The following is a 110,293-nucleotide window of genomic DNA, read 5'->3' on the forward strand; positions in this document are numbered from 1 at the left end:
GTCTAAATGAAAACCACTGTTTACAAGACCAGACTCATACAATAGAGAAACAATATTTATGCAAAACATGAATGAACATCTTTTTCTTTTTGTTAGTTTTGCAACTTCAATCTTGAAAATACTCGATATTTTCACCAGGAATGCAAACATTTTTCAAGTTTTGTTTGCGTTCAAAGGATTTCACATAACCTTTATTCACTCTTACTAACACGACTGATATGAATGATATGAGAGACATTTCACTGTGAATCACAGGTTAACTCATCTAATAGTTTCTGTTTCTGTAGTCAAGTCTTTCTAAAATTTGCATGGTTTCAAGGAACTGTGCAGTGAAATGAACTCTCTCCCAGAAAGGTATAAACACCTGATGAAGTTTCTTTTGCACTAAAAATAGTCACAGTTATTGTACATCCATTTCAGTAGATTTCCTGATGATGTTTGCTGAAAAACTGAATAGTGCAATGTGTTGCTGATTATAGGAAGATTGTCAAATTTTTCATTGTTTGGCCTGATGTTTCACTGTGTTTTCAGTACTCTTCTGAAAAAAGAGTGCATGCTGAAACATGAGGAAGTAGAAAAATTAGAAAAAAGTTTTGTACTCCAGGTACTCTTAAATGAGTTAAAATTTGCAGGTGCTATATAATGTAGTAAGGCGACTGAATATACACATTCTTTTGTAGTTTTTATTTTTATTACACATTTTTATTATACGTGGATTTTTAAAAATCCAATTAATTACATTTTGCAGACGTTCAGATCATTAGCTTCAGTTGTTCGGTTTGATGATCATCCCATTGTGCAGATGTGTCAAACTCATTTTATTCCGGAGGTCACATTCAGACCAGTATAATCTGAAGTTGGCCAGACCAGAAAAAAAATAACAGTGCAAAAAGTAATATTACATTATGAAAATGTTTGCATCTACAAGGTTTCCTTAAAAATGTGAATAACATGAACAACCTGAAATGTCCTAAGAAAAATAAGTGCAGTTTTTACAATATTATGCCTCTGTTTATCGTTTACACATGTGCATTACAACTTAAAGGTCACAGTAGATCTACAAATACATAAAACATTTAGTAACATACAGAATGTTGTTAAAGTTACACTGACTTCTCTTAAGATATTTCAGGTTGTTTATATCTGTTCAGGTTATTCACATTTTTTGTGAAAGGATCGTTTATAAATGTCAACATTTTCATGTAATTCTACTTTTTACACTAAAACGAAGAGAAAAATTTGGAGTTGTCATGATTTATAGATTGTTATTATAATCATATTTTACTGATCTGATCCACTTTAGGTCATATTGGTCTGTATGTGGAACCTGAACTAAAAAGATTGTTAATATCTTCTGTGCATTTCACAAATTCATCCCACGGGCCAGATTGGACCCTTTGGTGGCCCGGTTTAGGCCCATGGGGTTTAGGCCCATGGGCCGTACGTTTGACACCTGTGCCATGGTTAGTGGGAAACGACCACTGACTCAAACCATCACTGTCTTTCTGCACCTGGAAAGGTCAGTGATAAGGTCAGTGATTCCTGTCAGTGAGATCCCAACCACGATTCATACAGCGACACATATTCATCAAAACCTGACCTGGTTTGTGGTTTTTTCTACAGTAAACTGCCATCATTGTTTCTTTACATGTGAAACAATGAATGTTACTAACATTCAGAATAAATGACAAACTAATGCACACTCATTTGCTTCATGACACACGCAAAATTGTTTACTTCATTACAGAATACTTTAGATTTGACTAAATGTTTCGATGAAATACTCAACTCTAAGTGAAGGAGCAGTATTTGGCATGTTTTTCAGTTGTTTTTAATTTAAAATAATTTTTTTTAATATATATATATATAAACTGCAACTAAATATAGGCATTTTTTCTGGATCAAAGGGCATTAAATGAAAAGTGCAGAACAGTTTCAGTTTCAGAAATGAATATTTTTTCTCACATTGGTTGTGCACTACTGAGTCCAGACCTTTGAGTTCTGGACTTTTGTCATTTGGAAATACTTTAACTGAATGTGGCTTTACTGCGTGTTGTAATGTTTGACAATAAAATGATCACCTGTTGATTTTGGACAATATTTATATATGTAACATCTACCTATCAGTCTGTTAGTTAGGCGACCTTGTTGTGATATTGGGTTCTACAAATAAAATTTAATTGAATAAAATACAGTCAGAATTAAAGAATGCAGTGCTTGTGGTGTCACATTGTGTTTTTATGGGGCAAACTGTGTTCTTTGTGCTATATGTTCCTCCTTTAGTGCTGAGGTGTGAAGTGTTATACACACAGGAAGTTCATACTTCACTGACTTCTCATAACAGGCTTAAAGAAAGTCATAAATGCTGTTTATCATCTGGATCTGAACACTGGCCTTGGTTACTATGCAGCTGCAGAAAAAAGTTGAATTGTGTGATCCACCTTTGCATTGTTTTCAAGTATACTAATATAAGAGGACAGTGGAAAAGTAGGTACTGTTTATGTCAAAGACACTGATGTCAAATGGACCCCACAGTCGTCATCCTTTACTGTTATAATATTCAGATTAGGGGAACAGTAGGAATGAAAGGATGGGACAGGTTCAATCAAAACCCATGATGAATTGAGAAAAGTAATGTTTTAGATCTTTGCTACAGGAAGTCAGTTTCCGCTTATAAGTAAATGCATACTCATACACAAATTTCCCCACCTTGACTCTTATCAGGCTTAAGATCAGCAGTGTGCAATAACTCAGCTTGTGCACGACAAGACCTGAAAGATCATGTGGGTTCATCTCATGGTGTTTTTCTTTGATTAGAATCCTTCTGTGTTTTTATACTGAACGCCATCAGCTCATGCTTTACCAATCCTGTCTACAGTAATATACCAACATTCATTGTTTCTTTATGAAGCACAACATGCAGTTGAAATGTTAATAACACATTTTGCACCAAAAGAAAGTAACATTTATGCTCAGTTTACCTGGAAATTAACTTTGGATATTGTTGAAATCAACATTTTTTGAAAACTGTTGAATTATATGATATGAAATATGTGTTTATTCACTGGCTTGTACTAAAAATGGACTTTTGTTGAATTTTAACTTCAGTGGTTGAAAAATGGAAAGACAGAAGACAGCTGCACAAATTATTATGAGTAAGATCAATTTGCATGTTTAATACAAACCTGACCTGATGACTTAAAGTCACAGACATCTTGCTCTACTTACTATGGTGCATCCTATTTACTGTGTCCTGAAAATGTCCCAGAGGATTGATAAAATTATCATATTTTTAAAAAATATTTTAACGTGCATCCTTGATAATTAAAACTAATCTGGAAACCCTAACCACTGCTGAGGAGAGATTTTATGTTGTAGCCTATTTCCAAGTTTCCCTACAGTAGTTAAGAGGTCATTTGCTGCCTTGGATTCACTCATTAGTCCTAAAACTCAGCAAACAGCTCCCTCCTGTGGAGAGATGAGGAAAGGAATAAGAATGACAGATGCATGTCAACAATACATGATGAGGCTCAACAAGAGCACCAGTGTTCATTTTTCTCACATTAGATTCAGAAGTTTGACAATAAATACATAGAATATAGACTATATGTCTATCTGGATGTTTAATTAGCATTAGAGTTTGAATCATATACACTTTATTTTGATATTTTTGTGTTTTAGGGTAACAAATGAGTAAAAAATGACAATGAAATGCATCCAGTCAGAGCTGTTAAAGATGAACAAAACCCCTGAGTAATATTTGATCAAATGTGAAGACACCTTGTGGGAAAAGTGAATAAAAACTCTAAATATATTGTAAGACATGGCACAGAGAATTGAGTCATCTTCAGGGCTTTCTGTCATTCCTGCTCAATGTTTTTCACATGATCTCTGATATTTAGGACATGAGGGAAATCAGCTTTTATTTGCCATTTGAGAAGGGCATTTTTCTACTCATGTCATTCCCCTTTTGTACGATACTGACCAGATGACATTTGCACCAGGTTTATACCTTTTTTATAGCTTCTACCAGTACCAATAGATGAGGAAAACATTTCCTGAAAATAAGATGAGCCTGGTTCCAGCAGTAAACTGTAGAGTCTGCTTTACCCAATAACTATAACACACTGTCACCCCCTGTGGGATTTTAATGCAGTTTTGTCAGGTTTTAAGGTCTATATGTGCTGCTGTTGCCAGAAAATAAGTAAAGTGCAATAAAAGCAAGGCCATAGAAACTTGTGAAAGGAACATACAGAGGGATGTATAGTCCCAGTTGTGACATTTATGTGTTCAGACAGTAAAATACTCTATCAGTGTTATGTCAGGGACAATATAAAAGTGTAGAGATCCTGAGAGCAGCAACAGAGGATGTGTATTTGGACAAGTAAGCAGACACGGTCCAGCAATTTGCACCTTACCTATCTGAATGTCAACACTTTCTCTGGTGTTGACACGTCAGAAAGTCAACACTCGATTAGCGACTGAGTGGTAGAGTGACCCACCACTCAGCAGTCTGTTTACTCTGCAGCACTCATTGTACTATGACAAATTACAGTGATAAAGGCAGTAAAAGGAAGGAGCTCAAAGTGGAGGTACTATGTTTATTGTTCCCTTTTGAGGTTTTTTAGTTCAGTTCTTCATGTAGTGCATTTGTACATGTGTACAGACTGTATTCTTTTTCACACTCCTCTGTCAGCTGAGTGAAAATCTGAGGCACAGTTGGGAAACCTCAGCAAAAATAAAAGATGATCTTTGGGTGTAACTGATGACATGATCCATGGGTGTTGGACTGTACAATGAAAGACAGTATTCTTTCCAGGTTGTGATCCTCCGAGATCACTGCTGGTGTGCTTCCAGTTTTTCAAAAACAAACTGGTTGAGGGCGTGGGAGAGAACAGTTAATATTTGAGAGCATTAGTTTTAACCACCACAGAGAGGAGAAAATACATCATGAGCAGCACAGAGGATTATCTCTGGTAGTTGCAATGGTTTTTATCTTTTTCCTCCGATACAATATGAACCCTACAGAATGGATATGTGAAATAAGAGGCAAAATTACAACATTGAAGTACAGTTTTACATCATTTTAATCATTTGCAACAGTAGCTGCTTATAATGGTAAAAGGAGGCCCTCTAGTGGGTTCTGTGTTTGCAGAGCTGCAACTAAAACATGAAAATACATGTGGTGTATACATGTACAGGGATGTGTGATATGATTTTCCCTGTATTGTATTACATTATTACCCTGCCCCCCAAAGAAGAGGCTATGGGTATTGCTTTTGGTTCAGTTAACACTCTAGCAGCAAAAGTAATGACTGAATTCATATCAGATTGGGTTGATAGATTGTCAATGACCCAGAATAGATGTGATTATATTTTGGGAAAAGTAGGTCAAAGTTCAAGTTTTTTATGAATTTTTAAAATCTTTTTTCCCCAATTACTTATAATGGGCAGTATTTCAAATGTCTATAAAAACATCCATTTTGTTTCAGTTTACTTCAAACTTGGCACATATATAGAGGCAATTGATATGCTGACATTAGCATCCGCATAGACATGATGACAGCAGCTGGATTGATGCCAAAATAAACTAGAATATGTGCGGGGGGCGGGGTTTGTTGGGCCTGGTACCACTTGTTCTCAATTGCTTATGATATTTCTTTCTTTGCAGCAATATTTTCTTGAAAGAAATGGATATGACACAGAACTGGAAAGGTTTAAACAGGATAATGACACCAACCAGCCAAGAAAAAATGAGGGGCCTGCGCTAGGATTCTTTATGTGTAATTTCCATATAAAAATAAAATAATATTGTAAATATAGTGTATATATAGTTTTTAACCAATGCTTTCTACTTTCTGTATCATGATATATACCATAAAGTTTATCTATGGTATAGACAGAAAACTCCATAAAATTCTTTAGCTGTGCTATTTTTACAGGGTTGTAACAAGCATACATATTTGCTTACCAGTCTCTTCACTAAATAACAGGAAAATATGCAAAATTTATATTCAAATATACTGTATATAAAACACACACACACATGCGCACACACACACACACACACACACACATGCGCACACACACACACACACACACACACACACACACACACACACACACACACACACACACACACACAAATCTGGAAAAAAAAAAAAAGCTCCTAGAGGCAAAAGTCAGTATTTAGTGCAACCTCTGTTAATGTTTTCCCAAAATATTTGTGTTGAATGAAACCCTGTGAAAAACAACTAAAGATCAGCTCAGTAAATTACATATTGTCTGCACAAAGAGATAAAGACATAATTAATGCAAAGGAATATCATACCTAATACTTGACATTTTGTTTTGTTTTTTTTCTCTGTTTCTTTCTAAAGATTTCTATATAGAGTTTCCTGTAAATTCCAGTTGTTTCTGTAGACTGATAATTTCATGTGTACGGTCATAGGAGAAGCAGAAATAAGCCTCTGGCTTCAGCTTCTTCCTTTTTCAGTTACAAAATGTGTTAATTTTATGTTTGCTTTTTTAATATGTAGGTGTTTTGTTTTGTTTTGTTTTGTTGTTGTTGTTTTTTTTTAATATGTATGTGTTTTGTATTTTGTATTTAACTGAAATAAACATTCATTCATTCATTCATTAGATTTAGGTCACAACAAAAAAATTCATTTCAATACATCACCTCATTATGTAAAGTTGATGTGGTGAACAGACATGTAAGTGCAAGCGATACCAAACAAAAGAATTACCTAAGAAATATCTGAGTGGTGGTGGCCAGATGTACAGTATAAATCCCATTTCTGAGAAACAAAGATATAGTTCCATCCTCAAGCTGTCCCTCCATGAGGCATAGCTGTATGAACAGATGTCCATTCAAATAAACATCACATCCCACACAAACACTGTCTACTTTGGTGACGTTTGCCACAGTCAAGGACATGACTAGGGCCAGGCTGTTGAGCATCGTTGAGTATATCTGAGCTCATAGACTTGTCATACTTGGAGTATTCTATTTTCTGCAACTAACAACTTGACATTCAGACAGTTCTATGTAATAATCCCCTCCTCAGCTATTAGAGATACCGTGCTGTGAGAAGAGTCATTACCTCAGTGGCAGATCTAGAAAATTATACAAGGGGTGGCAAAGGGGTCTCCATAGGGTAGCACTGGAGGATGGTATATAGGAATCTTCAAATATACCAATGCGGATTCAACCAAAGACCCACAATGATACATTTACATATTTATTGTCAATTGTTCTTAATGTGCAACAGGAACAAGACCGGTGTTGAAACAAGACAAAACTGTGCTAAAAGCTAAATGAAAATATTTAACTCCATATTAAAGTTCTGCTCTGTAAAAAAAATAAAAAATAAAAAATAAAAAATACAATAATCACCTATAGGGGGTAGTGAGTATAAGTATAGAACACTTTTCAACTTTGTTAATTTATTATCTGTTTCAGTGCTGTGAGGAGCTTATAGACAATAGCTGTATTTATGAAATCAGTAAAATAAAAAAAATTTCACAGAACAGTGAATGTATACAGAGGAAATACAAACACCTATTTTATTTATTTATGTGTTTTTTAATTAATTCTGATGCAGCAAACATTTAACTCATGTGACTGCTCAGCTGTTTGATGCATCTTGCCCAGATATTCGAATATTCTATAAAAACATATCCAGTACAAAGGACACCACAACAAAAAAGTGCTGCTTATTCTGCTCTATTAGATCCGTATGCAACCACAGACTGTAAATAATTAATGGCGGGAGTAATGTTACCCATTGGTTTCTGAACTTCTATTTTGCAATTTGGACCTGTTGTAATTTTTGAGCTGTAAGTGACCATATTTGGACAAAAGGGGCCTGAGAACTTGCACTGACTCAATAAAATGGCAAACCTAATCAAGTGCTATGAAACCATGTTATTGTACAGTCTTATTAGTGGAACCTGTTAACCATATCTACATTGGAGGTCAGACTCAGTAGGTGATTGAAGTGTCACACAGACCTGTCAATCAAAGCTCAACATGGCAGATAACGATGCTCCTATGTGACCTCAGATCTGATTAACTGAGGAAAGTTTACAGATGGATCAGTTAGTTGACAGTACAAATAAAACAGGTGAGACTGGAATGACGCATGTAAAAAAATGTTTAACAGTGTTTTAAGAGACACGTTCAGTGGAAGTCTATGGAGCCCCAGTGGCCAACAGCTGTAATACAACATTAAGGGGCAGTCCACATGGAGACGACTTTTCTTTTTAATCATATGGACGTTTCATCCCCACACAGAACCAGCGTTTTTAGAGCCTGAATGTGGTAATTTTTTAAAATCATCTCCCAGAGTGAACAAATGTCAAACCCCCACCCTTGCATTTACATGTTTACAACCAAAATGCTTCTTTCCTGAGAGGATGACATCATAGCCCCACTTCTCCCTTAACCCACATGTGCCACCATCTTCTTCTTGTGTTTATTCACATCGCACAAGTTTTATAAGTATGGTCTATTTCCTCTTCTCTGTTTTTGGTGTGTTACTGTGGCAGTGTTACCACATCACACACTGGCTGTTTCAGTGGTTTCATGTTGACACACACATCTCTGAAGGCAATGCTGTGTTCACCGAAAATGTTTTAAAATGAAAATGTTGTTGCCTCAGTGTGGAAAAGGCCTAAGATACTTAAATATTGGCTTTAATTTTAAGATTTCCTACATTTCCATCTAGTGGCAACAAAACATAGCCTGTATTTTTTTTTTTTTTTTACCAATTTATGGAGGGTTCAACATATTAGCTTGACTGAAATTGCAGTTTTAATTGTCAGACTAACACCCAGATAATACAACTGAAAGTTGATATACTCCTGTATGTATACAGACTAGTTGGACTGGAACAGGGTCAGGTGTTTTGTGCATGTGCTAGAGCTCTGCGGCAAATCCTGGCCTGGAAGTCAAACTGCATGCATTTGGAAAAACAGTAGAGCAGGTAGAATGTAACTTATGAACAAATTTACAATATTGTCCATTGTTGTGCTGGTTCATTTCTGGGTTTGCAAACTCGCTAGCTGTGATGGTGTTGGTCAGCAAACCGTAAAATAACATTACAAGATGAATGAAAAATGAAAAGGGCACATCAAATTGGCAGATCCGATCAGCTGTGGAATAAGTACAACAAACTGTGGAACAAGTCCTGAAAGACCAGCATGTACAAAAATGGTGGACTGAAATCAGGGATATGACTTCATGTGATGTTTATGCTGAAGTTAAATCAGAATATAAACTCAAAAAATATCTGTTATGTGAAAACCTTGGTTACAGGCAAGCAATTTGTAACTTCAGAACAAACAACAGAAGAATCCTTAAAGTCACCGGATGATACAAAGGTTTGGAAAGAAGTCTGAGAGTCTGTCATTTGTGCTGTAATGGTTGTGTGGGAGATGAATTCCATGTTTTGTTTGAATGTACAGCTTGTAGAATTTAGCCAAAAGTATTTGCCAAAATACTACTTGCAGCATCCATCAATGTATAAACGTATAATGCTTCTTCAGTCCAAACAACCAAAGACATTACATAAATTGTGTGTCTTTCTGAAAAGGGTTTTACCTCTTTTTCAATGACTTTTGTTATTGCTGAATGTATATCATTCTTTTTTTCTGCCATGACATGGTGTTTGTGCTCCATCCATGTATTTGATGATGAGCAAAATAAAATACAATGAAATGACTGAAAATGGCCCAATACTAACAATTAATCACTTATTGTAGTGGTGGCAACATGATTCAACATTAACTCGATTACACCCCAATACATGTTGGGACAAAGTTGTCCAGTTGAACGGCTGTGCTTGTAAACATACTCAATGACTGTTTGTTTTGACAACGACAGGTTTTACAACACACAAGTTATGGAGGCAGCTGAGAGGTCACAAGAGTTATGGTGGTGGTGCTGGTGGTGGGTGGGTGGGTTTAGTTTCCACCCTGGGGATACACTTCGGCCTTATGTAGTGGGGTTTTTCCGCAAAAAAGAAAATCCCATAAAGCTGTTATTCTGACTTTTAACCCATAAACACCCAGTGCTACTTTTGTGACTGTTCCCAGATGAAATTTTGGGATTTATCACCAATTTTTTTTGATAATATTATCCTCTGTATTTGGTGTAAATCATGTGTTTTCCTATATTTAATTCATGGATCATGTAGATGTTTATGAAAACTCAGACTAAATTTGAAGTTAATCATATCAAAACAGAAAAATGAAGAAAAAGTGACTTTTTCAGTCAAATATATCATTAACTGAACATAAACCCAGTGTGTCCATCCACTGTCATTGATCAAACTCCATCTGAGCCTCTGAACGTCCAAATGGGTCATATCTGATGACCATGAAAAAATGTCAAACTACATTTCACACCAATTATTTACATGTATTGATAGGATTAGTGAATCAACAGGTATTAATCTATTCTTGTACTTTATTCTTTTATTTAGGTTTTATCCATTCTTCTGTATTTTTTATTTATTTATCTATTTTTTAATGTCTCAATTTTTTTATTTTATTTTTACAGTTGTTCTATGTCTTTTAATCTATTCTTGTATTTTACTCTGTTATTTTGGTTTTAATTTATTTATCTGTACAGCACTTTGGTCCGCTGTGGTTGTTTTAAAGTGCTTTACAAATAAAGTTGGAATGGATTGGATTAAACATTTTATATCTGTGGAAGGACTGTGTCACTGGTGGCTGTTTGGGTCTTTAAGAGTTAACTGTACTATTATAACAAACTTAACAGTAGAAAGTGTACACACAGATACTGATTTTTTTTTCAACTTTATTAAAAATATTTGGGTATACAAGACATATAAAATTTTAAACAAACAAACATCAAGATGTCAAAAAGAAAAAAACATTTGAACAAATAGATTTAAGAAAATAATGCATGATTTAAAGACACAAAGCAGAATAGACAACTAATAGTCTGTCAGTCTGCCCCAGGGCAGCTGTGGCTACAAATGTTGTTTACCACCACCAGAGTGTGAATGTGAGAGCGAATGAATAATGGGTCAATAATGTAAAGCGCTTTGGGTGTCTAGAAAAGCGCTATATAAATCCAATCCATTATTATTATTATTATTATTATTATTATTATTATTATTATTATTATTATAGTAAATAAATAAATAAATAGATAAATAAATAAATAGATAGATAAATAAATAAAATATCTAACAAAAATAAATAAATAAAAGCATCAGAGAGTTCAGTCTATTTTAAAGAATTGTTTATAAATTGCCAGGGTGCTAGAGCTTTTTTTTTTTTTTTTTTTTTGTTAAAGATTGAAAATTTTCTTCTGAAAGATAAATTTAAAAATAAATAGATAAAAAAAAACAAAAAAAACCCCATAAAAACCAATAATGAGAAAAAAAAAATCTTATGAACCTATTTTTAAAGAAGTTGCAAAAATGTCCACCCAACTGGACACCATGTGTTTAATTTTTGACGCACAGAAACATGTATTTACCTACGGTGGCCCAGAGGTGCAACAGGCCAAAAAATTATCCACTAGACGAAAAAAATTATCTACTACAAGAAAAAAAAGAGAGAACAGCCTAAAAAAATTATCCACTAGATGAAAAAAATTATCTACTACAAGAAAAAAAAGAGAACAGCCCAAAAAAATTATCCACTATAAGAAAAAAAAAGAGAACAGCCTAAAAAAATTATCCACTAGATGAAAAAAATTATCTACTACAAGAAAAAAAAGAGAACAGCCCAAAAAAATTATCCACTATAAGAAAAAAAAGAGAACAGCCTAAAAAAATTATCCACTAGATGAAAAAAATTATCTACTACAAGAAAAAAAAGAGAACAGCCTAAAAAAATTATCCACTAGATGAAAAAAATTATCTACTTCAAGAAAAAAAAAGAGAACAGCCTAAAAAAAAAATGATCCACTATAAGAAAAAAAGAGAACAGCCTAAAAAAAATTATCCACTACATGAAAAAAATTATCTACTACAAGAAAAAAAAGAGAACAGCCTAAAAAAATTATCCACTAGATGAAAAAAATTATCTACTACAAGAAAAAAAAGAGAACAGCCCAAAAAAAATTATCCACTGTAAGAAAAAAAAGAGAACAGCCTAAAATAAATTATCCACTAGATGAAAAAAAAAATCCCCTATAAGAAAAAAAAGAGACCAGCCAAAAAAATTATCCACTAAAAGAAAAAAAAAGAGAACAGGCAAAAAAAAATTATCTACTAGCCCAAAAAATTATTCAGTATAAGAAAAAAAAAAGAACAGGTGGAAAAAATTTATCTACTATGAGAAAAAAAAGAGAGCAGCCCAAAAAAATATCCACTATAAGAAAAAAAAAACCCAACATCATCCACCTTTTCAATTACGGGGGCGCTGTTTACCCGAAAGGTGTCTTGCTTTAAAATTAAGGCCACCACAAAAAATAAAAGGATAGGCTGAAAAATTTTAAGGCTTTCGGCTAATGTGGCTAATGCTAAGGAAGTACCCCACCGGAAGTGGAGGTCGTGCGCTAAAAAATAAAGTTATTTTAAAATATAGATATTTCCATTAATATAGTTTGCAAAGCAGTTAAATGATTAAATACGGTTCCAGTGTCTGCTCAAGGTTAGGCATGGGCGTTAAATGGTTATGGTTAGGGTATGGTTGGGGTTAGTTTTCAGTGGTAAATGGCCCTTGTGTGCACTGTGTGAAGGTTCGTTGCTAAGCTAATGCTAACGCGAAAAGTTAACGGCAACTTTGTGTTATTTTATTTTGAGAGGAGGAGAAGAGGAGCTTCCTGTGGAGCTCCACTATCATGGCATCGCCCATTTGTTTGCAGGTAGACCTCTCCTCCTCAACTCAAACGGAGTGTCTTTACTAACACTAGATCAAGAAGGACATTTTGTGGAGATAAAGATGTGTGCCGTGGTACCGCAGTGCCTCGGCACCTGGCAACGAGCTGAGCTGTGGTACCGAGCCATGGTACGCGGTGCCGTGCTGGGGTACCTAGCACCGAGCCGTGGTACCGCGGTACGTCGCGGCACCAGCCGAGGTGCCACGGCACCTCGCGGCATCAACCGTGGTGCCGCACCAGCCGAGGTGCCACGGTACCTCGCGGCACCCGCCGAGGTGCCACGGCACCAGGTGTCGGTGCCGCAATATGCCCTTGCTGTCTCTCAACAAATGGGCGATACCATGATAGGGGAGCTCCACAGGAAGCTCCTCTTCTCCTCCTCTCAAAATAAAATAATTTTAGAACTTCTTGTAGCGAATATTCATCAAAAATGATATTGAATGTCAGGCAGTTGAACAATTCAACTCCGTAATCACACAATTGTTTACTCGCACTGGTAGTTCACAAAGTTGCCGTCAACTTTTCGCGTTAGCATTAGCTTAGCAACGAACCTTCACACAGTGCACACAAGGGCCATTTACCACTGAAAACTAACCCCAACCATACCCTAACCTTAACCATTTAACGCCCATGCCTAACCTTGAGCAGACACTGGAACCGTATTTAATCATTTAACTGCTTTGCAAACTATATTAATGGAAATATCTATATTTTAAAATAACTTTATTTTTTAGCGCACGACCTCCACTTCCGGTGGGGTACTTCCTTAGCATTAGCCACATTAGCCGAAAGCCTTAAAATTTTTCAGCCTATCCTTTTATTTTTTGTGGTGGCCTTAATTTTAAAGCAAGGCACCTTTCAGGAAAACAGCGCCCCTGTAATTGAAAAGGTGGATGATGTTTTTTTTTTCTTATAGTGGATATTTTTTTGGGCTGCTCTCTTTTTTTTTTCTCATAGTAGATAATTTTTTTCACCCGTTCTTTTTTATTTTTTCTTATAGTGAATAATTTTTTGGGCTAGTAGATAATTTTTTTTTGCCTGTTCTCTTTTTTCTTCTTTTAGTGGATAATTTTTTGGCTGATCTCTTTTCTTTCTTATAGGGTTTTTTTTTTTTTTTTCATCTAGTGGATAATTTTTTTTGGGCTGTTCTCTTTTTTTTCTTATAGTGGATAATTTTTTTAGGCTGTTCTCTTTTTTTCTTGCAGCAGATAATTTTTTCATCTAGTGGACAATTTTTTTTAGGCTGTTCTCTCTTTTTTTATTTTTCCTTATAGTGGATAATTTTTTTGGGCTGTTTTTCTCTTTTTTTTTCTTGTAGTAGATAATTTTTTTCATCTCGTGGATAATTTTTTTCGGCTGTTCTCTTTTTTTTTTTCTTGTAGTAGATAATTTTTTTCATCTCGTGGATAATTTTTTTAGTCTGTTCTCTTTTTTTTCTTGTAGATAATTTTTTTCATCTAGTGGATAATTTTTTTAGGCTGTTCTCTTTTTTTTTTCTTGTAGTAGATAATTTTTTTCGTCTAGTGGATAATTTTTTGGCCTGTTGCACCTCTGGGCCACCGTAATTTACTGATAAATTGTGTGAAAACTATGGGGAGGGCTAGTGATTCTGGGGGTTTATGCTCAGGAGAGATCTACATAATGTTACCAATTCATGTCAGAAAAGATATGTAGTGTCTTAAAATTTTAATAAAGATATGTGTAAAAAAAAACAAACAAAAAAAAAAAAAAAAAAAAAGAACAACAAAATCCATGAATATACAAGAGAGCAGCTGTAGAAGAGCTGTCCACCGTAGTGACCAGTGTGCATGAAAGGGTTAATATATTTTTCAAACTCCATTGGGAAGATTTTAAAATTTGGCACACACAGATACTGATCTGTTTGTGAAGTGCAGCTTTATGACTATATGTGAGGATAACTGGCATCGGAGTGCTCTGATTGGTCCGCCCTCGCAGGTTGTGGGCGGAGTTTATTTCGGACAGCAGGCAGCTCGTGCACGTTATAAGCAGTGATAACATGGGCTCGAGCTCAGTGGGACTCATGAACAACAGAACCTGAAACGGACACACTTTGACCCGGAGAGGAGACCCCAGCCCAACCTGGACCTCCAATGTCCACAACGAAAAAGGACATTTTAATCAATATGTCAGAGTTTTGATAGCGTCGTGACTTTTCTTTTTTACTCTAAGGCTCCGTGTCCTTGTATTGGCTTATATTTAACATGGTTTCAGGGCTCAGGTGTGTCGTCGGGTCACTCAGGAGGTACGGTTAGCTTAAACGGACTTATTTTAGCTTCACCGGTACTCGGTTCAGTAATGGAGCAAGAATCTTTTCTAACATCTGGAAGGAGAAGCGTAGAGAGTGAGTCGTCTTCAGGTTCACACACCTTATCCGAAGGAGGCGACGTAACGGCCGAAGTGGACATAAAAGTTTACAGAGAGGACGGTAACAACTCGGACATTGAAGGCGTCACCGAGACAGAGGATGAGAAGGAAACACAAGGGGGTGAAGACTGTGAAGATGAAGATGAAAAGGTAAACACGGATTTAGGTGCTGGTAAACTACTGTGCACTTACATCAACACCAATGAATGTCCAGTAGCAGACTGCAAATGTTTGTCACCAGTCCTGAACTCGGTGTCTGAGTTTATGTTGGACATGTATTTGGCTGCAGCTCCTGTCTAATTATGCACTCTGTTGTTTTCCACTCCTTTTACAAGTTGCACCCGTAACTTGTAATCTGAGTTCATAAACGCGTGACTTTTCAGTGTTTCCTCATGTCATTTGCAGCAAATAGACCATTACCTTTTATAGCCAGCTCACCTCATTCAGAATCAAAGTCTACTCAATGTTTTTTTTTTTATCACCCACATGTGTTTTTATTGCCCGTTTTCTTCATGTTCTAGTCAACAGTGTGGTCGTTGTAGTGTTAATTCAGGAAACAGATGGAAGGAAAAGAGGAAGGTAGAATTCATGTCTCAGCCTTTTAATTTCTACTGCTTCTTAGTTGGATTTGCAGACAGGTCTGACTGGCTCAGATGAAAACAACACCGGTCTTCTCTGACCTACAAGCTTTCTCTAAATGATAATATTATGCAGCATGACCTCAGGCTGTAGGTGTGGCAGACTGTCATCCTGCATAATACCAAATAAGCAATGGAATAAAACTTGTGCAACATTATCTATTACTGCACACAAGACAGCAGTACAATGCATGTTAATGCTTGCTAAGTATACTTTGTGAGGACAAATGGTTCATCATTCATCAAAAATGAATCACTGTCTGTCATGTAGGTTGGATATGCACAGACATGAAAATGCATAGACTAACATTCAGGTCGCAGATTACATACTGTGAATATGATCATAAAATTAAATCCAATTCAATATGACCATCTTTTTCTTTTGCATGATCTCCACATGTAACAAACTCTCCAGCAATCATAATCATCGACCTGCAGGGTGGTTTCATGTTTTTCTGTGTTTGTTTGCGCCAGAGCTAAGCAAATTTAGTTTGGCAGAATAACAGTTTGAAAATCCATTACCCTAATTGCCCTCTATATGTTTGCTGTTTAATTTCATTATAAGTTGTCATTCTCTTCTTAAAATACGTACATTTGAATTAAATGTGTTTTCAACGACAAATATCACTGTCAGTGTTAGAATTATGTTTTGCTCATAAAATTGTTTATTATGAGTGTATACATAATATAAATAGACTTTCCAAACAGCCTACCCTTATATCGAATTAGTGCTGCATGCAATGGAAGAACCGTGTGCCCTTTTCATTTGATCCCTCTGAAATGTCAGTTTGCAGTTAATTTAAAACCTCTCTCATGCTTACTTCATAAAAGCAGATGTGATTCAGTCTGAAGGAATACCTAGACCCAAATCAGGTCAAAACACCACAAACCAGGTCAGGTCAGCAGCCAATGAAGATCAGCTAACAGTGGTCTTCCTCAGGGTTAATCAGGAAGCTCTGACTTTTGACCTCTGGTATGTCTTGCTGTAGTGGTGTTAAAGAAGGAAAGACTTCTGAGAAGTCAGATGACATCACCTCTCATTACAGACCAGCTCAGGTGTCACTCTGTTTCCGCACTTAGCACGGCGCAGTGTTTCAAAGCGTGAGCTGCTTACTACACCAGCGCTTCATGGATTTTTTTTCCACAATATCCTTGTGATGCCAATCTTAACTAAGACCTCAGGTTGCTGCATCTTTATTTTAGATCTGGATATCTGTCCAGTGTTGTGGGCAGTGACAAAGAACATTATGTCCAGCCAGGATGAGATTGTCCCACGCTTGCATAATCTTTCATTTTGTGTACAAGATAAAATGCAAAATAAGATTACATTGGTAGCATACAGTCCAAATTTTCAACAGATTTTGGCCCACACACTGAATGTGTGAAACTGCCTCTGTCATTTATGTTACATTACAGTTCAGAGTTCCGATAAACATAGATCATAATGTTTACATGTAATTTTCATTATTTCAACATCAGCATCATATAGACACTTAAAACCTCATTGTGGAAACTGTTCTCATTCTGTCTCGTTATGTTTGCAGTATGCTGCTGTCTCTGTAAAGTATCCGATTACATCAGTTTTGCATGAGTACATGAGTTTTGTGCTTCATTCTGTGTACTAACTGTTTGCTTTGCTGTTACAAGTAGTTTCCAGATAATAATTGTTTTTGACAAACAGTTAGCTGAACACAGTTGCCTGCCAAAGTACACAAGCTGTCAGGGTGTTGATCATAATACTTTTAGTTTTTATACTCGGTGTCCTACTGTAGTTATGTTGTACTCTGTAATAATCATAAATTATTCTGTACTTTCATTCTGAGTACTAGCAATAAGTCAGTCTGCACCAGCTCCAAATAAAAACCCTCACATGTACTTGAGTTGTATGTTGCGTAATTTACAACTGATTCAACATAAAAGGTTTGTGCTTCTGACTGCTTTTTCTATCTGTCACCTGATACGTTTGCATATGTTCCACCATTGGCTTGTGTTAGATGGGAGAGTCAAATAATTTACAACATGCAGTGGATAAATAGAACTTTGGTTGTGGTTTACTATCAGTTCATATTTTACATTTGTTTCAGCGTAGACCTGCTACGCATGACACTTTGCATCAGGTGTATTTTCACTCACTCGTATTACACACTTGTGTTTTTCTAAAAATTCAAAGTAAATAATTTTTTTTCAAAGAGTCATTCTGCTCTCACTGCTTTTACTCAGATACCATAATAAGTAATTTTCTTGAATCATTCTATGAATAAGATTTTAGGGCAAAGGAAGGCTTTGTTGTCTGCTGTGTCAGGCTTTGATTGACAGTGTGATTGACAGCTCATTTGCCTGCTGAGTCAGACTTATAGGGAGTGTTTTTCTCCCGACAGGCAGTTGACAGAAATCAAAGTGTTCCTTAGAGCTGCAGAGCGTGATACTCTTTTGGCATTGTTACCTCTCAGCATATTTTAATTCAAGTTGTTGATATGAAATAAGAATTCTACATCTTTCTCTGGACTTTGTTTTCAGGCTGTAGGGGAAATATACACCATGATGTAGCAGATTTGGTTGATACTAGGGATTTTCAGTCAGGTTGGGGGGTTGAAATACTTGACTGACAGCTGTAATTACCAATCGCTGTTTAGTTAGACTCTAATGCTCTAGAAGGAAGCTTAGAAAAGTGGCTTTTCTATTCCATTGCAGTGGGAAATGCAGTGTCAGGTTATCTGATTCATGTTAGTTTTGATTTTGGCCTGCTTTTTTGCTCTGTTTTTGGCTTTTACAGGTTTAACTCTTCATTCATCTTCTTTTAATGCACTACACCCACACTAATATGTTTTTCATTTCATTAAAATTGCATTTAAAAACAGGGTTGCTATACTCATGAGCTTTTTAGCACCTGTCTCGAAAACAACATACCTGAAATGTTTATTGTATGACCAACAGGGTGGATAAAGCTGCTTCTTGACATGGGAATCATTAGAAGTTGTACAAATTTTCTGCTGAAGGTAGTCTGTGGTATCATAATAAAATAGAGAGTTCCCTATCCCTGTTGAATTAACAGCTAGTAATCAAGGATGATGTCTTGTTTTCTTTCAGGAAGGGCCATGTGAATGGACTGTAGTGAATCAGGGAAGGATGTGTAGTTACTGATAATACACAGTTAGGTAGTGAGACTGGCCACTGTTTCCAAAAATCTCCAAGGGATCCAAAAATGCAGCAGATGGAGAGATTCTAGGTGGAAACAAAAGCTGTTAGCCTGGACTTAGCTTATGACCCTTGTTGTTGTCAAGCAGCTACAAGGGAAATGCGTGTGTATACTTAAACATTTTAAGAATTTTTTTTTTTTTTTTTTTTTTTTTTTTTTACATTTTCTACTTTATTATTAATAAACATCATGTTAAGATTCGAAGCACAACTCGGTTTCCTGCTGTTCTACACTGAAAGCCATAAGCAGTTTTTCAGGGTCAGTTGTGGATGCCGATCTTGGCTCAATTTGTTCATATTATGCAATAGACAAACAGTAAGTTTCAAGGCTCAGCAGAAGTGAAATGAATGGGAATAGAATGACTGGTTAGAAATGGTTATATATGTATTCATTAGTACAGATATGTTGATCATGCTTTGGAAAATTTAACAGGTAGTTTTTCATTTATGCATCTACATGGGACTTGGACCATATTTTTGGCAAAATTTCCCATAGCCTTAAAGCAAATAAATAGCTAAGCAGTGCTGACTGGTTGAGCAGTCATCCTCAATTTAACTCCGTTTACCGGCAATTCTATGAAAAATTAGCTCCACGTAGAGCCTCCATTCCATTTCTGATCATTAGTTGGTAAAAAGGTTTATTCCATTGGAGCCTGTTTCCTTTTGTCAGCAGGGCAACTACCATGCATTGGACATGTGTATCAATATTTGCTTCTGCTTGAAAATGTTTAACTATGTCTCTGGGTGATGGTTGGGACTAACCCTGTGGTGTCCCACAACATGCAGAGCCATCTATTTCAGCAGGCAGCCTGTCAGGTGTCAGTGTGTGCTTTAGGCTAAGAGGATTAAGGCAATCTGGTTAAGACTCTTTTCACTCTCCTACACTGGTCTGTCTTTCCTGGCTCTGTCTCTGATTTTTGACATTTCTTAAATGTCCTCTGTATGAAGTAGTGTCTGGTTTTATTCAAGACACTTCGACTGAACATGACTTGAACGTTCAAAGTGGTACTAAAGGTTAAGTTTTTAGCACCTAAACAGAATGTCTCTGGGTAGGAATGTAACTGGATTTCAGTCTAGATCATCTAAAGAAAGCAAGGTAAGTGATGTTTCTTTGACATAATTTTTATTACTGTTCATTCATTTTTATAGACTTGTTTTTATTATTTTGTTAGGAAAAATTCATATTAGATCTAGATTTTTTTTTTTTTTTTTTGGTTTGTAGAAGTGAAATCCAAAGGAAAAGTATAATCTTAGTTTCGACCCTATATATTGAAAGTCCACCATGTAGAAGTAGTATTCTGAGCCCATGTTTGAACAAAGGGAAAGCATCTTTTACCATTAACTTGATTATTATGGGAAACAACTGATAAGACAAATGTTGGCCAATGACAATATTTTTGCCCCTTCTCTGAAAATATTTTAGCTATTTGTGCTGTAAAAATAGAAGCTTTTACAAGGATAAACATGCACTGCAAAGTGAAGCTGTAGCCAGTGCTGGTTAGGCTGCATTTATACAAATGTTGCCTTGGTATCAAATCTGAATTAAAACACACAAACATAGACTTTGTTTAGTGACTCGTCACAGCATTTCCTCTAGTGTTTTCCATGGTTGAACTTGGATGTGTATATTATGAGGTGAATGTAGTCCATTATTCCTGCTGCAGGCTTTTTGTATATTTATGGAATGCATATAGTAAGATAATATAATGTTCTGTACATACTGCATAGTCTAATTATACTTATTCTGAGACTATAAGTCTTAACGTTTTTGATAATGTGAAATTGCCAAAGGAGAGACCCATGTATATTTTCAGCTTTAGATCATGTCAACACAGGAAACTTAAATCCCCTGTGAGAGCAAGCAGAGTTCAAGTAGTCATAGCTGAAGATTTTCTTTAGCAAATTAAGGGACCGTGTCAGCATAATGAGAATTATCAAGTGTCCGTCGGGTGAGTGAAAGGAAGATTACCATGTGGAGAGTTGTGATCGTACAGGGTTATTTGGAGTTGAGCCACAAGGCTTTAAGTGTGCTGTTTTCTCTTTGAGTAAACACTGAGATACTCAGTGCAGGGAGCGAGGGAAGAGCAATTTCAGGCCAAATTGGAATTCGGGGAGAGTTGAAGAAGACAGATGTTGGGTGACAAGGTCGGCCAGAGTATAGTTTGCTTTCCTGCAGTTGACCCTGAGAAAGAGAGAAATGGTCATGTTCTCAATCTCAAGGGTTTATAGACTTCAGTTCATGAAGATCAGCATTGCATGAAATTGCCACTGCTGTAAATAATCACACCATGGTTAAGTTTAAAGAGCTACTGCAATGTAGAGTTAATAGTGACAGGAAAAAAATGCTGAGTGATAAAATCAAGACTTTCTTCCTGTCTCGCACTTGCGCTTTAAGATTGCAGAAGGTATCGCTGTTTAAAGAGAGGAGGACTGTAGCTGGAACATGAGAAAAAGCCCGAATCATTTCTAACATCTTTATATGTTTGTTCACAAATTTATATTTTTTAAAGTGTATTTCTAATGCTCATGTGAGTCAGTATGACAAAGCAACATGTGTGAAAGTGTAGTGTTACTGGAACTGGCTGAAACAATAATGAATTATACAGATTTTAATTCAGAATCAATAAAACAAATGTTTCATCACACCTGGAGGCCTGAGGCCTGTTTACTTGTTGCTGGTTGGTCAAGAGTTGCAAAATAGAATCTAGTCTCTTTAATTCATAAAGGAAGAATACCTACACTGTTTAGTATCTGACTGGATTGTTTCATCTCCACTGTTTGCTGAGTGTTTATTTTGTTCTGATATTAAAGAATAATTGTCAGGTTCCTTCAGCTTTCACTCAACAGTACAAATCAGCCTTCAATTTTGAAAGAAAATAAACAACATAAACCCGAACGGCTAACTAAAACTATCTATAGTGTAAAAGCCAAGTGGCCTCTGTGCATGCGTGCATTCATGCATGTGTGTGTTTGGGGATTCACTCAAAATCCAGAAAGAGCTGACTGCTGCAGTTTGGCATACTTATGTACTTTTGGTCAAGGAACAGACTAGTGAAAACTGCAAGTTGATAGGACCAATATTTTGGGAGATGTTGGCAATTTTGTAATACAGTAGCCTTACAGTCACGTTGCCATACCCAGAACGCTTTAGCGGTGACAGCTGGACAAATGCGGTATAGCATGCATGAATACACAACAACATAAAAACTACCCCATCTAGAACCTGTGGATCCCCACGGGTCAACGCGCTAGTAGAACTATAATTATCACTTCACAAAAGTCCTAATTATTAGCATCGTTACTGATGTAATAATAATCAATTGCATTTATAAAGCACTTTTAATTCAACAGAATCTCAAAATGCTGCAGAGAAAGAAAGTCCTACATAAAAAAAAAATACTACATTAAAGTAAAATTCTAAAGCATCATGGTGGGCCATACAAGGTGTGTCTAAACAGGAAAGGCTGTCTGTCTTAATAACCTCTTTGGTTAAAATGCAATGAGTCTTAAGAATCAGTTTTTCCTCTAAAATGTATTCACATGAAACAATGGCGTGGAGAGTGATGGTTAAAACAAAGGACAGCTGTAACTGGAAGGAGCTAAGGTGTAATGCCTCTTGATGTATGTGGTCTCCCTTCCTGTTTTACTGTAAATGTGTACTCATGGCTTCTTAGCAACCACTGAAGGGCACTAATAACAGTTTGTTCCCTCTTGTAAAAGGTTCCTTTCATCCATCTCACTGAAATGATAAACAACACTTCCCCACAAATCCTTCAAAGCGGATTAATGTCCTATGCCATGAATGCACTGCTAATTTTTCCTTTGTCTGTATTCTTTCGTTGTATTTTTTTTGTGTTGAAGTGAGACCTCAATCCTCTCCACTTTTATGAAGCAGCACCTTACTAGGGTGGTATACCATACCATATAAAGACACGCAAGAAAACCTTTAAAGGGGATGTTTCATCTTATGTGTCCAGTTTACTAATCGTCCAGACGTTGTGTGACCTGAACAGATGTGAATCTAGTGAGTATTTCTGACCTGACCTCTGTGACAGTGTCCCTGTGTCCAGCCTTGCTCTTTCATCCTTAGGTTTTCTATTTAGGACATACAGCTCTTCCTGTCCTTTTGTTTTTCAGTTTGTTTAAGTAGCTGTGTAAGCTTGTGTATATAATTGTATTTTCTTTGGCGTGTTCTGACAGTGTTTTGTACATGTTCACAATTCATGGTACTTTTCTGGTTTACTCTTTAACCATTCTAAATTCTGACAATTTTATTGCACCTTTTTCACATTCTTGCAAAGTTGTAATGTCAAGATCATTTGCATTGGTTGATTACTGTTAACCCTTGAACTCCTGAGATACTATTTCAGTGAAATGGGCTGCAGTGCCATAAAAGCTGCTATGAGTATGTGCTTGTGTTCCTTTTCTTCAGTGGTTTTGCTTAACTGTGTGTTTTTGGATCAAAACAGGGTGGAATAACAGAAAAAGACAAAGAGAGGAATTGAAGTTTTACAGGTTTTTACGAATAAGGCACTCAGAATGTCCATCAGTAAGAGATTTAGGATGTTGAACATGAACTGTGAACTGGAACACACTGAACAAGTGTTTGCATTTTGGCCCAGTAGTTTTTGTTTTGGGGCTCTTTTTTTTCCTAAATAAGTCCAGCTGCTTTTTGGCACCTGATTGAACTCCAAAAAACAGTTACACAATAAAAAAAAATAGTAATAAAGGAAAATCACAACAAACAACAGTAAAAACAAAAAATGACAAGGAAAATTGTGTTTTTAAAAAAAAAAAAAAAAAAAAAGAAAAAGAAAATAGCCCAAACTGTATTTTTTTATAGTGAGTCAGTCTCACTCTCTGCTCTGTGTTTTGCCCCCCCACCACCCCATTGAGCATACACAGATGTCTGTGGAAAGCACAAGGTCTATTCTATCAGCACGTTTTCCTATTGATTCAAGATTACACCTGTTTAGATACAATGCTTAGTTTTAGTTTAGCTTATTTCGAATATGCAACAAAGCAAAATAATCCTACTTAGTCCTTACAAATGAAACAGATTATAAGAAAACATAACAAACAAACCTATGCATATACATGAAAACAAAGTATGACTTCATTTGAATATTCGAAATGACAATGAAATCTTACTTTGCCGTCCACACTGAATGCCACAACAGAAGAGCATGAAAATATAAACTACAATTACTAAGCGAAAAATATATATTTATATAATGTGCAACATCTGGTAATTGTGCAAATCGTCAAAGGTAAATGGCATACAGCACGTGCAAAACTGCCTGCCGGAGATAAGTGAGATGTTAATATGCCGAATTGACAGAGATAGACAGTATGAGCAGTCGGAGATAGCAGTAAGATATATGATAAACAGTATGATATATATGGTGCATTAAGTGTCAGAGAGAATCAGTATGGTGTAAATATATGTATACAAGGTGCATAAACAGTATCACAGTTGAATGTGAGAACACTGTAAACGATCAGTATGGCTATTGTAGACTCCTATCAGCTGTTAAGGAGCTATTTAGCAAATGGTTGAATTTTTCTAAATATTTCAAATAAATCTATTCAAAACACTCACCACAGACACTTCAGGGGTGAAAGGGTTAATATAATGCATTTTTCTGTTTATCATTGGGACAGTAAATATTTAAGGGGGGGAGGACTACAACCTGCAAAATGTTCTGTATAGTTTCAAGATGAATGGATATTGTTGTACATCAGAAGCATCAAGATATGAGATTCTGTGTATCATATGTATCATCAAAGTAACATGGTTGTCTAGTAAATATCACACTGTATTGTCACATTACTGTAAATGTATGATGATGTTGCATTAAGTGAAAACATTGCAACAGCTACGCCTTACAGGTTAAAGCTACCTTACTTCTCCGTTGGTAAACACAACCAACTTTGCGTGTAGTGCACTTCACCATCTTTGTTTCACTTGCTGTCTGTTCTTTGCTTTGACAACAAAGGCTTGTTGGTACTGTCCACTGTGTGTGGAGCTGAGGGTGGAAAAGAGGATTGGGGGTGGAGGGACAGGTCATGTTTGATCTTGCTTTCAGGAGCTCTGCGTGGTTGTCTGGTGCAGGCACAGAGGAATGGTGGGTGAAAGGGCACCTGCAGCTGCCAAAACTGCAACTGTGTATACTACCTGCAGTGCCAGAGAAAACAAACAGCAGCTTTTGTGCTTTCAGTGTAATTAAATAGGCTTTTAAAAGGCTGACACCCACTCTTAAAATCACTGCTGATGCTGATGGACTGGAAGAGCTTTGTCTAAAATTCTTCTACAATAAAGCTGATTGTGTTCTCAGCTGCTTCATCTCAGAAGTGTGGGGCAATTAATATGAGATTACTCATCATTCATGGGAAAGTGATTGTAATTGGCTGATTTTCTTGGCTAAGCTCAGCTGACAACAAATCACATTGAACTCTGGCTAGCTTTGGCAGCTCTCCACGGTTTTCACACACTCACATTTCTGCTGGATGAAGACAAAAGGTTGGAAGGATTACAGGCTTACAAAGTTAAAGATGGTGTGTGTGTGTGTGTGTGTGTGTGTGTGTGTGTGTGTGTGTGTGTGTGTTAGGCTTAAAATTGATAGATTGTATGCTGCCAAACTAGTCAAGTAGGAGGAAGAATATGCTTTCTGGTCTTTTCAGCATCGTTTTTGACAGTTGGCCTAAAAAGGCATCATGTTGATATGTTGCTTTCTATTGAACTGTTTCTCTATCACTGATAGAGTGATTTTCATTATTGAATTGTGGAGTTTTGTAAGTGTTCACGTGTTTTGTTAAAACAAAAAATAGTACATTTCTGAACTTCAGACTTTGACCCATGACGTAGATAACGCCAATAGCTGATAATCCTTGTCCCTTTTTTGTGAGTTGATAAGTCATCTAGTGGTTCTAGTTAATATGATCTCATCTGTCTGTGAACCAACTATAATAAGTGAACCAGGAGAAAGAGCTGAAAAGATCAGTGTTTTTTCATGACCTGACCTGTTGTAACTTTAATACAATTGGACATTTTAATAAAATTAAAATACCTCCCTGCTTTAAGCCCATAAGGATCTGTTCTGTGAAAGTTTGGAGCAGATGCTTCTGTCAGCTTGATGATGTGGGAGTTCAGCGCTGATTGTTTACACCATAAGTCTAAGCTGCTTATGGTGGCATCGCCAAATTATTTATTTTCTCTTAAATTACATAACCACCTGTCCACCCTTCATATCGCAGTGATTAATCTTAATATATCTGACTTTAAGCACCTGACGCATGACTAAACCGCTGCTGTTATGCTTTGGCATAAATCGATGCTTATAACATAACACCTTACAACAACAGTGAAAATGAGCAATTAATTTTGTTGCAGACCAAAGACTTAGAAAAAAAATTGTCGATGAAAGATGGCACTTAGTCATCAATTACAATTAGCTAGAGTTAGTCAGCATGTACACCTAGACTTTATGTAATGCAATGCTGATAGTTAAGATGCTTTAAGTTTGGATCTTTTTTTTTTCACAAACTGATTTGCAGGGGAACAGTTTAACAAAGTTAGTTTACAAGAGGCAAATGATTTAGTCCATGTCCTTTTCATCTTCGCATTTTTCTGGTAGGTATTTGTTAGAATGTCAAAGCACATATGCCAAGATGGAATAATTATACTTTTACGTATAGTATTGTGGTTATTTAATCAAAACACGCATCTGCTATTAAGTTTAAGTCATCCATTCTACATAAAAGTAAGTCCTGTCTGTACTGTATGTGACACCAGTATAAATGTCAGATGTAACTGAGAAGTCATGATCCACATGGCAACCAGTTTCTGTATGCATCTATGTAGTATTGTATACTCACTGATTGTAGTAAGCCATATATCTTTACCATTGATGGTGTATGTTTCAGACAAAATAAAACACTATTTGTTCTTTTGACATGGCTGCAAACTAAAAGATCTCAATGTGTTACTCCAAGCACTGGTGACGCTGAACTCAGCATTGAGCAGATTTATTGTGTAATACCATCATATTGATTTCAGCAGAAAAGAACAAGAACAAAGCCATAGTTACTATACCTGTATCTATATCTTGCTGTACTTTTTAGTTTTTAGGTCAAGGCACCCTACACAGGATTGTCCTTAGGTTTTTTGTAACTGCAGAGAAATCATGACTTATCCCATAGAAAAGCAGAGGGTGTTTCCTTCCAGAAAGCTGCTCTGCTGAGCCACATATATCCTTGTATTCTCATAAAGGGCCTCTCCCTTGCCGCTGGACATTGTTATGCTGTTTGTGCCTCATGCAAGGTCATTATCCTCTAAGAATACAATAGGCTGGTGTAATGCATTATAGTGAGTGACTTATACTGTTATGAGAGGAAAAAGTTGTGAGCTGGCTAAAGATGCTCACCTATTGCTCAGACTGTCCCGTAAAGAAAATGTTATTACAATTAAAATCATCTGTAGCCAGTCATGGATACGGAAACTTGGCAAGCCTAGAGTGAGATAGCGGCTCATAAAGTACATTTTATTTTATGAGATATAGAAACCCCCGAATTCCCCTCCTAAATCATCTGAGGAGTTGAGTTTCTGCAGGTCATGTCTGGTCACTGATTTTTAAAATGAATATAAATCCACTCTGTGTTTTTTCCATTACAGTCCCTCTGTGTGAATCCACAGTAAAAGTAACTCATTTTCATATTGATGCAGTGTTCTTTCATCTGAGCTCCACACACTGATTAGCACATACCAATTAATGACTGCATTTTTTTGTTGTTGTAAACAAACCAAAGAAGAAAAACATTTGTTTCTTATGAGCTTGCTAGTCAAATAAAAAAAACTTTATATTCATTTCTCTAACCTACTGCTTCTCTTTTTCTCTAGTTGGACAATATCCTCTATCCTCCCTCAACATCCCTGAGGAAGTGCAGTAATCCAGAGCTGACCATTGGATTAAGTCCTGCTCTCAAGCTTAAACGTCATCTTAGTGATGATGGGAAACACGTTCGCAGAAGGAGCCTGGGTGGTGGTCTCACAGGTAATGAAGCTGTGTCTTCCATCTAGTTCAGGCAGCATCATTCGACTGTGGCAGCGTATTCATCACATGACATTCTCCTCTCACTACAACAACTATCAAACACACCATTTTAACTGCTACTCTGAGCTAGTGCTCTGTCATGTTATTCATCTGAAAGCTATGCTGCAGCTTGCTGTTCATAGGGTTACTTTGTATTTCAGAGCCTACCTCCACCTCAGCATTCACCTGTGGGTTTGGAGTCTAACCTCTCCACAGAGGAAAGGGAGTATCATTGCTCCCCACAGTTCCTGCTAGGTTAGCTTGCTATTTCCTTGTGGGGATGAATGAGGTCAGAGGATGGATGCCAAACTTTGCTGCACACGATCTAAATTTACCTCCGTTCACATAAATTCTGAGCGTTCTGCTGACTGGAATAGAGTCATGTGCAGTTGAGGTCTGAGGTTTACATACACCTTGGTCAATAGAAACAAAATCAGCTTGTCACAATTCTAAATAAATCTCATATCTCTCTGTTAGTTCCTTTTGCCCAATCACTTTATTCTGATGATATGAAGTTTCAGATTGAAAGCAGAGAGAATGTTTAACTTCAGCTTTTATGTTGTATGTATCACATTCTAATAGGATCAAAACAGTCCACAGTCTTCTCTTTCACCACCGCATGTTGTATGTTTCCCAGAGATAAATATTTATTTGCAGTGAAATTTTATGGGGTCATTGTTTTCAAAAGATGACTTCATTATGGACATTGACCAGTGAATCTTTGTCAGCAATAAATGAGAGTCATTTCACCAACAAAACATTTTAAGATAAGATAAGACCTTATTGATCCCACAAAGGGGAAATCCAATTGTCTCAGAAGCATTTACAGTAAATTGTGCTTTTTACTTCCACATCTTGTTGTTTTGAGGTATGATGGTATTTTTTGCTCTGATTTGCTGTGTTTTGAGTCTTCTGCCAAAATCCAAGCACAAAGGAAGCAATATAAATTTCAACAGTGGAGTTCAAAGCATCGAAAAACGACTTGAAAATGCTTTTCCAGAAGCTGCTCTTGTTGCTCAGGATAATTAGGATAATCCACAGACCCTGCTGTGAACAGTTCTTAGTGTTTCCTATCTTTGTGGGCAAAACCTTTCCCAAGGACATGTTCTGAAGCAAAACTGTGTTTTATATTTATGACTGTTGGCAGTAGCAGTAAGTAGTCAGTAGTGATAAACAGTTGCCATCAGTCACATAAACCTAACTTTAAAAAGAGAGGGTCACCTAAGGAAAGCAGCAATGACAGTACTGAACTTGGCAGAATACCACTGAAAACTTTATCACTAGAATTGTGCCAGTAATAACACATCATCTGCCAACACCAGAGATAAGACCCAAAATCCACATGCATGGCTAGATGGCATTCCTCTCCATGTTTCTTTTATCTCAATCACCTAAGGTGTGTCATACCCACAGGAATCAGTACAGCATTGGTTGTTTTTAAATGCACCTATCCATAAGTTTTTGAGCAGGTCCTCCTCCATTTACAACCATGTCTATTAGGGATGTAACGCTATACAGAAATTTCAGTTCGGTATGTGTTCGGTTAAGGGGTCTTCGGTTCGATACGTTTTCGGTACAGTGAATTAGGGGGTGTATGGGGGCGGGGCGCTCCATAACTAGGACATTTCTACAAAATATTGTTCAGTCATTTGTGCATTAATAGGCCCCCCACATGTTATGTATTTTTGAATGTTCACTGCTCCTTTATGGCAAACACTGTAATTTACTGAGTGTTTTTGAACACCTCACAGTATTCTCTGAGCTGCTGTGAACGTGACCTCGCAGTAACATCACAGCAGAAGCATGGTGAAGGAGAAGAGGATCAGGTTCATTTGATTTTGCCAGCTTGAGTTAAAAAATAAAACCCTTTTTGCTATAAAGGACTCTTTTGTGCCGCAAAGCTGCGACATACCACAAACCGAAAATGAAACTTAACATGCTTTGAACATCTGACCCAGCTTCTGTGCCTCTGTTATACTCTCTGTTGTCATGTTTGGGTTTTTTTTGCAGCGGCGCTGATAATTTGCCGCTGCTGAATGTATATAGAAGAAACTCTGCACATGGGTTCTGCTTGCGGCCATCCTGCTTCCTGAGTGTTTACGTTCTTCGCATAGGCTACATGTATTGATCGGTACACCTCCGTATTGTACCGACGGCCCCAAACCGAAATGGTTCGGTACAAACAAGTTCACCGTTACACCCCTAATGTCTATGCACTTGAATAAAAAAGAAAAGTGTAATTACTGACAAGGGAATATTTCGATGTGACATAATACCAGAAGCACTGCATATCTGTGATTGGGAATGTGTGTGTGGGAGCAAAAACCTGTCACTTTGGAGCTGTCAAAATCCTTTGCAGATCTGTGATTTATATTAGCGGTTAAGTAGAGAATTCTGCAACCTACCTGACCAGGCGAAATACAAATAGAGTTTCTTATGGACTCAAGAACACATACAGCTACATGTCCTACTTATGTCTTAGATCCAGGAGCAAAGGATGTGAAACAGCTTAAAAAGAAAATATAGCTGTTATGAAATATAGACTAGAGCCTGTCTCTGTTTGGATGAAGGAGTAGGTTTCTGTATCACAAGATAGATATGTCCTCAAGGGTAATTGCATATAAACAGGTCCTTTATACTGACTGTGGCTTTTTGTCTCTGAGAAAAAATATCCTCACCTAAGGCTGAGTTGTTACAGGGCCTTGGACTTTTTGTTTTTCTTAGTGAGATATAGTTGAAGAACTTTCACCTCACTGATTAAAGTGTTGACCTTTACTTAGTCAATGACATGATGCAGTGTTAAATGAATGCATTAGTCTTTATTTGTTAAGTGTAACCTCAAGTAAGTTGACTTTGTTTCTAATTTAAGACCAAATCTAATAGGCTCACTTCTCTTTCTCTTATGGATTTTAATCATATGAGGCAGTTGATGTTTTGTCATATTCAATGTAAAAGTTGAAAATGGAAAAAGTAAAGCAAAATCCCCAAATTCTGTGATCAACATCTCTCTAGAAAGTACCATTGGAAAAAAAAATGCATCACTGCTTACTAAGAATGATAAGAGAGAACTATATTTTAATCTCTTTAAGCAATTTGGTCTAAATGGGTAAAATTAATGTAAATACATGTTTTTAAATACCAGATATAAAATACCTTTACCCTTAGATGAGTATAATATAACTAGTACTTATGTGGTGTTTACCTGTGCTGAGGAATATTTACTGCATATAAAGCAGTGGGACAGGGATTGCACATATGTGATGAGATTATTTTATTTGTTCATTGTCATCATGCCATCTTTATTATAGGAGAGATGATGTAAAACAAGGAAATTGTCACAGGATTGTAAACGGAGCAGCCTGAATCTTACAAACACCTAAAAAGAAAAATAAGTCGTCATGTTGCAACACCACACTCGAAAAGTGTTGATTAATGCTTGAAGAGACATTTCCTTTTTGCCGGGATGTGATGGACTCTAGTGGGGGAAAACATTTGCCAGTAAGGAAGGAAGGATTACAGTATTCCCTCCTCATCCTGTTTGGTCTACCTTTAGTTCTTTGTATTTTATTACTGTGTAGATGTGAGGAAAACTAGCAAGCAGAAATGGGGAAAAATGAACACAATGTTTTATTTATCATTTCTCATTTTTCTGCAGAAAGAATACAAATGAAAGGGGTTTGTTTATAGTGCAAAGAACTGAATACTCAAAACTGAAAAAGTGTGAAAGTGCCCTGTAATATTTTAATTATGGATCCAGTAGCAGAACACTAAAGCTTTTGATATTCTGTTTTATCAGGAAAAGACATTCAACAACCTACCAGCACCAATGTTATGACTAGTTGGAGCATATAGGCTATAGTAAAAAGTCATTTGTGGTTGAGATTCATATACAGTACAGGATTAATTTCATAATTATTTATTGCATATTTGTTTTTTCATTGAGTAAATAACATTAGTAAGTGGCCATACATCATGTCAGGCTCCAAGAAGAATTCTTTCATCAGAAACAAAATTTACAAACGATACAATATTGTGAATGTCTGTCATATTTCTTCACAAATGCCTTGTTTCAACAGGAAATTAAAATATGCACATATAGATGACAGATTACACTCACGCAGGGGATTTTTAGTAAAAGATCTAAAGCAGATGCTGCAGCTTCTCCACAAGAGGGCTCCTGGTGCCATCTAGCTGCTGGTAGCTGACTGTGGACCTTTTCACAGTTTCATGAGGAATATTCTCACATGGATTTGTAGTTGCACTGTCTTTATACACGTGCGCTGTGTCATAGTTTGAGATGATGGTGCTTATGTAACATCATGCTGGTTGGGATTTCCAGTTATCTCTTAATGGGATTTTTACTTCCAGCCTAATTTAACCTTCAGGCATCCTGTTGTACTGGGTCACGACCTTTAGCCGTGTTGTCCTAATGAGAGCAGGCCGCCAGGATTAACTGCAATTATGAATGTGCCTTTTGTTTTTTGTCATTTGTGTGAGACTTTCTCATATGACATGAGCATTTCAGGCTGTTATTAGTATATCAGCGGCAGGGTCATTACCATCTGCTATTTTGACTCTGTTCTATGTGACAGTGAAAGAGTTCAACAAGAGTAAACTTTATTATAATCTTTATTCAGATCAGGTTCATCTTCTCCTTCACATCAATCCTGTTGTCTTGGAAATTTTTGTCTCCTGCAAAAGTGGAAATACAGAGAAAATTGTTGCACCCTGTCTTTGCTTTAATCTAGAATGTTACAAACATTAACTAAACTGGTTTCAATTGGCCATTGTTCCCAGTCCTGGATCATGTGTACCGCATGTTCTCACATGAACTCAGAATGTAACACAGAGCCACCAGGATTTGTCAGGTATGTCTGGTAGACCCTGTATTGAGACATTATTTAAGACAATGCAGTCGTGCATAAAATATGATTTATTTTTATAATTTAATGAATATTAGAATATGAATTAATCATGACCTGTCCTTACCATACACTTGATTGAATTTACAGTAGCAAAGCTTGTTAAAGACACACGTGTTTGCACTGGCTTTTAATACAAGTGTGTGACGTATTTGTTTTATCTTCTGGTTGTGTTTTAGATGTTTTAGATTTATCATATTTCTATGTATCCGCTTTTTATCAGTTTTACTATATCTTGTATTTATTCTTTTAGTATTTTAGCATATCTTGCATTTGTATCTGCAGATTTGCACAGCGCTTTGGGCACTTTGCATTGTTTTAAATGTGCTGTATCAATAAACTTGACCTTGACCTTTTTGACTTCCATATAATTAAGCATTTTGTGCCCATCCCATCTAAATCCACCTGTTACCCTCTTGTTGCCCTGCAGGAAAGTATCTCTTACTACCCTCCAGTGCCCAGCAGACACTAACAACATGGCAGCCGACATCGGAGATCTCTAACCTGCTTCGTGTGTGCTCCCTCAACCTTGGAAAGTCTGACCCTTCCCTCCCGTCCAGTCCGGTGAGCATTTCATAAGTCTTACACAGAGAAATTCTGACAGCTTTTGCACAAAAATGTCATCATTTTTTCTTGTTATTTTTGTTTAATGAATGGCTTATATGTTATTGTTTATGACCCCTCTGTCACTGCAAGGGTTTATAAAGCATTTTGTTACAATATTTTGAAAAGTGCTTTACTAATGGGTTTATTTCTGGAGATATAAAGTATTGCCAAGCCACATAATTTCAGTATTCCCATTCATCATATTTTGAGTGAGGCAACCATTTTAAATACCAATATGAATCACTAGATTACATGCGCTATAAATCAAAATGCATCTATGGCTGAAAACATGAAGTGGGAATAGATAAACACAATGTAATTTTCAAAGTCCCAAGTGACTGCTTCCTTCAAAGCAAATGAAGTCCTGAGCACAGATGTGACCTTCAGCCTGGTTTCACTGTGTTTCTTTAGATGGCATTGACAGATACACTGATGGACTTCATCCTGATCTTGTCTCAAGTGTGAGACGGGGAAATCGGACACATGGGCTGTTAAGCAATGAGTAATTTCCGGTGTCTGACTCGTACTGGTTAGAGAAAAGGTTAATTCAGTATAAAACATGTAAAGCTTGTGTTGTATGTATGCATATTTACCTGTATGTGTGCACGACCTGTGTGTTTTATCACATCATGGTCACCCTGTTTACTCTAACGGCATAATATCTCACTAAGATATGATTCTGGTGTCTGATTTTAATACACATCAGTAAAAACAGTTTTGATAAATAGAGTGAGCTTGAATCACACAACCTTGATTTAATATAATAATGGAAACCTCAGATGAGTTTTATGCTTCACTTGATATAACCACATGAACACATATATAATCTGTGGGGGGAAAAAAGCATTATATGCTCCAAATATCTCACCTTATTCCCTACACTGGAGGGCGCTAGTGCATTTTAAGTATTTGGAAATAAAGCACCTGCATCCTTGTACTTGTTACAGCAACAAATTAATCCTTTTAGTAATAGTGCCTGGCAGAGTGAATCAATACATCATGTTCTGCATTGTAATTGTCATTCAGCGGACAAATCATGTTTGAAGGATTAATTTAAATTAAACTGCTTGATGAGTTGGATGACTGTTTTCTTCATTTATTTACTTCACGGATTTTTAATGCTTCATCTGTCTCTATATGTTGTTGACAGAAAGATAAGATGAGGCATGAAACCAACTACACAACAAACTGACAGCAATTCTGCCATGAGTCATGAGATTCATCTTGCTCACGTACATCTCTAAAAAGCTGATACGTGTTAATTTTGAAGGTCTTTTGCTGCTGTCACGTTCTGACACGACATAATACAATAATCCTTACATCATCATGTGTTTTTTTTTTTTGTTCTTAATGCTGTGACTCTTAGGTTAACACCTTTTGGGAAATTACATGAAGAGAAGTGAGAACCACTCAGAGATAGTTTGTTAAACACAAGCTGAATGGCTGATGTGTTCCTACATTTTAACGGTATCTTTAAGAGTCAGCTGCACCTACACCTCAGGGGTGCATCCACAGCCACTGTATTATCCTACCTTTAGAACAGGCTCAGAAAGGATGGTGAATTGGCTGACCTTGGGAGAGGAGTGAAAGAGACAAACACATCAGCTTTTACTCTCTGAATAGAGGCAGCTTTTTTCACTTAGTCTTTAATTCTCAGTTTAAAAATGTTGATAATTATGAATCCCAGTTTTGCTTTATTTTGAAGGAATTAGATCTTATAAAATAGGGTGTTTTTCTAATACCAGTCAGTTATAGGGAGAGGACAGCGTTTGTCAAAAATTATGGCAGTGTTTCATTAAAACACACACATTTTGGCCTTCCTAACAATTTAAATGGACAGCTGCCAGTATACAGATTGTGTTGCTGCATTTCATGTGCTGAGCTTGAGATTGTTGTCAGTTCTAGCCACAGTCAAATTTAATTTGGCGTTTATCTCCTTGTCTGATGAAATTGAATTGGCTATTGGATTTGGTTACTGTTTATTTAATTTTGAACTGTAGCTGGTTTATGCTTCAGGCTATGTTTTCTTGTAGTGGAAATGTTACAAACGTGACAACATTGTAAATAATTAATTGACGGATTTCAAGGAACGTGTAGAGTTTTATTTGAGACATTTTCTTCATTATGTGCTACCAGTCGGACCAGTACTTTATATTAGCACATATTACAGCTCTTTGGAAATATTTCAGACCTCAAATAATTTTATTCAGTTCAAATCTCTCTACAGAAAATTCAGTTCTTAAAAGCTGCTAGCACTGAAATATTTTCCATTAAAACTAGAATGATGAAATGCTGTATTTGCTCCTGGTCTGTGGACATGAACTTGATAGCTGTTGTTACTGCTCCTTTGACATTAAATGATTCAGTAGACTTTTCCACTGAAGTCTTACTTCTGCTTAAACCACTAATGTTGCTTTTTAGGAATAAACAGGGAACTAAACTGTGAAAGTTGTGGCTTCCTTTATGTAATAAACACTGGAGTTTCTTATCCATGGGGACAGGTGAATTAATGAGCAGTGATGATTAACTGTCTTTGTTTGTTCAATAAAATGCTTCTGTTTGTTAGATTCGAGTTGCTTATCTCAAACTCTTATCACACTTAATGTTTTTGATAAGGATCAATGGTGGCATTCAGTATTCTCACCATAAATCTAACAATTTCTGTATCTGGTTTAAGACTGCTCTGGTCCTGTCGGCATGCCTCTCCCGCCTTTGCCTCAGAGGAGTCCTGTTATTGCTTTTTGACGCCTGCTTTTTCTCCCTCATGCTCTTCCATTATGCCCCTGGGTGTGCACGGTTCTTTGAGTAGTATGGAACATCTCTCTTGACTGTGATGCTCTTTGGCAGAAAATCAATATTTCACTTCTGGTGCGATATGGAGATAAGACTGTCATAATCCTGATGTTGTGCCTTTGCGGTCTCTCATTCTCCCTCATAATTGTAGTCAGTGATGTCCTTTACTGATATCATTGTTGTTTGAGCAGTTTGTAGCCGCAAAGGAATGGGCTCCAGTATATGTGAACATATAGCGGCATCGAGAGAAGTTACCCTGATGCTCTTTATTGATCTGTTTGTCTGTGGTCACTGTCTTTGCTCTGTGGCAGGTTTTGTTTGTAATGTGTATCCACAGTTAAATTTGTATAGAAGATATTGCATTGTTTTCTGTAAGTACACAGTATTGCACAGCTGTGCATCTTCATACAGTATGCACAACATTGTGCTGTGTTTTTAAGTCTACAGAGTAACATATTGGCCCTGCACAGTCCACGAGGCATGTCTTCCTACACATGTCTATGATACAAATGAACCTGCCACTCTAGATGCAGTAGTCGCATTTGAGGTGTTCAAAATCTGTCACACCTGCCTGTTGAAATACATTTTTCTCAGTGCAGGCTTTCAACTGTGATCTACATTTTGCACTGTGTGACTTTGTGTTTCTTTTGTACAGAGAATATATTAAAAACTAGCCTCTTGGATTTTACATTTTGACTAAAGCTGAGATTATTTTCATCTTATGAACTCACACATTTACATGGATCTTCCAATGTGTCCAAAATTGAAAAGTGGACTGTTATTGAGAGTCATGTATCGCATCTATTGGTTGCACTTGTTGTCAAGGTTAAACATGTGCCTGATCCATTAGGAGGCTGGTGGTACAGGGTCGTATTATGGCTGGATATTGTCAGCCCTTTGGCTTTGGACAGATGGATTTTTTGCTTGGCTTTATGCGGAGGGAGATCGACAGAGCTGTGAAACCTGGACTCTTTCTTTCTTTACCGCTCTCTTCACAGGCCATATCCCTCCTCTGCCTGCCTTACATCTGCAGGTTGCCTCTTGGTCTGATAAGCTCAGGCAGAGCAGAGGCTGTGGGTCACTCAATCAGCACTCCCTGCATGCTTTCAGTGCCAACTCTCCCTTTTTTCTCTAAAGGCAGAGGAAACAACCTCAGCTGCCCACCTGCCAGGAGCAAATGAGTCACCAGCAACCCCTGGACATCTCCCAGAGGTTATCCTGTGGACCAGCCCCATGGCCACTGGCATAAGCGGTCTGCAATCTTGGCTGTTTTCATACCAGAAATGACTGCAATTTTGTGTTTAGTTTATTTTTCATTAGTAGCAGTAATGGTATTATCCCCCTGTTAGTGCTACTCTTCCTAGGTTGTATGCAATTGTAAACACAGTGGCTTAAAGCTAGATTAAAAAATGGATTTCTTTATTAAATGAGGGGAATGACCCTCCCCTGCAGCTCCTCATCTTCATTCATAGTCCAATGTGGAAATTTCTTAATTGTTCCTTTAAGCAGCCGCAGACTGAGCAGTGACTCGAGACTAGTCGGTCGGACATAACAGGATTCTTTAATTCCCTCAGGTAATCTGGAGGACATTGTTCAAGCTGAAAAAGTTGACTACTGTAATCCTCATCCTCTGAGGTCTTAAGGCTTTTTTCAAAAACAGCCTGATTACCGACATGCAGACCTGGGCTTTCTACTCACTGCTTTCTTATCAGCACAACAGCACAAATGACTGTCAGCCCAGCTGCTGCAACAACCCCATCAGTTTTCTGTTGTACAGGTTTCAAAAAAGGAAAACTTGATGTAGCGGTCACCTGTCTGACAATGCTGCGACCCTCCACAACACATAGTGGCTAGCTGTCATTCCCGGCCATGCTCGCAAAGAGAAATCATTTGAGCTTGGCTGGAGATGAGGAGAATGGAATGGGCCCACTTAATATTCACAGAGCAGTACCACAGTGAATGGAAATGAGTGAGAGAGAGTGAAAAAGAGAGGGGGGGGGCAAAGAAAAACACAGACTGAAACAGAATGCAAAATTGCAGGATCGAATCAGCAGCATGGCACTGGAAACAACTTATTTTCCAAATGCTAATAATTCAGTAGGGTGTGGGGACACTGAGTTAGTGAGAGTGAAGATCTGTGGTCACTTGCTGACTGCCTCAAAGCTCATCTCTGTGAGGAGCCGTAATAGACAGAAGCAGTGCATGAAATTGTTGGAAAGTGACACAGGATATGCAGTTATGTACATAACAGGGAAGTGTGGTTGATTTCGAGCATGATAATGATTCAGAACTGGCTTGTCTGGAGTGATGGAAACCTTCATTAATGCAAATCTGCCCACAGCGGTTACATTACATTTTCAAAGCAGGTTTGAAGGGTCTTCAGCAGCAACATTTTTTTACTTAAACAGTGTGCATGTCTATTTTTCTTCTCCTTCTCCCAAATTAATGACTCTGTGACTCACTGACTGCAATAAGACCAGAGGGGTCTGTAACCCTTCCTGCTGCAGACAGGATGCCAGATTCATTGTTGAGCTTCAGGTAGAACAATGCTGGGAAGGATATCCTCTCATTTTCATGGTCACCTAGGGTGCCCAAAAAGCGAGAAATGAGTCTTGGGGCTCCCACTTGTCCCTGGCAGCCCCCCACCACACACTCACCCCCACCCGTTGCTACGGTAAATTAGAACTGCTTATCCTTTCTCTTCTACCTTACTCTCTCACTCTCTCACTCACGCACCGTCTCTCTCTCTCTCTCTCTCTCATCTCTCTCCGTCTCTCCTCTCTCCATTTCCCTCCTTGACTCCTGAAGTTACAGAGGAGAGGAACAAGAGGAGGTGTCAGCTGACTGCCCCCATCCAATCAGATAACTTCTGGTGGAAGTGTTTAGCAGCTGCTAAGATCAGATTTAGCCTGAGGGAGGGAGGGAGCAGGAGGCTGGAGCGAGGCAGTGCAGCATGGCTATGCGCCGGTAGGGAGGCATGAAGTCGGACTCTTTATCATGGACGAGTCCAGTATTCTGAGGAGACGAGGGCTACAGGTAGGCAAGGAAATGCAGCTGTGTCTAAGTGTGTGTTTGCTGTGGTTAAAGGGTGACTTGTGTGTAATTACAGCTTGAAAAGCTCCTTCACTGGTTGCAGACCAACAACACACTCAGGACTTTGAGACCTTTTTGTGTTAACACTTGCAGCATAGAGTAACCAGTACTTGAGCTCTGCTGTTGTATGTTGTCTCTCTACATGTGTGAAAACTGACTGCACATTTTCCAGTAGGTGTCTTTAAAGAAGGTGATTACTGTGACACTTGACTGAATTGATACTTATTTTAATCCCCACTACTTCAGTACAGATGTATTATAATAGTTTGTGTGGTTATTTGTATGAACTGAGATAATGTACTTTTCCTTAGAGCTTTTATCAAATTGGATTTGTCTTTGTTGCTGGCAGAGGGACAGAAAGCTGTGCATTCACACATCTGGATTGATTATATTATGTGAAGGGCTTTCTCATGCTTTATTGACTTTTTATGATAATGTACAATGTAAGGTTTTGGTCTTTCTGTCAAAAAATAAATTGAAATGTAAACTGAGTTTAAAAAAAGAAGTCATAACAATTGATGGACCTGATCAAATTATTGCTGCCAGCATTCTGCTGTAATACGAGACATAAATGGGATTGAGAAAGAAGCAGACAATATTAAAATGTGAAAGTGCCTGTATCTTAAACATGTCACGTCGTTTTTTTTTTATTCAACACCTTTCAGATATTATTCATTTTCTTCAGCTGAGCCAGGAAACTGTTCAGTGGGTGTTATAGTAAAGCATAAATTGGACTGGAATTACAATTTTGCATACTCTATTTTCGCTCTGGAGCCACATGGAGACCAGAGTAATGGATAGAAATATTTACAAGGAAACCTTTTAGGGTCAAACGGCATCTTTTACACCTATTCTGTACGATTTGTCTGAGGATGCCATTTACAGATGAAGCTAAAAAATCTGTCCATTTTTTTAATACTCATTTGTGTTTATTTATGTTGTTTAATGTTTGAATTATTACGATGTTGAGCGAATGTGTAGAACAAAGCTATTAACATCTGACTTTTTTGTTCAGTGTTTCATGTTTCAATGTGGTCTTTTGTGATTTTTCAACTTTCAGAATATAAGACAGTAGAAATGCTGACATTTAATTTATGCTCTTTGAATTTTTGAAGGGTTTAATAGGTTTCTCTGTGGAAAGCAGACTAGTTTCCTGTAATTGCATTTATCAAAACCTTCCAAACAGCTATTTTGTGCACAGTTGCCCTAATCTCTCCCTCTCTTTCTGACACATTGTAACACATTTCTTTATGGTAGACTTTATACTTCTTTATTCATCCAGACCAAACGGTTGTTCCTGTGGTTCGACTGCAGCAGTGCTCTAACTTTCACATTCAAAAGGAAACACGGAAGTTAGTTTGTCAGGCAAATGAATATAGCTGGTTCAGCTCCACAGTTCCCTTTCATTCTCAGGGCAGGAAGGGATGACATCATTCCAGTTGGACAGTGTTTATGTTGGGTGGACTGAAAGAAATAGACTTTTTGTTGAAGCCACTGTTTGCCTTTTTAACAGTAAATTTACCAGACACTTTGCTTCAGGAATAAATTATAGCATTTGAGAATTTATGTTATGAAATTTGTATGTTGTAGTCATTGTTCATTGTCACTTTCCATTATATCTTCTTTCAGCTCTTTCCTGTTTTCAAAGGCAAAATATTATCAAAACTAATTCTGGATTCCCTGCAGTTTAGCTTTTAATCACATATTTCAGCAACTTCAAATATTTATCCTGTCTGAATTATTCATCAGTTCACTTTTTGTATGAGAAATGTGGAGAAAAGCAGCATAACTGGCAAAAATACTTTCAAGAGAAAAGCACTGAACATAATAATCAATAATGTGAAAGATTTCACTACCTCACGAACAGAACAAAGATATCATATGTTGTGGATCGATCGCCGCTCATGCAGACAAGTAAGCTTCAGCGCAAATGTTGAAGCCTAATGAATGTGACAGTGCTTAGATTTTATTTTTAGACTTGTTGGAAAAACAACCGCAGACTAACAACAATACGCAGGAGAGTAAGTGTTTCCCAGTCTCAGACCCATTAATGAGTTTTCTAAATAAAGTGTTCAGTTAAAGTGTGTCGTTCAGTTCAGCTTGGTTCACTGGGAAACTATCGGTGTGGTCGGCCTCTGGTTCGTCTCTAGACAAATAAAAAGGCAATTTGATTGATTGGGTAAAATGATGTATTTATGGTACTTGAGGAAACACATTCATGTATCATGCCATTTCTCTTTTTGTGCATTTGCCTGTTTCACTTTGACTTTATAGACTGAAATGTGATGCATTTCTGTAATTTCTTTGTTCAGGTAATTGCTTCTGATTCTATCAGGGAGTGTTGGCAGTTTGAGTTTTGCAGGATGCCAGTGCACTTATTTCATAACGATCAATATTTGCTTGGTTTTTCACCTGAGTCTACATGTTTGTGTGTGTTGTAACTCATGCTGACCTCCATGATGTAAATATGTGCGATTGTTGTTATTCTTGAAGATCTACTGTACATTCTAAGTAAAATTCTTCCATATAACTCTCTAAATTCTGTATCTGTAACGGTATCTTACAAATATAAAAAACTATTTCAGTTTCCACTCGCTCCCATCTCTCCATTAATTTTGGTGTTAAGGATCAGAAGGTTTGGATTCTGCATTGCTGCCATGTTTCCTAATTACCTGCAATTTGTAGCAGTCATATAGATTTTAATGTGGCCTGTAGCAGCCCACCATGTTCTTCATCTTAATTAGGTGCTGGCTGTCAGAGGATAGTGCATCACGTTGTGAGCTTTACTGTACCTCTGACACATAACAGTGCCTCATATAAAAGGTAGCCTTCCAAACCAGCATAGTGACATTGTGTGCCTCCAAAGAGTCATTTGTGTGAAGTACTGTGACCAGCTGGTGGGATGCAGCCTCACTTACAAATCATGACGGTTCAGTAACAGAAAGCCTGTTTAGCTGTGTGTATGTGTGCGTGCGTGTGTGTGTGTGAGCAGTATTTTAAGGAAAACCTCCTGAATTCTGTTTTATATTGAATTAAAAGGAGTAAAAAAAAAAGTTTCTTCCCAGCAGAAATGCAATCATAAAGAGATTTTTTTTTTGTGTCTGCAAATTTGGCGTCACTGACAAAGAAACACCAGAGAATAACTGTCTGGTGTTGTAATAGTAATGAGTAATAAATGCAAATTTTTATTTTTTTTTTAATAACATAAATGGGGCATGCCTCCTCTCTGCTGATGTGTGTTTGCGCAAGATGGGGAGTTTTCATCATCTCAAACCGCACCTTATTGATGCTGTGAAGATGCTCAAAGGATGAAACTGTCCTTGTACGTGAACAATTCTAAGAGACGTTCAGAGGAACATTTGCTATTTCAGACATGTTACATTAAATAGAATTTAAGGTTCCCATTGTGGCTGAACATGTTTATATTCTTCCAAAATGTATTATTTCTTGTGTTTCAGTATTGTCTGAAGTCTCCGCTCCTCAATAACAGACACCAAATAGCTCACACTAGGGTAATACTGGAGAAACTTGCAAGGTGTTTGCTAAAACTATGTACAATAGCAGCCCCTAGTGTGGATTTCAGGAGTAGTAGTTTCATTTTGATAGAAGATGGGCATGATGTGAAGATGATGAGCTATAATTTGAAGAATCAAGCTATTTAGTCTTCTATGAATAAAACATTTTTCTCCCTTTTTAAATATATTTATTGTTATTTAATTCTCATTCTAGCAACTCCTAATTCTATAATTTCCTTTAGTGTCTGCATCATACTGTTGGGAATGTTGCATCATAACCTGATATTCTTTTGTTGGGGTTTTTATTGTTTGTACCCCAGGCCAAATGTCTGACACCCAACTGAAGACTTGCTTGTATTAGGTTTCATTTGTGCCAAAGTGATGTTGACATGGTTTGTGTATGGGTTTAATGGCAATAATTCATGGCTTTTTTTCTGTTTTGTCACACACTCCATTGTACATAGATAGTAATGATTACATGGCTTCCTGTGACAGAAGTTTCTGGGGTCCTCACAACCTGGACTGATGTCAGACTTCTGTTCTGCCATCTCTAGCTGTTAATCCCTTCTGTTGTCTGCGTTTTTATACATGACTTCTGCTGTTTGCATTTATTGTCAAACGTCAACATATTTTGAACTACGTTTAACGTTAAATAAAGGCATCATCATTAATAACCAGTAGGGCTGCACGATACTGGAAAAAACTGACATTGCGATATATATTGTGGTATGAAAAATTACTCAGGAGGATATAATAGCTGTGTAGTGCCGACGTAAATGGTCAAACAAATTAGTTGTTATCTCTCGTTGTGGCAATAGGTGCAAGGCACTGTCAACACAGAACACGCGTTTCAGTATCATCCTTCTTGTAGTCAAAATAATTCCAGATAACTGACGTTGCTTTTCTTTTTGGCACCAAGTCTTAGTTTTCGGTGATTTTCTCTTGTTTGTTGCTCATTTTTTCAATGTTGTAACCAGTGACTCACTCCATGTGCAGGGCCAGGGTCTGCTTCGGCAAACTGATTAAGAATGATTGTGATTGGTGGATCGCTGAGCCCAATGTCAGGTACCCAGGCTGAAATTAGATGAGAACATTTGACTTCATTTCGCCTCCTACGTTGCAGGACCTGCAATGTGACTATTGTATACGTGTACATTGCGATGATGATGCTCAAACGATATATTGTGCAGCTCTAATAACCTACAACAAAAACTAAATGACAAGATTGTTTGCAGCAGCAATAAATGTGCAAACACAGAGTACCAGTAAAACAGAACTCTATTTGTATGAGATGTTTTATGTAATGTTAAAGCAGAGCTTGGCAATGAATCCATGGTTCCCTTTGCCCATTGATAATTAAAACCCTGTGAATGTATCTTGTTTATGTTTCTTAACTGAGTAATGACAACCAGTATCTGAATTTGTCTGGAGCTGCTACAGTTGTGAACGTCTTCATTTATTCATGTTTACTTTTAGGTTTTTATTATCATGGCATCAAAAGAGAGTCTGCTGTAAAGGAGATAATTAAAGAGAAAAGAATGATGTTCAGTGTCAGTCGGCTAATGAATTGTCTCTCTGTCTATAAAGGATCGGATGAGTCAGTGGATTAAGCATTTATGACACCTAACATCCTGCTTGGAACAAAAAATGTGGCAATGCCAAGAGATTTAATCAGCTTTCTAACGGAGTCTGTATGCTTTCCTGTTGAATATCCCCCTGCTGGTGCAAGAATCAAGCTGTGCATAATGCTGGATCATATTACTTCAGACAGTAGGTTTGAGTTTATTGATGTAGTTGTCACTTTCAGTAATAGTCTGATGCGTGCGTGTAACTTGATCAAAATTCTAGTTATTGAATGCGACTGTCTTTGCTATGTAAGGTCAGGGTTTGCGCTTTGAGATGACCTTCAACTGGTTCTATATTGTGTGGCCTGTCCACTTCTATACTGAACATGTGTTTGGAGTAGATAGCTGGTTTTCATTGATCTGTTTGACCTCTTCTAATCTCTAGATACACTTGAGGTGTCTGACTTTGAAACAGCATTTAGATCTGATAAAGCCAAGATTTCATTTCCTGTGATGTCGATTGCTAAACTCACCCTGCGTTTTGTGTCTACATTAAAGCAGAAAACCACTGAACATCGAATGCACCCTCATGAATGTGGAAAATGTGCATCTTTAGTCACTGTCATTTCTTGATGCTAAAGCGTGTTCTTGGTTCCTGTGGGTAATCTTATGCAAGCTAGTCTTTACTGTGTACTGATAAACAGTGGCTTTGTGTGACAGGAGGTTACAACACTCATAGCTGGTTCTTCTCTCGCTAACAGGTCTGACTTCATCGTGACTGCCAGTTTGTTGATCTTCTGGTTTCCTGTGTGTAGTATTTTAGACAATATGTCAAACATTTGTCTTGCGATTTAGTTTCCACTTGTGTCAGTCAAAATTACACATAGTCCAAAGCTGCAATTTGAGTGTTGGAAGAGGGTTGCCAGCGCTGAATCAGTGTAGCCTCTGATTATAAGGATGTCAAGTGGATCTGGTCAGTCATCCAGTCTGGTGTGCTTGATAATTACAGCACACTGAACAAGCATTGCAGTGCAAAAGGACAAATGGGGGGGCATTTACCTTATGTTACCCTGATGTCATTCAAGGTGTTGATGAATGACAATGAGACTTAATATGAGGATGTGGGTTTTCCTGCTAGTCAGCAGCATACCACAGTTAAAGCCAAGTACACTTTTGATCTTCAGATGTAGGAAAATCCAAAATAAATCAAGGGGAATTATTAATGAAGGCCTTTTTATGAAGAGCACTGCCACAGCTTTGATGTGATGTCTTGGAGATGTTGTTTCTAGAAGTCATTGACATTTCCCCCCCTGTGGAACAATACACTCTCTCTCATGATCATGTCAAAAGTCTCCCATGCATTGATGCCTAAATGTATGAGGTTTACCTTTTATTGGCTCACCAGTTTTTTTCCCGCATAGTCTCGAAGATGAAAGCACCTCCCAAAATCAATTTGTATTACAGACTGTCAGCCTTTGTAAAATGTCAGTGATAATTAAAAGTTGATGGAAATATCATCCATCACATGTTGCTCTGATGTAGTTACACATTTTTTTCAGGCAATTCAATTTAATTTTAAACTAATATTAATGTTAATGAAGTTAGCTTTCACTTGGAATATGAATTTTTGGTGCAACTATATACCTGGATATATTATTTTTGTCATAGTGTGTGTTTTTGAAATGAATAGATTCATTTGATTTCCTGTGTGTAGGATTGGGGTCTCTTCCTTTTTAAGAAAACTAGACAAAGATAAAACTAAATATCGCAGAGACAGAGCTGAAGTTTGGAAACTGTCTCACAACACTGTTTCATTAAAACCATGTCATGCGGTGCACTTCGAATGCGCTTTCTCGGATGCTTGCTTTCAGTAATAGACCTCTTTCTGTGCACAAGCTTGACTACTTAGAAAGGTGTCAAAACTGTCCCACATCAAAAGTATAAATATGCAAGTCAATCAAAGACATTTATTGACTTATTGTAATTTTCTTCCGACAGCATATTTTGATTTTTCACAAATACATTGCACAAAGCATATATGGAATAACTTGACATATTGGTCTCATTATAATGTAGCTGCTTTCATCTTGTCTTTGCGTTGCTGTAAACTTCACACTGTGATTTGCTTTGCTGTGATTGGTGGGTCTCCAATCACAATAGGTCATTCCCTGCTGGTAATTAGTGTTGTGTGAACTGTGGTCATGTCTCCCAAGGAGCCTCTCTGCCCTTGGTCTTCAGCCGGCAGCAGGGGAAGCCAGACATTAAGCCCTAATTGATAGCAAAGGGAGAGTGGGGGCTTAGCACTTTTTCTGCTGACTAGAGCAGCCAATACACATCATTGGCTCTGTGTCCTACACTGTTTTAGACAAAGACCCTTATCAGGTTATGAGACAATAAAACATGTAATCGTCAAATGGTGAGAAAATGCATCCTTTGCCTGGTTATTTATCAGTGCTATTGTACAGGGACCACAGATCCAGGAGGGAGACATATTTGTTTCTTGCTACTGACAGAACAGCACAGAGAGGCACAGGGATGTTGACTGCAGTAATTAAACAAACACTACTGTTAACTCCACCGGGATACAGTGCTCTCTACAAGGTGTGTTTGTCTGTTACTGTGACTGATGTTGGTCTTTGGCTTGCATGGCTGTCCATGCATTAGTGTGGCACTAACACATGAACAGATGTCGCAGCACCACAAACATTTATTGTTTTTTACTTATCATTCTCAAAGCTTCCAAGGCAGATGAGAGGAATATCATCTTGACAAGATTTGTTTAATGAAGTACATCACTAAAATTCTTTAGGGAATTAAATCACTGTTTGTCTACACCTTAAGTAAAGCAGGGTGATGGGACCAAAAATGTCCTCCTGTAAAAATGGTCATTAGAGGATATCAGTAATTATCACCATAAATGTCAAATCATTGGTTCTTTCACCTTCAAATGTTAATATTTGGTCCTGAATTGAAGAAACCAAGTGGGTATTTGTGGCTTTAAACTATTCATAAAATGATGCAACAAGACTGGGGTAAAAAAAAAAAAAGGATGAATAACGCAAGAGGCATAGACGACATAGACTAAAACAACACAAGATGAAGACGGTGTAAAAGATGTAAGAGGAACATATATCACTTTAACTGCTGATCTACAAGCTACAAGGAAAAACTACCCAAAATGTCCTCCTGTAAAAATGGTCATCAGAGGATATCAGTAATTATCACTATAAATGTCAAATCACTGGTTCTTTCACTTTGAGATTTTAATATTTGGTCCGGAGTTGAAGAAACCAAGTGGGTATTTGTAGTTTTAAAGTATTTGTAAAATGATGCAACAAGACTTGGGTGACGTGAAAAACGATGAATAACGCAAGAGACAGAGACGACATAAGACTAAAACAACACAACAAGATGAAGACAGTGTAAAAGGAATAATAAGATGACCATTATAGCTGCTGATCTACAAAGAAAAGCTACCATGATAACCATGATGCTACCATGATGATGAAATTATATTATGATGATTATATGTATCTAACTTTAACATGGTTAAATGTTGCATTTTACAAAGTACATTTCTATAGTGGTCTGACAGTACAATTATACTCCAGGACAAGTAGGGACAGATGTGGCTTTTAGCAGGATTCCATTCAAGTATATTGCAAATTTTAACAGAATTTCTAAATAATTGTAAAGGGCAAATGTACATTTATATGTATTTCCATCCACTACCAATAGAATAGAAGACAATTTATTCATGCCCATGGGCGATTTTCAAGATATCCAGCAGCTCACATAAAATCCACATTATATGAATCCAAAGAGTTTAGATGCTCATGGAGGTGTTTTATCAAAACCATGAAACTCAACTTGTGTAAATCATACAACAGTTTCAAACTCCACATCTTGGTACAGTTGGCATTTCCCATATAATATGACATTTGTTTATTTTAGTATATTTATTGGTACACATATGCAGACTCCTAAATATTCCCTAAATCCCTTTCCATTGCACTTATTTACATTTTTCTTTTATCAATACACTTTTCCACCTGTTTTTTTTTTTTTTTAAATGTGCAAATTGAAATTGCATATAAAAATGGGAGTGGCACATGTTTTGTTAAATACATAAAGCATTTTCCCCAGTGTTTCCTTTCCATTATATGCTCAGTATTGTATGTATCGAGAGAACTCTTACATCTATTATACGCATTCTGTTTACATGTAAAGCCAAGAAGTGTTTCATGACTGCAAGGACTTTGTGATATTGCATATGTTTGCTTGCAGTATTATCCTTTAAGTAACAAGTCTGTGAGAACGCATAATCCCTTGAAAAAATCAATGAGGACATTGTTTCACTGTGTTTCCTCAGTACACAAAGCAGACCCTGACCTCAGCTTTACTCTGCCTTCCACTGTTGGCTTTTGCATTGAACAGTATAGCATTATCATTATAGTAATTACTCCACTGTTCAATGTGAAGTGAATGTGTTAGTGTTGGTTAGATGAGAATAAATGTTTAACATTAGCACAACAGACAACCTAGTGAATACAATACTGTATAACAGATGTATGATTTTTTTATGCTTATACTTCTTCTCCTTTCTCTTTCAGAAAGAGTTGAGTCTTCCCAGAAGAGGAAGTTTGTAAGTACCCATCTATTCACTGTCTGTTAACTTGAATAGTTACTGTTTAACAGAAATGCCGTATAAATAAACACTATTATTATCTTTGCTTTCAAATTGTACAATCAAATAACTATTGCAAACACAATAATGCAATGCATAATAATAATTCAACCTGTCACAACTTTTAAACTTGATTTGACATTTTTAAAGGCTTACATTTCATTGCAGGTGCACACAGTACTGAAAATACATGCAAAGTTTTCATGTAAAACAATAATAATGTAAGAAATTGAGAGTTCCAGTGTGTTGATACGGATATTCTAATATCATATCATATAGTTAAGTCAAGCATCATATATACATAACTTGAAAAATTTAATATTGTCAGTGTTCTTTATATTGAAAACCTTATTATTTTGATGTCACTATTTCTGCTGCTCGTCCATCTGACCATATTAACCACGGTTCAATTAAAATGAGCAAATGAAGTGCATGATGTGCTTCAGTTTTTTCTCTTATTGAAAAGATATTTTATTGAAGTTTTTTTGGACACTGCACGTCCTCAGTCACACTTCATTAATCATTCTGCTCTAGGTTTAGTCAACAAAACAGCTGTAAATTGATGTAAATAAGCCTCTGATGAAGTAAAACGCAGTTTACTTTGAAGGAGTAAGCATTATTTCCCCCTGGAGATGGATGATCATGGAAAAAGACACTTAATATTTTCCATCTGAATTGTGTAGTTGCAGTCGGGGTCAAATAGAGAGTACATGAATTTGCTTTTCTTCCAACAGTGTTCTTGTTTTTGATTTTGTTACAGTGAAATACATAATTAACTGTCTCTCAGAGGATGGCATGATTTTCCTCAGTAACATGAATCTCAGATTGATGTATTGTACATGATTTAATATGACAATTTATATGGGAAATTCAGACAAGAGCATGATGAGCATGCTTTTAAGCCATCTGTTGACATCACTTTTTAGACCAGTTTGATGTTTTTTGTTTTGGTGGAGTCAGATTTACCCATGACACCTTGCTGTTAGTGTTGTCACCTCACCAGTGAGGGCACCCAATAGAGATGAACCTTTAGAAACAGGCTGTAATGAGATCAGCAACTGCACCCATTTATATTTAGCGCTGAAGCCTCCAGTGACCTTGGTAACCATAGTAATAGTGTTTGGATATTACAAAGTTGATATGGCAACTTCAGATTCTTCGTGACTACCATTTATTGAATATCAAGATGTTAGCACTCTAAATTTGTGGTCAGAAAGATGAGAACGTTGATCATGAAGTAAAGTTGTGTCATCTTGTGTAAAATAGTATATTTATGTCTTTGGGTTGTGATAACCTGCAGTTGGTGACAACTGCAACACTTCCCTCCTTCACATGAGCAGAATGCAGAGCAGGAAGATGCTGAAGTTTCCACTTAACATGTAGATCGATAATAACTACTAAGCCTGAAGATTTAACTTTTCTACTTGCTTGTGTTCTGAAGTTAGATATGTGAAAGTGCATGAGAAGAAGTCTTCACTGTGTGCACACTGGCCTGGTTTCCCTGATGCAGAATACTGAAATCTCACAGTGGCAGAGAGCCATCTACTGAACATTTGATGGCATTTACATGGTGGTTGGTGTCAGCATGTGAGTCAAGTAACAACGTTAGCCTTTTCCCACAAACTCTTTCCATCCTCAGGGAATGTATTAATGTATTATCATTTCTCCATGGCCACAAGAATAATTGTACCTTTTAGGCAATGTCATATGTGGAGTTGTTTTCAACATGAGTCATTCTGGTAGAGAGATTACTGCAACCTATTTATACTTTGACCTTAATAGCTGAAAGTCCCTTTGCTATGTCTAATTAAATACCTGAAAATCAATCATGTATATGTGTTGGCAGCTCAAGACACTGGATTTGTTGACTGTTATTTCAGATTATATTCACATTTCTCATCATCTACACAAAGACACAACCTGTTGCAGTTTGAGTTTTATGGTACCAAAGCATTTGGGCTTTTGCCATGAAACAGGTCATAGAAGATGTTTACTGTAGATTTTGTTACCATCTAGACATGCTGCCAGCTAGACTTCATAAACTCAGCAGTTTACTGAGTTGGGTCTTCATCTGCACCATTTCAGTGCACTGTTTGATTTCCTAAGTTATGAATGGATTTACTGTACAGGTGGATGGTAAAGTTTGGGATAGATTTTGTGTAACATATTTGTAAATTGTACTTAATGTTGATTATTTTCATGTTGCATATTTTTGGAGAAAGTATTTGTGCAAAAGGTGTCAGGAGTTAACCTCATTGCCATCTACTGTAGATATTCTAACAATGAGTAACGATATATTTTCTTTAAATAACAAAAAAATAAGAGTAGCGCTCCACAAAGTTAATTGAATGATTTCAAACTAAACAATCGTTGCTGCTCTGCAAACTGAGATGAGTCACAAAGTTATTCTCACTCCAGGTTCAGCAGAAGTCACGCATTAATCTGAAAACCTTTATGAATCATCTGCCTCAACCAAAGGGCCTGAATCATCAGCACAAATGAATCCACAGCAAATGTTTTAATACTAAGATTTCTGTTTATATTGTTATGACATATGTGAAATGTAAATGGTGTACTGGTGACTTTATGGGCAGCATATTCAATATTTCCTGAATTCTTTAGCCCAAAAAAGAAAAAGCTGGAACAGTGTAGAAAATGCAAATTAAAAAAAGCAGTGATATTAAATATTACTATGTCTTTTACACATTCCACAAAAGCATTGGTACTAAAGCATTTACCACTTTTCATTGTTATTTTTTTCTCTTTCTCTCTCAATGTTACGGACTATTTTCAGTTTTGATCGATTGTTTTCTGGCTGCATGACCTGAGGACAAAACAATCAAAAATACACCTTCCTCAACTATATGACGACAGAAACACATGACAGTTACTTCAATACAAGAAACTAACAAAGAAACACTACAAGCCCAATTTCTGATGTGCAAGAAATGATCAGGATTTTGCACTTTAAAATTTATTTATTTTTTCACAATTCTTGGTTAAAAAAACAACTTTGATTAGTCAAATTTATTCCAGCACTAGATGAAGTATTTCAGATCATTTTGTCCCATTCCTCCTGCAAACAAATCTTCAGGTGTGCAGGTGTACAAGATCTTCACTGTCGCATTTTGTGTTTTAAGATACTCCACACGTACTTTCTACACTAGTGGGTTCAGCATCAGGCCAATCCAACACCTGCATCATCTTCTGTCTCAGTCATGCTTTTTCTAATGTGTTTAAAATGTAGTTTGATATTTTGCACAATAACTTTTCCAGGGAAGTCCATGCATATTTCAGTAAAACACTGCTAGTGTACTTTTCAGCAATAATGGTGCATCATTGAAGTGCCATAAACTTTTGCGATCCATCCCTGACACCTCCAATCCTACAGATGTTGGCCACACCTCTGGTCACATTCAGTATAAGGCGTATGTTTTATCAGCATTACAGTTTTCAGGAAATTCTGAGGCCGTGTTGTTGAATTTTTGTTTGTAGCCTACTCTTGACCTGCTCTACTCTTGTAACTTCTCTGCTTCATCTTATGCTCCAGTTCCTACTGCCTCATATGCTGGTGGAAAGTGCAGTGTTTGGTGTCATCTCCACTAGCTTTTTGCTCTTCAAACATGCACATGGTAATAAAGAATTAATTGGTGAACTGAAGAGAGGCAGAGCTGAGTGCTGTCTTTCTGATTTGCTCTGCTTTCTATGTTCTTCCAGATTTAAGAAAAGCATCATTGTCTTGTCACTTGTACAATTTCAACTGTTAGTTATTGTTGATACAGAAGCTTTAAGGAATCCTAGAAACACTGCACAGTTGTCAATTTTACAGCCTTCTTTCAAATTCTTTAAACAAAGACCTTCCTTTATTATGCACAGGTAGACGTGGAGTGAGTTTTTTTTTTTTTATTTAATAGAATGGGTTAATGGTTTGGCAAGAAAACATCTGCAGCCTTTTTGGCTCAAATTGAGAATGTTACTGACTTACTTAACATGCTTAAATACTTTGGATGTCATTCTCCAAAATCAAATCTAAGCTCATGTTTCATCACCTCTTAGTTCACTCCTCTAATGATGTAAAATGTTTTTTTTTTTTTTTTAAACTCCAACTGCAAGGTGTACTGTCAGGTGTATCATTTTGCTAGTTTGTTTTGTTACAGCCAGGTATGTATTGTATATGTGCATGAACGGATGTGGACTGTCAGGTAGTGGTGCAGTATGTTTTTCCTTCGTAGATGACATCATCTCCGTGGTTGCGGTGACATTGCATCCTATGGCGTGTGCCTCGTGTTAGCATCTGTCAAGGTGACTGTATGCAGAGGAGAGCAGACATAATGTAGAATGAATTTATTTAGCTTTGCTATGTAGCAATTCACCAGATGGTGGTGGAGTTGTTCTTGGGGGTGGGTGTAGGGGGTACACAAGTATGCATGCGTTGTGAAAGAGCAGGGGGCGTGTATTAGGGGAGGGAAGAAGGGGTTTGTCCTGCCTCCATGCCCTCCGCAGGCAGCTGAAGATCTCATTTGACAGCTTCAAGGTGGAACAGGGGAAGACCAAAACAAGAAGCGTGGCCTCCCTTTTTCTCCCCCTCCCTTTTTGTGGGGGAAGAGAAAACCAATCCGCCTCATCGCACTGTGGTGGCTAGGTTTGGCTCTTTGTCAGTGCAGGGGGGGGGGCAGCAGGCAGGCAGTGTGAATGCATATCATGTCCACAATAGAGCAAACGAGCACAGTTCAGCCATGAAAGCCCAGCGGGAGAGGCTGAGAATTCCAGGGCTGACGCTAGAGTGAGTATTTTCCTCCGTTATCCTACCCAGCTGGGAGGACAGCTCTGCAGTGTGTAGCTTCATCTGTCTCTGTATCTTATTTGTTGTCTTTCACTGTTGCTTTAAGCCCTGTGCAGCGTTAGCATTAGCAGCAGCAGCATCTGCAGGAAGTCTAATGTCAAATTCTTCACAGCTAGCCATCAGCAGCTTTCCTGGGCTTGTGTTATGCGTGTGTTTATGTGTCCACACATTTAGGTTTTCATGCATGTGAGTGTGATGCTGTAGATGGACAGATAATGTGTCACACAAAGGAGTGCCGCAACTGCACAACATGCCTTTTTTTTTTTTTTTTTTTTTTTTTTTTTTTTCTTGCTGTGACACATACACATAGTCTGTGCAAATGTAGAGAACACACACACACTCATAGCACACCTTTCATGACTGATATGGCTGTGTTGTGATCAATACTGTGAAAAGCAGTGAATCACCGAAGGGGTGTCTGTTTACGTGGCAGATTTACCTTTTGTCACAGCCACACTCATATGTTGGATTTGATTAATTTTATACTGTGGTCAATAAGGCATTTGTCATGGTTCCTTCCATTTGAGCATTTGAATGCTATATGTGAGAGTCAAAATTGGAGAATGAGAGGCCAAATTTGATGTAAAATCATTCTTTCTGTGCAGATTCTAGGGCATAATGCCTCCACAGTACTGTGAGGTGTTTATCAGTGTGTTCCCATTTGTTGACAAACAAAAGATCACTCTAAATTCTCTCCTTGTTTATGATGATGAGAAGTATGCTCTGCTGTATTTTGCAGCATTTGCAGTTTTCAATGAATAAATTTTATATAAACAGTGTTGTAGTCTGTAAATATCTGTCATGGATGGATGCTTGTACAGTATTTCCAATATGGTTTTACATATTCTGATTTGTCTTCTCTGGGTTTCCACTGCAGTAAAAGTTATTCACCTCTATGTGACCTAATGCTCTGCAGTGCTACTGCTCAAAGTTTAATTTGAAAAGGCCTCAGTACATGACATCATCCTCTCTGGATCCAAACAGACTGGGTCAAACATCACTAACTTTACGTAACATTTGCAGAACCACACAAATACTTTTTCTTGCTCCTCAGGCACCATTTTGTTTCATCTAACAGGGATCATTGACTCTTCATGATGCTGCTGCTTTGTTTTGTGCACATGTCAGGGCTGTGAGGGTAACGGGGTTCTGCCATGTATGTAATAAAAGTCTATTCACTCCACTCCATTTAACTTTACAGCCTTACTCCCCGAAGCTTGAGCCCCACTCCCACTAGTCCTTGCAGTCCGTGCAGCCCGTTGCACGCTTTTCATTTTTGGAGGTAAGCGTGAGCTCTTGAACCATAGCTACAGTTAATATGTTTCTGAAAGGCCTGTTAGTGCATGTTTCTGTCAGTCTTGTGTTCATGCCTCCGATGGCTTGAACTGAGTTTGCACTTCGCTCTGCAATAATTCATTTGCCATTGAAATGACATTGAAATAGCAAGACACAGTTCTTATATAATGTCGATAGTGTCACCCCCTTCCCCCATCTTGCCCCCGTTTCTGTTCTGAGGTTTATGCTCCTCTTTCATGTGCTAAGTAGGATTTGTGGTATTTGAAATGCATCAAAGTGAAGAATGGTCTCAATCTGTCTGAATCCTGGCTGGATTGATTCATTTAGGAATAAAGAACATCCAAAAAACTAATTTTCGATTTCTCAGTAATGAGTCAATCTTATTGCTTGTATCTCAGTTCTACGTGTTTTGTGTGTTAAAATGTGTACATTAGTGAAGATTTTGATACTGTACAGAACATGAAGATCCACTTTTGTTTGTGGTTAATGTGCATTCATGATGTCTAAGATGGCATGTCATCCAATCAGTTCAGCTCTACCAAGACGCCCTGAATATATCTTTGTTTTAGGATAAACCTTATTTGGGCTTTCCTTTCATTTAGCTTATTGAGACAATAGTTTTATGATGGTTGACTTGTTATACGATTACTGCTTAACCCCTGAGGTTCTTAAGGTCTACGGTGTCAGAATAAAGGAAGTATTGTTCAAAGTATTAAAGCTGAATTAAAGGATATTAAAGTTGTATTCTGATATTAGAGTATAGTTTCTGTATTGTTGTAACAGTAACATTTCTCCAAACTTGATAACTAGCGTACGTTTTGAGAAGCTCCTTCTTTAGCAGCTTCTCCCTAACAAGTCCAGCTGGCCAGTTGGTTAAACATTGAATGGATAAAATATGAAGAATTATTAGCACACAGTTTTTAGAGACTGATAGACTAACAATTTATGTATTTGTCAGATTTACTTGGCTGCGTTTGACCGACGACTTGCTTCTGACGCAGATTTTGCCAAGAGAAATTGTTGGAATGAAACTTGGAGTCTTTTTTTATTTATTTTTTTGCCCCAAAGCCCATTCAAAACACTCAATTTTCAAGGCATTTTCTGTATCAATGAATAGCATGAAACACCCACCCATGTCACATCTGACCTCATCTTGTTCTCCTGAGCTTTCATAGAGAGTCAAGTGGAGCAGGCATTTAAGTGAGTCAGCTCCATACAAGACTGCAGTGATGTGTTTACTGGATATTCTTATTTATTCATTTTTGGTTGTCATTCCGTTATGCACCAGTTCGCAGGTTTATGGTGCGGCCTGTTGTGTTATAATCCCAGATGAGATGCTTAATCTATATGTTTATGGAATATAGCAGGCATCATCATCATGTCACCATCATCCTTGATGGTGCTCAACAGGAAATAATATTTTCAATCGATGTCATCATATGAAGATGCATGAGAAACAGATTGTCTGGATCGCGATGAATGTGTAAAATCATCATATTTACATGAGCCACACATTCACATTCTGCCTGTAAAGATGTGAGTCATCAGATGGATACACCGGCCAGTGTTAATGTAGTGACATGTATTGTATTCGCCAATCCCATGAAGCCACAGCTCGTCATTAATTGATGTTGGTTTGTGAGCAACTGTGAGGTTGGTTTGCTTATCGCAAGTCATACTGTAATCACAGTATTGAGAAAAGTTATTGCACGTCGCCCATCTGATTCTACATACACAGCCCTTACCAACTTTTATTTAATCAATTGTGGGTGAGAGTAGATTTGTTAACGACTAACTCATCGGGAATTATTCATCAGTAAGAATTTGATTGAGAATATATCAACCACATTGGTGTAAAATTTGTGCTACATTATCTTGTTTGGGTAAAAGTACACATGTGAGACTGTAATTTAGTTCTGCTGTGAGGCTGTGCAGTGAGTTGCATCGTTGTTTTCTGCTTTCATTGCTCAGTAATGATTGCTAACATGTATGCAGTATATAAATGGCTTGTGTTTAGCCCTATAACTGATATTGGATTTATAAAACATAAAAACTGGATCCCAGCTCAACGTGTTGGCTATCCAAAATTATGTAACAGTGCAATGCAGCATATGCAATCTGCAGTCTAAAAAGTTAACCCGTTTAATCTCTAGGCAAATTTTGCTGACCTGTCTCATGATTTATTAGTGATAACGCATCAGTGCTTGTGCTAAATTAGCATTCTGTAAAGTTCTTACGTTTTACATAATTCAGCCACACTTCTACTAATAGAGGAAATATATCTACTGTCATACCCAGTTGATGTATAGTAATCATTGTAGAAACATTTTTATATATATTTTTTTTTTTTTTCCCCTTGTCGTCCAATAAGAGGACAATAACCTACATTTTCTGCTTGCGATGTCAGTTCTTTCTGTGACCTCCCTAAGCATGCTGCTCTGTGCAAGTTTGACTTTGAACCATCTGAACCGTTGTTTCTTATGTGGAACACAGAAGCAGAGCAGAGCCATAATTAGAGTGAAGGCTGTCACACTGGCCTGTAGGGAAACGGACTGAGCCACTGTGAGGGAATGCAAACTCACACTCACACCAACACAGACCTTACAACGACAAAATGACTTGTGATAGCACTTTATTACAGAGGTGGTACGTGCAAATAGTAGCAGTGATTACGTGTCAGTCACGATGGTGTCAATTTTGCTTTCAATTCTACTGGTGCTCCTTTGAATCCTTTCCTGCAGTGTGCTTGGTAATAATTAGACTTTCTGGAAGCATCCTGGTGGTCCTCATATCTACTGTATTTCCTAAATGAGATTTTCAGCCTCTCTTTAAACTGACTCTTTCCTCTGTTTACTGTCAGTTTTACAACTGACCAATCACAATCCCACAAAATGGGTGTCTACACCCTTCCAAAACACCATAACACATGGAATTACAGCAGCCTCCTGCTGTGCACACAAACAGACAGGTGTTTTTACCATGGCTGTGGAGTTGTATTATTGCAGTAGTGCCAAGTGGCTGCTTACAGGGCTGAACTTTGTACTCTGGAGAATAATCATTGCACATAAGTGATCAGTATGTTGCTAATGGTTGTTTTGGGTTGTAGTCTTATTTAGCGTGGAATGTTTGTTTTGTTTCTGTGCCGGACAGCAACTGAATGTATGACTTTCCCCTCAAACTTCCATGAGCTGATCTTAAATCTTCTCACATACATTATATGCATATTTCACAAGCCAAACAGATCAGTTTTTAACAATAACCTTATTGTCCATTTTTAAAAAACTTTAGATGTATGTTATTTGCACGTAGCTGTTGTGCATTTAGCACCCTATCTGCCTTCCAGACAACATGAAAGGCGAACCAAATGTAATGAAGTTAAGGCGAGGCTTGAAGTAAATGAATGATTTCGGCCCGTGTATACAGGGAATGGCTGAGGGAAGAATTTATGCTGTGGCTCAAGATATCCATGCGAAAGCACAGCATTTCCATTTCAAATAGGTCCTGCTTTATACACTGACCCACAGGACTTTGGAGGGGTGCCAGTTTGTGAAATCTGTGAGTGCACAGCAGCATCTGCTGATGATGCAGCACCCCTCTGTCTCATAACCCCCCCCTTCACAGGATATGAAGTGGTAGATGCCTGTTACATGATATGAAGCATGTTGAGCGAAGGGAGCAGGGTGAGTGTTTGGGATAGAGAACACCGTCACAGTGAGACAGGAAAACAAAAATTCAGCCGGTATTAAGTGTCATATTTCCGCCACAGTGGACGTGTCAACACCTGACCTGGATCACACACTGTGTGCCTTTCAGGATCCTCCCTGGATTACTTTTTATTTGAGGACAGAGGAGGACAACGTGTCCTCCCTGCCACTGTGTTTATGCCGCAGCTGGCTGCAGATGTGTCAGTGCAGAGGAAGTTTGGACCTAAGGAGAGCTGTTGTAGGACTTCTAGTCAGGACTGCTCTGGGAGTCGCATCCTGTTGAATCCTGAAAACCGTCGCTTGTCCTCACCTGGTCTTTTAAAGCCCCCTTTACATCTCCCTCTCTGGCATGACTTGGACACAATGTCTGACTCAAGTCTGTGGACGATGTTGTCCAACTTTAACATGCCACATTTCTTTAGTGGAGCTCGTCTGCGCCGGTCCAAAAGGTAACCCTAAAAACAGTTTGTAGTATTCCACTTCATTCTTCTTTCAATATCATGTTGTATTTCACAGATAAGTTTTTAAATATTATGAGTAGATCCAGACAGAAAATGCATTTTCCACTCAAAGACCTAACTTGAATAACTGCCAGTTGTAGTATACTCTATGGATCTGTGCATGGCCGGAAAATTGCTTTTCCTTGCATTAACAGGTGACCTGGGGTGGTTTATGAGGACACAATGAATGAGAGGCTGGGTGTTCCCTGCTGCTCTATTGTGTATTATTTGCTCTGGGTGTCAAATGTTAATTCAGTGTTTGTTGTGGAGGCAGTGTCATGTTCATTACGCAGGATATGCATCTATAAGTCAGCCCTCCTATAACAGCTCAAACGGATAAATACAGAGTGTTTGTGGGGGGTTTTTCCACTATAGTTATTGTTGTTGCTGGATGCAAGAATCAAGAATGTACTGCCTCTGATATGTTGTATTTTTTTATTTATTTATTTATTTTTTTAAAGCAAGCACTATATTTCAGGTTTGGTTTACCCTTCTTACATCATCAAACTAATAGGCTTTCATTAGTTTATAGGATTCAGTGTGTGAAGAAGAGCAGACCAGTCCAGATAATATATAAGCCTCTACATCCCAGTTCTGTACATATTGAGGCTGCACTATTGGTAAAGCCCATACAACTGATATTTATTTTTAATCCCTGTCCTGACCTATTTTATAGTGCAGAGCAGCTTAACATGAAATGCTGGCTGTTTTGGACAACTTGTTTCAGTGCATGGATATTTCCTACATTTCATAACCCCTGTGGGCCATAAAAATTGAGGCAGAGTCTTGAAGCTCTACCATGTGGTTCTAACTAGTGCTGAAATGTGGCTGTAAATTCATAAATTAATTGATTTAATTTATTGATCAAAACATTCTGCTTGCAGAACCCTTTAATTTTATGTCATAGCAGCTATAATCAAGAAGATGAAAACAGAAATAAAGATGTCTGTTAGATTTAGTAAAAACATTTAAAAAGGGTGAGATATTAACATTACTGCAAATGCTGGCCAGATACTTATTTTCTTATTCGTCCTATTTTATGTGAAAATGTAAATTTCCCAAGGTTGTTACTTTGATAAATCAGTCTCTTTAAGTCAAATGTGTAAACATCAGCTTAAAACATGGTTGTCTTTAATGGCAGCATAAATACACTGCATTGCTTTTGCCCTAGCAGTAAGTTTTAAATACTATTAATAGCGCCGTGTGTCATATGTTTGGCTTTGAATTTGGGTTTGTCACCGAGTAGCAGTAATTTATGTGGCATTACGCTTTGTCAGCCCACCTGACAGCTCTGACAGGAGAGTAAAACTAGCAGAAATAAAAAAAGATTAATCATGGTTTCATGTTGTCATGGGTCAGGATGGGATATTTTCGATTTATCTGGATTCAAAGTGTTGTGAATCAAAGAGTATCATCTATTTTTTCCTCTTTCTTCATCCAAAATAAATAAAAAAGCCAAAATCTTAGAAATAGCCTGACAGATTCAGATTACTTTGTAATGATAAAGAGTACAGCTGAGATGTGTTTATTTAAAGTGCAAAATAGATGTAAAACTATTTTTTGTGACCATTTTTAACCACGCAGCCCTGATATGGAAAGTTTATTAACTTTTATAAACACCTAGTAGAGAACACTTTTAGTTATTCTGTCAGAGCATTTTTAGCCACTGAGCAGCAGATCTGCTCTGATGTGGAGATTTTATTTGTAGTGCAACAATGGTTGATGAGGTTGAACGTTTTGTGTATCAGTGTGGATCAGAAATGGGTAAACCTCATATGGATCCAGTCCAAGAATCTAACATCTGCAATACTGCATACAACACTGGCCTACTTTCTCCCTATCATCTTCCCCCATAGCTGCTTTATCCCCCTTTACAGCTTCACTATCCCAATACTGTTTCCCCTCACTCAGCCTTTTTGGCCACAGAGACTTCTCCTCCAACACTTAGTCGTAAAATGTGACAGAGATGGTACATCATTACCCACAGCTGTTCTTATGTTTTGTTTGTTTCCTTGCGATACAATCCTAATGTAGTCATGTTAATCTCTCCTTCATGCTAGAGGTGGAGAGTATATCAAATATACTCAATGTATTACAGTATTACATATTTTTGCATTATTGTTGTTAGGCCAGAAAGCACATTTATTTCTGGTTTCAGAGATCATCTTGTGAGTCTGTCAGCACTAAACATTTTTATTTAACCCTTTTTAACCTGCAGGAGTTTGTGCACTATCATTTGCTACCACAGAGGAAATAAAGTCATGCCAACTGAAAACAATACCCCGCAGCCAGTGTGGTCAAGGGTAACAAGTTCAGGTCATCTCCATAGTGTTCTTTACCACTAATGAGAAGAAAATCTGTCAGACAGCCAAAAAGTACCTTTGTTACACATGTTGAGCTCAGAAAATAGTGTGAAATCTGTCAAAGAAATTATTCTGAGAGGAAGTGAATCTTGGTGCAAACTTGATGAGTTTGCCATGTGTAGATTTTGTTAGGAAAAATGTAAATGCACTTGTTATAGTTTGCAGTTTAACTTGGAACAGTGGACAGCATGGCAGAGAAAAGCCATGATTTGTTTTTTTCTTTATTTTCTTCAGACTTTATAGTAAACCACTTCTTGATAAATAAGCACCTGACTTTGTTACCCACATTTCAGCCAAAAAAATTCAGGGGTATGTTGCTGTTTAGCCAAAATATATTGACATCTTTTTCTTTTTTTTTTTTGCCTAGCTCTACTTCACATGTGGCTCTGTGAGTGGCACTCAGCTCTCTAATAGGGCTTATATTTGTATAAACACTGGGTCGAGTAGTGTGAGGGTGAACCAACAAGAGGGTTGATTGGGCAGCAGTGTGGCATTCTCTTGGCCTAATCCACAGTGAGAGGGTATAAATAGATCTCGTTAAATGTGATCCTCTTTGACTGAACACCTGTGTACCGCATTTTCTTCACTCCCTCCCCATCATGATAAATGATTCATGGCACGTGTCCACACTCTTGATTGCAGGGGTTAGCCCAAGGTGCAACTTTACCAAATGGGGATGAATCACATTTCAGTCCAAACAGGGGTTTGTTGTTGATTTCGGGAGATGAATTTGGATTTCAGTATCTAGAGTGTAATGTGCTTTATTGTCAGAGGAGGTGAAAACTGGCTGTAATGTAAACCATAATATAATAAGGCATTCGTGAGTCAAAGAGCTGCAGAACATGTGTTGATTAGTTTTCCAAACGCTTGTCAAAAAGTGTTCAACATACAAAATGTATCTGATTTATGCAGAAGTCTAATTGCTGTCTCTGAAAGTTGTAATTGCTTATTTTCAGCCTCCAGTAGATCCAGACCTGACTCGTATACGCAGAAGTATTGTGACCTTGTTACATAACATTTTCAGTTCCCATAAAAATTTACCTCCAGTAGCTATTCAGAATTACTTAAATGACATTGAGCCTCCAGGTGCTCTGCAGTGTCACCTGTAGGAGCATGTTGATAAAGAGATGACTGACTGACTGACAGAAGCTTGTGCATTTCATCAACCTGTGAATCCATGTCACGTTGCACCTGTGACTGACTGACACACTGTCTCGGTCTTTTTGGGGCTCCTGCTCTCTGTTTGCTGACAGTCTGTTTATCTCTTCATTTCAGTACTCAAACATTCAGAGAAACTGATGAATTCATTTGTTTTTGTGTTGCAAATTTGAAGTGGTAAGACAGGAATTATTATTGAATAACATCGGCTAAATTCTGTTGGAAAGGGCTCAGTTCTCTAAGGAGGTTATGCAACGGGATGTCATTGAGAGTCTCTGACCTTGAAGTGAATTGGTTTTCTTCAGGCTTTATGTTTCCACTGACAGCCTTTAATTTGAAGCATAAATCCAAGTTTGATGTAGACATTGAAAATTGAGGCTGCTTTTATACTCAAACATTTCATTTTTCCTTTCAAGGTTAACCAGTGGGACATTAATGAGTCACATGTTGTGGATCACAGCCGCCCCACATGCCCAACATACAGTACATAAAGGCATTGCCGAGCACATAACCTGGCTCTTTGGTGACTGAGCCTGTGTACTTAGTCTATTTTAACATCCTGACAGTGCCCTCTTATTGTGATCATGCAGCACTTTGTTGGCTATTATGGTGCTGAAATAACCCTTTATTTGTTCTAAGTGCTGAAATTGGTTTATTGTTATCTCTTTATGATCCACAATACAGTCTGCAGTAAACACAGAAACAGTCTCCGAAAGTGTTTCAATAATAGACACGAAGTGGACACAGCTTTGAAAGATGTTCCACTGGCAATCTGCAGGTTCAGCTTCCTGCCAACTGTGATGTTGGTCTAGTGTCATCTTTGGCGTATGAGGTCAGATTCAATAAAGTTTGAGTTCTACTGCAAAAACAACACTAGTAGCAAAAAGCAAAATCTCCTCAAATATGACAAAAAAATTCCATATATTTAGCAAAAAAACCACTGAAAATTTAAAAAAAAAAAAAAAAAAAAAAAAATCAAGAACAGTTTTATTTAAAGTGAAATATCTTGTTCCCTAGCTGAAATATCATGCAAAGCATTGCTTAGCTTGTTACTTGTTAAGTCTAACTCAGTATTTGGCAGAATATTTTATGAAGATAAACTTTGATGTGTTTTCCAAAAATAAGGAAAAAAAAACTAACTCCTCTAATGAAAAACATGCTTGGAGGAAATATGTTTGTGGTTAGAAAAAAAATCACTCATTTACTTTAGTAAAATTCCCTTTTTTGCAGCATGGATTGTCACCTAGTATTCTGCCTAATATTTAATTCTGTGCATTTATAGCTGCAGAACGAGCAACAGAAAAAGCCTGATTGGAAGTGGTCAATCCTCAGGTTTACCACGACCTCACTCCCCCCTCTCCTCTCTTACAGGTAAGTGAGTGTAGTTGTTCACTGTGCACTTTTACCCACCTGTGTGTTGCATTCCCCACAAAGGGAAATTCATTGTTGCACAAAAGCCGAGCTATTAATTCACAGCGCATTCTACTAAGAACACCGTCTATTGTGTTATGAAAAAAATCTGGTTTATTCAGTCTGTACAAAGGTGGATTTCTACATACACCATGATCCTGTTTTGCTTCTCTTTTCATATCTTTAAATCAGATTCTAACCTGGCATAGAAAAGTGGTATCATTAAATGTAGAAAAATTCATTTAGGATGTAGTAGTTCATCATAATATGCAGAAAGCATCCAGGGGAGAACTAACTTAAAAGTAGTGGCTTTATTGTTTTTGTGCGTACAGAAAAAATCTTTGTCAGGACATTTCTGTGGCGTTTTGGGCTGATTTTTACTAAACAGTGGTAACTCCAGGGGCAGTGATTGTGCTGGGTGAGGAAGTGGTGGCCTGCAGAGAGGAAATGCACAGGAGCAGAGGGAGGGGAGACCTCGTTTACCACAGGGCGTTTTATTTCCTGGCATTGGTCAGCAAAAGCAGAGCAGTAACTCGCAGTGTTTAGTCTGTATTGGAACTTAAGGAAGGGGCCCAGTTTTTAAAATGTACTCAGATTCAGAATTAGCAGACAGACTCGAGAATGAATTGGCTCAGCTTTGGGATGACTTCACACTGTGGCAGAGACGTAACGTAGGCACCAAAGGTAAGAAAACATCCCCTCACATCCCTTCAGTGTAATCTCATGTCGTTCTTCTGATTACTGTTTTAAGCATTACGTACACAGCGGATATACCAGCACAAACATGACTTTGTTCTGGATTATGCTATCTTGAAACCACGTTTTACAGATTATTGTCTCTTCAGGTTCATTCCAACTCCCAATGGAGGAAGTTATCATCTCTAATTGGCTGTGATTACGATTATATTTCAATTAGTTCATCAGTAACGAGATTCAGTGGCTCTGTCATTGTTCCCCAGTAAGGAAAAGCCATGTCTCTATCATCACAGGAGGTGGTGGCTTTGTAGCTTCTGGTTAATTAACTGTTTGCACCCTCTGTTAGTGGTGGAGGTAATTATGTTTGATTAATGCTGGTCCACAGGTTTGTTTGTACATCATGGGTGTATAAATGTAACAGCTATGAGAAGGTCCCTGAAGTACAATGTGTTCAGTGGCCCAAAACTTTCAGAACCAGTAAGGTAATACAGTACAATATGTTGTGTATGTAAAAAGGAAGGAGGGCTTTGTTATTGGAAAAGATGGTCTCCCAGTCAAAAGTATGTTAAGAACAGTTTACTGCTTTATAGATACCTAAAGGATATTACATTCCTAAATAGAGCTGGATGATGCAGCCAAAACATTTATTTTTTTTCAGTGAATCAGTGACGATAGTTAAATAAAAACTGCATATGTGCAGCATCAACAGCAATATCAAAAGCAGCATTTTTAAGGTTTCACTGTGTATTATTTGTTAAAAAGAAAAATATTAATATAATAAAGTGCCACTTTTACAGCAATGACTGAAGAAACATATTTGCAGTAAATATGTAACATAAGCAAACAGGATGCATTTTTAGTATTTTGTAGAAGAAAAAGTGTCCAGATTAACCACTAATCTCAGTTTTGCATTTTAGGGCTTCTTTTTTGTTGTTTTGTTTTTTTACTATTTTCATAGAGCAAAAACTTGATTTGACATATTATCTAGCCCTAGACCTGTGATACAATATGTTAATCTTTTTTAATAATGCAGTGCATATCATAGAGACTACATTAATAAATTACAGTTGAATTTTACCTTTACCTTTGGAACTTAAGGTTTTATAATAGCATCATAGCAGTTTGGATAACTTAAATGCCTGTTGGGCTTTTGGAGGTTTACAGCTATCACATTTGCAAAGCAAATCACTGTCTCAGAAGTTGAACCATTTGCGATCGGTGAGAAGGGAGTATTAAACTACTTCGTATGCTGCCATCAGGTATCATGTTTGACATCTCTGCATGCCGTGTGAAAGCCAAGAGGCTTTTGAAAACAAATTGGTTAAAGCACAACATTATACTCTTATTGGCAAGCAAAGGTAGGATAAAAGATGAGAGGATAAGCGTGACATTTGACTGCAAAGTGGGCTATTCAGTGAGCTGGAAAATGATCATGAAATATGCTTTTAGTCCATGTGCTGTTGGTGAATGTGATACTGTGGAATGAGGTGTGGGTGTATCTACTTTGCTTGACTGTTGACCTTGTTTCCTGCTCATATAAAACCAGTAAAGTGTAAAGATTACCGCAACGTGTCAAAAACAGAAAGACCTTCAATATAATGATGGTCAGACCAAAGTAATGAAATTTATACTTGTCTATAATGTTATCTATAATGTCACACCACTGGTTCAGCATTCTATAAACATAAGACAGAATGTACAGTAACACATCATCTTTTAGAAAATGTAGTTGTTTTTACTTTTATATTTACAATTCTCACCTAACCAGTTGTTTATTGCAGACCTGTGCTGCTTGTTTTCCTTCATTTCTGTTTTTGCTTCATTTATTTGCAGGAACAAGTCCACAAGACAGTCCCAGAAATTTTTCTCCTAGTGCCTCTGCTCATTTCTCTTTTGCACGAAGGTAACACAACCATGGGTATTCACTCCATTTTCAATGAAAATAATTTGCCAGTATGGAACAATCATGTCCTTGTGTCTGTTCCACCATCTGAAAAGAAGCAGATGGAGACTTGTCAGATACACATTTGTTGAATAATAAATAAATAAAATGGAGTCTGCTGTGCTCTGAGATGTAACCAGTCAACAGTGCCCACCAATAAAGACATTAATCTGAAGTTGTTTCTCCTCTTTACTTAGACGGTATGCTTAATTCCCTGTGTCAGATACAGCACCAACAATGTATTTTCTTTATTTATAAACCACACAATATTAGTGGTTTAGTAATTGTGTATTTTTATTATAATCCACAGTCATTGCCACAGAGCAGAAAGGTAATTTCATGTTAGGCTGTCATTTGCACTTTAACTGTCATAACCACACATTTGTCTCAAAACACACTTGACTGGAGCTCATCGTCCACTTCTACAGTTTTTCACATTTCACCTCTAAAGTTTTCTGCCATCCAGTTTATGTTTGTCATTCACTTATGTTTATATTTTTTATTTATTTATTTTTACATCTCTTCAAATAGTTGTTTTTTATGCTATCTGTAGAGTTCATCTTAGGTCCCCTTTCATCAATAACCATGTGATCATTAGGATTTTGAGAGTGTCTTTATGTTTTTAGTGTAAACATGAAAGTCAACATACAATATTTCATCGTTTTAAAGACAAACATTGTACAAACTTGTCTTTGTTTAAAAGTGGATTCTTCTCAGTGGAATTCTGTTATAATTGCTAGAAATCTTTTATAAGTTAAAACGATGTAGTGACCGTTTTGTGTTTGCCTTTGCTGTTGTGTGACAGGACTGATGGTCGCCGCTGGTCACTGGCCTCCCTTCCCTCCTCTGGCTATGGAACCAACACGCCCAGCTCCACTGTCTCTGTAAGCGTCATGCAGTCACTCGACATGTGTCTGAAACATATGCATAGCAACTGAAACACGTTTATGCATTTAATTTGACAACAATAACAATTGTCTCTCTGGCTCTGCTTCTGTTCTGGCTAGCCCAGTGTAATACCCACTGTTCTGAAGCTGCATATGGAAAGAGTTTATGAGCAAACACCCTCTATGAGGGGCCAAAGATTTGTTCCAGTGTAAACACAGATCTGGCACTCGCACACAAATGCACACAAACACACACAGTCCCCCATTTCAGTCTCATTCATTGTAAGCACTTCCTCTGTCCACAAAAAAGAATTGTATTCAAATGCACTAACATGATCACAGTTCTCATTATTGTTATAGGAAGCAGACCGAGCATGCACATGAAAACAGTAACGCATATATGTTCGCTGTTTATGGATTAAAAAATGTCATGGGGATTTTTATTGTTTAATTTTATCGTTTGTGACATTTACATTGCATTTCTGTTCCACTAACCATTGCTTTACCACGTCATCTTCCAAAGAAGGCAGGTTCTTTTTTTATTTTTAAACATTAGATATGTGTGAAGCTCGTAGTTTAGTTATGCTTTACATTAATTAAGTTTAAGTGTAGTGTGAGTGTTAATGTTTGTTGTTTTTCAGCTCAGTAAATTCCAGTGTAGTGGTTTTTTTGTTTGTTTGTTTTTTTTTATATTTCCTTCTATCATTGTTTCATGCATCACCATCTGACTTTATTTCATTCCTTTTAGGGTGTTTGAAGGTTTGTATTTATTTATTTATGAGGGAAAATGCCATACTTTTTTTTTTATTCACATTAGAATGTCTGTCTCTTTTTTTTTTTTTCTTTTCATGTTGAATATATATTTGTTTCATTTCCAGTCATCCTGTTCATCACAGGAGAAGCTGCACCAGCTGCCCTTCCAGCCTACACCCGACGAACTGCACTTCCTCTCCAAGCACTTCTGCACTGAGAGCATCTCCGGAGATGAATGCCGGAGAGCGACGGCTATGCGACCCCGCTCACGAAGTCTCAGGTATTATTTGACCTTTAAAAAATATGAAACGCATTTGCAATGACTAGCTCTTGTGCTGCTCAGTGACTAACTTTGGTCCAACTTGTTGTTTAGCCCTGGAAGATCTCCGTCCTGTTATGACCATGAGATTATTATGATGAATCACGTCTACAAGGAAAGGTTTCCCAAGGTACGTGTTCACAATAAACACGTTACATACGTTTGGAGCCATTATTTGTGTTGCACATCATCTAAGTTGCTGATTTCCTCTCACTGCAGGCCACAGCTCAGATGGAGGAAAGGATTCAGGAGATCATCCGCAGTAACTCCCCAGAGAGCGTCCTCCCTTTGGCAGATGGCGTGCTCGGCTTTGCCCACCACCAGATAATTGAACTGGCCCGTGACTGTCTGGAGAAGAGCCGACTAGGACTCATCACCTCCAGCTACTTCTGCGAGCTCACTGACAAGCTGGAGAGGCTCGTTCAGGAAGTGAGTACTATACCGATATGGTTTTGTTTTATTCCAGAAGCACTGCATGAAAATGAAAGCACTGTGTTCAAGAGAAGCCATTTTGGAAAACCCTGCAGCATGACTGATGTCCTGGACGGTCTATGTTTAGTCCACAGAGAGGTCAGAAAGCGAGGAAGTGAACTTCATCAGAGAACTGGTGAAGAAGATCCTTATAGTCATAGCCCGACCTGCTCGACTCCTGGAATGTCTGGTACGTCTTAATATTTAATTTTATTTTTTTCAATTCAACCTTTGTTTAACCAAGAAAAATCCTATTGAGATTAAGAATCTCTTTTACAAGGGAGTCTTGGCCAAAATGGGCAGTAGCAAATACAACACACAATTACAGGATTACACAGTTAAAGCAGATATAACAGACACATTTGACAATAAATAGTTAGTAAAAAAAAAAAACATTTGCATGGAGATTAAGAAAAACAAGTACAAGTTATGGAATTGCCCACAAGAACTACTAGTTTGGACTTAAAAGCACTCAAAGAATTTAACTCAATCAGTTTCCAGTCTTTCTGCAGCTGATTCCATGCATAAGGTGCAGAGTAAACATAAGCTCTTTGACCCAGTTCTGTTGGGGTAAATGGAACAGAGAGCAATACATGATCATTTGTACAGAGAGACTAAATGTCAGAATTTCTCTTCACAATTAATGCATAAATGTAGAAAGGCACAAGGCCAAGTATTGCCCTCTATATAAACATGTACCAATGGTTGATCCTTCTGGTAGCCAGAGCAGGCTATCCTACCCCAGAGTACAACTCACAGTGGTGAGATGACACTTTAAAATTGCTTTTTCACTCACTAAACCTTTTGCCTTAAAACAACTTCACCCTCTTACTGACATCACCAGGAAAAGAACCACATCATTGTATCCTAAAGTATGCTGTTTCTCCAGGAATTTGATCCGGAGGAGTTTTACCACCTTTTGGAGGCAGCTGAAGGACACGCTAAAGAGGGCCAGGGCATTAAAACGGACATCCCCCGTTACATCATTAGCCAGCTGGGACTCACAAGGGATCCTCTGGAAGGTACAGGAAGGTCTTATTGTCTATCATCATCATCATCAGTGGTAGTAAAACACAGACAGCTCTGAAGGGATTGTCAGTGCTGGATCAGCAGAATTGTAAAATATCGCCATTTTATTCTGTGTATATGCTGTATACCTGAATAAAAAACACACTTGTGATGCTTAAACAAATAAAATTAGATTATATAATTGTCAAATACTGATATTGATTCCTCTATTAATAACTAGCCAGACTCCAATATAATTTATTATTATTAAAATTAAATAAAGTATAATATGGCTATGATGAGGTAATTATTACTGAACTGTGTTGAGACTGTAAAGGAATGAAAGGACTGAGCATGTGGAGAAAGCTACTTGACTAATGTCCTTTGCTGAACAGACCATCTTTCTAATGACTCTGTCTCACCAGATTCAGGAACCAACAACATTCATTATGACTAATTAGAAAAGAATAGCCTCCCCACAGACCTTATACCGATCCACACAGGCTGCCTCATCAGCCAGCCCCTCCATTCATTTCCCCTGTGTGTCTCCAGTGTTTCGTTTGCCCTGTGCCTGAAGCACGCCTACAAGGAAGGACAGATGTTAAATAGCAGAGGAAATGTGTTTACAGGCCCTCTAGGGATGAAGTAAACACCCTCCCATGAAATAACACACATGGACATGGCATGGCTGCACCAAAAGCACACACACAGACAAACATGAAAGATGCAAGGTGGTTAATAATGTGCATTTGTTCTGGAGTGGTGATTTCCAAAATGGCTGTTAAATGTGTTTGTGATGCCACATCTGATTTCCACCCCATTTACTCTCAATCCAGAGTATCTTGGGAGTCAGCACCTTAAAGCTAATAGGCGAATAAAACCTTAAGTCTGCTTTATTGTTTTGTTTATAGATCGTGGTTTCTTGCATTTCAGTTTCTAGAAGCAACTGAGCACCTTTTTCATAAAAAAAATAAATAAATGAATCCGAAGGAAAGTGCATATAAAACATGGCCCCAAATAATGCCATAAATTTGTAATAGCCAAGCAAAAACATTTATATAAAATTATCTTGCTGCGTCTGAGCATTCTAGCATTCTATTTGATTTACTTTTGTGTTTCTCTGCAGAAATTGCTCAGTTGACCAGCTGTGACAGTGGGATTGCAGAAACCCCTGAAACAGATGACTCTGTAAGCACTCCAAAATAGATTTTTTCATCACTCTCCTTCTTCTCTACTGCAGACATGTCTTTATCTGAATTCATTCCCTTTCTTCTTCCCTAGTCTCAGAGCTTGAGTACAGCCTTGCGTTCCAGACGTAAACCCTGTGAACTGGACTTTGAGATGACAAAACTCATCAGTAATGGTGCCTATGGGTGAGAACTTATTATTTTAGATCAGATTATGTTATTTCTGATGATAATTGTTGCAAAATACTGATTCAACAAGGAAGCCGTTCAGAAGTGTTCATTTAAATCTGTATTTTGTAATTTTCCTGTTTTTCTCCCTTGCCAATTTTCTCTTTTTATACTGGACAGTAATGATGTCTGACAGCTAAAAAATGAAGCTGTGTGAACATCTGTTCTCTCAGCTGCATATTTATCCATTTCTTCTACATCTTTATTTTCCGCAGAGCTGTTTATCTGGTCCGTCATAAGGAAACCAAGCAGCGATTTGCTATGAAAAAGATCAATAAGCAAAACCTGATTTTGAGAAACCAGATACAACAGGCCTTTGTAGAAAGAGACATCCTTACCTTTGCCGAAAACCCTTTTGTGGTGTCCATGTACTGCTCCTTTGAGACGCGGCGGCACCTGTGCATGGTCATGGAGTACGTAGAAGGTGAGCAGCTGGCTTTTCAGTACATAGAGCTGCAGCAGGAAGCAATAAAAGTTTTAAAAATATCACAAGCACATCTGTAACTTTACTCTGATTATCTCAACAGGGGGAGACTGCGCCACTCTTTTGAAGAACATGGGTCCTTTACCTGTGGATATGGCCAGGATGTACTTTGCGGAGACAGTCCTGGCTCTGGAGTATCTCCACAATTATGGCATCGTCCACCGGGATCTTAAGCCTGACAAGTGAGACCTCACAAGGCCCAGATCAATTATTATACTGAAGCACAAAGCCCATTTTTTCCCAGACTTTTTTTAAATTTTTTTTTTTATTCAATTTCTGTTGTTTATTCCTTTTCCATAGTAAAGCGAGCACCTAAAATTTAATTTGGAGTTTGACATAATACTTACCTATCAACCTGTTGGAAACTCAAAAAAATTCTGAAATGAGATAATTATTGTTTTTCTTCGGGTGACTCATCAATCAAATACTGATCTTTATTATCACAAAAAGACTAACTGCAGGCTGCTTTTATTTATTCAGACCTAACTCCTTTATTATAACAGGTCATTATATATATTTTTTTCTCCTCTGTCCTTTTTTCCAGTTTGCTGGTTACGTCGATGGGCCACATAAAGCTAACAGATTTTGGGCTGTCAAAAGTCGGGCTGATGAATATGACCACCAACCTGTACGAGGGTCATATAGAGAAAGATGCCAGGGAGTTCTCTGATAAGCAGGTCAGCCATGTTCAGCTGTTGAAGTCAACAGTTTCATCAGCAGCTTTTCCACAAACCTTATTTCTAGTGTCATTTCTTCTCAGGTGTGTGGAACTCCAGAGTATATTGCACCAGAGGTGATCCTGAGACAAGGTTATGGGAAGCCGGTGGACTGGTGGGCTATGGGCATCATCCTCTATGAGTTCCTTGTGGGCTGTGTGCCATTTTTTGGAGACACCCCAGAGGAGTTATTTGGACAAGTAATCAGTGGTTAGTGTTACCTCACTTTTTGCAAAAAAAAACAAACTGTAGTTACTTCTCACTGGGTGATGTAATCCTTAGATCATCTTTAACACAAATGGGTTTTCTGTGGCAATTTAAGCCAGTAAATTAAACCTATGTTTCTTTGTTTTTTCAACTGTGACATTTTGTGTCTTCAGTAAAACACATTTGGAATTATTTTTTTGCAATATATCATATGCACAAGTCATTAACTAGCTCATTTTTTTACGTGCTATGTCTTATATTTGTTTTGTATTTTAAAGAATATTTAATACATTTATTTGCATTTTATCTAATATCACACATTTTCTGCTGCTGGTGGTAATTTAGTTTTAAGTTTCCCGGCATCTGGCGAGCAGATTCTACAGAGCACATCATGGGAAATTCCCAAACCTCACTGAAATATGAATTAAACATTTGCATAGTGACTACATGGAATTAGTTGCTGGAGCATATTTCTTAATTTATTGAAGCTTAAGAGTTCCCTAAAGGCCAGTAGAAAAACAGATGGCGTTGAGTGGATTTAGCTTGACTTTAGACCACAAATGAAGTTTTAATATTATGATAATGTTTCTTCTTTGTTATGTAGTCTCATGGTGGCAGGGCAGGGAGTATCATAATCATGAAAACAAGGATGTTTATCCTGTCAGCACAGGGGCTCATATGAATTGTGTTATGCGGACTTGTATGATAACTGTCTCTATCTGTGCCATGGAAATAAATGGCATGCCATGACTGATTTGGTATGCTCTCAATCAAATTGTACCCAGCCTCTGAGAGTGACTGTTAATTAAGGGGGCCTGAACACACTGAATGCATGCCACCGTGGCCTCAGGCTGCACATACATATTCATAGCTCCCCTACCAAATTTGATTAAAATAAGGGACAACTGGTGCACAGAGCAGACAATCAGCAAGACACAGACAAGCTGCTCTCTCCTTTTCATTGCATATCCATAAGACTTTTCAGTAATAGCTGCAGTACACATAAATGATCCCTATCAATATAATGCTTACACCCCAGGATGTAAAGTGTATCACACTGAAGTGCATTTATATGTAGGCCAAGCACTGATAATGTAAGAAAAATAAGATTCCTCCAGTATTGAAGCAACTGGGTCTGACTGACTGCTCGTATGCTTGAGTATTTGTTATTCAAACTGTTTGCATTCATTACTTATTTGCAGACGAGATCAACTGGCCCGAGGGAGAGGATGCCCCGCCCCCTGACGCTCAGGAGCTCATCACGTTGCTGCTCAGACAGAACCCTTTGGAGAGGATGGGCACAGGTACGCACACAAACGACCAAGAAAACGTGCTGCAGCCTGGAACTCTGTTTGGTCTAGACAGGCACAGCAAGCTACCATAAATTCACATGTGACCGATGGTGCCACCTCAGCACCGCTCATTATTCCAAGTCACCAGGAAGAAATTGAGGTCAACCAACAGCGGAGCAGTTTATCCCGTGGCCTGTTCACCTATTCCCTTTGATCAATGGCAATTATTTCCTTGTCACTCCATGAATCTAGTTCCATGCATGATCAAGCACTATGAGTGTGTAGATGTGCGGACTGTAAAAACGGCCATGACCTGCTACAATGGCTTTTAATCTGGGGGATGCACGTAGACCGCTGAACCTCCTTGTTCATCTAGATTTCCCCTCACCGAGCTGCCATTCACAAAGGCTCTCGAAAGGTCACAGACAGGAAATTGTCCTGCATAATTTATAGTCATGATATCAGTTTGGCCTGCAGCCACTGGGGAAAATGAAAACATAGCATAAGCATTTCTTCACTACCTGCGTCTAGCTTAACCGCTCAATGTCAGTGAACAGTTTGTGTGTTTATCTGCAATATGTGCTTGTTTTAGCATTATTTCCTGAATACTGTATTCAACATGCTTTTTTGTCTGCTCCCTCTGCAGGTGGAGCAGCTGAAGTGAAGCAGCATCAGTTTTTCCACAACTTGGACTGGAATGGCCTGTTGAGGCAGAAGGCTGAGTTTATTCCTCAGCTGGAGTCTGAAGATGATACCAGCTACTTTGACAGTGAGCAGTCAGCCCTGAATTTACTCAGAATTCTTAGAAGTTTTACAATTTATCTGTTTTTTTTTTTGTTTTGTTTGTTTTGTTTTGTTTTTTGCTTGCTAATAATTGAATGTCCTAAAATGATCAAACATAAATCTTGCTCCAGCTCGCTCTGAGAGATACCATCACCTGGAGACTGAAGAAGAGGATACGAATGATGAAGACTTCAATGTGGAGCTCCGGCAGTTCTCCTCTTGTTCCCACAGATTCTCTAAGGTGTGTCCTTAATCTGTCCTCTCAAATGTCTCTAGCTTCAAAATAACACCCATATATTATCATTAATGCCAAAGATGTAAGTGATGTAAATGAGTCCATGCCTTCATCTGCCCTGATCCATTCTCATGGGAAACAAAAGCATGAGCCATAAGCATATCATATGGAAATCGGTCTCTTGCAACGTGCCCCCTCCCCTTACCCCTACTGTATTAAACGTTGATTTAAGCTTTGCATATATTTTCTGCTTGCAAATCAGTACTTTTTTTTATGGTAATGTGAAACACAATACAGTCATACAAGCATGGAGTCATTGTTGTGCTGCATTGCAGTAGGCTCTCGCCGCACATCAAAACAAAGCATTACAGTGTATCTCCAAAAGCAGCAGGGTGTCTCAGAGGAAGCGTTGAGCTGCACTGAACCTCTCCTCAGCTGCACCTAAACTTCATGCTTGTAAAGACTTGATGAAACTGCCATTATCCTAGGCTCTCAGTATTTGTGTTAACTAATTAACTGTTCTAGCATTACTTGGCAATTTTCCTCTCTGTGTCCTTCAAGCTGAGACTATGAGTTTGAAAAGGTTTACGTAATAAATATTTGCATTTTCAACCTACATGCCCTGAAGTAAGTCATGGTGTTGTTGCAATTTTCAGGTTTACAGCAGCATTGATTTGTCCCGTGGGCACCTGGAGGAGAAGGGAGAGACAGAAGAGAAGAAGAGTGAGAGCCCACTGACTGTGGACTCTCTCAGCTGGACGCCAGACTTCGCTGAAATGTATATTCACCCTCATTTTTAAATCATAATTATAGCTCAACCACATTGCAGCTGTTCACATAAATATGATGCAGCATGAACTAGGGATAAAATATTCAGTTTAGAGACATTTAAAGCTGATTTTGTAATTAACAACAATAAGACTGTTACACAAAATAAAATTAAGATAAGTAAGAGAAATTCAGTGTGTTTTTAGGATGTATTCTACAATGCCTTGTGTAGTCCAGATAGAAAAAAGTAGTCATATTTTCAGTTAATCACAGTGCTTGATAAGTATATTTTTGGAATGTTGAAATCCTGCAAAATGCTATTTTAAAACTAATAAGTCTTTGTGGTTAGACTTTACTTGAGAGTGAGGATCTTTGTATCTCATGAGAATCTATTGTCTTCTTCAACCAGGCCGTCCTTGTCCCACTCGACAGACACGGACAGTGTACATCAGGGACTTCGCCCTGGTTTGCTGCCAAAGTTTGCCATTTCAGCAGAAAGTGAATGCGACGAATCCTCAGGCCTCGGCGACCCCAGCAAAGCATCATTCTCTATTGGCGAACTGCCGCAGGATGAGCCTGATGCAACCACCCCTGGCAGCACTCACAGTGGAGCCACTCTGTCTGGTAAAAAATGTTACACGCCTTAAATGACATAGAACACAAACGTATATCATGTCTGGCTGGTTTTCATTTAAAAATTGATGTGATTTTGTAAAATGAATCTTCTGGACTGTACTGTATTTTAGTGATTATTCTAAGATTCTTTTGTTACAGCTAGCAATTGTTATATTCATCTTCATTTTTGGTCTGTATTTGAGCCACTTGCTTGTTCAATCATTAACAAATATTCCAGAAAACAAAGGGTGTTGGTGTTGTCTGTGTTCAGTGCCCATGTGTTTCTTCTTTCTTGGATCATTCAGTCTTAACTATCACTGAATTATAAAGATAAACAATCAAAGCAATTATTCTTTCATTGTTTTACTGTGTCTCACCTCATGTGCATATTTTGTTTAATTAGGAAGTTTCTCTGAACATTTGGACCAGCTGACCCCTAGAGGTGAAGGGATAGAAAGTCCTGACAGTACCAGCCACACCTCTGCAGACCAGGGGGTTCAGAGTACGTCTCTGCAGCCTGAGAGCATTGTGCAGAAGATTGGAGCAGTGGCTAAAGTCCCAAAGTCCGTCTCAACTGGGACACTATCTCTTATGATCCCAGGGGGTAAGTCGGAGAACACAAACATGCACAAAGACAGGTACAGCCTTTGATGAAAACTACTGAATTTGACCAGTTACTTAAATGCAGAGGTATTAGATTTGCCACAAAGTCACAGCAACAGCACATCAAGAATTACAATAAGAGTATTGGACTTGGAACAAATAATGTTGAAAGAGATGAAAGAACACTATAGATCTGTGTGAAATTGGCCCAGCATGGCATCTGCTGTGAGTTTCACTGTACAGAGTGGCTGCAAGCAAGTAACCAAGCACAAACCACTAACAAGGAAAGTAAGCAGGCAAGGCAGGAGCAAGAGGTCTTCACTGTTGGGAGTGAGAAAATCCCATTAGCTTCAACCACAGCAGGAGCTGAATGAACCTTGCTCAGAAGCTTTATAACCACCCATTACTGCTGCATCCACGGTCAGTCAAAGTCTGATTGATTAAATAAATCAACCTGCTTATTCCTTATTCTTCATTTTCCAGATATTTGTGGTGCATCTCCTTTGCCTAGCCCACTGTCTCCGTACTCCCTCTCCTCTGACCCCTCCTCAAGAGACTCCTCTCCAAGCCGAGACTCTTCTCTCTGTACCACCAACCCACGGCAACCTGTAATCATCCACAGCTCTGGGAAGAAGTTTGGCTTCACACTTAGGGCAATTCGAGTGTATGCTTGTGATGGTGACATCTACACGGTCTACCACATGGTTTGGGTAAGAACACAAATTTTGATTAAATGTAAGTCCTTAATACTGTAAAACATAAAATGCTCTGTAGAAAAATGAAAAACACTTTGTCTTTTCAGAATGTAGAAGAAGGTGGACCTGCACATAAAGCTGGACTCAAAGCTGGAGACCTCATCACTCATGTAAATGGAGAACCTGTTCATGGTCTTGTCCACACTGAAGTAGTGGAACTGCTGCTCAAGGTATACCAACTTGATTGTCTTAAGACAGTAAATGAGATTTAATTAAAATAACAGTAATTAAAGTAATAGTTTTCATAGTTTCGATTTATAATGACATACAACTTTAAATCATATGATCTTTAATTTGTTGTTGTTTTTAAATGATTCATTATTTGTTGATTTAAGCACCAAGTGATTATATACACACACACACACACACACACACACACACACATTACTGTTGCTTTATATTACTAAAAAAAAGTGCTTTATATGACTTACTTACAGTTGTTTAAATAATTTCTGACAGTACCTTGTTAACCTTCCTTTTCAGAGTGGTAGTAAAGTGGCAATCTCCACAACTCCCTTTGAAAACACTTCAATAAAAACGGGTCCAGCCAGAAAGAATAGTTACAGAAGCAAGATGGTTCGATGCGCCAAAAAGCCCAAAAAAGAGAAAACACCAGAAAGGTAACAATTCATGGTTTCTGCGTCATCTTAAATGTCTTAAACATATATAGTATACCATGTGCATAGTGCATACAGTGCATATTTAATAAGCTAAAAACCGGCACCAAGCAATGAGTCATGGGTGTAAAATATTCATCCAGCTGCTGCATTAAGTAGCATCTGGCAAAAAGGTAATGAGAATCACAGGTAAGAATTCATGCAGATTGTTCAATTAATTTTCATACATCTGTCAGCAAAGAAAAAAAGGTATAAGGTATGCACGGCTGGTGTCGCTGAGTAAAAAGACACTGTGACTAAAACCTGCAGTTTAGTGAAGGGTTGTGAATGAATTTTTGGATGTAGGTGTTACTAGGCCTCTTTTTTCCCACAAGGGGGCAGACTGGTAATTTTGCCCAGTTACGTTGTCGTGTTTCATTACAAATAGAGAATTTTACATGGGTGTGGACTGATTTCCTTTTTCTTCCTCTCCTTTCCAGGCGACGCTCCCTTTTCCGGCGTTTCGCCATGCAGCCCTCTCCTCTTCTGCATACAAGCCGCAGTTTCTCCTCCCTCAACCACTCGCTGTCCTCTGGTGAGAGTCTCCCCGGCTCCCCCACCCACAGTCTCTCTCCTCGTTCCCCTACAGCCGCCTTCCGCCCCGCACCAGATTTCACCCAGTCAGGTGGAGGCGTTATCCTCTCTTGTATTGATGATGCCTAGAATTTATTCACTATTTCACATTACTGATATTCTGGGTTTTTTTCTTTTTTTAAGGTGGGAACTCTTCCCAGAGTAGCTCCCCCAGTTCCAGCGCTCCAAACTCCCCTGCTGGCTCAGGCCACATTCGTCCCAGCACTCTCCATGGCCTCGGTCCCAAACTGCCAGGACAAAGGCTTCGTCAGGGACGCCGCAAGTCTGCTGGTAGCATTCCCCTCTCTCCTTTGGCCCGCACACCATCACCTACGCCCCAGCCGACCTCTCCTCAGCGCTCCCCCTCCCCCCTCCTCAGTGGACATTCTGTTGCCATCTCAAAGACAACACAAGCCTTCCCAGCTAAGATACATTCCCCTCCCACAATCGTACGCCATATTGTGCGCCCCAAAAGTGCTGAACCACCTCGTTCTCCCCTCCTAAAACGTGTCCAGTCTGAGGAGAAGCTGTCTCCCTCTTACACAGGAGATAAGAAGCACCTGTGTCCTAGAAAACACAGCCTGGAGGTGACCCAAGAGGAGGTGCAAGGGGAGGAGTTGAGGCCAGGGGAGCGCGATTATACCATCCTGCAGAGTGTGGAAGAATCCGCCTGCGAGCCACTGTCAATCATCCGTGTCCGACCTGTAGAGCAGGGCTGCTTAAAGAGGCCGCAGGTCACTCGTAAGATGAGCCGGCAGGAGTCTGTGGAGGACCTGGACAAAGAAAAGCTCAAGTCCAAGGTGGTTGTAAAAAGGCAGGACTGGTCAGAGAGGAGGGAGTCGCTGCAGAAGCAAGATGCCCTTCGTGAATCAGACTTCGCCCCCGTAACTGGCGACGACAGGGATGAAAGCTTTCTAGTCAGGGGCCAGAATAAACCACAGTGTAGCCCAGAGTCGGGCCCTTTGGAGCCCAAAGCTGCTAGCACTACTCTTAAAGATGTGCTGTATAAGAAACTGACCACACGTGTTTCTGAAGGCATGTCTGAACCTGGTGGCAGCAGTGATGGAGAATGTGGCTTCAGATCAACACTCTGCTCTATTCATCCAGAGTGGCAGCACAACAGGACAAGTAAAGACAATATGAAGCCAGACAGGTTGGACTTCAAAGCTCCTAACATTGAGTTCACCCGGAAGAGGTTATCATTTGAAGAACGAGAGGACTGCATGTGTCGGTTATCGTCCAGCCTCCACGAGAACCTCCACTTCGGCTCCACCAGGTCTAAAAGCCTCCAGCTGGACACGGCTATGTCTCATGATCACATTAAGGCGGGGCTAGGAAGTGTTCACAGCAGCCCTGAAGGTTTGGCCCCCAAGCTTTTCTCTGGCAGAGGAGAGAGTGCTGTGGAAAAACTCCAGCTCATCTCCTCCACAGAGTCTCCACTTCGGAAAACATCATCAGAATATAAACTAGAAGGAAGACATGTTTCCTCTCTCAAACCTCTGGAGGGAACCTTGGATATAGGCCTCCTCTCAGGGCCAAGAGTCTCTAAAACAGAAACCTGTTTATCCAAGATGGCAGAGAAAACAAGTGACTCTATTTCTGTGAGCCCTCCAATTTGGCTCCAGAGCCCTATTGAGAGACACATAACCATTCCCCACCTCAAAACTACAGACAAGCCGAAGAGCCCCCTGGCTTGTTCCCCAAGCCCAGAGGCTGTTTGTTCTCCAAGTAGTATAGCTGTCTCTAAAGAACAAGAGTCAAATAACACAGCCGTAGAGGGGAAAAGCAGCACAGGTAGTGAGAAGACACAGGACAGACATCATGAATCATTAAAGGCCCCCGTCATTAAAGGAGAAAACTCTACCTTTACTCTTAAACAAGAGAGCAGGACTGCTATGAAGTCCACTTCATCACTGGCCCATGAACACAGAGGCCCTCGACACAGCTCCCACTTCTCCTCATGTGGAAAAACACCTTCCATACGGGAAGTCAGCAATGAAGACCAGGACGATGAAGTGGAGCTACAGGAAGTCACAGCACACACTACATCACAAAACTCTGACAGCTCCAAGACAGACGTCTCTTTGACTTCAGCAAAGCTGGAGGTAGACATAATAACTGTTCTGGCACCTACACAAATGGAGACTTCAGCTGCGGCGGTCAGTGAACCATTACCTGTGGCAGTGACGCAAAGTATAAACTCTGGTTTGGATACAACTCCACTTCAGAGCTGTGAGGCACCAGTTACTGCACCGAAGTCAAACATGGCCTCTGTTTCTAAGGTGAATGTACAGAAAGACTCTCCATCTGTACAAGCTCCAGAGGAAGTGCAACCACTTCTATCCAAACAACTTTTGAACATCTGCTCTTTAAATAAAGAACCCCAGGTTTCTGTCACAACACCAGCATCTGGTTCTGTAAATGAAAATAAAATCTGTACTTCAAAATCAGAGGGTCAGGACAACAACGAAATGCCTGTTAGCAGACAGGGTGTACAAATGACGAGCACAGCTGTGAAAGACATTGGTGACACCAGTGGCTCAGGCTCTAAAAAAGACATGAAGACACAGTCCACAGTTCCAGCGGTGAATGCAAACCCAATCACAGAGAAGAAAGAGGATGTTTCTAAAGGAGCAGTGAACATTGCATCCTCATCTAGTAATGTTGCAGAAGTTATACTAACTGTAAACAAAAAGAAGATTAACACTGTGTCTGTAGGTGCAATAGAGAGCAGTAATATATTGCTGCAAAAGAGTGAGGATCCCACATCACCAAAGACAATGAATAAAAGCAGTGTGAAAAATTCAGAGCAACTGGTACAAACAAACTGTCCAGCTGAAAAAGCACAGTATAAATCACCTGCTTCAGAAAATTGCACTTCTAAAAAAGAAGAATCTGTTATTGTAAGAGAAAACACTGTGGCCCCTACTGCAAAGCAGAAAAGTTTAGTTTCAACCATTGCAAATGAAAATGTTTTTAGTCCTAAAAGTAAAACAAAACCTGACCCACAGCCTGCACCTCACACTGCTGTGAAAACAGAGACAAAAACACTTGAAGTGAAGTCTCATAGTACACCTCCTCCTGCCACAGGGGGCAAAGGCAGCCCAAATGGAAAACGGAGAGATCAGCCGAAAGAAGCACTGTCCGTTACTTCAGCCTCTGGGAAAACCCACGAGCCTGCACACAAAGAAACATCAGCGGTTTCTAATGTGAAGCGGGATGTACCAGTGCAGCTGATTCACTGTCCCCCTCTGTCTGATATGAAGCAAAGAGAAACCCAGCCTAAAGCTTTTGTAGCAAGCTCTGTAATAAAAGACCACATGGACTCGAAGCCAAAATCTGCCCCTGCCAAAACCGTCAGCTCACCTGTACCCCTGAAACCCACTGTAGCTCAAACCCCTGTCATTAAACAAAGCCCTGATGCCAAACACAAAGACCCCTCACCCAAAACCCAGACTCCACTTCTTAAAGACTGTCAAGACTCTAAACCAAAAGATGTTGCTTCACCTCTTAATGCACCTCAGCATCACAGGAAGGAGCCTCTGTCCCCGTTCGACGTCCCGGTCCAGGGTGATCCACCTCCGGTGCTGCCAAAACCAGCGCTGAAGAAAGAACCGCACTCGCAGAGCAGTGGAGCTGTCCCAGTACGTGTCGAGACCGGAGTCAAGGTATCCAAGGAAGCCCCCAGGTCTGAAGGACTGAAACCAGACGGTCACAAGGGCCCTGGAACACACGAAACCAGAACCACTACCACCACTGCTGACAAGCAGGTTTCCTCCAGCCGCAAGGACCAGGCTGACAGGAAGAAAAAAGACGCTGCTCAAGAGGTCACATCTGTGCAGAAAAACACAAAAAGAGACACATCCAAAGCTGCTCCTCCTGCACAAAAAGACACCCCAGATAAAGACACTGGCAGGAGCAAGCAGCAGAAGGAGTCGCCACGGAGCTCTAGCAACAAAAAGTAGAAGGGTGTTTTAAAGTAAACGCTTCAGAGAATTTAGATTTAATAAAATGTTAGAAATGGTTTGTGCAGACATCATCATGCCTTCTCTTTTCCTTTGAGGACCGGGCAAGCTGTTACATTGTGATGCTGAATCAGATGTAGGTGTGTGTGTGTGAATAAGATGACATATGTAACTGTATCTAGGTCTGAATGTAGGCAATCATTTGCTGATTCTTTTTGGTGTGTCTGTTTTTACTTAGAAGAATGTTTGTTTGAGCGTTATATTTGAGAATGCTTTGTGCAATCAGTATGTCAGGGTCAACAGGGAGGAGCCTTACAAAGGTTGGGATGTACTGTAGTCAGTGCCATAAATGATGTTGAATTGCACTCTTTAACTTGTAGACATGGAGGACCTGATGTTGAAGGCGCTGTTCTTGTAATGCAGTAAACCGCACAGTTTGGCTTAGCAACTTGGCTGTGGTGATGATGCCGACTCACACGGTTGTATCACAGTGGTTTCCGTTCAGTGTAATCAGACTGTGAATTCTCATTGAGTTGGGGTCTGTGCAGTGGTACACGAAGGGAACGCACTACATCCCGTGCTTCTCCCCTAAATCTTTAAAAATAGTGAATCACAATACGGTTCTACAAATCATAAATTAGTGAAGGGGCCTTAGAATTCTGGGAAATAAAACTTGCTGTTCTTAGCAAGGTGGGGTGTAATTTCACATTCCTCTGTCATCTGTACATATATTTTTGATTTTTATGCAATATGGTGTAAATATGATAACACTGTAAAACGGGGATACATGGGCTTACATGATTGTTGTTTGTATTATATGTATAGATTTTGCAGTGTCATGTTTGTATGCTCAGTATTACAGAATCATGTTCTGCTTGATAACTCTGTGGTCTGAAGTAAGCTAAAGTGATGTATCTTGTCTAATACATCCTCTTTGTGACTTTAAACATGTTTTCACATGTTCCAAATTAACTTGAAGAAAAACAAAAGAAATGAGGGGGTAACTGGGCTGTTAAAAAAATGTAGCATCATATAAGAAAACTGTGAGGGCTGTCGGCTTTTCCCAAGAATGTCTTTATTGTTGAGGATGTATCTGTTTGCTGACTTTGGTCTGACGAATGATGACTGTGTAGAATATGACGCATAGCGTAGAGAAGATGTTTTGTTTTGATTGAGATGAACCAGCAAGGCTGCATTTAATTTGCCAATAAGCACTGCGGTGGATTATGTCCATGTGTGCCCAGAATGATCTCAGATCAATCATGTGACTCACATTAGGTCTATAAAAGTTCATGTCCTGTACACAGAGTGCTACCGTCAGGATTTTTAAGGCACTTTGACTTTAGGCTTTGGTCTCTGTGTTATTCGAGTCACGTGTTAGTGTTTAGATCTCAGAGGACTCGTCATGATGAGCAGCACCCGGATTAAGATTTTAGACGACAAATGCATAGTAAAGTTCACCTTCACTGCGTATTTTTGATGTTAATGTGCAAACACTGGGTACTATATAGGCTGTGTCTATACTTTAGATGCCTTTAAATTGCAAAGCCCTACATGACAACCAGAAAGTAGCCTAGGACACTAAGTATGTAATGCAGTATTTGCTCCTTTGTGCTGGCTGTAGGAAAACAATCTTATCTTATACTTATACTCTACATTAAAGAGTCAGACAGAATTTCATTTAACTTCACACATAATGCACCGTAGTTTATATAAAAATGGCTTCCAAGAATGACACTGAAACGCGAGATTGAGCGCAAAGATTTTAATGTTGCAGAATCTGATGTTTACTCGCATTAGATATTGTAAATGTATTGCTAATGTATTATGAGAGAACAAATGCACCTTAATGTTTGCCAAACTTCAGTTCAGAGGGTTAGGAAGAGAGGCGGACTGGAACTGAGAAAGATTTATTCATTTTCCACTCGTCCCGGCTGCAGATCGAAATTAATCACCTGATATGTTTTTAACAATTAAACATTTCCCCCCAACACACCCCCCCTGTGATAACTGACATATAAATCCTAATAGCACATTCAGTGTTTGTTTACAAAAAAATCATGGATGTATATTTTGTACATTGTTGATTTGCCAAATCTATGTTCTGTGTCACAGATAATGTTGTTTATAGTAGTGTGTGACTCTGTTCCTTCGCCACCAGGTTGTTTAATAACAACATTCGTTTGTGCAGTAACAAATGTCTTTACAAATGTCAGGTTCTTCTTTGTCTGCTTGTCTTTTCAGTTTCCTTTACCCCCCCTAGTATTAGATGAACTCGCTTACGATGGTTTGTCGTCGTTTGTTTGTCTTTTAGAATATGTGCAATAAAAGTGTTTTGAGTTTTGTATTTTGCCCAAGGAAAGCTCTATGGATGTCATAGATGTTGTATATTAAAAAAGATATTTATACTTATAATGTTGCGTAAAACTGAAAATAAAATGAATATATAAATTAATATTCTTCTTGTCCTTTTCTTTGCGGTGAACAAAAATGTATTACTTTATTGTTGCTCTTTCCTTTGAACACATGAGATAAATAGACATTAGACACTTGTGGCTGGAGGAAAACGGTAAAAACTACATGTAAATTGGCTAAAAACTGAAAACGTCAATTTTGCTGTTTTGTTTTTTTCCCTCACCAGCTAACCTCAGTGCATGCTCAGTGTAACGACCTGATGCTGGTCTATTATTTTCTTAGCAGTAACAGTATATATTAGCTGGTTGCAGTGCAGCTCAGATCACAGAAATCCTGTATGTAGACACCAAAGCCTCTAGTTCAGCTGCTGTTCACACATCTTGCTCTTACTCCAGTGATTTTCTCTTGAATTGAATTTTGATGCGCTTTACCACTTTAAATTTTAAACACTTGCTCCACTTTCTTCCCTCTGTATGAGAACATGTCTGAGATCAGTTGAAGTCTGATCCAGGGTAAGATGCTGAGAAGGTCCAAAGGGCAGTGTTTTGCTTTTCACACTAAACACAAGCAAAGCAATCCTCTTAGTGTGTTTAAAAAAGTAGGGTTTGTATTGAGGTGCACAGAGGGGTGTTACCACCAGGGGGCAGTATGTTTCCATCTGTGCTCCTGGAGTAAGAGGTTATTATGCAACATCTAGGTTATAGACATGACTACTGATGGAGCGTGTGCAAATCCTCTGAATATAGATTAAATGTGATCAAGCTGTACATTTAAACTGCTTTCCACAGCTACAAATTACAAGTCATGAAATCCCAACGTAAATGTGGATAGCATTAATCTGTGCAATTTACATTCCAACAGAGAAGTGGAAAGTCAAATATCCTGATGGGTAGAGTCAGCCATGTTTAGGTTTGTCTGACTCTGGCTTTTTCCTGTGATGATAAATTTATGATTGGATTGCAGGTGCTTTTTTTGTTGAGACAACAATATTTCCGGTATGGTTTAAGAAGAAAGCCTCAGAGAACAGAACAAAGCATATTAGTACAATTTACTAATACTGAACACCAGTCCCTGGTTTCAGTCCTGCAATAAATGTCTTGTTATAAGTGATTATGGTGTAAACGCAAATGTATTCCAAAGATGAATGGAGAGGAGAATGGGCTTCCGTGCAGGGACAGTGTGCTAATGCAGCCGCCTGTAGCCCATACACGGCAAAATTAACAACTCATCTGAGCATTTCTCAGCTGTTATGCAGCAGGCGACAGAATAAAATTTACATGTGATTCCTGTTTTTAATTATTCAATGGTTGACATGTAGTTTATAATGCTTATAATGTTCTGTTTTTTCATCTCATGGAGCTTTTGTTTAGTCATCACTACATTCCTCAATATCTGATTATATTGATCTTTAACCCTTTAACCCCTGAGACAATATTTCAGGTAAATATGCTGCTGCGTCTGTATTAGTCATAAAAGCTGCTTGTGTTCTTTTTCCTCAGTGGTTTTGTTTAAAAGTGTGTTTTAGGGTTAAAACATGGTGGAATAACAGAAAAAGATAAAGAGAGGAATTAAAGTTTGACAGGTTTTTACTAAATAAGACACTCAGAATGTACATAAATAAGAGATTTGGGATGTTCAACATGAACTGTGAACTGGAACACACTGAACAACAACACATTTTGGCCCAGTAGTTTTTACCCTCGACCACAGGGTATTGTCATCAGTTGGTCTTCTGTCCGTCTGTCCAAAAACTTTGACATGCACTAATATGTCAGGCCACTGGGGGCAGCAGTGCACCTGGTAAGTCAGACCAAGGGGTTTTTTTTGTTTTTTTTTTCTAAATTAGTCCAGCTATTTTTAAGCATCTGGTTGAACTCCAAAAAGCAGTTACACGGTCAAAACTAAGTAAAAAATTGTAAAAAAAATAAAAAATAAAAAAAAAATCACCCCACAACACTGCAAACAGTAAAAACAAAACATACCTGCACATGAACCCCCACCATGTTTTAGGGTTAAAACATTGTGGAATAACAGAAAAAGATAAAGAGAGGAATTAAAGTTTGACAGGTTTTTACTAAATAAGACACTCATAATGTACATAAATAAGAGATTTGGGATGTTCCACATTAACTGTGAACTGGAACACACTGAACAACAACACATTTTGGCCCAGCAGTTTTTACCCTCGACCACACTGGCCACAGGGTATTGTCATCAGTTGGTCTTCCGTCCGTCTGTCCAAAAACTTTGACATGCACTGATATGTCAGGCCACTGGGGGCAGTAGTGCACCTGGTAAGTCAGGCCGAGGGTTGTCAGTGCGCAAACTTTTTTTTTTTTTTTTGCTAAATTAGTCCAGCTACTTTTAAGCATCTGGTTGAACTCCAAAAAGCAGTTACACGGTCAAAACTAAGTAAAAAATAAATAAATAAATAAAAAGAAAAAGATTGAAAGAAAAATCATCACAACACTGCAAACAACAGTAAAAACAAAACATACCTACACATGAAAACCCTCAGCCTGAATTGTCAGGTGCACTACTGCCCCCCAGTGGCCTGACTTATCAGTGCATGCCAAAGTGTTTGGATGGACGGACGGACAGATGGATGACCAACTGATGACAATACCCTCGGCCACACTGGCTGCAAAAAACACAAGGAAACTGGTGTAAAAAACAAACAAAAAAAAAATCGTCCAAACCATCTGTTTTTATAGGGAGTCAGTGTCGCTCACTGCTCTGGATTTGGCCCCCCATTCCACAGGAGGCAGGGGGTGTACTGAGCATGCTCAGATATCTATAAAAAGAATAAGGTCTATTCTATCACTACGTTTTGAAATTTTTCCTAGTGAGCAAATGGTTGAATTTTTTATCAATATTTGAAGTAAATAATACATTCAGAATGAGCACCACAGACACATCAGGGGTTAAAGGGTGAATGTGTTGTAATGTGCTTCAAATATTAGGAGAAAAAAAGGAACAAACTGAGTTTTCTTCATGCTTTTCCATGTGAATAAGTGTCATGCATACAAATGTAATGTAAAATCTGGGTCCTAAACATGTCCCCATCCCTCTTTCTTTTGTTGTCACTTTCATTACTCTGAATCTGGCTGCACCGCTGTAGATCATGCTCTCATACTCTATAGATGTTTTGGCGTTCAGCTCGTCCATCACTGTGGCACTCCCCCCCTTCATCCCCCTCTGAATATACGTCACTCGCACCAAATCCTGTTATTTACGTAATAGATTGTGAGGTGATTGAAATGTATCTTCATTGTCCATCTCACTGATGCTGTACCAGTGTGCTTCCAGTGAAATGGTTTGTAAACCATTTTAGCAAACTGATCAATACTAATGCTGTGACCTGATGTGTGTGTTGTTATCAGTGGGGTGTGTAGTAAAGAGAGGAAAGTGGATATGGATGCACATGTCAGAGAAGGAAACGCCAAGTGAGAAACATATTTGTGTAATCTGTAGAACAATATGAACCAAAGCTATGGTATAATCTCCGAAGATATCGAGATATCCTCATACAACATAGTGTAGCTTATAAATAAAGACACAGAGACTTTATAACAGTTGTGGGAAGATTACTTGTTCCTGTGGACACACGGAATCTGAGATGCACATAGATAAATCCACTCTGGCCCGTATTAACTTTTGCTGCTGGAATCTGTTCAAGTACATTCTGTGACTTGGTGGAAAGCCAAGCTCCAGCCCAGCTCTCATATCTCATGTTGCAACTAATGGCTTGTAGCCCAGCTTTAGTCCTCAGCCACTGGCCCATACCCACAGTACACTGGGAGGAGCAATTGCATTGTGTAGGAGAGGGGTCATTCTCGTGTTAGAAATATTAAAAAACCAAAAAAAAAAAAAAAAGCTTCTGTCTTAGGAAATGCAGTTGCACTATTTCCCACTGTTTCTGTTCTTCTGGACCAACTCCTGTCACTTTTTTAGTTCATAACAATACAACAAACCACAGGAGGAACAGTGTTTCATCGGTGGTTGTGTTCAGCCTCTTTCACTTTCTGTTTCTATTCAACCATAACTCAGTTGTACAATGTTATACCTTGACCTACACAGTTTAACCCATAAAGACCCAAATATACAGGGTGGGGAAGCAAAATTTACAATATTTTGAGGCAGGGATTGAAAGACAGTGTATGACCAATTAGTTTATTGAAAGTCATGAGAATTTATTTGCCACAAGAAAATTGACATAATAGAAAATGTTTTTATTCTATGTGTCCTCCTTCTTTCTCAATAACTGCCTTCACACGCTTCCTCAAATATTCGGGTGACAACTTCTCCCATTCTTCTTTAATAGTATCTTCCAGACTTTCTTGTAATAGTTTTGCTCATAGTCATTCTCTTCTTTACATTATAAACAGTCTTTATGGACACTCCAACTATTTTTGAAATCTCCTTTGGTGTGACGAGTGCATTCAGCAAATCACACACTCTTTGACGTTTGCTTTCCTGATTACTCATATGGGCAAAAGTTTCTGAAAAGGTATGGATAATAGTGTTAGGTATGATTATGACATCAATATATGTTTGGTTTCAAAACAATTGACGTAGTGCCTGCTGAGAAAAAACGACTAAATGTTCATTGTAAATTTTGCTTCCCCACCCTGTACACCACTGACCAAAAGCATCTACTGAACTAAAATGTTTAATAACCTTAGAACCACTAATGAATTCCATCAGTACATGTAAATAATTGGTGTAAAATGCAGTTTGTCATCTTTTCATAGTCATCAGATATGACTCATTTGGATGTCATCACAACATTGATTCACCAGTAAAATTTAGGGAATTTGATTAATGACGGTAGATGGAGACACTTAGTTTATGTTCAGTTAATGATAGATTTTACTGAAAAAGTTGCTTTTCCTCAAGTTTTCTCTGTTTTTCATATGATAACCCTCAAATGTAATCTCAGCATGATGATTAAAGTATGTGATCACTAAAATAAATATAGTAAAATACATAATTTTCACTGAAAAAAGGCAAAATGGAGAGGATAATATTATGAAAAATGGTGATAAATTGCTTAAGAAGGGTGAAATAAAGAGAAAAATTAATTTGGGAACTACCACAAAAGTAGCGCTGGGTCTTTATGGGTTAATGTACATCACTGGCTCTTAATTATGAAGCAAAATATGATCACAAACACCCATAATGATGACGTAACAGTTCAAACTGTCATATACAGTATGCTCTATGGTCTAATGTGTAACATTTTTACTGTTGTAACATATTTCACTGTGTTGATAAAGACCTCTGCAAAGCCATTCAGATGATGCAATGTGGACACAAGGAAAAGTTTGTGTTTATGTGGGTGGGTGGTGGCTGCTCAACTCTGACCATGTGAACACTAAAATACACAATATGCAGTCTAAGAAAAGGCATTACCAAATAAAAGGATATTATTTTCAGAGTTCATGGAAATGCCTGTGTTGCAACGATACAGTAAATAAATAGTCTTAACTGAATCTCATGTTTCTACAGAGAAATGCTCAGTTTGACATAATTGAGAACACGCTCTGTGTGGCAAAACACAAAGAGTATGCTAATTAAAACCCTCTTTGAGGCCTGTTTAGTTACAGTAAAATGGTGGGACGATGCATGACTGGATGCTACTGCGGTTTCTGTGAAGGCTGTGTGTACCAGCAAGACTGTATACATGTGGATTAAGAATGGAGCTGGAACACCACCTGCTTTGTTTCAGTTTTGTTTTTTTTTTTTGTTTTTTTTTTCCTGGATGTTTGCAAAGCTAATGTGTTTGTGTCATTATCAAGGGACAAAGACCTCAGTTCTAAAATGAAGCCATTGAGGAAGTATCTTAACGTCATAATACATTTGATGCCAGTGGATTATGGCTCCATAACATCCTGGCACAGACTTACAATGAACTGTCCAAAAATACTGAGTCAGTATTTTTATTTTGTTTTGTTTTTACTCTGTATCATTCTGATCTCATGCATTTTTAAAGGTTAACTCACTTTATTATCCCTGTAGGAACATTCAGTCTCTGTATTTTACCCATCCTTACACATAATAAGCGCTTTAGGCTGTCATTGGAGGTGTTTGGGGATCAACTCCAGATCTTCATCAGTATCATGGAATATGAGGAGAATTAACCCATAAAGACCCAGTGCGACTTTTGTGTCAGTTCCCAAATGAATTTTTCTCTCTATCTAACCTTTCTTATGCAGTTTGTTAACATTTATTATCATATTATCATCTGTATTTTGCATTTTTTCCTTGTGAATCATATATTTTCCTATATTTAATTTAGATGATCATGGTAACTCAGAGTAAATTTAAAAGTTATCATATCAAAACAGAGAAAACTGAAGAAAAAGTGACTTTTTCGGTAAAGATATCATTAACTGAACATAAACCCAGTGTGTCCATCCACTATCATTGATCCAACTCCATGGGTTTTAGTGGTGAATCAATGTTGTAGAAGATGACAGTGTTTCCATGTTCACTACGGAGCCTCTGAACGTCCAAATGGCTCATATGTGATGACCATGAAAAGACGATAAACTGCATTTTACACCAATTATCTACATGTATTGATAGGATTAGTGGCTCAACAGGTATTAGACATTTTAGATCAGTAGATGGTTTTGGTCAGTGGTGGATGTTTGGGTCTTTATGGGTTAACTTATATGAATGTGTACAAAAACAGAACCTTTTAGCTGTGAGATGGAAGCGCTAACCACCATGCCACCCCTTATTTGGAGCCTTTGATAAGTAATCTGGTGGTCCCTCATTAAATATTTCATCTATTATTAAGATCTGAGGTCAAATATAAGACTTTGGTATCTGCTGAATCGAGGATTGATTGAAGGACCTGTAGGATCGCCTGCTTGCCTGTTATGTTGAACTTTTGGAGTTTAGTTTGATTTTAGAGTCGGCTTCACTGTAGTTATGGTTAACAGGTTCCACTAACAAGACTGTTACACAGTGTTTAATGGTTTCAGTACGCTAGTGTGTAGGATTATCGCACCTCTGACCATTCAGGCTCCTGTAGTCCTGCCTTTTGTCCGAATGTGGTCACTTCATGCTCCAAAAAAGGCAACATAGCAACAATTTAATTGTAACCTCCTCACTTTACAAACCAGAGGGTGATTTCCTCCATCTACATTTTACAGTTACGAAAAAAATTATTACACCACCAAAAGTCATCAAAAACAATGGTTATGCAATCGAGTACTAACTCCTGTGTGTGTCATGTGACTAAAACAGACAGAAAAGAAAACATGGAATGTCTAAAAGCACTGTTTTTGTCAGTACAATGCCATAGATATTGACACAAGAACTGAAACGATTTTGGTTATTATCACGAAAACATGGAAAATGGCTAGATATCAGCTCTGAAATTAAACTCTCATGAGCTATTTTTGTTGTTTTCATTATATTTGTCCAAACAAATGTGCCTTTAGTTGTACCAGGCATTAAAATGAGCAAGAAACTAAAGAAAACGAGGAGTGGTCTAATAATTTTTTCCACGACTGTATATACAGTATATGATCAGTATATACATCTTAGTTAAATTCTTTGATGACATTTTATTTATTTTTAATCAACCAATCAGCATCTGCATTTAATGTGGATCTGCAAGTGTAAATTCAGGGAAATCTGATCGACCCGGCTAGTTATGGTTTTGTACGGCAGTGGTGCAAATGATAAATGTGACCAGTCAGACAGTCTTCATCAAACAGATGAAGATGTTGTGACTTCTGATTAGTTTTAGTTAGGATTAAAGTAGTAAATGAGCAAATGTAGATGAAAACACTCAAATTCACCTCATTTCAGTTCAGTAACAAAAGACTGAGAGATGTTTCCACAAATATGCAGTAAGCGGACCTCCATCTACTATTTTTATATACAATATATGGTCAGTATATACATTTAAGCTCAGTTCTTTGGTAACATTTTACTTATTTTTAATCGACCAATCAGCATCTGCATCAAACATGGCTCTGCAACTGTAAATTCAGGGAAATCCGAACGACTTGGCTAGTTATGGTTTTGTACGGCAGCGGAGCAAATGATAAATGTTCCTACTCTGTAGCACTTAGAATGAAAAGAAGATGTTGTGACTTCTGATTGGTTTTAGTTAGGATTAAAGTGCTAAATGAGCAAATGTAGATGAAAACACTCAAATTCACCTCATTTCAGTTCAGTAATAAAGACTGAGAGATGTTTCCACAAATTCCCAGTAGGCAGACCTCCATCTACTATCTTTATATACAGTATATGGTCAGTAATATACATTTTAGTGAAGTTCTTTAATGACATTTTACTTTTTTTGAATGACCCAATCAGCATCTGCATGTAATCTGAATCTACAAGTGTAAATTCAGGGAAATCCAATCAACCTGGCTAGTTATGGTTTGTACAGCAGTGGTGCAAATGATGAATGTGACCAGTCAGACGGTCTTCATCAAACAGATGAAGATATGACTTTTGATTGGTTTTAGTTAGGATTAAAGTGGTAAATGAGCAAATGTAGATGAAAACACTCAGATAAATTCACCTCATTTCAGTTCAGTAATAAAGACTGAGAGATGTTTCCACAAATTCCCAGTAGGCGGACCTCCATCTACTATTCTTGTATACAGTATACAGTCAGTATATACAATTTAGTGAAGTTCTTTAATGACATTTTACTTTTTTTGAACGGACCAATCTGCGTCTAATCTGGATCTGCAAGTGTAAATTCAGGGAAATCCGATCGACCTGGCTAGTTATGGTTTGTACAGCAGTGGTGCAAATGATAAATGTTCTCTCTCTGTAGCACTTTGAATGAAAAGATGTTGTGACTTTTGATTGGTTTTAGTTAGGATTAAACTGCTAAATGAGCAAATGTAGATGAAAACGTTCAGACAAATTCATTTCATTTCACTTCAGTAACACAGATTGAGAGATGTTTCCACAAATAGCTAGTAAGCGGACCTGGAGTTAAACCTGCATTAAGTGAATTTGTTGCCACCTGGGGGCAAAAGGTTAAGCTGTAAACACAACACTAATGTCCTATAAATCCTATACGGTGAAGAAGTTCCCAATGTTCTTGCTTATTTTTACATCTAGCAGGTTGGTTTCTTTCCAGCAAATGGAAATGTATTCAGTGTTCACCCTCCTGTGGGAAATATCTGACTATTTGGCTCCTGCATGTTCAACTAGCTGCAAGGTTCCTGCTGCCTATAAATATTTATACCGACTGTGTAAAATGTTGTATGATGTCCGTTGTGACTCTGGAGGAAGTCCATCTAATGACTGGGAACGTAACCCCCGATGAGTTATCTCAGCCTGGGTGTGTAGACTTGGACACAGGACAGGAGTCAACGCGTCATTATGGAGTTAGTGGTACATGCTGTGAGAGGCATATTAGGGTGTCAAGTAAAAGTATTACCATAACAACAGGGAGTGTGACATTTACCACCAAAACACTGTAATAATATGGTGTAATGCTTAGTCTCTGCCCTGAAAACTGGCAAAGTATTTGAAGATTAAATAGAAAATCTATACGATTTGCAGTTAATGTTGTAAAGTTGTCTTTTTCATTTTACTTGCTAAAGAAAATAAACATTGTCCATGTGTTGGGAAGCTTTGTTTCCTGGGTTTAAGGGTTGTGCTTAAATATGTTTTTGACCTGTCATGCAACACTAACCTGTCAGCTGAAACAGTAACTAAAACTAGACTTTGAACTCCATGGAGAGCTGTCACACTGTCTGTGGTTAAGTGTGCATCAACCAGACACCTACACAGCTAAGACTCTAATGCTGATCTGTTTAAGTCTAGTGTTGGCAGATGAACACAATAAGATCAGTGTGTCTGCAGGTCTGTCAGTTCATTTTCCGAGATGTTTTTACGAATAAGATCAAGGTCTCAGGGGTCAAAGTTGTATCTTGCAAACGCATAAAGTGAGTCAAGTGAGTTTTTTTTTTTTTTTTTTTACTGGAAAAATTAAAAGGATATAAATAAATAAATCAGAAGAATTCAAACTACATGCCCTGCTGTGTGAGGTGCAAAAAAAGGCCAAATGAGCTTTATGTAAACACATTCCCTGCACGCACAGCCCAAAGAGCCACAGCTGGTTGGACTTGCGTAAGAGGTCCTGGCTCAGACTGCATATGCCAGTCGGGTTTGTAGATCACTGGAAATCTGCTTTAGCTCAGTCCTGTCTCACAGGCACCAACTGCATGGCACTGCAACGGATGGATTAACATAAGTGCAGGATTGAGGCTGTCCCAGATAGGGAGAGAACCAAAAGAGACTTTTACCTCCAGAGATTTCCAAATCAGTTTGTGAAACTTTTCAGGGGTCATCTGTGGGTTATATACTGGACTGAGCAGCAGCGTTCTGTATATGCTTTTCAGATCCTGTATGGGTATGTTGGCTTTCTGTGTGCATCTGTGCTGTGAAATTCATCCACTTTCTTTGTTTCCTGTTCTGTTCAGGGTCAAATGACTGGAGTCTATCCCACCACAGCATCTGACAGGCAGGGGACACCTTGAACAGGTTGCCAATTCATCACAGAATTAATATACACATAGCTGCAGACAGCCTCATTCATTCTTACAACAACTCCCTGAGGCAATTTAATCTTTCAGTTTGCCAAAGCTGCATGCCCGCAGAAGGAAGCACAGATCTACTGCAACTGTCATCTGATGCAATACCACAGAGTAAGAACTATAAATTATAATAGACAACCAATGAGCCAGAACTACTCCATTTAAATCCATCTAACAAAGAATAGATTCATCTATATTAAAAGATTGTAGCTTGTCAGCACATAGTTAATTATATTTAATGGTCTCTATTGTCGTTTCACGGCCATGAACCGAACGGGGATTACCACACTGAGTGGTTCATTGTCTGGTTATAGAGGAAGAGAAAGTCATAGGCACGTGGGAGTGGCGGGACTAGAAACTGATTAAAAGATAAACAATGAACATGCAAATATTGGTGTAAGGGATTTGGCAACATGTTTGCATGTATTGCGTGTGTATGTACAGTATTTCAGTCAGTTAATCTACAGTGTTGCTTACAGTCTTGTATAAACTGCAGAAGAATCCTGCATTTGAATGAATTAATGAATGAATGAATTTATTTTGGTTTGTTTATCAGTCATTGCACTCAGTACAATTATTATAATAAAGATAAAAATCAAAAAAAGGAACAGGCTAGAAGCAAAAGCTTATTTTTTTGCCTATCCTTTTCACCTGATACACTGCTTAGATTAAATTAAATGTGTACAGCATTGAGCATTCACACCATAAAAAAAAATCATCAACAACAACATAAACATATCTACCATCTCAATTCAATATTCCTAAATAATTTTAAATTTAAGGCTTTTTTTTTTTTTTTTTTTTTTTTTTTTAACTTTGCCAAAGGAGTGAACAACTTAAATGCATCATCAGGTCCATTCCATAATTTCACACCCACAACCCCAGGCTGTCAAAACAATGTAAAAGAGAAGGACTGGAATAGAACAACATCATGTATGTCAATGCAAATGAGTAACCAAAACAAGTTAAAATTAAAATTAAACAAGTGAAATATCTGTCCATGCTGCAAAATAATTTCACTTGACAAGATTTCTTGATTTAAGATTGTTAAATCTAGAAATAAGCATGTCTACAGATGTATGAACATGTAAAATAAGAAATAAACTCTTAAAACAAGATAAATTATCTGACACTTCTTTTTTTTTTAATCTTGGTAAGAACCAAATAGTTTGCAGAGTACACTTGCAGCTTTGCTCAATACATATATCTATAAAAACAAAAATCAACAACAACATAAGCATATCTATCATCTCAGTTCAATATTCCTAAATAATTTTAAATTTAAGGCTTTTTTTTTTTTTTAAACTTTGCCAAAGGAGTGAACAACTTAAATGCATCATCAGGTCCATTCTATAATTTCACACCCACAACCCCAGTCCATCTAGACTTCATATTTGTCCTCACTTTAGTCCATTCACAAATATAAAGCTCTATGAAATTAGAATTACTCTCTTAATTCCAAGAAATCACGAATGGTATTTGGGACAATACTATTTGTATCCCTCATCTTCCACATACCTATTTAGAAAATTTTTTTTATACCTATTGTTTTAATATATTTATGTTTGTACTTTCCTTTATCTCCTGCTCCAGACTGTTCCACAAAGTCAGCCCACAGCTTGTTATGCACATACTATTCATTGTTGTTCTTACTTTATGTTTGTTTTGTTTTTTTATTTAGGTCTCCCCTTAAATTGTAGCCTCCTTCTCTCTCTGTGAACATTCCCTGGATATTTTTTGCCAGTAGATTATTTCTTGCTTTGTACATCATCTGTACTGTTTTAATTTTACCAAATCCATACATTTCAATGTGTGTGATTTCATACATAGTGGGTTTGTGTGTTCTCTGTATCCTGTTTTGTTTATTGTCCTTATTGCTCTTTTCTATAGTGTGCATAAGGGCTGTAGAATGCTTTTGTAGATGTTTATAGATGTAAAAGCTACTATAAAAGTTTGATTTAATAATTGTTTTTTGAAATGAAAATATTCACCATAGGGAACATTTAACTAATATACACATGCTTGACTACATGCATGTTTTTGAGCACATTTGTGCATCCATGTTAATGGGATAAAAATCTACATCGCATTAATTTTTTTCTGCAAGCATTACATCTTTAGCAAACAAACGTGTGCATATGAATGAGAACATTGACTGTGATTGGGAAATTAGATCTAAATTACCAGAAGCACTTACCTTGGCATGAATATGATGGAAGGTCATGCACTAACAAGTACAGCCAGGCACTGATTAGTGGGTAATGCACTTAGTTCAGTAAGTGGAGTAAAGCGCTCCACTGTATAATTGGGATAGACTGGATTTGCTTCACCTCGTCTGCCAGCATGGCACAGCATTAACAGTTACAGGAGCACGTAGCTTACAGCCGCACATTTCAGACACAACAATGCGCCACTGTTAAGCACAAACCTATAATGTACTTACTATGGAATTAAATGTAAAAGCACAGAAGTCTTAGGCAGATAGTTTGAGCAAGATCAGGAAACCCTAGATGGGGGGGGGGGTGTAGTGGCAGTGAAATGAACACAAACCTAAGACTGAACAAGTTAGAGTTAAGTTGAGCAGGATTTGAATTGGTAACCAGGAGTGACGCAAGAAAAGCAGGTGAACAAGAGCTACAAGCAGGCATATTTAACAAACAGAACAGCCATTACAGACAAAAGATGGAGGTCTAAGTCCATCTATTCCAGGAGCAATTGATTTATTTATTGGGCAACATGAAAAACTTTGACGGTTGTTATAGGCCAGACCAATACACTGCAAAAAGTGGTGTCTAAAAACAAGATAAAAACACTAAATCTGAGGAAAAAGGTACTCAAGACAATAATAATAATAATAATAATAATAATAATAATATATTTTATTTGTATAGCGCTTTTTATAGAACTTAAAGACACTTTACATACAGCAGATAAAAACAGAAACCAAACACATTAAAAACAGATAAAAAAGAAGGTGCAAAAGGCAGGTATATAAATATAAAACAAACATTAAAATTAAACATTAAAATCAATCTTAAATGAAATAAAATAAATAAATCTTAAAAACTGAGTTTACAAAGCGCTTTGACAGATAAAGCAGAAGGGCACCACAGCAGGATACAACTGAAAACAAAAAACACGACGCAAGCAAAGACATTAAAACATAGAAAACAACACAACACAATAAAAGTACAGCAAACTCAAAAACATGACACTCTGAATAAATTTGAGTGTATCGAAGTAGAGAGGGCAGATATAACATAACATGAGGCTGTCAAAACAAGGTAAAAGTGAAGGAATGGAATAAAACAACATCATGTATGTCAATATAAATGAATAACCAAAACAAGGTAAAATTAAAATTAAACAAGTGAAATATCTTTCCATGCGGCAAACTAATTTCACTTGACAAGATTTCTTGAATTAAGTTTGTTAAATCTAGAAATAAGCATGTCTACAGATGCATGAACATGTAAAATAAGAAATTAACTCTTAAAACAAGATAAATTATCTAACACTTCTTTTTTATCTTGGTAAGAACCAAATAGTTTGCAGAGTACACTTGCAGCTTTGCTCAATACATATCTCTATAAAAACAGTAAATGAAACAATGCAATACTACAATGACAATGTGGAGCACAGAATACAACTATTTAACCTTTAATGCCAAACGTATCATATTTGATACATGAGTTTTGAAGCCCTCTACATGATCAGTGTGATTTTTTTTTCTTGAAAAATCTGATGTACACAATTAGATACATGCAATGCACAGATAATTCACGAGGGGGGAGGAATTTGTTCACCACAGGCCTTTCCAGTGACACTACAAGACTGTCATTAATGAGGAAGTAGGCAGAACTTTGCCAATTTTGAAACGGAATTACCAATTTGTTAGACATGTTTGCCTTATATTGTTTTTGTTTGTTCAAAAATAATGATATTTGAGCATTGAGACCTGGTGTATCAAATATGATACAAAATAGAAACGCATACATAGAAATTGCTATTTTAAAAAAAATATTTGCTTGTTCATAAGGACCAATAAAGGCTCCAGTTTCAAAGAACTGGAATTTTCTGTCAGTGATTTAATGGTTCAGGCTTTACAGGGTTAATGAATATTCACAAAAACATTTTTCAAAAATATGCAAACGGAAAACCACATTAACTTTACATGGGAAAAAAAATGCATCCTGCTTTGTTTATTGGCATATCTCAGTTTTTTTTTTCTTTACCTCTGACTTCAGTGAAGAAATACTTAGAAGTCCATGTCTTGTTAAAAACTCTGCATTCTGAATTATTCTCCTTTTTTTGCCTTAGCTGACATGTTCATGGGCTGAAGCTGACCAACAAATAACCAAGTCTAGTATGCACAAAAAAAATGTTAATTTAGTAGATCCTTCAAAATAAAAGCGGTGCTGTTGTATTGGTTGCATCAATTATGATGATTTTCATTGACTTTTAATTTTCCAGTGACCTCATGTGGGCCAATCAGGGTCAGCTATCGGGCCACTCAATGCCCAGGTCTGACCTACTCGGAGGTCATGCTGGACAGATCAGGAGGAACGGCAGAACAGGGAGATTGGATGCGGATGATATTGGGTCAATGCTGGGTCTCTTGGTAGTTTCTGGATAACATAAGAGGAACAAGATTGGTCTTGTGGCTGCCTGGTGAACCCGGATGGGCCGTGATGATGAGAGCGTCAGGGTCTGTGAGAAGAGCGAATGCAGCAAATGCGTCCTTGATGTAGTCAGACAAACTGTGGTAACAAGCATCAAACAAAAGCACCAACTGTGACTCTGCAGAGGAAGAAGTTCCAGTTATGATATGCTTAGGCTCTGAGCTCCCCAGATCAAAAGCCTCCTTCATCTGTGGTTTGCTGACTCCCACCCAAATCAGTGGCTCCCCACAGCTTTGTTCGCCCCACGACATGAATGTTGGAAAAGGCAACTCTAACTCCTCCAACAGGAGTTACACATCAAATAGCACAGTCGATTCAACACTGTACATTTATATATATAATAAATACTAGTCTCAACTGTTCTTTGCACAGTTTGCATCCCAGGTTGGTTGCGTTTCCTGATCCACATTCTTACCCTGGAGAGTTAAGAGTGGGTCAGAATGAGTCCTTGAGTAAAACTGAGTCAGTGTTGTATGAGAGCCAGGCGTGTTTTGGAAACTGCACTTAGTGGCTGTCGGTATAATTCTTCCAGATACTTCCCCATTGGCTTCTCTGTGTGGCCAGGTCCCTTGCGTCATGATTATGGTGACCCAGAGCATAAGCTGAGATAATTCTCTTAAGCCAGGTATATACTGTGCTATTGTGGGCTTTACCTGACCAAAGATGACTGAGTAATATCTTTGGTCACGGACCATATGTTCAGTCAGATATGTCCACTACTGTGCATCATAAACTGTCCATGCAAATCTGTTAAATACCAGCAACTATGGTCGTAAATATGCTTTGTGAGCTCTCAACAACCTTTTTTCACCAAAATCTTATCATCTTATCATCTTATCCTTGAATGGAATGAACATTTACAGATACAGACGGGGAGGCAAGGAATTTTTTTTTTGTTTGTTTTTTTTTTTTGTTTGGTTGGTTTGTTTGTTTGTTAACACTCTAGCAGCAAAACTATTGGTTGAATTCAAACCAAATTTGGTTTATAGATTGCAAGTGACCCAGAATAGATGTGACTACATTTTGGGAAAAGTAGGCCTAAGTTCCAATGTTTCATGAATTTTTTATTTATTTATTTTTTTTCCATTTACTTATAAAGGGCGGAATTTCAAACATCTATGAAAACATCAATTTTGTTTCAATTTACTTCAGACTTGACACATATATAGAGGCAACTGATATGCTGACATCACAACATGCATAGACACAATCACATCAGCTGGATCTGTGCCAAAAAAAGCTACAATACATGCGAGGGGCGGGGTTTGTTGTGCCTGGCACCACTTGCTTGAAAATGTTGTACACATGATGGTGACGGACTGACAGACAGACACGCATGCATCATACATGCATCTAAATACAGTGGGCCCACATCATATCGTGACATTTCACAGTCTTGTAACCAAATTTGGACAGTGCCATCAAATTTCAGACAGCCATCTCAGTGTCACTGCTCATACAACCCAGGTCTACGCAACAGCTAATTGGAAATCTGCATTTAAGTGATGCACTGATCAGAGCAACAGACGAGTTTATGTAGGTAAAAGTTCTAAACTCAAGCTATTTTTGCTAAATTGACATCTCTCTTGGCCTATTTTTCTCAGGCATAACCAGGTCCTTTTGTCCAATTTTGTATTTTTTTTCTGTATACATAAATACACGTTTTTACCAGAACAATCATCAGCTTAGGTTTGTTGTTTACCACCATAGCAGCTGAAATTACATCGTCTAAGTCTGCAAATACGAAGTTGGCAAATCTGCTACTGACATCACTGAATTCAAGATACAAGTGTTGCCAGATTATAGGCTTGTGCAATAATCAGCTCAGTGGAAAGGTAAAGATGGGAAAATCTCTTTTATTATCTATATTCCTTTGAGTGCAGATGTACTTCTTTACTCTGCCATTTGAAGTGAATCCTTTATATACATTTCATGCTCTCTTGACCGCTCAAGGCTATCTGATCACAAGTAAAAGCTGATAAATTGTAATTTACAAGAAATCCTTTGATTTTTTGTCATGCAGAGAGGAGATAACCTTCCTTTGACTGTGAACACTGAAGACAACCTCTGTTTGAGGACTGACTTCTGCTGCAAGAAAATGGTTGGTGTTTGTTGGCCATGGGGTCAGTAGGTCAACACATGAGTCTGTACACGGTACAGAAACCTAATGCTCAATGTAGCAACAGTGCCTGTGCTAAATACTGCAGGAAGAAGCTCTTTTGGTTGAACATTTGATTGTGTAGAAGTGGTGTAAATATGGCTAAATGAAAAAAAAAAAAAAGGAAATACATGTAAAAAAGACATGTACCTTTGACATAGCTCAGAGGGACCTCTTGTTCTTTTCCGTAGTGAACAGGAAGAGAACGCTGAATGAAATATTTATTCCAGTAAAGTGTAGCCTATTAGCCATATAAGTAGGAGTAACACCCATTAATATTAACACAATGTGCTTATTATTGAGCATTATTATAAAAACATGTGCCACTATAAATCAAATGTATACATCTGGAGCTTCTGTTAGCATGAAACCACAACACTGGTCATCTTTATAGTAGTTCTCCACAGTACAAGCAGGAGCACAAGGGTTAACAAATGGCCTTTAACATACAGTCCATTTATTCTAAGCCTAATACACATTCCATCTGCAATGATTTGACAGGGACATTCTGAAAACACAAATGCACATAGCAAGGCTAACATCATTAGTAGCACGGCCTATTCTGGACTCTCCCTCAGATTAGTGAAAGCATTTTCTCTTTAATGGATGACTCATGCAAGTTGTTGACAAGAACATGGTCCAGTGTTCCCAGAGGAGCTTGTACTGAAAAGCCTCCCACTCACATTATCCATTCACGATTCAATAAAAAGCCAGGTTATCAGATGGAGTGAATGCCAAATTACACATGGCAGTTTTTTGTTACCTCTCTGCAGTTTGCAGATATTCAGAAAAGGATGGCCACAAACAAACAAACTGGGCTATAAACCAGAGACATTTTGTGCGTTTTGCAGATATCCTAACATGAACATTGAAATAACTGATAGTATTGATCTGAATTTCAGGTACTTAGTTGTGTGTGTTAAGTTGACAAAATGTATTTCTGCTGATTTTTGTAGTCCAGCTCCACTTACAGTTAAGCTTTATGAAACCCCTGTATCACACATTTTCCTAAAGGAAAACAGACACAGAACACAATCCACTGAAATCAATTTGAATTACTGTGGAGATAAGAGACTGAAGAATGATAAGGATGAAGATGAGTGTTATAAGCCTCAGAATAGGATGCAAATTTAGTTAAGTCAAAATCTTGATGAACAAAGCAGACTTTTACAAAAATGCAGTTTTATTTTCCAAACAACAGGGTATCAAATATTTGATCTTAAGTAACACCTTGATTTTGTGGCTTTTAGCTGACGAGTAAGGATATATGTTTGGTCTCAGCATTGGTACAGATACAACCACCAACCTTAAAATAAATTTTCACAAAGCATATGTTTAATGTGACTGGAGTGAACTAGCTAAAGATGCAGCTTTCCCCCTGTTATTAAGAGTTTGAAATACAGTATTAACACAACATATAATCCCTTTAATGTTCACTCCTATTGACTTTACTGTTAGCTCTTACATAGGTTGATGTTGGTCTTACGTAGCCTGGTGATAGATTATGTAGCATACACTATTGTTCCAGAATAGTGGTAAAAGTTATCTGTGTTACTTGGCTAGTTCTTGGGCGTAGGATGCTGTGACATTGCATTTCCCAAAAAATGTTGGAAGAGAAGTTGTTTGGTGGAACATGCGCGCCTGAGGGAGCGTGTCAGGTATTAAAATGATGAGCTTTGATCAAACTTTCCAATTTTAGGGTGGTTTTTGCAGCTCTGAGGTCATGTAGTAAGTGGAAGTGTTAGAGCAGCTACAAGTTTTACATTTTGAAATGTTGTGCTATTAAACTAGTTGAACACATTCACAGAAAAACAAGTTGGGACAATTATGTCCTTCTAACATGTTGTTTTGCACACATCCCTAACACCAATAAACAAATACACACCCTTCGAAGTAACATCCAGTATTCAAACAAGTGAGTGTGTAGCACATTATGTACTGACACTGTAATTTCAGCATGTGCTGCTCATGCATTTCCTCTTGAATTGCCGAATTGATGAGTAACCTGTGTGTGGCTGTTTTATTGTAACTGTTTATACCATCCTGAGAATTATGGCACAAGGATCCAAGCAGAATACAGTTATGAATGCAGTTCTTCAAGCTACGTACGAAGGAAGAGAAGGAACTTAAGCGATCTATATATATGATTGTGAAACACTATACTTCAGGCCAATGGTTCAATTGACTGTATCAAATGCTACTGAAGAACAAAGTGTAGAGGGAACAGGATCAGATGGGGGCAGAGTTATATTACAAAGGAATTCCTTAATGAGGTTGGTTGGGGGAACAGACAGCATATCTGATCTGATGCTAAACAGGGACAGTAACCCTCACACACAACCCTCTTCATGTTAAATCAGATATGTTACTGCCCCAAGAGGGAAGCCAATCAAAGGCATTACCATCCTAATGGGTCTGTAATGTGCAAACTGATTAAGATATATGTAAGTCAACACTGAAACAGATCTATTAAAGGAGCCATCAAAGGGGTATCATATTTTTCCAATTTTCAGCTTCCAGACATGAACAAAGTAAAGTTAATGTAAAAAAGACAAGGCATATTTGGTTTGGTTCTGGTGTAACAAAGGCATATACAGGGTGGGGAAGCAAAATTTACAATGAACATTTAGATGTTTTTTTCTCAGCAGGCACTACGTCAATTGTTTTGAAATCAAACATATATTGATGTGATAATCATACCTAACACTATTATCCATACCTTTTCAGAAACTTTTGCCCATATGAGTAATCAGGAAAGCAAACGTCAAAGAGTGTGGGATTTGCTGAATGCACTCGTCACACCAAAGGAGATTTCAAAAATAGTTGGAGTGTCCATAAAGACTGTTTATAATGGAAAGAAGAGAATGACTATGAGCAAAACTATTACGAGAAAGTCTGGAATATACTATTAAAGAAGAATGGGAGAAGTTGTCACCTGAATATTTGAGGAACACTTGCACAAGTTTCAGGAAGCGTGTGAAGGCAGTTATTGAGAAAGAAGGAGGACACATAGAATAAAAACATTTTCTATTATGTCACTTTTCTTGTGGCAAATAAATTCTCATGACTTTCAATAAACTAATTGTTCATACACTGTCTTTCAATCCCTGCCTCAAAATATTGTAAACTTTGCTTCCCCACCCTGTATATTCTATTATTTCAGCTCTGTGAAAGTTCTACCAACATGTGCAAAAAAGAGAGACACATCTGCTCTGCCAATTGTCTTCCTTCTAGACAAAATCACCCTGTCTTATTTTAGAAGGGATTAAGACATATGAAGGATTCTGTGGCATTCTCAGAGGTCTAAACTCTCCTGGGGAGATTTGAGATTACTGTCATGAACAGACAGCAAGAGCAGGACTGCAGTGTTTTTTATATCACTTCCTGGAGTGATGAAATGCCTCAGAGCGGTGTTCATAAATGTCAGTCATACCCCGGCAGAGCTTTATGCCACTGAATTAATATTATATGTCAAACAATGCTCAGTCCAATTTTATGGGTCTATATCTGGCTGCATGAATAGTCTGAGTCATGTAGACCTGTCCTGGTCTGCATGGTCTGTGAGGTGAATCCACACTAAATGAAATATCTATTATTAGAGTTCAAATTTCATATGGAGTTTAGTCTAGAAATGAATGTTCTTCTGAAAATGAGGGGGAAAAGCGATCTTTTCCTACATAAACTAAAGTATTGGAAGCTGATATTGACAAATCAGCTTTACAAGTTAACCTAGTGCCGCAATCAATCAATAATCACAACTAATACACTGTTGTCCATAAAGTTGGAATAATTTTGTTTTCAGACACATTCTTCTTTCAGACACATTCCTCTTTGTCATGTTTGTTGTATTTCAATGACATAAAGGTTGGATAAATGTGACCTGGCTGTTCAAACTGAAGTCGCATTGCAAAATCAATCAGATATGTATTGGATTTAGGACCACATATGAAAGTGGCCTGGGTCGGATTTGAAAAAATCAGATTTGTGCTGTTCAAACTGTCTCTGACAAATCGGACACAGGTCATATATGGGCAAAAAAAAATCGGATTTGGGCCACATTTGCCTGCAGTCTGAATGTAGCCTAGGAAAAGGCTGTTTGAGGTGCTCTTTGGAAAAGGGATTCATAAAGTAGATAACAAACAGGTAGAAAACTCTCTCTCTTCCTGTTTGTTATCTACATTCCTCTTTTTATTTCTGTTTATACCCATCACTAATCACCTTTGACAAGGTACAATGATCACATACTGAGTCCCAGTTGCACTTAATCTATCAAGAATAACTAACATTGTCACAGTCATTTCATGATAAGAGGGGAAAATATTTCATTCCAACTTTATGGGCAACAGTGTTTGTCATTTATTTATTGTTTCAGTTTTCTTGATTAATAATTGTGTTGTTCGTTCGTTCGTTCATTTGTTTGTTTGTTCATTCGTTCGTTCATTCATTCATTCATTCTTTGGGGACTATTCCAGCTACCAATGGGCGAAGGAGGGTACATCCTGGAATTAATCACTGTGTTCACTATTCTTGCATCATAAGACAAATTAATTATAATTGAATATAACTGAATTATGGCCAAATTCAGGTTTTGTGAAGTAAAAGTAACACTGACTTTTGACCTTTGGCTGCCACAAATATATATAGTTCATCCTTGAATCCAAGTGAGTATTTATGCCAAATCTGAAGAACTACCCACACAGCAACACACTGAGGTAGTGCATTCACAAGAATGGAGAGTCAAAAGGCAAAAGCAAATACAACCTTTGACCTTTATCACCTAAAATCTAAATATTTGATCTTTGGGCCCAGGTTTATCCCAAATTTGAATCTGAATCCCAAAATCTATTTTCTAATTTTATTTTTCTCACATTTTTTCTTTTATTTTGTATTTATCATATACTAAAAAGAAAGAATTCCCTGTATGTCTTTACGTACTTGCCAAATTAACTTAATTCTGCTTCCTCTCATTTTTTTTAAGCCATTCTTTTCTGTTTTAAATATAATGGGACAAACCAATGGACAAATGTGTCAAACCATTCATTTTGCTTTCTCCACTGCAAAACTGATGGAACCAATGGAACGTCACAGGCACTTTTTTTTGCCATGCTAAAAAAATAACCCACCATTTTATGTTTGTGTTGCCAACTCTCATGAAAAAGGTATTCAAATGTGGATATTGTTACGCTTCAGGGAGAGTCCACATGAAAATACTGCTACTCAATGGTAAACATGACGTGTCTTTGAAAGGAATAATTGTTACTTGAGCTTTAAATCTCCACCTTCTCCATATCAACAGATCTTTAAAATGGTCAAATAGGGCCATTAAAGGGTAGTATTTTAAGCATTCATACCCCGTGTGACAGAAATTGCTGCTGAAACAAAACCACAAGTCAGGTTTGACAGCTGCTATTCAACGGCGCTTGTGTGTGTCTTGTGTGACGGACACTCTGTGGGCCCTTTCTGTTCCCAGCTATTTTTTATGATGCCAGATGGTCGCCCTTATACACAATGCAGTGCCCTCTCCATCATGTCCTGCACACTGATACCTAAGCTTGTGGTGGGAACTGGACGTGGAGCCCAGATGAAAGTAGCAGCTCGTTGTCAGACTGTTGCTTTAACTGGTCTCCAGAGCCCGGAGCCTCTCTTTCAGTACTGATCTCAAAGCCTTCCCTTCTCTCTTCACTTGTGTTTTGTTCTTCCTTCTGTCATCTTCTCCTCAGTGTGTTTTGATTCTCCTGCCATCTGCTGTCAATTTTACATTAGCGGGAATACAGAGTGCCTTGTTTGACTTTTCCTGTCACAAAATGAATTAACATTTACAGATACGTTACACCTTTAAAGATAAAAAGAAAAAAGAAAAGTTGGTACAGTCTGTATATTTTCTCTGCAGAGGCATCTTGGACTAGAACACATGCAGGAACAATGTTCACACTTAACAAATTAAATAGGCACAGTTTATGGAAAGAAACCAATAGACTGTCTTATGGACAGATCAAAATTGACATATGTATATATAGAAATGCTGGATTTAGGAGCATCTATTTACAGATATGTAATTTAATATTCCTAATTAGTGTAGAATCACACAAAAATGAGTGTTGTGTTTTTGTTACCTTAGAGTGGACCATTTATCTCTACAAATAGAGCAGGTCACTGTTCATTGAGTTGTTTCTACAGTCGCTCAGAGCGGATTTCCTCGTCTGTTTTCCATTTTATACTTAGACTTAAACTTAGACTTAGACCAACTTTATTGATCCATAAGGGAAATTATTTGTTCACAGTAGCTCAGTTGCATCCAAAAACATTCTTGAAAATCACTGGCAAAAAAGCAACAAAAAAAGAAGGAAAGTAAGTGTGAAGAAATAAAAAGCAATAAATAATATAAATAGAATACACAAATAAAGCAACAACAAAAAATATGAGATTTGCATATGTACAAATTAAATCTACAGGAAATGGAAGTGAATATACACTAAATATATATATATATATATATATATATATATATATATATATATATATATATATATATATATATACACACACACACACAGGTGTGATAGCAGGTGTTATCCAGTGTCACTTCCTGTTAATGTTTCAAACAGTGTTTGTAGATGGCCAAAGTCAAGAGTCACATCACCACAAAACCACAAAACCTAGAAAATATAAG

The 110,293-nt window shown here is 37.9% G+C and overlaps 1 protein-coding gene and 1 long non-coding RNA gene across 15 annotated transcripts; both read left to right on the forward strand.

Moving 5' to 3' along the window:
* Positions 1-14,917: 14,917 nt before the first annotated feature.
* mast4 (microtubule associated serine/threonine kinase family member 4) lies at positions 14,918-86,231 on the forward strand. 14 transcript variants are annotated; one of them, XM_030148522.1, is made up of 30 exons: positions 14,918-15,403; positions 27,986-28,139; positions 33,531-33,664; positions 49,286-49,317; positions 64,506-64,594; positions 67,163-67,232; positions 67,582-67,602; positions 68,077-68,155; positions 69,037-69,191; positions 69,285-69,360; positions 69,450-69,659; positions 69,790-69,891; positions 70,591-70,723; positions 71,836-71,897; positions 71,991-72,082; positions 72,340-72,548; positions 72,652-72,790; positions 73,153-73,285; positions 73,369-73,534; positions 74,734-74,835; positions 75,470-75,592; positions 75,738-75,847; positions 76,498-76,619; positions 77,019-77,233; positions 77,628-77,828; positions 78,311-78,537; positions 78,630-78,752; positions 79,066-79,202; positions 79,679-79,869; positions 79,956-86,231. In XM_030148522.1, exons 1-30 carry the CDS (start codon positions 15,185-15,187, stop codon positions 83,774-83,776), a joined length of 7,647 nt encoding a protein of 2,548 aa, XP_030004382.1. In that variant the 5' UTR covers positions 14,918-15,184; the 3' UTR covers positions 83,777-86,231. The 14 variants fall into 14 exon arrangements, with proteins under 14 accessions (XP_030004382.1, XP_030004384.1, XP_030004385.1 ...); XM_030148524.1 differs by having other exon boundaries at positions 69,055-69,191; XM_030148523.1 differs by having other exon boundaries at positions 14,919-15,403; positions 79,679-79,863.
* Positions 86,232-101,095: 14,864 nt separating this feature from the next.
* Positions 101,096-108,963, forward strand: LOC115430221 (uncharacterized). The gene is made up of 3 exons (XR_003936903.1): positions 101,096-101,279; positions 105,093-105,098; positions 108,952-108,963. It is a non-coding gene; the product is annotated as an uncharacterized LOC115430221 (long non-coding RNA).
* The last annotated feature ends 1,330 nt before the right edge of the window (positions 108,964-110,293 follow it).

This window comes from Sphaeramia orbicularis, chromosome 12 (assembly GCF_902148855.1).
Source record: "Sphaeramia orbicularis chromosome 12, fSphaOr1.1, whole genome shotgun sequence".
Classification (NCBI taxonomy): domain Eukaryota; kingdom Metazoa; phylum Chordata; class Actinopteri; order Kurtiformes; family Apogonidae; genus Sphaeramia; species Sphaeramia orbicularis.

Bases quoted from the DNA above. Each gene is read 5' to 3' on its own strand.
- mast4 (XM_030148522.1), top strand. From the start codon at position 15,185: ATGGAGCAAGAATCTTTTCTAACATCTGGAAGGAGAAGCGTAGAGAGT. The intron at 74,836-75,469 runs GTACGCACACAA...CTCCCTCTGCAG, and splicing joins TTTGGAGAGGATGGGCACAG to GTGGAGCAGCTGAAGTGAAG. The intron at 78,753-79,065 runs GTATACCAACTT...CTTCCTTTTCAG, and splicing joins TAGTGGAACTGCTGCTCAAG to AGTGGTAGTAAAGTGGCAAT.